General features: G+C 41.4%; 1 protein-coding gene across 1 annotated transcript; it reads left to right on the top strand.

The window, feature by feature from the left end:
- The first annotated feature begins 33583 nt into the window (after positions 1-33583).
- Positions 33584-119761, top strand: Musk (muscle associated receptor tyrosine kinase). The gene is made up of 14 exons (XM_085677114.2): positions 33584-34052; positions 41270-41396; positions 45288-45439; positions 46583-46710; positions 47372-47513; positions 76083-76207; positions 85523-85682; positions 92922-92928; positions 99295-99558; positions 101028-101203; positions 110000-110198; positions 110629-110820; positions 112228-112376; positions 115709-119761. The coding sequence occupies exons 1-14, from the start codon at positions 33974-33976 to the stop codon at positions 116389-116391; spliced, it is 2583 nt and encodes an 860-aa protein (XP_085533240.2). The 5' UTR covers positions 33584-33973; the 3' UTR covers positions 116392-119761.
- Positions 119762-132853: the final 13092 nt, after the last annotated feature.

Below are 132853 nucleotides of genomic sequence, written 5' to 3'. Positions count from 1 at the left end.
AGAAGGAAACCTTGAAGAAGAAAGGGTTTATTTGATTTACATGGTTGCCTCATAATCCATTATTGGGGGAAGTCAGAGCAGGAGCCTGAAGGCTGAAGGCAGGAACTGAAGCAGAGATCATCCAGTACCTCTTCTAGGCTTGCTCTACATGGCAATTTGTTTTCTTTACAATCCGGGGCCACCTGCCTAGGAGTGGTCCTGCCCACAGTGGGCTGGGCCCTCCCAAATCAATAACTAACCAAGAAAATGCTCCCACAGTCATACCCACATGCCAATCTGATAGAGGCCATTCCTTACTGAGGTTCCCTCCTCGCAAGTGACTTTGGTTTGTGACGAAACTAACCAGCACGGTTCCATCTACCATTATGGCTAGAATTGTCATTTTCACGGACAGTTCCAACCTTACCGTTGTCTTCCTCACTATTCCATGACCTGAGTTATGTTTTATGTTCTGCTTTCATTCAGTTTTATTTTATACTAAATACGAACCCGTAACTCCCATCTCCAGAGGCTTGGATGAGGCTCCTGGGTCACCTGTCACACTAACATGAGATTTATCATGTCACTTTCTTCTCAGACCTGAATGGGACATCTACGTCAGCTCCTGTCCCCAAAGCTCAGGGACTATCACGGAAGAGGGATGGGAAGAATTTAAAGACAGAGGGAGGAGGAGGGCTGTGAAATGACATGGACACCGTGCCCAGAAACAAACACATGGCAACTGCCATGACCTGCACTCGATCGGGTCAGCACCCATCAGCATCGACAGACCATGCTAGGTGAACTCAGTGGCTCCTAAGCCCCAAACAGAGAGGATGCAAAGGGACAAGCGGGGAAGGCTGGTTGTATCTGAGGAGAGCTGGGGTACATGCGGAGCACTGTTTACCTGTATGAAACGTCAAAGATAAATAAAACCCAAGGAAAGGAAGCTGTCACCCCTTTAAGAGGAAGACTTTGAAGAGAATAACAGTTTCAGTGGCAGCCGTCTCTAACATCCAGACTTATTTGATACCTATCTGTAATTCCTGTCCGTAGGTAATGAATTCTGTTTCTAACATCGCCATCTGCCATCTCTGTCTGGTCGTCAGGCGTCTGCATTTTCTTCCAATCACATAAGGGTTCTCCATGCAGATTCCCTTTATATCTTCCCATTTCCTCTACTCTCAAATATTCATGAGAAGGAAATATCCATTTCTAGCCCCAAATTACTCCATTTTGTTTAAACCGTCACAATCTGTAGCCGCCATTCGCTGGACTGCGGGCATCTCAGAGCTGATGTACCTAAAACTGTAGCTGTCATTCTCAACGATCCTTCTACCTCCTGATCTACTCACTTCCTGCCCACTTTGTATCCATGGGTCACGTAAGTACTCAGTAAGTACATGCAGTAAGTACGTGCAGTTTTAAAGAATAATCCCCACTGTGTCAGTAGGGACTTTGCTGTCATTTAAGGCCTTTTCAAATGTATTTTCATGTAACTAAGTTGTTGGAGGTTGCTTGGAATGAATTTAGATGCATAATGAAATCTTTTCCAACCTACAGTATTTATTTATTTTCCCTTTTGGCTTAGACAATATTGATAATTTTATTCCAGCTGTTAAAGGAAATATCATGTGTTTTTGATAATTATATGGCAACAATTATTATTTACATCTCTCAACATCACTGAAGGAATGTTGTTTGCTTAATTTGTTTTTTCCTTCCTATATCTTCCTGGCAACTCATTACAGCTAGCTTGTAACTCAAGATAAAAGTTGGCAAGGCATTCTTAAACACTTTAAAATGAACATCACAGATACCAAATGATCATACTGAAATGCGAATATCTTTAGACCAAAATATTTTCCCGACTTACTGCCTTTTATTTTAATGTAATTTCTTCCCAACTTTAAAAAAAGAAAATCAGTCCATACCATCTGCTTCTACAGTATTTTGGCAGGTTCGCAAAACTCCCCCTTCCAGACTCTGCACTTCTGAAGTTCCTTCAGGGAAGCTTGTTAAAGAAAACACACCAGACAAATTTCCGTCCTTTCCGGCCCGCTTCTTAATAAACAGCAGACAAGTTAATCGAAATGCAGACAGCTGCACAAATGCACCCTTGTAATCACATTTCCCTTCTAATATCCCCCTAGACCCTAGGCTTGCAATTTGCCCACGGAGAGACTATTTTAGGCACCATATGTATAACCTATGCACGATTTTCATTTGAAACACACAGATACGGTTTGATCAGTTAAATTACACACTGGGACGAGCTTCTCCATCATCTCACGTATTCATTAGTAACAGATGGTCAGTAAATGGCCAGATAAGCAAGAGAGGTTTTCCCAGGGAAAGTCACAAACAGAAGCGGTTCTACCAGTCAAATAATTTTTATGTGCTGGAGAGATGGTTCAGGGCTTTCAGGGCAGTGGCTGCTCTTCCAGAGGACCCAAGTTCACTTCCTAGCACCCACATGGTGGCTTACAACCATCTGTAACTACAGGTCCAGGGACTCTGGCGCCCTCTTCTGGCCTATGCAGGTACTGTCTGCTCATAGACCAGGCAAAACACCCGTGTGTGTGTGTGTGTGTGTGTGTGTGTGTGTGTGTGTGTGTGTTCATATCTACCTATTGGGTATGTCTTTGTCCAATATATATGTATATGATACTTTTTTTAAAAAAATTAAAATTTTCAACAAATTAAATGTTTTCCTATCTGAAATTGAAGACTATCTTATATAAAAAACCAGAGATTTCTATTTTATTTTCAGCAGTAATGAAAGATAAAGTGGTTTGCTTTTTGAATGTGTAGTGAACTTGTAGAACTCAGAGTCCGGTTTGTTTTGCAAGGAGACATAACCGACGTCTAGACCACTAGTGGCGCTGACACTGTGGGTGATTGGACAGCAACAGTCTCCCCAGGAAAAGTCCATATGGAAGAGTGAGCTCTTTCAGATTGCGTTCACCTCCAAAGTGGCCTTTTTGAAACATATTCAACACCTGCCAAATCTAGATTCTAAACAGCTTCCCTAACGGATCAGCAATTTTAATTTCCCCGTCGTTTTAGCGATATGCTCAGTCTGTCTCCTCCAATCCGGTCCGTCCCGAGTCATCTGTCCTGCGCACTGGCCACAGTTGGCGTTGTAAAGCTAAAACGGAGCTGCAAGCGCACGCATCTTCATCCGGTTCCTGTGCCCCTCTCTGCGGCCTTGCCCTTCCGCACTCACACACTGGCTTTTGTATCCCTAAATCTGTCCAACATGTTTCCTCCTTTCTCAATGGTTTACCCACTTACCCTCCTTCTCTGTTAATTCCAGGCTTGAATATTTTCTTAGCATAAGCTCTTAGAAACAAGGAGTTGTTTAGGTGAGTCCCTTTGACCCCTCCCATAACATCTACATTTTCTACGTTATAGTCATGCCCCCCCCCCCCCCCTCGCCCCATAGAACTGGCTACACACTTCTTTGTCAATTACTTGACTGCATACCTTTGAGGACAAGAAACATACCTTGTTGTTGAATTCTGAATCTATCAGATAATATTTGACACAATGAATTTGGCGAGCAAACTGTGCACTTTTGCTTTAGATGACTATCAATTAGCCCATAAATGAGAACTGGTTCACTAAAATCTTGTCTCTGCTGCCCTCCAGTGGCCGATCCGCTTAGGATCTGAGAGACTTCAAAAGAAAAGAGACGGAAAAAGGGAAAAGAAACAAAGCAAAAAAACCCAGGTTCTCATTCGCGGGAAGAGCAAATGCTCTGGTTTGTAACACTGATATTTTCCTTGGGTAGAGTTTTGCATTTTCCTCTTAGCAAAAGTAGCCCCCGAGATCAAGGGGTTTTCCATTTCTCCTATCTTCAGATCCGGTTTACCCTTCGGTAAACTGGACTCATAATAAATGCCAACGGGCACGAACTGTCCAGTCGCCATTTGTAGGGAATGTTTGTGCAGGACAGTGTTAGGAGCTCTTGGTGAACAGGGTTTGTGGTCGTAATGTCTCGCCTTTTTTTGGAAATGTCTCTTGGCCCTTGGCATACAAAGTGAACGACGATATTGATTTTTCTCATATGCTCTTCAGGGGTAAAAAGTCACATAAACGAAACATCCTATCCGCAGCCCAGTATTCAGAATCTTCACATCTGAAAAGCTCAGCCTGGTGCTGCAGGAAGATGCGTTCTCCACAGTAAACATCAAGAATCTTCGCAAGCCGGTGTCAGAACTGTGTGACTGGGTCTGTGAGAGTCACGCACTGGATTTATCTGGTCCTACCCATAGGCGTGAGCACAAACCTTCCTGCCATCCATTGGCTTTCCTGTAGTTCAGATCTCATCTCAGGACTTTTGGTCGCGCTGCTGACCTGAGTCCCCATAGCTGAGTTATTGTCTACCCCACCCCTACGCCGTTTCTCTAGAACGTTGCTTTGCTTTAGCAGGGAGGTTTCCCAATTCGGTCCTCTACTTCCGCTACCTCCCCAAGCCTATGGTGTCTTACTGCGTAATTTCCTTTCTTACTCCGTACATCCCACTTGCCCTTCACAGAAGTGAGCTTTGTATCTTTCTTATTCTCAGCATGACTACCAGAATTTGGAGTACATTTTAAAAGCATTTGCACACAAATGCACTACACAATATAACACATTTTTTTTCTCTAAAATGCTTTACCTGCTTGTTTTATTTTACATTTTGAAAAAATAATTACAAAATGTCTTTTAACTACACCTTGATATCCTATAGATTTGTCTCCAAGTGAATAAACAATATTTAAAGAATTTTAGTTTGGGTAATGATTCTTTTATGATGGTACTAAATTTGCATAAAATAACTCTCATTTGCATTTTTTTATTTGAATTAACTTGATTTTCTCATGTTATAAAAAAGCTTAGGTGAATCCATAAACTCTGATGCTCCCAGTTATGTATGTGAGCGTAGGAGCACACTTTGCTAATCTAGACACTGGGGTCTCCAGGGATGTCTCTTGCATTTCTGTCACAGGGCAGGTGTATCCTGGTGCCACCACAGAGAGCGGAAGACTGGCTGCCTGGGGTTTAGGCGTGGGCAGAGTTATCAGTCAGGAGAGTCAGAGGAAACCTGCAGGCGTCACGGGAGTCCTGCTTCTTGGCTGCAGGCTGCTCACACCTTTTGTGTAATGTGCTCAATGTGTAATGTGTATTCAATGTGTAATGTGCTCAATGTGTAATGTGGATTCAAAGTTATGCCTTAGTGTTCGCAAAGTGGAATTTGCTTACAGTGATCGGGACAAGCTTGAGTGGGGATTAGCTCTGAAAGAATTTCTTTCTGAAATAATTTCAGTTTCTTATTAATTAAAAATAATCTGTAAGTACAAAAAAGGGGGAAGTGATATACAATGGTCAAACAACCCAAGGATTTATGAGCATACCAATAAAAATTCACAAACTCTCCCCTTTGTAGAGCTTTCTTTAGTCACACTCCATGAAGGAAAGCCTTCGGAACAACCTCCTCCTGGGTGACTTTTGCTTTTCCTTAGAGGATAGAGAGGGATGTGTGTCCTCTGATCTATTGATTTCCTTTTTTCATGGCTCTCACATCCCCCTGGTTTTGCTTCTTTTTCTCGCCCTCAAGGGGAATTTTCGAATACAGCCTCTCTTCCATCTCTGTATCATTTGTCTCTCTGAAAGACTTGTTCTTTCTCAGTTGACTTCTCTCATCCATTGCTAAGTCTATTTTTAATGTCAACACTTTCTTGCAGGATTTTATGGCCCAGGATGCATTCTTTGGGCCTGATGGTTTTAGTCTATCACAGCGGGGAAGAAGGCACTGGGATAGGTGGAGTGGTGGGGGTGAAGGGTTGATAGCAGTGGGAGCTACTTGCTCAGCTTGTTCCCATCTTGGTAGGTTAAGAAGCAGGAGGCTTGGGTTAGAGTTAGGGACAAGGACTCTCAAGGCCTGCTCTTACATTTGGCCACCTGGGGTCTATGCCCCAAAGGTTCCACAAGTTCCCCAAACAGTGCCACTAGCTTAAGTACTTAATGACTTCTCAGATTCAAGACTTAGCATTCTTTCTAAGCACTGTCCTCATTACTGTGAGAGAGTTCCAGGGTATTTGGTCTTCACTTTTCTGATTGTATGGAAGCTGTGACATTCGCACATGAAAGTGTGCAGAGGCAGGAGGTTTATGGAACTCATTTGTTCTTGTTCTGAAGTTTCTCTCTACAGCAAATTTGGAAGTCCTCAATTTTCACTGCTATAACTGCTTTCAGCTCTCCAAATTCTCCCAAATTTATCTGTACATAATAAAATTTTATTATTTTAACTATCACTGAAACCATATTTTCTTTTATTGGTATGTTTATTAAAAATATAGCCTGTTGACCCTGAACTTAAATGTCATTGTGAGTGTGTGCTGACTTCCATCAACACAGGTCTAACTGTTTGGTCACAAATATCCTTTGGACAGAGTTGAGGATGTAAATAGAAAAGACCACGAAGGTAGTACCATTTCAGATATAGTTCGCTTATGAGCAACACTTGCTAGAAATGGAGTTGGACATGCTTACGATGACATCAACATTCCCAGAGACTAAAGAGCTCAGGCATAAGGACACACTGTGCAAGATCTTCTTGTTCTCTACAGTTCATTTTCTGTTTTAGTTATGGTCTATTACCGCAGTCCAGCTTGTTCTTACGAAGCAGAACTGTTATGTCCACTCAAGCAGAGGTTTACATCTCTCTTGGCCCAGAAGCAGCATCCAGACTCTTCATGGCTTGCATTTTATGTGAGTCCCAATCAGCGTGTGCTGCCCTGTTGCTTTATGATAAACAGTGCCTTGCAGCAGAGCCACATGCATGAGGAAGTACCACACGGAGGTGCTCCCATCCTGCTGCTTCCATCCCTTCTGGTCCACTTGAGTAACATCCTTGGATTAGGAACGTCAAGGCTCAGCCTCACCTGCTTACAGCATCCTGTAGTTTTATTCACTCATGTTAAATTACTTACTTGCTTATTTTATGTGGATGCATGTTTTACCTGTATGTAAGACCCAGCACTACATGAGGACCTGATGTCTGGGGGGTCTAGAAGAGGCGGATGGGTTCCCTGGAACTGGGGTTACAGATGGTTGTGAGCTACCATGTGGGTACCATGGAAGAACAGCCAATGCGTTTAAACCCTGGGTCACCTCTCCAGCCCCAGGATTATTATATTTTTAAAATATACAACTCCACAGAGCTGAACAAGATAGTTCTTAGTAAATTCGTCCTGTAGGCCATAGACAAACTAGGCCTTTAGGTCATATTAATAGATTGGGTGTGTGTGAGCTAGTCTGCTTTCTGCCTCTGTCTCTGTCCATTTGTCTGCCTGTCTTTGAGAGAGAGGGCCTGATATATCCCTGGCCTCAAACTCACTATGCAGCCAAGGACCTTGAACTTCTGATCCTCCAGCCTCCTGAATGTCACCATCATTCTTAACTTGATGCTGTGGTGGGGACCGAACCCAAGTCTCCATGTACACTAGGCAAGCGCTCTACCAACTGAGCTAACATTTCAGTACAAGACATACCCCTAATGCAGGTTCACACTCATCTACTCTGTAAAGGAAATAGCCACCCAGCTGAGGATTCAATGACTGGAGGCGCCAGTGGGCAACTACACAAAGAAGAGACTGTGCTAGTGAGGTGCCAGAATCACTGACAACGAACCTTTGGAGATCTCAAGGGGACACAAGACTGCAAATACACACTTCTGTTTAAACTTTCCGTAAAAATAAAATGTGCCATGTAGGGCAATTGTAATAGCTTTTGTAAGGCTGTAGACTGGATGTCAAAGTTGGTATATCCTAGTCATTGCTCTATTGCCGTGAAGAGACACCGTGACCATGGCCACATATAAAAGGAGGCATTTGATTGGGAGCTTGATTACAGTTTCAGAGGTGAGCCCATGACCATCGTGGTGGGAAGCATGGAGGCAGGCAGGCAGGCATGGCGCTGGGGCAGTAGCTGAGAGCTTACATCCTGATCTACAGACAGCAGGCTGAAAGACAGTGAGACTGGCCCTGGTATGGACTTTTCAAACCTCATCCCCCCCCACCCGCCGCAGTGACACACCTCCTCCAACAAGGCCATAACTCCCAATTCTCCCCAAACCGTGCACAAGCTGGGAGCCAAACATTCAAGTAGATGAGCCTGTGGGGGCTGCCGTCATTCGAACCTCCACAAAGCTCTCACTCACTGTTGACTAGACACGTTCACTGCACATTCGTGCTAATACATTAGCTGGACTGGTCTTCATTTGCAAGATGGATAGGTTTGGGAATTACCATAAATATAGTGTACCTATAATTGAAAAGGTATTTGGCAAATCATTTATTATACTTTTGTGGACAAATAAAGATATAGGCTATCTATAATAAATAAAGAGTAATAATCTCTTATTTTTTTCCCTAAGCTATTAGCATGTAACTCATCAGATACTCAGACATACAAAAAAGGTCATCAGTACGTTTTCTACTGACCTGTCCTGAGGAATCTTCCTCATTTGTGACCTCACTTTTGAGCGAATTCGATCTCCACCCCCAATCTCATTTATGAGGCTGCTTCACCTGATCTTGACTTTGAATCCTACTGCTCACTACAACAGTTCTCTGGCCTGTGCTCTTGGCTACTGCTCCCACCCTCTCTTTGACAGCTTCTATAGAAAGGGGTGAGTGGGGTCTCAAGATGATCCAAGAATAAGATCCAACCAGAGCATAAAAGATGGAGTTTGTGCTTCAATGTTCTGAGGCATTTTAGTGGTGTCCCATGCCAAGGTTAAACTAAGCAAATCTTCTGTAAGATTCCTGCCTCCATCCTACTTCTTTTCTTAGAGATTTTAGTTTGGTTTTGGTAGATATTGGTTTCCTTTGCCTCTGAATTTACGTGTACAAGTTGATCAGCAGATGGCACCACTAACCTGAAGAAACCATAGTAGCCTGCACAAAAATCAGATATATAATTTAAAAAATGATTAACAGTTGCTATGTCTATCGTGAGTATGGCTTGTAAAATTTGAGAAAATAAAATATAATTTCATAAGAAATAGATATTAACATTTTAATATTGCCACATTTCATGTAAATGTATTTGATAAGAATGTGCTCTTCAGTAGTTTATAAACAGATCACTATTCAATTACATATTTCCCAGCAACATGATTTATTAGGTATGTATAAATATTTCATAATTTAACTAAGAAATAAGATGTTACAGGAATCTTAGGTTATTTCCAATATCTTACTCTCCTAAATAGCACTTCCTGAGCATCCTTCTGCCGATTCCTGAGCTGTAAGACTCATATTCAATAGTCCTCACAGGACACATTCTTAGAACTTCTGCATTAAAATAAATTTTAAAGTATTATTTTCAAATTGATCACAAGAAAGGGCTTTGCAGTTTGCATCTTTCTTTTCCCTTTGCATTGTATACACTGGATATTGAAGAGCCATTTATCTGACTAGAGTGGTGGACGCTAGCACCCACATAAAATAAGTCACAGCCTTCACCTCCAGCTCCAGAGTATCTGACAGCTTCTTCTGTCCTTGGCAGGTATCTGCAGGCATGTGGCACATGCATGCCCAGATGCCTACACAAACACAGAAATACATACATACACACACACTCTAAATAAAATTTAAAATCTTTAAAAAAGGACTATTTTTTTCTCAAAATAGGTGCAAAATATAAATTTAATTTAAATAATTTATCTTATTAAAGACTCTTTAACTCCTTTACAAATAGATTTACCCTATTAGCACTTACATATGAAGTTATTCTTCGTCATTAAAACCATTCTAAGAATCTTAATACCATCCATTCAAATGTTATTTATGAGGGCTATTGTTTTACTTTAGAAGCAATGTACCTGCTTTTCTTTTTAAACTATATTAAGTTCTTTGAACTATTTTGTGATTACTTTTTTAATTAATTAAAATTAATGTTGTCTCTCCTGGGATGATTCCCTCAAACTGTGAGCTAAGACAAAACTTTTTTTTTTTTTTAATTATCTTAAATTGCTTCTGGTCAGGTATTTGGTTGGAGCAAGAAAAAAACGTATGACAATCAGATCCATAAAGACAGAGATTACAACAGGGGTTAATCAGGTATTCTCACGTCTCCCAGGGTACATGTGGAGATCCATCAAGACAGAGACTACAACGTGGGATAATTATGCAGTCGCACGTCTCCCAAGTATACGTGGAGCAGTGTGCTGCTGTATTTGTGTGAAGTAGGACACAGCTGTGCAACCGCGATGCTTCTGAGATTTCCGAACAATGCTGTGTATCTTGATTTTTCACGGAGAAGGATGAAATCTCAGCAATTATATTTCTTTCCGTTTTCCCACGTACGTTTTGTCATTGGGTTATTCACTGCGTTAAGACTTGTTCTTAATGGGGTTTGGTAGTTTTCTGTTCCTACGAGGCATTCTGCTCTAACAGTTGTCTTTCGCTTTTAAAAACTGGCACATTTACTTTTGCATGTGAATGTGTGTGTGGTATGTGGAGGCATGTGAGTAGGTATGTCTTCACGTGTGTGAGCACATGTGCATGAAGGGCTGAAATCAGCATCAAGCATCTGCCTCCATCACTTTCTACCTTTTTTCCCGAGACAAGGTTTCAGCGAGCCTGAAACTCCCCAACCCCAGCTAATAGAGCTAGCCTTCTTGCTCTGGCAACCCTGGGTCTTGTCTTCCCAGTGCCGGGATTACAGATGGCCGCTGAGCCTTGCTGGCTTTCACAGGGGTTCTAAAGATCCAAATTGTCACCCTCACACATGTGTAGCCAGCACTACATCCACTGAGCCATCTCTCCAGACTCTGATTTTCTTTCGTTACCTCAAATTATATACAATGTATTTCTTGGCACATCGGTTTATCAATCACTATCTAATATAATAGATGTTTTGAGTGTGGTTGGAAAAGTCAGCCCCTTCATCAGCTGAGAAGGCTTTCTCCGTGTCTGCTACCTTTTCCAAAGGCTTCCTTTAGGGAACCACAGGCCACAGCATATATTATGATTTATGGGGTATGGATTCAAAACAGCACAGCAAATTCTGCACCGAGCATCACAAATGTGAACCTAAGGGGACAGTTCAGATTTAACATTTAAGTAAAGGTGCAAACCTCCTGTTTCTCTGTATTCTACAGAGTCCTTAATGTGGGGTTTGCTAATCTTGCTGTATGCATTTCATGAAGCTCTTAACATCTCTAAGTAGGCCAGGCATGGTGGTACAAACCTCTAATCTGAGCCTTCATGAGGCAGAGTCAGGCAGATCTCTGTAAGTTCCAGGTCAGGCTGCTCTCCATGGGGAGTACGGGTCAGCCAGGGCTATGTAGTGAGACCCTGTCACCAACAAACATGTCTAAGTGATGTATTCAATCCCCACCCCTGAATGAGGGCCTGGCCATGCCATTGAGGACAATAATTATCTTTAGAATACTTTGTTTTGTTAGTTTAGTTTTTAAAAGGAAATCAGGGCATAATATATTTATTTAGCCTGTCATCCAGAACAGGTGTCTCTTTGGGATAAACAAGATTGGTAGTGCAGCCAAGGAGCAAGGCGTCTCTCCACACATCACCTCCCTTTCAATGAAAACAACACCTCAGCCCCCCAGGCTCACTGTCTACCACCCTTGTACAACATCCAGCCACTTACTCGAATATTGGGATCCCAGTGAGCAACCAGACCCTAACGCTGATGTGACTTTGCTCCTCAGTTGAGGCTTCCTAAGACGGTTCTGGAACCTGCTGCATCACCAACTTAGGGGAACAGAGAGTGGTACCTACAGGCCGTGGTGCATATTTCAGAGACATCTACTGATGAAATTTAGGCATGTGCACAGCTGTGCTTCAGATTCCCATAGGGCGTGGCTGGCTTAGCTCTACAGGCCGGCTGGCAGTTCTCTTGAGTGTTCTGGCTCCTAACAACCAGGGACAGATGAAGGACTCCAGCCTTTCAACGGTTCCCTTCCTTAATCAGCAGTCCTGATTCTGTAAAGGATGAAGATTATCAACCCATTCTTGGTAGCTCCGGGCACAGTAGGGTTTCCCTAGGGACCCAGATGTTCCTAATAAAACTTGGATGTGGCTGGGCAGGACCTAGGCTTCAGTTTACACCAGACCCTGATAATCCCGTGGGGCGGCCCCTGAGCACACAGGCGCCCTGCAGGGTCTGCCAGGAGGACTCCGGACTAGTTTTTATTAGTGCTTTCCATGTAACTTCCTTGCTGAGATGGAACTAAAGAACATTGGAACCAAGGCATTCCTTTAATCATTAGTAGTCGGTTAGTACCAGGCTCCTGGTAGCTTATCACAGAAGTAGTAGCTAATCTCTCTTCAATTCCCTAATGAACTCCATTTCTATGAGATTTAGTATTTGCTGTTTTCTGAGTGCTGAGCAATTGCAAGAGTTCTATAGTTTTCATGCCCTTTCTTCTTTCTGTTGAATTTTCTTTGCTTAATTATTACTTTAAATAAGCTTTCTGTGCCCTGTAGTTAGTAGCCAGTTGCAAGCCCTGCAACAAATATTTACCCTTAAATTCTGCTAGATAGGAAACAGGTCTATCTCGTGCCTGATGTTTACATATGAGCTTTATTTGCATACGAATCTTGCTTATTCTCTGTCCCTGCTATCACGAGAGAAACACTGTTATCCTATTGAAATGTTTGGAATGGAATGTCTGTTTATGTGTGCGCAGTACATACATGAGATATCACATAGCCTGCTTATTACTTCGCTTGAGTTCTGTTTTTCAAGTTACCACAGATATAAATTTCTAATCTAGTAAGAACAGTGTGATATGCTAAGGCATGTTATAATTTAAAGCCAACTTCAACTATCAAGTTTGTAAACACACGTTTAAATCAATGTTCTGCAGCAAACCTTCATTCCTTGATATGTGGGGGAGTTAAATGCTGCTCTGGGTATGAGCTGGAAGTCTACTTTCTGCCTGTGAGTCAGGCTGTGGACTCGACCGTGCCACCAGCTGGCCTGCTGCATGACACAGAATTGTCTCCACCAGCCGCAAATTACATCTGTCTATGCCTTTATTTGTTAGACAATCCGGCACCAGGGACAGCTGAGACAAAAGATTTTAAAACAGTTCACTTGATTGATGTGTCTAGAGCCATCTCGAAATCCAAATAAAATGCTAAGTGCTATCAAGAACATGTAAATCAAGCCTGTCCCTTTTTGAGCCCTGGCAGGCTCTGGCTAAGGCCATCTGACACCCACATGTGCAGTTGGCTGTTGACTTGTACTCAATAGTACAGTCAAAACCTGTTTGATCCATACAATTACATAGGTCACATTTTAAAGCTGGTTCAGTCGGGAGGTGGTATGCAAGGCCCAGCATGTAAGCCATGATGCGATGAAACTCAATGGTGGGACTTAGGAATTTCAGTCAGGAAAATGTAGTATCTGTTATGAATGCAGAAAATGGTTGATGTGGAGGAGGCTCTAGGGAGATCACCCGTGGCCAAAAAGTGGGCATCATACACGGTAGCTAAAGGCCAATCACTAGGGCTTCCCTTTGGGAAGAACCCAGAGCTGGGCTTTTGGGAGATACGACAAGAACTTTCCAAGTTTTTATGTCTGAGAAAAGTCTATCCATGGGTCAGGACTGCATTGGGTGGAGCTAGAACAAAACAGACGTGAACAACTCATTTTGTTATCTGTTGTTCCCTTTGTCACCAAGAAATGCCAGCTCTGCCTGATGCAGGCTGTAAGGAACTTACTAGAAGAGTATGAAGCTCGAGAAATCAACCACCAGCCTGCAGACTTAAACTAGAAATCCGAGTGAAAGGCAGGGAGGTGGGCAGAAGTCACTGTGGCAGATTGAACCCAGGAGCTTCTGGACTCTGTGACTTCTTGTCACCAGAGCCACTCTGCCGGATTGCTGCTGCCACGCACCAAAATCAACATTTTGTTTTGCTTTTGCATGAAGAATCTGATAGACCCATTATGGTCATGTGACCAGGTGATTTAATTGCAGGGGAAATAGAATCTGGACCCTTCAGCATCGCTAATGATAGGCAGGGCTTTGATGTCAGAGCAGGTGGTCCCGAGAGTGGAAGGGTGAAGGGCCTGGAGGTTGGGTGTGTGTGTGCGTACACACATGCAAACACCCTGTACAAGCTGTGAATTTCTGGGTCAGAAACTTGAGTTTTTTGTTTACTTATTTACTTATGATTAAAAAGTTGTTTTGTTGTTGTTGTTGTTGTTGTTGTTACCGGGGATTGACCCCAGGGGCTCATGAACACCAGGCAAGTGTCCTACTCCCAAGCCAATAAAATGAAGTCTGAGAGTAACCCATGTTATATGCAAAGGGATGTGGAAGCTGACGGTCATGTCTCTTTTGGAGTCTCTCAAGGCTGTCTCTCACAACTTGCATACTCTGAGATCTCACTCCTATCCCCCTCTGCCACCGCACTCAGCGCTCTGCAGTTGGTGTCCTAGCCCTGTGATACCTTTGCCAGCAACGCTGACCTGAGCCATGGTAGAGCTGTCCATGACTTGGGCCTTGTTGGAGAACTGCTTCCGAATCCTGTCCCATTCCCCCAGGCAGATTCTGCGGTGAGGTCTAGTGAGGGGTGGGCCCTAAGGAGATAGGCCTTGATCTATTGGACCACGCCCACCACGAGATCCCAGCATTCAGAATGCCTGAGATTTGAAATGACTTGCTCTCTAAAGCAAGTGATTTGGAAGTTCGTACTGACCAGCCTCCCCTCTGCAGGTCTCTTCAACCCTGAAATGACAGGGATTCCTAGACCTTGATGACTCTTTCTGTCCTACGTGAATGCAGTTATTTTGCGATTAAGTGCCCACCTCCCTCCGGCAGTCGAAGTGATTCCATCTGTTCTATCTCATGTTTGGCTTTGCATCTTTGACACATAACTTTCACCTGGCATCCACAGAAAGGCACAAAACAAAAGACAAAAGAAAACTCAGGGGAGAAGAGCTCTTATGTCCCCGCACCCTATGGCATCTCCTCTCTGGAAGTCTGATCCTCTTTCTGACCTGCTATCTACCTAGTTAATGTCTGCTCAGCTCAAATGACATTCGCTCTGAGCATCCTCCCAGATTGTTCCCATGTTGCCTGGCTCCCGTGTATTCTCAACACACCTTTCTAACACTTACTGTCCTCTCTCCTTTCTTTCTTCCTTTCCACCCCCACCCCAACCGCCTCTCTGGATAGGGTCTCGTGTATCCCAGGATGGCCCAAACTTGTATAGTTAAGGATGACTTTGACGTTCTGATCCTTCTGTCTCCACTTCTTATTGCTAGGATTACACATGTGTATGTAGACCTGAAGACAGAATGCAGACCTTTATGTATTTTAGACAAGCACTCTGTCAATTGAGCTGTGTCCCCAGCTCACCAAAGTCCTGGTTAATTTCTAGTGCTGTGGGTTGAACTCAGAATCTTGTTCTTGCCAGACAAGCACTCACTCAACCACTGAGCTAAATCCCCGTGCTCATTCCTAATTGTGAATGTCATTACGTATCTCCTGGCCAGGCTGCAAGTTCCTTGTTCGGAGACCCAGAGTCAAGATCAGTAACTTAAGTAAATGCTCCTGTTTGGAAAAGAGGTGGGGAAGACAAGGAGTAGATTTTTCTTACACCCTCTACATTTTTCAAATGTGAGGCATTTATGTCTTGCTTTGTTCCTCCAATTTGGAGAACAAAAATAAAGAATAAAGAACTAAGTTCAACGGAGCCACTGATGATTTTTCTCTGTTATATTAAAAGTTAACCATCTGTTTGGAAAGAATTAATGATAGAAAACAGCGATATAAATGTATCTTTTCATGGGAGTTTCTAGATAATAGTCACTTGTTAATAATGTGGTATTCTGTACTGGCAGAAAAATGAATTGTTGACTGTGAAAATACTACTCAGTCATACCCCTGTCCCTAAACAATATACAATCTCATCTTTCATGCCTCTCAGCTGTGCACTGGAAGGCACTTTAGACACGAGCCAATGTTCTACATATAACAAATGTTCAGTAAAGACACATCGAACTCCAGTTGGATGGAGCTTGCCCCTTCTGCGAAGGGCACATAAATGAATAAATACAAGGAAATCCCCTCCCATGGCACACACACACAGAGGCACGCACACAACCCTCAGAGCAGCTGGGTCGTGTTATAAGTCGGAGAACTTTTGTTAGTTCAAATGTTTCAGGTCTGCTAAGGCACTCTGAAGAAGATGTAAATATTATGAGTAAATCTCATTTCCATTCTGGCCGTGGGGAAACACCAGCAAAGTTTACTACAGTTCTCTAATAAAACGGTCTCAGGAAAGAATACCAGCATTAGTCACCCAGCACGTGACGGCAAAGGCAAGATGGTCTTTGTTGTCTTCCCTCAATATCCCAAACATGATTTCATTCTGACTGGCTTCTAGATGGACTCTCTTTTCAGTAAACCCCATCAGAATAAACATGGAGTGTGTGCCCTCTGAATCCATTATTAGAAAAAAAACCAACATTCTTTTAAATCAAGTATGCATATTTATAGAACCTCACAAGGAAGAGTGAGGGTGGCCAAGATAGAAGTGTTTGAACTATAGAAGGGAAGGTGGGTTGGAACTGGGAGGGAACAATACACAATCCAGACCATTGCACTAGACAGACCTGATAATTGCAATACAGTGTGCTCAAGATTGGTAAAACATGAATTCATTAATTTTCAAGGAGAAAAGATTCTCAGAACAAACAAAAACACCAAAGGTTTTGTTCAATAAGCACATTTTCCTTTATTGCCAAATGGTGCGGGAAGCCAGTTAGTATCTAAAACCAGATGTGGTACGTATCTGGAAGTCAGAAGATGGGGCCACAGAGAAACTGATTTTTAGTGGCCCAGGACTAAGATGGATGCATCTCCCTGTCTCTCTGAGAGCTTGTCGAGGGATTAGAAAATCCTCTGCCATGCTCTTCCCAAAGCCGGGTGCATTCTTTCCTAGTTCTTCACCAACTTTACTAATCCATCTAATCTTACCTTAATTATCACTTAAACAGAGAGACCTTTGCTGGTTGTCTTATCTCAGGAAGGGCCCCTCAGAGCGCCCCACAGCAACCTGTAATTTCTCTTTACAGCAAATACCTCAGCTTGTGCCTCCGTATTTATTCCTTGTTCTTCCTGCTGAGCCCTCCAGGAGAGCAGGTGGTGTTTGTTCTGAGCTCCACTGGCCTCTCAGCAACTAGTACAGTGCCCGGCATGTTTGCCAACACCTAGCAGACACCTGTGGAATGGCTGAGAGGGTGCATGGGGAATGGCCAGAGCACAGGTGTGGGATTCAGGATGTCTTGACTGAAACAAAATCAACCTCTTCATTGGTGAAATGAGGATATGGTCGTACCCATCTTGCAACATTCTCTTGAAAGATAAAATGCACATACAACACACACACACACACACACACACACAAGAAAAGTAATAAAAATGTAGAAAAGAAAAACAATTAGCATACCTATCTCCCTAACAATAACAATACAGGTGATAATCATGATGATTTTCTTACAAGTTTTAGTAACAAAGACTGTGCCAAAACACTTGGACTTTATGTCATAAGGGAGACTTTGCGTGATTGTTGAGAGTCATTGTCTTCCACAGCCAAACATCAGGCGGAGCTCGGGAAATTCTGCAGAAGAGGGGGAGAAAGGACTGTATGAGCCCGAGGGATCAAGGATACCGCAAGAACACTAGAGTATCAACTAACTTGGGCTCAAAGGGGCTCTCAAAGACTGAACTGACAACCAGGGATCCTGCATGGGACTGACCTAGGCATTCTGTATATATGCGACAGTTGTGTAGCTTGGTCTCCTAACAGCAGAAAAAGGGGCTGCTTTTCACAGGCTTTTGGGAACTTACTCCTTATACTGGGTTACCTTGCCCAGCTTCAAAAATGGGGAGGTGCTTAGACTTACTGTAATTTGATATGCCATGTTTTATTGACATTCTTCGGAGATCTACCCTTTCTTAAACAGAAACAGAGCAAAAGTGGATGGGAGGGCGGTGGGATAGAGAGGAGGGAGGATAGGAAGGGCTGGGAGGAGAGGAGAGAAAGGAAACTGCAGCTGGAATGTGTTTGTCTTCGTTAGGGTTTCGATTGCTGTGAAGAGACACCATGACCATGGCAACTCTTGTAAAGGAAAACATTTAATTGGGGTAACTTGCTTACAGTTCAGAGGTTCAGTTCATTATCGTCAAGGTAGCATGCAGGTAGACACGATGTCGGAGAAGGAGCTGAGAGTCCTACATCTTGCAGGCAACAGGAAATGGTCTGTCTCACTGGGCAATAGATTGAGCATATATGAGACCTCAAAGCCCTCCTCCACAGTGACACACTTCCTCCAACAAGACCACACCTGCTCCAACAAATCCACACCTCCTAATAGTGCCACTGCCTTCGGGTACCCTTTTCCTTCAAACCACCATGGTCTTAGTCTCTGGTTCATTCATTCAGTATGTATTGATATCAAACACACCAGACATCAAGAATATTTCACAAAAGGTTAAGTTTCATACTAAGAACATATTAGCACAGGGTTTTTTTTTTTAAAACAAGCTAATTTATTATCAATAAAGTCACCAATGATAGTTTGATAGAATTCATGTGGATAGGATACTTATGCTAGAATACTGGTGAAAATACTTGAAAATTTGGAAATGTAGACACAGGGTCTCATAAATACAGACTTTGACTAAGTAACTTAAACTCTTGATTTGCCAACAGATTTCAAGATGACTTGAAAAATAATAAAGAGTTACAGAGAGTTTATTTCTCACAGCTAAATGGCAAGACAAAATAAATGAGTACAGAGATGATGTCATATCTGTTTATTAAAATAAAAATAGCATCATCAGTGAGAGCAGAAATGTACATGAGACCATATTTAGGGTACTCTAAGTATTATTGGACATATATTTTTTATGTATCATAGGAAAGAGAATAAGAAATAAATGTACATATATACTAATAATATTGTTTCCTAGACATAGTCCCATTGTTAAAAGATGGTTGCTAAAACAAATCACTGTTTTCTTCTTATTAATTTTAAATCTAAAAAATATTTTTCAAAAGAAAAATATGAGAGAATAAGAATTGACTAAAAGTCTCATTAGCTTACTGCAGTCTCCAAGAGTTTCTTAATCCACAGAGATCCAGCCAATCAGAGATTCGATGCCAGAAACCGTTACCTCACTCAGAAACGGAGAAATCCACGGAAATCATCTTTCTGAGCGTGTTGTATAATTATACACAGAGGGCCACAGATCGCTCAAAATTTCCACGACTTTCTCTGGTCATCAGTTCAATCTGGCTCTTGCCCGGGCTAACCTAACACAACCTCCACTCTGGCCCACAGGGCCACACACTCAGGCTTTGAACAAAGGCCAGGAGCGCGGTTGGCTTGCCGACCCTAATCCGACTGATTACCAGGCCATTACAAAAGTAAGTCTTATCTGTGGTTTTATACTTTAATTAAATTGAATCTCCAGAGCGTGTCAGAGTGATGCATAGAATGCATTTATTTATCTTTGCATCAGCTCGAAGGGATTGTTGCAAAAAATAGCCTATGAATAATTTGACTATGGCATGCATGCTGATTCACTTGTGTGGTACAGTTCTTCTAGAACTGCTGTGTGCTGGGACTTGTGAAGAGGCTAGAGCAAAGGTTGCTCTTTCCTTGGAATGGTGTGCTTTCCTAGACTAGAAAAGACCTTTCCAGGTACTCTGGATGCTGATGTTGCACACTTCTGAGCCATGTGGACTCGGCACATTGCCCATGTGTTGCACAATGTTCATGGATGATGCTAGAAGGTGTGGCAATAGACATGGATAGAGCATTTTTGATGGTTTGTGTGCACAAATGGAAACTGTTGAGCAAGGAAGACAAGATGGTGTCTTTGTGAAGAGGCTTTGATCTTTCAATCAGCTGGCAATGAAAGGGCTGGTACTTTGGGAAGACAAATTCTATAGTTCTAATACTCTACGTCCCCTCCCTCCCTGCAAAATGAAGGCTCCACTGGTCAAATGAAATCAAACTGAATATAACCGATGCAGGGCTCTCCGAAGGGCTTGTGGGAAATGTTTCTAAGCCGTGCTTTGGTTTCAAGGTAACTCTCAGATCTGTGGTATGAACTAGCCTGTTAAGGTTACTAGCTTTGTAGATGAGTTACCACTTCCGGTCCCTTAGCTGTCATCATCAACAGCAGTGCTGACCAAGCTGGCCTCCTCTTCCCTCTTCAGAGACTTTTTCTACTTCTGCCCACAAGAACGAGAGTACCTGGGCTTTCTTCAACTTTCCTGGCAATTATAACCCACTCTTTGCTCTCTTTGAATGCATGTGTGTGCATGCACACACACATACACATAAACACATATGTGTTCCTATAGAGACCTGAGATCAACTTTTGGTATCATTTCTCAATAGCCAGGCACCTTGGGTGTTTGGAGACATGACCTCTCTTTGGCCTGGTGCTCACTGATTAGGCAAGGCTGTTGGTCAGTGAGCCCCAGCGATGAGCCTGTTTATTTCCCTAGACAGATGACAAGCAGGCGCTGCCAAGCCTACCTCCTTTTATGTGGGCTCAAACTCAGAACCTCATGTTTGCAAGCAAGCACGTCTCCCATCAAACGATCTCCAGCCCTCTTTTGCTTTCTCAACTTGAGTTTCCTTCTCACAGTCTCTGAATGCAGGCCTGGCTAAGGGCCACACCGCACTTTTGCTCCAACATGTTGACCTCTGCTGCTTGATGGTTAAACCTCAACGTACTGACAATCCCAAATTTCACTCTACAGTCCAGATTTTTCTGTGTAGTCAAGGGTGAACTTGACCTGGCATTTCTACCTCCACCTCCCAGGCGCTAAGATTATGGGCCTGCACCACCAAGCTTGTCTTTATGGGTGGTGGTGGTGATTGCATTCAGCGGAAGCTAGGCAAGCAATCTACCAATTTAGACCGACTTTGTCCCCAGAACCTTTCAATTTTTAGATGTTTCCTCTTATCCAGTCCTCTGCTTCTTAGTGACTCCACCATATCCATCCAATAACCAAAGCAAACATCCACCACTCTTGTCATGGTGACACCTACATGGAAGCAGCATTTTTTTAAAAAATAAACTAATCTCAGAAATGACATGCCTGGAATGTCTCTGGCATTCTGATTCTTAGAAGAGAGTCGTTGTGTCCAGCTTCCACTCAAGGAGAGGGGGTTACACCAGGGTCACTGTGAGGGTTACTGATCACATTCTATTACTTTGAGGGCAAGAGTGCCGGGGAGTATTCTCATCCTTCATTGTTCTCTGCCTGGCCAAGAACATCTCACACACGGCCACACAGCCTGATGGATGCAGTTGTTCCTGTTGCTTTTGGATTGCACTACTGGCTGAGGGCCTAGCCGTGATTTGCTGTCCTGAGTTGGATTGCACAGCTGTAAGCCACAGTCAGAACATGTAAACAGTGCTGACGGCTGGGAGTAAATTGAGAAAGAAAGAAAGAAAGAAAGAAAGAAAGAAAGAAAGAAAGAAAGAAAGAAAGAAAGAAAGAAAGGAGAAGTCAAACTCATTGCTGGGGTGTTCCTTTTGAGGACGATGTCGCTCAGGTTTTTATCATTGCTTTCCTCAAGGATTTCCAGTCATAGCTGTTTTTGTTTGGAGACAAGGTCTCACCATACAGCCCACACTGATCGTGAACTCGTAAGCGAAAGGGATCCTGCCGCTTCATCTTCTGAGTATCCAGGATTGCAATCACTTCTCTCCTGCCTGATGCCTAATCACTTAAGGAACGTGTTATCTCCAGTGTGGAGCACCCCAGCTAGGGAGAAGCAGGAGGAGGGCAGTGGGAGGCGATGGGGAGGGCTTTGCTGCTCTGGTAGGGACTCAGAGGGGCAGTTTCCTGATCCCCTGCTCAGTTTGTCCATAACATCTGAGGAATTTCTAGTTAAGATCTAGGACTCAAGGAGGCAAAAGAAATGAGGATGCAGAACAGATGCTTATAGGATACTCAGGGACCAGACAGCAGCTGGGTTATAGAAGGAACTAGGCAACATAATTGCTTAGCACTGCCCTTCTGACTCCAAATGACAAAGGCTGGGGAAAGTCCAAATCATTCTTTTCCTATATATGGGATAGGCCCAGAATTCCAGCCTTGTATTTTTTTCCCCTGAGAAGCTAGATAAGCAGCAATTTCCTTTGATTTCTACCAAAAGCACAGATTTCAAGTGTTCACTACCGACTTCCCGGGCTTCCTTTCTCTCCCATCGAGAGAATCTCCAACAGTCATGCACGCAAACTGTGAGACACAGTTCTGGGCGTTTCATGTAGCTGCACTCCCTACATGAACCTTTGCAGAAAACTTCGTGTTTAAACCATAACACTGGTATAGAGATATACTGAGAGGGAGCCCCCTAGGTTGATGCTCTGGTGAACAGACAACCAGTTCATGAGGCCTTAAACCCAGGAAGAGAGCGGCGAGGAAGGCATGAATTCAGCCTTCCACATGTAAAGCAACAGGACTTAGACTGAAAATAGAGCACAGACATCGGCGCTGGGCACCACGCTCAGCATGAAAACTTTGGAAGCTGAGGAGAAAATAATGACACATATTAAAGTCAGAGATTAAGCAATTTCCAGGGTTCGGGGGTTATGATGAATTTGTTATTGGGCATGCTGATATTACGGAGACCTAGGGCCAAATCCTCATGTTCCTTTAGGCGTCTTCAATATTGCGCTAATTAAATTAAGACATATTCTTTGTACTGTAGAAATCTAGACTCAAGTCTGAGAAACTGCTGCCCCAGACTATCCATACCAGCTTCCTACTTTCTTTAATAATTTATTTATTTTTAGTTTATTTGCCTTGGTGTTTTGCCTGCATGGATCTCTGTGTAAGGGTGTCAGATCTTGGAGTTGCATAGCTGGGAATTGAACCTGGGACCTCTGGAAGAACAGTCAGTGCTCTTAACCCCTGAGCCATCTCTCCAGCCCCATCACTTTCATATAAGAATTAGGGCAAAGGGGAAATAAACATTGGCATGATCTTGCTTAGGGATCCAGAGAGCTGTGTGAGAGCCATCTAATAGTCTCCTGAGAAGTACTCTAACATTGGGAAAACATGTTATAGAGACCAACTTAAGCCGTATCAACTTGAACATTCATATTTATATTTTTGTGCATGCATGCACATGTGTATTCATGTTTATGGAGTGCATAGATTGTGCACATGTGTACAATTGCATTTGGAAACTAGGGGACCATCTGAGGTGCCACCCCCAAAACACCATCTACCTCCTCTGAGACAGTTCTCTTATTGGGCTAGAGCTCATCACTTGGGCTAGGCTGTCTGGATAGCTGTCCTAGTGACTGTTGTGTTGCTGTGAAGAGACAGCATAAACCAAGGAAACTCATAGAAGAAAGCATTTAATTGGGGGCATTGCTAATGGCTTCACAGGGTTAGTTCATGATCACCATGGTGGGGAGAGCAGTGATCAGCAGGCAGGCGTGATCCTGTTCCACAGCTGGAACGTAGAGGGGAGGGAGAGAGACAGAGACATAGAGAGACAGAGACAGAGGAAGAAGGGAGGGCGGGGAGAAGGAAGAGAGAGAAGGAGAAAGAACCTGCAAGTCTGCAAAGGTCACCCTGAGTGACACACCACCCCCAACAAGGCCACATCTCCTAAACCTTCCTAATCCTTAAATCCAATCATTCTTATATACCAGTCTATGGGGACCAACCTCATTCAGATCACACATCTACCTGGCTCCCCCTTGCCAGTGTTAGATCACAGACTTATGGAACCACGCATAGGTTTTGCTATGGGTGTGGGGGATGAAATTTAGGTTCTCATGCTTTCCAGGCAAGCGCTTTACTGACTGAGCTATGACCTCACATACCTCAACTTGAAAAATTTTGAATTCACTGGCAACTTGAATGTATTAAGCACACGATCATGAAACATGCTCTTGACTAGTATACAGTACATGCTGTCATTGACCTCCCCAAGGGCAGGAGGCACAGTGTCCCAGCTCTTCTCCTACAGTTAAGTGAATGGGATCTTGGAACTAGGTCCGGCATCAAGTCATGTTAGTCTCAGAAGGATTTTAGTGCAATGATTTGAGTTGAAAGCTAAGTGGAGACAGGACCTATAAATGGCATTCTGTTTTAATGAGTTGGGAGAGAAGGGAAAAATTGTTTCTGGTCCCCTCTGATCTCACTGCTAATTTAGTTTAAAAATCTTATAAAGATTAATTTAAGATTGCAGATCAACAGCTGGTTTTCACTGGCCTGCAGACGGCCAGATGTGCAACGCCTTTAAGGACAGATTTGGAGGCACGGGTGTAGGGGTTGTGCGGCTATAGATGCTGTCTACTGCCAAAATGGTTAGAAAACAAAACATCATTTCTGAGTGTGTCTTAAGTGGTGAATAGCAATGCCAAGGACTTACCACTGGGGAAAACCAAGAACTAGATTCTGTGTGGGGGAAGCTTTAGGAAGAGAACAAAGCCAACAATGAGAGCATCAAGAAAAGCAGGAAGGCACCTGCGCAAAGAGGCTGGAAGAGCCTCAAGCAACAACAACAGAGATAGCCGATAGTGTTACATACAGAGGGAACTCGGGCGATGTACACACGGAGTATTTATTAGCGAGTTATCTCGTTTCTATTTGACTTTTGGCAAACACATTTTGCTAGACATGATACTAAAACTTGACCTAGGAGCTGGGGATGTGGTAGGTTGCTTGCCTAGCATGCACAAAGCCCCGGGTTCAATCCCCATCACCACATAAACCGGGTGGCACGTGCCTGGGATCTCAGCATTCAGGAAGGAGATTCATTAGGTCCAGCTCTTTAAGGCGGTCTTTGATTGCATAGTGAGTTTACAGACAGCCTGGGATATACGAGACCCTGCTTTAAACAAACAAAACTTTGTGTTGTCAAATGTATTCATTCTTATATATTTTTTAAATATTTAAAGTCTCATAGAGGAGACTTTCCCAATAAGATCGCATTTTCGTTTTTGTGCCCCTGTGGTGATTTGAAAGGAAATGGCCCCCAAGGGAGTGGTGCTATTAGGAGGTATGGTATTGTTGAAGCAAGTAGGGCCTCATTGGAGAAAGTGTGTCACTGCAGGGGTGGACGTTGAGGTCCCCTTTGCTCCAGCTTCCCTCAGTGTGACACTCATTTCACTTTTCGTTGGCTGCAAGATGTACAACTCCCAGCTACCTTCCTTCCCAGCACCATGTCTGCCTGCACTGTGCCCCGTTCCTAGCCACCATGGACTCCTCCATGATGATAATGGACCGAACCTTTGAAACTGTAAGGTCGCCACTCCAATTAAATGTTTTCATTTATAGAAGTTCCTGTGGTCATGGTGTCTCTTTGGAGAAACAGAAACATTAACTAAGACCTCCCCTCCCCGACACGAGTCTCTTCTAGTACTTCTGGTCTGGAATTTCACTTTGGTGGGATTAATAAGTTTCAGATGTATTATTTCTGGATGGTTTGTCACTTCAGCTAATAATCTAGGGTTTCCCACTAACTTCAAATTCATCTCCTGATTTATTCAGTCCTCTTGAGCTCTTTACTGACGGTTGGGTCCACTTGGCAGAGAAAACCTGCCATGCAGGGCTCTGCTTTCTCAAACATGTAAGATTGGTCTGTTATGACTTATTCAGTTCTCGATTGACAATACGCTTCTTTAGTTCAGAAACATATCCTGGAATTTGACTGTGTTTACCCAGACGGTGAACTACACTGGCTCCGGAATGGGAGTTCTGACACAGTCACCGACAGCCGCTCTTCTTCACATGCTATACTAAGAACTGGCCGAGGCATTGAAGTACAAAGTAAATCCAACTTCAGGTGACATTCGGAGTGTCTAGACCTCCGGCTCTGAGAAAAATCATAAGAACTAAGTCTACAAATAATAGGTTAGGATAAAACTGAGCTCTGAGGCAGAGGCAAATGTATTCCTCCTTTGGTGAAGAAAGCAAACAAACTTTAAAAATTGTCCATAGCTTGCATACTTGCCCAACATTTTAGGGTCTAATAAAGATAACTGGGTCCCTTGAAATGTCACAATCTAATGGTCATCTCTACAAATAAATACATATGAAGACACTAAATAAACTCAACAGGATGTGTGTGTGTGTGCGAGAGAGAGAGAGAGAGAGAGAGAGAGAGAGAGAGAGAGAGAGATAGAGAGAGAGAGAGAGAGAAACAATAATAATTAAAGAGAAGAGGTCCTGAATTTGAGAGGGAGTGAGAAGGGCAGCGGATGAACTGGAGTGAGCTAAGTGTGGGGTGGAAATAATACTGACATATGAAATTCTCTAACAACAACAACAACAACAACAATAATTATAATAAAGTATTAAAATCTTATAAAGTTCCAGGTGTGGTGACGCACTCCTTTAATTCCAGCACTTGAGAGGGAGAGGCAGGCAGTTTTTTGTGAGTTCTAAGCCTGGTCTACAAAGTGAGTTCCAGAATAGCCATAGCTTTATAGTGAGACCATGTTTCACAGAAAAAAAAAAACACAACCAGGCGATGGTGGCGCATTCTTTTAATCTCAGCACTCTGGAGGCAGAGGCAGGTGAATCTCTGTGAGTTCAAGGCCAGCCTGGTCTGCAAAAGATGGTTCTAGGACAGGTTCCAAACCTACGGTGAAACTCTGCCTTGAAATACCAAAACAAGCAAACAAGCAAACAAAAAAAAACAAAACAAAAACAAACAAAACCCCCAAAACCAAACCAAATAAACAAACAAAACAAAAAACCAATCAAACAAACAAAAAATTTTAAAAACATACAATATAATTATACTTTAGCTAAGTTACATAGTTAAATAATATATTCATAAATTAAAATATTTAAGTGCCTGTGTTGTGTATAACATCATATTAGAAAAAATAATTTTTTTCTCAAAAGAAGCTGAGAACTGCTTATGATTTATGAAGAGGTTCATGTGTAGTGATGATGACTTTTGAAATATATTACTTCATATCATGTGTCAGCATTTTGAGAGTTCTTGAATTAGTGTTTCTAAGTGCTATTAATTTTGGTATTTGTACTCTTAATTGTCTTTTGCAGTTTTTTTTCTTATTTTCTTTTTTTATTAAGAATTTTTTAGTACACTCTTTTCTCTTAACATAGCTATCCCTGTTCCCCTCTCCCACCTCTCTGGCTCCACCCTCTTCTCCACCCACCACCTCATCCACTCCTCAGAAAGAGTAAGGCTTCCCAAGGAGAGTCAACAAAGCCTGACACTGCACTTTGAGGAAAGACCAAAGCCTTCCTCCCTATATCTAGGCTGAGCAAGGTATCTCTCCAAAGAGAATATGTTCCTAGATGTCAGAGCAAGCACTAGGGAAAAATCTTGGTCCCACTGCCAGTGTTCCCACAGACTGCCCAAGCCTCACAACTGTCCACCACAGTCAGTGAACCTACTTAGGTCCTATGCAGATTTCCCTGCTATCAGTCCAGAGTCAGTGAGCTCTCACTAGCTCAGGTCAGCTGTTTCTGTGGGTATCACCATCATGGTCTTGACCCCTTTGCTCATATTATCTCTTCTCCCTCTCTTAATTGGTCTCCCATAGCTTGGCCCAGTGCTTTGCTGGAGACCTCTCTATCTGCTTCCATCAGTTGTTGGTTGAAGGTTCTAGGATGACAATTAAGGTAGTCATCAATCTGATTATAGAGGAAGGTCAGTTTAGGTGTCCTCTCCACCGTAGCTTAGAGTCTTAACTGGGGTCATCCTTGTGGCTTCTTGGGAATTTCCCTCCTGAAACTGAGAAACTTCTGTAAGGCAAAGGACACAATCACTAAGATAAAATGGCAGCCTACTGAATGGGAAAAGATCTCCACTAACCCCACATCAGACAGAGGTCTGATCTCCAAAACATATAAAGAACTCAAGAAACTAGACATCAAATTACCAAATGATCCAACAACAAAAAAATGGGGTACAGATCTAAACAGAGAATTCTCAACAGAAAAAAAATGAAAAAAATAAAAATGACCAAAAGACACTTATGCAATTGCTTAACATCCTTAGCCACCAGGGAAATGCAAAACAAAATGACTCTGAGATACCATCTTACACCCGTCAGAATGAATAAGATCAAAACCATCAAGGATAGCTTATGCTGGAGAGGATGTGGAGTCAAGGGAGCACTCCTCCATTGCTGGTGAGAATGCAAGGTTGCAGCCACTTTGGAAATCAGTATGGTGGATTCTCAGAAAATTGCAAATCAGTCTTCCTCAGGACCTAGCAATACCACTATTGGGCATATAACCAAAGGATGCATAGTCCTCAACTATGTTCATAGCAGCATTATTTGTCATAGACAGAACCTGGAAACAACCTAAACTCCCCTCAACTGAGGAATGGATAAAAAAAAATGTGGCGCATTTGCAAAATGGGGTCATTCTGTGCTTTGTAGAAGAGAACGGAGTGCTCCAGCAAATTCTCAGTTACTGGAAAGGTTTATGGAGAATGGAATATAGCTAAGGTCTTTAATCATGGAAAAAGCCACAATCAGCACTGAAGGCAGCCGTATAATCTTCCTCTCACTACTCTGTGAGTGTTGAAATCAATGGGCAAACACGATGAACAGATTCATGAGCTAAAGACTCATGTTCCAGGATCCATAGATGCAGGGTCTGTCCTCACAAGCTCTTGTAGGAAATCACGATTATTTGTCTCCACTGATACCTAGAATAACCTTGAGGAAGGTAATTTTGAAGATGTTGGGTTCTGAGACTTTTCCTTTCACTGGACACTCGGAAGCAGAAGGGAGAATTTGCTTAGATAAACACCCTGTGCCTCATTCCTGTGACATTCAGGAGCAGAACTCCATCTGCCGAGGAGGCTACCGCATTAGATTCTAGAAGGAAGTCACTAGGACCAGGAGCCTGACAGACCTCATCATGAGCCTGTGCACACAAGGCAGTACCATCTACGTCTGACTAGAGGTTGCCAAGTTGTTTATGTCAGTCTGTAGAGAGGTCTGTAAGTCAGCCACAGACGGCAAACCTCGTCCAGGATGATGTGGATAACGCTTTCCAGCCCGAGTCTCCTTTCAGCATCACCGGGTAGCCATATTTAACAGTTCTGAGATAGTAACAGTGCACAATAGTAACTGAGTTCAACTGAACGTGTTAAAGAAGGTAAAATTACCTTTGATCAGTGTAGTATCTAGGCCGGCTGAGCTAGCCAATGCCAATTAAAACATGAGGTCTGTGTGTGCGCTACAGATGGAGTGAAAAGTTAATCCTCAAAAGTCAAATCTGCACTGGAAGCTGACCTCTAATAGGGAGAATCATTTTTTTCCAGGGACAAAGCCCTGGCAGGTTGTCCAATCCCAGTTCCAAGTGACCAGCCCTAAACACATGTACATACAAGCAACACTGAAAGAGCTCAGTAAGATCTATGTTATATATGAATATATTGTAATACTATAGTAAATATAGATTATTAGTAATATACTGATGTATAATTATACATAAAATAGTATATAATGTGTGTATAGCTAATACTTAAAGAAGAAGTCATGAATTTGAGAGGGAGTGGAGGAGATGTGGGAGGAGCTGGAGGCAGGGGGAGGAAGGGATAGAAATGATATAAAAATACACTATTAATATATGAAATTCTCAAACGTTTAAACGAAAAAATAAATTTACCTCTATTGTTTAGTGATTATAAGAATCTTGGCACAGTTTATAATCTTTAAAGCCTTAACTTTTGCAAATGCAAAATAGATACTGTTGCATATGTTGTTACATGCATTGTTGCAATGGATAGAGAGTAACTTTGATTAATTTAGGAAAAAAATAATTTATTGAAAGGCTATTGGTTAGCTGATGGCATGCGAAGAAACCCAAGAAAGCCGCCCAGGAATGAAGGTCAGCTGGTGTCTAGCACAATGGCCAAGATGTCCTAAGAGGGATAGCTGACTCAGGGTGACACAGCTCGGTTACTGAGCACAGGGCACAGACTCTGTCATACTGGACACTGGATACTGTAGGAGGTCCTGCCAAGATTGTGTTCTGCTTATCACTGTCTCTGGAATGGATCCCCACTTTCCCTTCTCTCATGATCCAGATTCCAAGTCCCTGAAAGGTAGCTGACCACCCGAGTTCAGGTAACCTATCTGTACCCTGCCATCGTGGGTGAGAGGAGCCGGTATTTGCTTGTCTTGGCATCTGTGGCGAGCAGATAGCAGACTTCTACCAGAACACACGTAAATATAAATAGAGATTCAAGTACAGGATTTCAGAAAGATTTCACTGTCAAAGACAATGATATCCGCGCAATGATTTGTTTCCCCCATGATCACTGCCTGGTCATAGAATGGCATTTTTTAAAAAAAATATACTTAAAAAGCCCTGTAGGGTATCCGTGAGCATCTGAATAGCTCTTGGAGGAGATGACCTCAAGGGAGATGAACCTGCAGGAATAAGAACATCACAGTTCTATAATATTTAGGTGATGAGAACAGTGCCCTTCTGGTAGGTGGAGCAGAGGTCTCTTTGTTCAGAGCTGTGCAGCGTGAATTCTAATTGGTCTTAATAATAAAAATCCAGAGTCAGATATCAGGGTAAATGCTGAAAGATCAGAGAGACAAAGGAGAAAGTCACACCAACCTCTTACCTCGCCAACTTCTCAGGCGAAAAGGGGCCAAGCTCCTGTCTCTACCCTGCTTTATCACTTCCTCTCTCTCAGCATAACCAGAGGTTATTTCCTCTTTCCAGGTTCTGGGGTTAAAGGTGTGTGCCCCCATTGCCTGGCCTCTATGGTTAACTAGTGCCTAGCCCCTCACTCTAATCTTCAGGCAAGCCGTATTTATTAGAGCACACACAAAATATCATCACAACACTGTCAAATCAGAAGTGAGACTCTCGGGCTCCTCCAACTCTACTTTCCTTGGGTTTTCAGATTCGTGTCTTTTTTAAAATTGATTTTACTGAGCTATACATTTTTCTCTTCTCCCCTCCCCGCCTCTCTCCTCTCCCTCAACCCTCTCCCATGGTCCTCATGCTCCCAATTTATTCAGGGAGATCTTGTCTTTTTCTACTTTCCATGTTGATTAGATCCATGTATGTCTCCCTTAGGGTCCTCATTGTTGTCTAGGTTCTCTGGGATTGTGAATTGTAGGCTGGTTTTCTTTGCCACTTATGAGTGAGTATATATTATATTTGTCTTTTTGGGTCTGGGTTACCTCACTCAATATGATGTTTTCTAGATCCATCCATTTGCCTGCCAATTTCAAAATGTCATTTTTTTCTGCTGTGTAGTACTCCATTGTGTAAGTGTACCACATTTTCCTTATCCATTCTTCAGTCGAGGGGCATTTAGGTTATTTCCAGGTTCTGGCTATGACAAACAATGCTGCCATGAACATAGTTGAGCACATGTCTTTTTGGTACGATTGAGCATCTTTTGGGTATATACCCAAAAGTATTATTGCTGGGTCTTGAGGAAGGTTGTTTCCTAATTTTCTCCATTTTTACAAGATCCTGCCTAAGACGTCCCTACAATGAATGTTTGACAATTTATGTTTTCAACCAATTTCTTCCTCCAGCGCTGCTAACATTCTCCACTCCTTCATTCTCTTCTGGAGGTACTTAGATTCATGCAGGACTTCATTTCCTCACCCCTACTTTGTTTCCTTGTTCAACTGACAATATGTTTCCTGTATATGAATGAGGAACAGTTTTGACTTACAGGCACATTGCAGAAAAAGCCAGTCAGGCTAATTCACACACATAACACCTCACCAAGACACCAGTGTTGAGGCAGCCAGCACATTAAAGATACATCGGCAGTTTTAAAATGGTGAGTTACATAAAGTGTGGTTAGCGCACAGAGAAATAGATCGTGAGAACTCACCCTTCTAGACCAACAGAAAATGTGTACCTTTTTACAAATCACATCTCCCCTCTCCCCATCTTTCCGCTGATAAACCCCTTCTCCTCCCTATTTCTCCAAGACTGACTTATTCATAGTCCACATATAAGAGAAATCCCACAGTATTTATCCGTTTGTGCCTGGCTTAGATCACTTATTCCCATGCCGTCCAGGTTCACTCGTCGGGTGAATGGCAGAATCTTCTCTCAAGCCTGTGTAGCATTACCTGTGTTTGTAGAACACATTCTTGCTCCATTCCCACAATGGTGGACATTGTCTGTTTTGACTATTGTGAATCATATTGTAAAGGACATAGGCAAATACTTCTTGGACGTGCAAGTTATTTCAGTGTCTTTGGTTGTACCCGAGAAGGCAGGTTGTTTGATCATGTGCTAATTCTACGTTCAGGTTGTCAGGTAATTCCTGTTATATTTTTCAGTGGTTCTCTGATTTAAATTCCACCACCAACATGTGAGGGTTCTTTTTTTTTTTTTTTCTCCATATTCTTGCCAACACTTGTTATAAGTACTTGCTATCATTTGGGACGGGGACAGAGTGAACAGGGAAAGTGTGAGGCTAAGTTTTCACTATGTGCCTGCCTGTATCATATCATTTACTTTGTTTTGCTTTACATAGGATGTGGACAAACTACATTTTAGATTGTTTTACAAAGTGGAAGCTGGGGTGGGAGCTTTGCCTTCATTGCTATGGTTGTACAGATGTAACGGTTAATTTTCATTCTCATCTTGACCCGACTTGTAGTCACCTAGGAGACACACCCCTGGAAATGCCTGCAAAGGTGTGCCCAGAAAGGGTAAGCAAGAAGGGGAAAGCCACCCTGAACGTGGGTGGTATCACTTCATGGGCTGCAGCCTTGGACTAATTCAGAGGGGGAAAGAAGAAAGCAAGTTGTATAGCATCTTTCAGCTGTCCCTGCTTCCCGAGGATGGATGCAGTGTGACCAGGTGCCTCAAGCTTGGGTGGGCTCTATGAGAGTTCGTCCCCTTGCAGAAAAGCGGGACTTCCCTGCTATGGCGGGTTACACCTTAAACTTGAAGCTGGAGCAAGCCTTTTCTTCCTTAGGTTTCTGTTGTTGCTGCCGTCAGCTATTTATTTGTTCACAGCAATGAGAAAAGTCATGAAGGCAGCATGTTTTCCTGAACGTTACTTCAGCACCTTCTTAAGATTGGGTCTTACTGGAAAAGCTGGCGCATCCTGCTTTCACGTTTTGAGTAGGCGTGTTTTCATGCGCTCTCCCATGGGACTCAGAAGATGTCTGCCTTCTAGTCAGTGAGGGCTACTTGGGAACAGGGCAATATTAGCAGGTCTTCAAAATACGATACAGAATAATGAGAAGCATGGACCATAACAGATGAGGCTAGAGAGACAACCAGATACCAGTAAGTCCCCCTTCATCATGGCAGGCAGGCTTGCATGCAAGAAGTCTCTGCAGGCTTTGGGCTTAGGAGGGAATAGCTCATAATAAGATACCCAAGGGAAAAGGTACAAGAATCTAAGGACTGTAAGAAACAGGTTAGAGTCACATCGTATTACTACAAGGCGCACAGGGGAAGAAGCCAAGGGGTGTGGAGTGGGTGAAATCAGGAGCAGCTGGGCTGGGTTGGCTGGGAAATGGGGGGGTCGGGCAAGAGATGGAGAGGAGTCAAAATTAGTTCGATCCAGATTCCTCGTTTGAGTGCAGGAGAGGTGGTGAACCGAAGCCACATTAGGAACGCTGTAGCTCAGGGGGAACTATCGTGGCTGCAGATGGCATCTGGTATTGTCCTTCTGCCACTGTCTTAAAAGGGATTCTGCAGGGATTTTCTTTCCCTTGTTCCTCCAGCCCTCCACTTGCGTTACTGGCCTAAGTGGATCCGCCCCAGCTGGTCCCGTCCATCACCACAGTCAGGTCTGAAGATTCCTGATACGCTTAGAGCCTGTGGCACTGCAGACGCAAACAGTCGTTAGTGGACGGCCCTATTGTAACAAACCACGCGTTAAGATGTAAACCCCGGAGAACTGGCCTCAAGCGTCCAGAAGCAACCTTTACTCTGAGCCTGGATTAACCATGAGAGAGCTCGTCCACATTCCATTGTTACAGATTCTCTCCCTGGTCGCCTTCAGCGGGACCGAGAAACTTCCAAAAGGTTGGTCTGCACAGTCTAGCCCTAAAGGGCGCGTGAGCTTCGTGGTGACTGATTCACGCTGTGGTGTGTTTGGGTGATGGAGGGCTGGAACGTGTGGAGAAAGAGGAGAGCATTACACAGCATGGTTGGTTCTTCTCCGATGTTGGCTGTCTTCTAAGCTCTGCGATTACAAACAGCTTCATGTGTCCAGAGCCCTCCTTTCTAGGGAGAGGTTGCCAGGTAGACTGTGAATTATGGCGATCTGTTCTGTTTCTGTGTATGTCAAATGGTGGGGTGGTCTACACGGGTGATGAAAACCATTCCCTGCTGGGCTTGCCAAGAATATAATCCACCCCACTTCCAGATACCCAGAATGTTTTGCTCCTAAGCAAAAGCCATTTCTATTTTCGGTTTTAGCTTTCATCAAACTCTTAATGTGCATTTTAGTAGCTAGAAATCAGACCTAGGGAAAGACACACAGAAGGTGCCTCTGGAATAAAAGCCTCAGATTCTCCGTGCTTTTGCTACCGGTGTTGTGATTTGGGCTTGACGAGAGATTGCATTAGTTTTTTTTCTGGGCTTTGGAATGTACCGGAAATAACACCACCTAAGGGGGAAAGCAACTTAAGAAAGTGACAAACACCTGTTGCAGCAGTAAGGCCGTCCACTACACTGTGGTTTCTGGCTAGAGTATTATGAAAGTTAGAATCAGGAAAAGTGGAAAATACCTGATTTGCAAAAGCCGCCGGGTCTGCGCTGAAATCTTTCCAAAGTGGGGCACGAAGAAGCAGACTAAATGTCCTTCGATGGGGCTGTGTTAAGAGTCTCACAACAGAATTAGGAAGAGTGCTGGGCTGCTGTCAGGTGAATTATTTCCCATTTTGACCAGGTTGCCTAAACACTGAAAAAATTTTTCTTGAATAATCAGTGAAGGTGACGCTTGTGTGCGCATGGAAAACACATCTTCAGGTTTTGGAGTTCACCTACAGTTCGGGAGGCAAAAGATCAAGGATCCCTGATAAGTAACAGGCAACATTCGTTCCAAACAGTCTGATTACATGGATTTATTTTCTCATTTATTTACTTGTTTCTCTTTCTCCATCTTCTACTGTAAAATCATTTACATCACGATGGCCCTTTTAGGCACTTTTACATAAAAAAGAATCCAGACCTTTTAAAATAGCTAATAATAGCCAGAAGGACTTAACATTGGTTTTGGGTCATCCTAATACTTCCTGTTCAGATCACGGATGTCCGGTAGAACAGCACCTGACTGCTCGGACCTATGGCTCCTAATAGATCTTCTTTGTTTTAATCTAATCTATACCAAGTAGTTACCCATAAGTGAGGAGGATGCAGTTAAACCCTAGCTTGTAAAGAAGGCAGCTGCTTTAAAGTTCTAAATCAAACCTGAGTGCCCAAAACAATAACAATGAAACCCCACAAACACCTCTGTATTTGTATATGAACTTAGATTTTGGAGAAAAATGACTTTATTTTTAGGCCCCAGTCATCCTAAGCCTTCATTCAAATGCATATGATCATCTCTGTTATGCAAACTTCAGGATCATAGCACAGGGGAGCAATACTAAGTATTGCAGCTTTGAAAGAAAAGCACCAGAACATCCATCCAATCTGGTTTTTTTTTTTTTTCAGTGTATTTGCTAAAGATTTTAAGTTTTAAGCAATAGTTTTCTTTGCCTACTCTGTTTATTGGGAAAATAGATACTAGCACTAGGGTTCACATTGGCCTTGTCCCCAAACACCACCCTCAGCTGATTAGACATCCGTTCAATGTTCAAGATGACTTCTGAAAGCCAATAACGTCATGGACATGAAAGCTTTAGAATTTCATTGTTAAAATATGTGGTGTAGTTTGATAGAGAAGAGTCATTTGAATGAATTGTTCTTTTATTTACCATTGGAAAATGATGAAGCTATCTTGGCTAGACTTGCTCACGGCACTTCCGGCAGAGGAGAGTAGGGAACAGTCTGTTAGAGGGTTTGCTTGTCTAGACTGAAATCAAGGGACCTCCACAGTGATGTGTCACAAAAGAACAGTTCTGTTCAGTATAGTTGACAGGTTCAGAGCGAACGGACTTAAAACTGGGCTGTTCAAGGCGTGGATATTCAGAGGAATATTCGGAGGAATCCTGATTCCCTCTGCACCGTTTTCTTCATAAGATTATTTGGCTTTGTAGATTTATAATTTATTATTTTAGCTTTAAATTAATTGAAATGCCTAACATTCTGATGCTGAAAGAAGGTCATTATTTTCTAGGTCATTTCAACTAGTGACATTTTTTTTTTTTTAAATGAGTTTCATTTCCTCACCTCAAGTAGGAGACCTCTAGAAATCATCATGTATGAAAGCGGCCAAAGTTTGGCTGCATTTGCTCAGCCACAGTTTTAAGAGCATCCTCTGATTTATCAGGGTGTATTGAGCGTAAGGTGGGGTATTAAAAATTCCATAAGAGCACAAGATTCGCGTTGGTAGAACTGGAACGATTAAACACTCACAAGGATTTCCTCACAACACCCCACCTTCAAAACGACCCGTTTACAACCAAACCTTCAGGGTTGGATGTCTAAGTAATTTCTCTTTAGGTAAAGCGGAGAAGCCCTGTCTTTTAAACCACACGTGTGCAGGGACAGGATTCGCAGATTGCACTTATGAGTCAGTCAGGGTGACGCAGCTGTCATGCACGCCTTCCAGGACAGCGAGTCCTGGGCGAGTGTTTCACACTGACGCTCACTGTCGCTTACTAATTCTATGTGTGGGAAAACCAGTTGCTTTACATCATGGCTCTTGTGGGGGAAAAGGAAGAGAGGAAATTTCATAATCTCTCTAAAGGTGAAGTAGGACTTGAGGCCATGGAGGAGGGGTGAAGTGGCTGTCCCTGGACTGGTCCATTTGGGAAGATGACCGAAGAATACAGGCCCAGCAGAGCAGGCAGACAGCCTGGTAAGGCTGCAGACAGCAGCTTAAGAGTGAGTCTGACCTGGACAATTGTCTCCCTGTGTCCAGCAAGTGCTGTATGAACATGGGAGTAGTGAGGGCAGGTGTTCATAGTAACTTAGGATCAGCGCTTTTCAGGGGCCCCGCAGCTGAAGAACTCGAGGGCGCAGAAGCTGGGGTTCTGTGAAAAATACCAGCTACTAGAGGTCAGAAGATGAAGAATGTGAAGCAAGGATACTGAAGGCTTGAACAGGCGCCACAATTCATTTCCCCTTTCCTGTCCCTAGCATTTGCTGCAAATCTCTAAAGAAAGCATGGAGTCTATGCCTTGGTTTCCTTGTGGACATCCCCAGACTGGTCCATTGTGCAGTGTCACAATAAGAATGGTGGCTGTGAGAGTAATATGCAGCATGCTTTACTTGGGTCCTTACAGGAGGCAGCTTAACCCAACGGAACACCTCTAAGGGATGCAAATTCAGACATTCTCGAAGTCTACACAGAATTCCCAGGAAAGTCCATCCCAGATGGGAGGAGTCGAGAATGCATTCAGTTTTGGGGAATTAATGACATAGCCTTGAAAATGGCGGAGTGTCATTCTAGGTTAATCTTACAGGTTACAAATGTTCATGACAAAAATGGTCTTTTCACTGAAATTAAATGGGCCAGCTATTAGAATATGTCACACAGTGATCAATACCTGTTATTCTTTTTGGAGAATCTGAAAAATTCCCAATACCAAAGGGTTTTCTTAGACTGAAAAAAAGAATCAATGCTGTATTGATAATAATTAGAAACATGTGAACTTTTTAAGGTCTCAGCACCAATCTCCTCTCTTCTTCTTCTTCTTCTTCTTCTTCTTCTTCTTCTTCTTCTTCTTCTTCTTCTTCTTCTTCTTCTTCTTCTTCTTCCTCCTCCTCCTCCTCCACCTCCTCCTCCTCCACCTCCTCCTCCTTTTCCTTCTTCTTCTTCGTTGTCATCATCCTCTTTCTCCTCCTCCTCCTCCTGTTTGTTTGTTTGTTTGAGACAGGGTTTCTCTGTGTAGTCCTGGCTGTTTCAGAACTCACTTTGTAGACCACACTGGCCTTGAACTTAGGGATTTGCTTGCCTCTACCTTCCCTTTAAGTGCTGGAATTAAAGCCCTGACCTCCCAGTTGCCAATTTGCCTTTTAAAAAAATGCACCTGGCTTCTTTGCATTTGGGCATGTTTATTAATAATGGTTCAGCCAGAGGTCAATGTGTCAGCGCCATCCTCTAAAGCCCCTGAAAGACCGAGGAGGGTAGTATCAAGCCAGAGTTCATTCAAGTCAGGTTTTCTGTGGATCTGAAAAGCGCTGCATTCATCCTCGTGTGTTTGTTGTTCATGTGGTTCTTGGATCATGAGAAAAGACAGAGGTTCCGTTTACACAGGCTCTGGCTGGGATGAAAGCTGGGTGAGGAGGAGAGCAAACAGGAAGTGACCTGCTGAGTCAGTCATGCCCTTTGGTACAGCTATGTGATGGTGTCAGTGAACACTTCAAAGGGAATTTGGATAGCTTTGGAAGGTGGGCAAAATAGTTCTGAAAAAATACGTTCTGCTCATAGAAATTAATATTGATGTAAAGTCCCCATTTTCTGTGCATATAAGGCACAGTTCATCCCAGAGTTCAGAGATAGGCTCTCTCTCTCTCTCTCTCTCTCACACACACACACACACACACACACACACACACACACTCACACACACACACACACACACACACACAAACACACAAACACACACACACACACTCACCAAGGACTTTACCCACCAAGTCAAGACACAGGACTGCTAAGCCAACCTTAACCCTGAAGCTCATCTCTATCACTTCCGATTTTGGGGGATGGTTACAAAAATGATTTAACTATCCTTAGTCCTTGTATAGTTTGCAAATACTTAATTGCATTTAACTGATTTTTTTTTGATAAAATACTAAAGATGAAGTCTGAGATGGAGCACATAGAAGTTTTTTGAACAGTCTTAGGTACTGATATTACTAAAACCATACTCAGACCGTGACCCAAGACTGTCCAATCACTGAACACCATGGGAAGATGCGAACGCGATTCTGCTCTAAGTGACACTTTGTGCATTTCTCTGTGTTTCAGAGTGTCCAGATTTTGCTGGTTATATCTCACTTCTTTGATCAACTGGCCTCAGCTGAGCGCACATCACTGTCACCTCCGCATTTCGGTGTCTGTGTGGCGTGAAAGAAACTGGCGGATAAAGTTTATTTTTAAAATAAAAAATAACACACGGTTGTTAAGATTTACTTTGAAAAGACAAAGTGGACAAACAAGACAGGAAAGGCTACATCCGCTTCCAAGACGGTTGACACGATGTGTTTTCTTCCGTGTTACTCAGCTGCCTGTCCCGTTTCCCTCTCATGAAACCCTGAGTACCTTTTATTAGAGCCGTCTTGCAAGGTGCCAGTTTGCAATAATCTCGTCCTGTCTGTTTATTAATCCACATTCTGAAACATATTTAACATCCAGCTTTCTGAGAACAAACCAAACCAAACCAAACCAAAATGACTCCACTGATTTGTCCTGCTTCTGCAGTGAAATGATTCCAAACTACATCCGGTTTCGAACAACCAACAAATCCTGGAGGCAGTCAAGAATCAGCCTGGTTGTAGGCCATTTTCACCCTCAAAGTAACCCCAGAATGTAGATCCAGTGTAACTAAAAAGCAATGGATGAATTTGGGGGCCGTATCTTTCTCAGCTGCTTTTCACTTTATTTTTTGAGCTATGCTAAATTTTCAGCTCACTAACTAGCTAGACTAATTAGGTCCAGTAGGCCTCAGGGACCCTTGTCTCTGCCTCCCTAAGGCTGGGATCACAGGTTTGTGCTCCTGTATCCAGCTGTTTCACGTAGGTCCTAGGGGACTAAACTCAAGCATTCTCTGCAGCCTAGAAGTGATTGATTTTAAGCATTAATTGTATTAAGTATTAATAGACCTTAACCATAAATTTATGCAATTTAGTTGATCAATAATGGCTACTTAGCAACTATTAGCAATATTCCTGGGAAAAATAAAAAAGAACAATTCATTTCTGCCAGTGCAATGAAGCTCCAGGAGACCACAGCAAGAAGGCAAAACCACCCGTGCCCTTATCTTGCTTTATTCCATTTGTTTAGCTGAGCACAATTCATCTGTTCCTTGGTCTGAGTCATCTAACTTCCTATGTATGATCACTCATTTGTGATGGATTCTAGGGCATCAATAATGACTTAATTTTTTTTTTGTGGGGCTGGAGAGATGGCTCAGCAGTTAAAGAACACTTGCTGCTCTTCTAGAGTACCTGAACTCCGTCTCCTGGACCATGTTGGGAGGCTCAGTATCACCTGTAATCCTGCTCCATAGGACACGACACCTTCCTCCCCACCCACTCTCAGACAATAATTAATGCGCTTTTGCTCTGTAGGCTTGTGAATTGCACGTGCATTAGGAATAAGACCTTATACCATGATTCTCTGTGACTATTTTCATATGCTTTATTTTTGTTTCCATGTTTCTCCATGTCATAGAATATAACATTTCCCTTATTTCCATTGCCAAATAATATTATGTTGTATATTTATGTTAATTTTGTTTAACCATCCATTGGTGGGCACTTAGGTCTCTTCCATATTTTGCTGTTATGAGTTTGTGCATCTATGAATAGAGATGTGGAAATACTTGAGTATCTGAGTCTTTGCTTTCTGTTCTCTTCACCACTGAGAGTGGCATTGTTGATCATGATTCTCTTTTGATTTCTTTCTGTGGAACCTCCATATTCTTTCCCCCAGTGACCACCATTTTAATTCCTACCCACAATGCACAGGGTTCTAATCCACCAACATCCCCTCTAACATTTACTATTTTTCTTTATCTTTATAGTCCCCCCCCCAACAAGTATAGTTTTAATTTACATTTTCATTTCTTTTTCAAAATGTTTGCTTGTATATTTGTGTGTCGCTTGGTGGAAGCTTTCACATCTGCACAAAGATGTGTGTGGAGGTCAGGGGTGACATGAGGGTCCCCCTTGGTTGTTCACTGAGTATTTACTGACAGTAGGATCTCTTGCTGGCTCAGCTAGTCTACCCAGCCAAGAATCTCCTGTCTCCTCTGGTGTGTTGACTTCACAGACATGTCACCCCATGTCTAGTGGGTGTTCAAACAGTAATGTTCATTCAGGTATGTCATGGCTTCTGGCTGTTAAAGGGTGAGTAATGAGTAACATTCTAGAAAGTTCTCCCTTGTTTCTGCCCCGTGTAGCTCCTGTCATCACCACGCCTCTTGAAACCGTAGATGCCTTAGTTGAAGAAGTAGCAACTTTCATGTGTGCCGTGGAATCCTACCCTCAGCCCGAGATTTCTTGGACCAGAAATAAAATCCTCATTAAGTAAGTACCGTATCCCATCCTGCTAAAGATGTCGGCTCTACCTTAGAGTTTCTCACCCATGGAAATACACCCATATTGTTGGTGACACTAAAGGTCACCTTCTAGAATGCACAAAGTGAAAATATACTCATTTTGTAATTGTAAGATCTGAGGTTCAGGGCAGAGCACTGATTTATCTGACGTGGGGAGTGCCAGAGGAGAATCCTGAAGCTTAGCAGGAACTAGGCATCATCACGGTATTCTAAGTCTGCATGCATGTGTCCTAGGACACACAGAGGAGCTGAGGGGTCAGCCTGTCACCCCCTCTGTGTTCCCAAACTGTGAAGTCTGTTTTCTGAGACTCTGACTTCTCTGTCACTATCATCTTTTCCCCAAACAGTCAGCAGTTCCATTTGGCAGATAAAGGGTCTGCTTTGTCCCCTCATCACATTGGCTATCTGACCAAAAATACTACAGAATAATCTAGAACAAAGTGTGCTGGAGGGTGCTCTAACAGGCAGCGTTGAAGCTGAATGTTCTTAGTCCATATGAGCTACTGTGATAGAATTGTTAAGACTTGTGACTTATAATCAACAGAAAATTATTTCTCACAGCCTTGGGGGCTGAGGCGTTCCAAGTTCAGGGAGCCAGCAGATTCAACGGATGGTCAGAGAATGAGGATTTTACTGTTTTTGTTCACAGATGGCCACTTTCAACACTCTCTCTTCATAAGAGGGAAGGGCATGAAGGGACTCTCGTGGTTCTCGTCTATGGGGACACTAGGACCACTCACGAGAGATCCAGTCACATAAAACATAATTATCTTCTATAGGCCACATCGTGAATATCATCACATCTGACAATAGGCTTCGACACATGAATTCTGAGGGAAATGTTCACATTTCATCCTCAGTGAATCCTTAAACAGTGTCCAGAGATGAGGACATGACCTTGAAGGGGAGAAAGGACACGCATATTTTCACTGCCTCTGACTGAGATATAATGCTTCCTGCTATGACACGTGCTCTGAAGTTCTGTGGGGCATCTCTGCACTACAGCCCCCATGCCCTCCACCAGGCAAGCTCTCTCAGAAGCGCCAGGACAGCTCACACACAGTTCACTCCCAGAAAAGCATCCTTGACATCATTTGCAGTTTGGACAGATTGAGATTTTCCAACTCATGAAGCCTCAATTTCTACTTTTACTTGGCCATATTTTTTCTTCTTCTTTTTACGGACAACCTTTGGAAGATTAGTTTTTGTTTTATTTTTTTGTGTATGAGTATTTTGTCTGCATGTATGCCTGTACATTTTGTGCATGCTTGGTGCCCAGAAGTGCATCCTGAGTTCCCTAGAATTGGAGTTACAGATGGTTGTGGGTCCTGGGAACCAAACTCAAACACAGGCAGAGCTGTGTCTGGAAATTTCACTGGCTAAATGTGAGTCCACTATTCATAAGACCTGAATTCAAAATAAGTATGAGGCATCATTTGGCTAAACTCTCTGCCGCTTTGGCAGGGATCACCTTTCCTTCATCTTTTTTTTTCTCTTCCCCCCCCCCAGGTAATGTCCCTTGCACTGTCTCACCTACACAAGTAGATGTCTTAACATTCACTTTTTTATAAAATCAACAGTACCTTCAAGTCACCTATCAGTGATTACTTAGGCATTATTCTCTAAGACGATTCGGCATTTCCCTACTGTGTCTCTGAACTCTTTCTAAGACGCTGTGCATGGTTCAGCTGACACTCTCTTCATGAAACCTAAGTGTTTTATCTTGTTCCTTATCACGCTGCTCCAAACTCTGCTAGTTCAGCCCTAACCGCCTTAGTGCGAAGCCACACCTCCTTTGTCAGGTGTTTGTCCCAGCAACACCATGCTTCAAGTACTGACCCTTGTATTTATTTTCTACTGACTTTCACAAGTGTAGTGACTTCAAACGACACACCTGTATTAGTTTACAGCTCCAGAGTGTGAGGCACTCTCCCCTGAGCTAAAGTCAAAGCACTGGCAGTCCCAACTCTTTCCGGATGCTACGGGACACAATCAGAGACACTTTTGAGAGTCCACAGGCCGCCTCCACCTTCTGGTCACTTCCTCTGTTCAGAGAGCTGGCAGTTACCTGACGCTGATGGCTACATGTCCGACCTCTGCCTCTTACTCTTCTTCCTCACTCTTCTACTATATTTGGTCTATGTGGATAACCTAGAATTTTTCATTTTAAAATTCTTAATATGTTCAAATCCCTCCTGTAGTGTATCACTCACAGGCTCTGATGATTAAGATATGCGTCTTTGGAGACACTCATTCAGAGTACCATATACATTTGATATTGAGAATCCCTACTAAAACAAACAGTAAAATAAAAAATCCACCAACAGAAGACACTTGGTTTTAGGTTGATGATTCCCCTCCACTTTCTTTCTATTGCCCCAAATCCTTTCTCAGTGGACAACTGTATGTAATTAAATAGACTATATATGTGCATTCCTACAAGCACACACAATATGTTTTTATAGTTTGAAGTTCTTTTATTTCCTTACGCATCTCAAGCCAGAGGCAGAGAAGTATCTGTCACTTGACAGACATCTAAAAGTTAGTTGTTTATAAAAAGAGGAAGTTCTAGGATTTTGGAGAGGATGTGGGGGGAGGAGAAAAATTAATAAGGGTAATCAAAGTGTACTATATGCATGTGTGAAAATACCATAATGAAACCTTTTATTTTGTATAATTAACATATATCTGTAAAACACAAAGAATGAGTACAACTTACAAACGCAAAGGTAATTGGTGTGGTTCTATTTAAAGTATTTATTCAGTCATTAACGGCTTCAACAAAATGAAAGTAAGATTCGGTTAAATTTTATTTAGTTAATTAGCAACCCATTGCTCATATCCCCATGTATTAAAACACGCGACAATAGTCATGATTATTATATCGCATTAGAATAAAAGGGGTAGAGAGTTGGCTCCGCGGTTAAGAGCACTGGCTGCTCGCCCAGAAGAACCAGGTCTGATTCCCAGCACCCATATGCAGGTCCTCACACCTGTATGTGATCTGGCTCCAGCGAGATCTGACGCCCTCGTCTGGCCTCTGCAGGCACTAATCGTGCATGGAGTACACAGAAATAATGCAGGCAAAACACCCACACACAGGAAATACAAAATACAATAAGAGTAAAAATTGGAAAAAGAATGAAAAGTACTTATTTAATGAATAAATGGCTATTCAATTAAATGCTATTGATATCCATAAATATTTAGTTCTTTCGGTTTATTACAATTACAAGCAATCTCCTTTCCCAGTTTTTTCCCTTGTGAGAAAAGACTCATACGTCTTAGTTTGGTATACCATCCTAGATTGGGGGGACCTGAATTCAACCTCCAGAATATACATACTCAAAAGGAAAGTTGAATGTGATAGCTGGAACTTGTAATCCTACCTGTGGGAAGTGGGGCAGAGACTGGCAGATCCTTGGGACTTGCTGGCCACATGGCCTTACATGCTTTATAAGTTCAGAATGGCACGCAAGCACACACAAGCACACACTTTCCTGTGCAAATGTTTCACTTGCTCTTAGCAGCAGCCATCGCCTCACATAACTGTTTTGTACAGTCCAGTGGTGCTTCGATTATGGAGCCCAGAGAGGCCAGAATGTAAAATAGCTTTATTTTACAGTCATAAGCAAGGCCACTCAGTTCTATAAAATAATCATTTCCTCTAACCCCTTTTCTGCTTCCTCATTGACTGGCCATCCATTTGATCCATTAATCAAAGACAAGTGTGTGTACGTGCGCATGTGTGTGTGCATGTGTGCGTGTGAGTGAGTGTGTGTGTGCGTGTGAGTGCAAGCGTGTGTGTGTAAAATCACACGTGGCCTACTGATCCTCCTCTCTGCTCCATGACCGGCAGACTGTTTGACACCCGCTACAGCATCCGGGAGAACGGTCAGCTCCTCACCATCCTGAGTGTGGAAGACAGTGATGACGGCATCTATTGCTGCAGCGCCAACAACGGAGTGGGAGGAGCCGTGGAGAGCTGTGGTGCTCTGCAAGTGAAGATGAGTGAGTACGGAAGGGCGTAGTCTAGGACCCGAAAGTTGTCTCTGCACAGTTCGTAGCAGTCAACAAACAGCACTCCGCGTGCCTGAAGTTCAGCCACGGCACAAGCTCAAGTACAAAATATAGGTTCCGGGGCCAACCCTTAATCCTGCCACAGCCACCACCTTAGTTTGTTCTCCTCTCCCGCCTTGGTTTTGGCCTTCACACTGCTCTTGATTATGTTTGGGAACTTCCTTCTGAAATCATTATGCAATTTTTAAAAAATTCACACACACACACATACACACATCTCAGAAATCTGTCCCACAAAGGCGTCTCTCTGCTCTGTATCTACAGTGTCAGATCAGTAGGGACATGAGGTAGAGTAACTGCTTTATGAGTGCTTTGAGGCATCTGAACATCTCCGTGCTACATGTTAGAGTTAATAACTTCTTCTCAAAACTTCACCAAAGAGACGAAGATGAACCAATATCACCCATTTCTTCAGAAAAGTTGCCCTGAGTGCTGGCTGAAGAGACAACTTCTCTTTGTAGAATCTTGATTCTCCAAACTGTGTCAGAGTCAAAGTAAGGTGGGAACTAGACCCAAAAGCAAAAGATCTCAGGAGGCAGAAGTCTCAAATTTGAGGCCAGCCTCTTCGATATAGTGAGTTCTAGGTCATCCAGAGCTATGTAATGAGACCTTAACTCAGAAAAGAATAATATTAAAAAGATGGAAACTAAACAGAAAGCAGATCTTAATTCAAAATGATATGATTAATCATGACAGTTTTCAAGTGTTTGACATCTAATGGTATAAATTGCTTAATGTTGAATTACTATGGGGACAGTTTATGCTGATAGACACTTTATTAAGTGTCATTTAAAATAAAGAGTACTAAGAAATTCCAGATCTTTAGTATGCTTCATAAAAATGAGTTTTGAAGAAAAAGGGAATAGAGGTTTTAACAAAGCAGATCTAACCATTCTGTAAGCTGGATTTCCATTTGATGTCTACTAATGACCCGTCTTAGCCTTTGTCCAACTTTGTAATTTAAGTTCCCTAAGATGATGCTTGAAATGGACACCGATAATGAACTAGAAAGCTAAAACCCCAGTTCAATACAGATACATTGCCTTTTTATGTCTGACTTTCATGTCCCCACAGAACCTAAAATAACTCGCCCTCCCATTAATGTCAAAATAATAGAGGGGCTGAAAGCGGTTCTACCATGTACGACAATGGGCAACCCCAAGCCGTCCGTCTCCTGGATCAAGGGGGACAGCGCTCTCAGGGTAAGTGATTGTTATATTAAAATCCGGGTATAAGGCACCTTTTGCAAAGATTTATATTTTAAATTTATTCGTGTCTCTGTGTGTGTATGTGTGATTTTCCTGTTGTTTTAAGTCTCAATGCATTTTCTCAAAAAAAAAAAAAGCAAAGCTTACTGAGTCTGTGAGCCTCACTCAAGTTACAATGAATTCAAAAAAAGAGTAATTCTCAAAGGCTATGTGTTCTCCTAAGGCTACCCAAAGGGTGTATGGGGAAGTACAGTAACTAAAAACAATATGTTAAATTTTTGCCTTGTTTTGTGTTTTATTCTGGGGGTGATATCAGGACTGTGTGTATGCCAAGCACATTTTCTACCACTAAGCGACCCCTCCAGCCCCAAGAACAATGCTTTCAATCAAACAGACACAGTGTGAATTTTGGAAGTCACGATCAGTGTTGTGTTTTAACGAGATGAGGGTAAGAGAAAAAAAATGGACGTAATCTCGCGAGATCACTGAGATCGCTAGTTTAGATGATCTCGCGTGGTCTCAGTACTGCATTAATATGCATAGGTAGGGTAGTGGCTGATATTTTGGGTGTTAAGGACAGGGATAAACCAATGAAATAAGGCAAATGTGTCTTTGACTAAGGCTGTTTTCAAACTCGTGTCCCTGTCTTTGGCAGGAAAATTCCCGCATTGCAGTTCTTGAATCGGGGAGTTTAAGGATCCATAATGTGCAAAAGGAAGATGCAGGACAGTACCGCTGTGTGGCAAAAAACAGCCTGGGCACAGCTTACTCCAAGCTGGTGAAGCTAGAAGTTGAGGGTAAGAGGCAGCATTCCTCCATCATGGGCGGCTGGGGAAACCGTGCTTTAGAGTGAGAAAGCTGGGATGTAGGAAGCTGTGGATCCTAACTCTGGGGCAATGCTATGAAAACAGAGAACTCAGAAGACATGTCGCTGCATAAAAGATCAGATACTATCCGTTGCCACCACTGCTGATAGGTTTGACCATTGCAGCGAACAGAATTCATAATAATGATAAAGCAATAATGGCACCATCTTAGTGTGTCTTTTTGGCTTGGGCAAACCTCTTATTTATAAATTTTGAGACAGTAGTTTTATGTTTTAATGCACTTGGATTGAGTTCTAGAGAATAGGAAGATGGAAAAAAGTATTTTTTCAAGTAATTGCTTTACCAAAAACTGAGAAAAATAAGATAATGAATCAAACATATAAAACATGATCCTAATTCTGTGAATCATGTAGCGATTAATGCTTTGAACATAGTAATTGTTTGTGAATGTGTTTCTTTTCACTAGTTAATTCAACAAATTGGTAGGGAAAAATCTTTACTGAGAAATCAGAATCCAAACAAATTTTAGTGATCTATTCCCTATTCATCTGGCTCTTTACCTAAAATTTTATCACACTTGGTTTAAAAATAGGAACTAGGATCCAGATGGGAGGGGAGATGGGGAGAAACCGTAATCAAGATGTATTATGTGAGGGAAAAAAAAAAAAAAACCTATCTCAACAAATGGGGTGGGAGGGGACCGTCAGCAGGCCTGGACTATGTGAGCTCCTCAGGGGTGGAGTCCTTCCTAATGCTTCCTGTTCTGAGCCATAGAGTCAAGAGCTCTGACTTCTTTCCTCTGTAAAATCAGGTTGAAGGAACTAATAAGCAACTGATTATATCCAGCAATCTGGCCTTGAATGTACTTCCCAGACGATGGCTATAGATTTCTCCGCTTTTATTTTCCTTCTCTGACTGATGAAATGTTGAACTAGACACGCCAGCAGAAACAGTGATTAAATCAACAAAGACTTTGATGGATCCCAGATTTTTGAGCCACCTCATTCCAATTTGGTCAAAATCTATCCTTTCCCGCAATTTCCTTTCTGACTCCGGTTTTATTGAAGTCATTTTTATTTCTTGAGTTGCCCCACGTCCTCTCTCTCACAGCTTTCATGACCTCCTTTTCCATATCTGTCTCCAGTTGAGGCAGCATTTTATGGTGTCAACTGCTCATAAAATTTCCATTAGGAAATGGCAATATATATATATTATAGACATAATATACACACACATATATATAATGTATAATATGTCTTAGGTAGGAGGATGTTTTACAGATATATATATATATATATATATATCTTAGCATAGTTCTCAATATCGTTAGCATAAATTAATTCCTTCTAAATTATCAATTCTATTTAAAGATTAGAGGACAATTGATATTTTTCCAGTGAAACCTACATTAACATACAACTGCGTTCAGAAACCTACTCAGGCACCCTGAATTCCTGCCTAGACCCAGGGTTGCTCTGAACTCTCTCTAGAATGGTGTAGCATGAACGCTATCCACAGCAATAGCCCCTTGTCAACCTATCAAACTCCAGCTTCCCGTCTTCCCAGTTGTGGAAACAATCGCTTCAAATTGGCTCAGAGGAAGCTATCGTCGATACTGATTCCCTGGAGCCGCTTTACACAGTCCACTCTTTTCTGGCTCTCAGTTGTGAGTCTGTGAGATGGGTCGTCACTTCCATCTTCCTAACGCTGGGAAGATCATGCTTGTTTGTCTTGAATGTTAACAGATGCTTGAGGTTTCATAAAGATTTGTCATGGCTGAGAGCTCATGCTAACACTTGAGGCTTCTCTAACAGTTGGTAAGAAAATCATTTCAGCTCCTATGTCTGATCTGCTTCCTCTCCTTCTGACCAAGATACCTCCAAAAAGTGGCATGCTTTCACTAGCACATAGTAAGCACAGTATAAAGGATATCTCTCATATTTTTATTGCCATTAAGACATAAAAAGCACAGCAAATATGTTTTGGCTTGGGAAGATCCTAAAAGTTGAAGTTGATTTCTTTTGTACCAAGAGCTAGGCATACGTACAAGTTACAGTTCAGACAGAGCCTGCTCAAGGAAGAGTCGGTTCAACCTGCAACTCACAATGCACCGAAAAGTGATAGGAGAATGATTGGGAGATGCCTGCTGGTCCTGAAGAGGTGAGGGCCGAAGGCAAGGCTCGGTCATATTCAGTTGGAGCTAAAAAATGTATGTATCCACCACTTAGTAACTTCATGTTAGTTATGGGATTGCTCTTTTGAAGCAGAACACCATACTGCTATTTGAGGCTGTTTTATGCTAACTATCTGTGGATATATAACTAGTAGCCTCTAGCAAGAAAAACTATGCCAGGCATGTCATTACACTGGGTTCAGTGCACTGAGTACATCTTAGTTGACATAGAAAATGTGAAAGAAATACCCTGTCAAGTGGGATGTAAAACTCTCGAAATTACCGTCTTCGGGCTTCCAGGTCTAAAGCGACAGAACAAAGAGAGTCTACTTCTATTAGTTAGTTACCTTACCGTTGCTAGGACAAAACACCATGACCAAAGCTGTTCATAAAAGAAAGCATTTAATTTGGCTACAGTTTGAGCAGGTTCGGGTCCACGATGGTGAAGCAGAGGCATGGCAGCAGGGTAGAGCAGAGAGTTTCCATGCGGATTCACAAGCAGAAGGCAGAGGAGGCTGGGAACAAAATCTCAAAACCTAACCCTCAGTGACACATCTCCTCCAACAAGGCCATACCTCTGAATTCTTCCCAAACAGTTCTATTGACTAGGGACCACATATCCAAAAAAATGAGCCTATGGGGACAGTCTTACTCACGCCACCATATTGACCTTCTGTCAAAAGATACCATATGTGACATGCAGAATTCCTGATGGAACTCAAGCTGGTCCAGGATCTATGTCTTTCAAAAGAGCTAGGATGGCTAGAATGTTACAATGTACTATTGCTCTCAATGGTTTACGTGGGGATCCTCGTGTGCCTGTCACTCAGAGCACTTGTCAAAATAGGATGATCCTATACTGTGCCATTCTAGGATATCAAGGAACAGCGAGGATGGCTTGTTTACCCAGGGCTATGCGGACGGCAGTATCTAAGAAACTGAGGCACACTGAATGCTGTCTCCTCTGTTAAGAGACAAGACGGTTCTCTATGATATTGTCTAGAGCAGCATCAGGATGGAAGTGAAGGAAGAATCCAGAATCCTGTAAATGCAGAAAGAGAAAGAAAAATGGAAAGGGGGCACAAGCTTTTCAAGGAGCCTGGCATAAAGAGGTGAGGAGTCAGAACAGGGAGCGGCTAGAAAGAGTGAGCGTGTTAAAATAGCCTAAGAAGGGAAACTTGACCACACAGAGGAGGGGACACTGTCAAAGGAACGTGGTACCGTGGCACACACAGGGACTGTATCCAGGGTACAGGTGGAACTACAAACTTTATACGACCACATGTCCTGTTTCTCCCGGGACAGCTCTGGGTCACACCTGTTGTCCTGGAATAATTATTAATAGAATCCTGCTTTTCCTTTCTGAAGTGTCTAGGCTTCCATGATACATTATACAGCTGCTCTCCTTAGGGAAGAACATTTTCTCCCTTGGAGGAAGAAGGGAAATGGGGTCATTTCCCCACATGAATCTGTTAATAAGCCAGGCGTATTAGATTTAAGAAGGCTGTTCTCCTGGTCTCTGTTTCTTTTAGGGAGTAGGTTGTAGGTTACCCTCTGTAAGGAGGGCATGGGGCGGGGGTGGGGGCAAGGAGAGTGGAAAGATTTTTAAAATAGCTGCAGGATGGGAACGATGACTCAGAGAAGGAAACAGGGGGTTATGGAGCGACTTTAAGGTTTTAGCCGAGGACAGGATCATGAACATGGAAGGAGGGGCGTCTTCTGCATGACCGAACCAAGACTCACCCCAACGATGTGAAGTTTGATCTTCTCCACAGATACACATTCAGGAAAAGTATGTTTACATTATGTTTGAAGGTAAGGCATGAATATTGGAATCTTGGTGGAAAGGAGAATAGGGCAAAATAAAATATTCCCTGAGAGAGTGAAGCCCCGAGTCCCAGAATCTTTATGCATGAAATTCATGTTGCGTAATATCCAAACACCGAATCGACGAGGGTTGAAACCCTGGCTTAAGTCTTACAGCTCCAGCAATAAGACAGATACAATTGCGTGAAAGTCTTCCTACTACAAAGGTTAGACATGCAGGATTAGCTACACAACTCACAGGGATAAAGTGTAAATATCCAGACATGATAAATTATTAAAAACTGAGCAACTTGGTTTGTAAGCTCCAGAGCAGCCTCCCCATTGTTCTGAAGCAATGGGTGAGGTACCCATTTCCATCTCCCAGCCTTAAGATCCACAGAGATGAGGAGACCAGGTTTCAGGTCCCATGGAAAGTAGAAGCAAACACTGAGATCCTTGCTTAAGGCTGAGAAGCACGGCGATGCTAAGAGGGACCAGGAAAATTCATGGGTGTGCGCACACACGCAAATTTGTATGTCTCTACCTGAATTATAACTATAAGGGAGTAAAAAAAAGTCTTCTTAGAAAAAAAAATATTAAACACTCCGAATACAGAGAGTATGATGTTAAATTGTTACAGTAATGCAGTCTGGGGATTCCTGGAGGGAGAAATTAACATAAAGAGTAAGTGTGAAAAGTTTAACAAGAAAAAAATGCTGAAAATGGAAATATTGAAAATAGAAATATTGAAAATGGAAGTGCCTTACACCGGGGACCCGATATTTCGATGGATGAAAACACAGTAGTGACGCATTCACAGCATGGATTGTAGCTGTGTGGGAAGGGACTCGCCTGAGTGTGAGTCGACACACTAAAAAAGGAACCAGTCAGCAGAACAACAGTAGGGGACATAAATAGATATGCTCAAAGCAGTCAAAGACACAAAAGGAGGAATAGAAAAAGAAGTATGTTTCCAGTTTAAAATTCCAACCTGGAGGAGACTTCTGAGGCCTCATCCCCGCAGAGAAGCGGTGGGCAGTCACAGTCCATGGCTGTTGGAGACAGGGAGACACCTTTCTTTTGGAGAGTGGTCATGCTTCCATGGGTGACCCCACACCCATGCGAAGAAGAACATCACTGACTGGAGCCCTGGTGAAATAAGAACATAAATTAGTGAGAAGAGGATGTGAAGTTAGGAGTGATGATGGATATGAGAAGGTTGTGTTCTATGCACGTCTGAAAATTTCACAGGATAAATTAAACAGTATTTTAGGAAGATGAAAGGCAGTTTTGAGGCGGGCAGTGGTGGCGCACGCCTTTAATCCTAGCACTCGGGGAGACAGAGGCAGGTGGTTCTCTGAGTTTGAGGCCAGCCTGGTGTTGGGAGTGAGTTCCAGGACAGCCAGAGCTACACAGTAAAACCCTATCTTGAAAAACCAAAAAGAGGGAGAAGAAAGAAGAAAAAAGAAAGAATAAAGGCAATTTTGAGAAAATGATTTTAGTAAATGAGAAACTATAATGGATGAGGTTGAAATCTGATGGAAGAGTAATGACAGCAGACACAAAGGGATCATTTACTCATTTAAGAGGCCACTTAGAATTTAGATACCAGTGCAATTAGATTTAAAAAGATGGAAAAGATGAAATGAGTTTAGAGATAATGAAAACTATGATAACAGAAATTTTTTTTAAAAAAGCAGTCTTCAAGAACATGGTTGGGAATGTATCAGAAGTAAGAGAAGACTTAAACCCTGAAGTAGGCCCTCAATATCAAGTCCTCATCAGCCAGCAGGGTCAGCTTTATCCAGACATATCATAATAAAACAACAGAAACTAGCTGTTGCCCACATGTTGAAGAAAAGACAGTTGACGTGGAAAGACTAACACACTGAGCAATCACTTTCAATTTAGCTGATAATTTGGGATAGCTGTGTGGTGGGAAAAAAATCAACTGTTAAGATACAGATTTGTCTTACTAATTGAAATTTGGACAGCTTATCTAAATAAAAGTCTATAAAAGTATGAGATGCTACAGAGCTGCATATAATTAAAAATAATTATAATGCATATCAATAAAAAGGACACTATAATAAAATTCTATCCAGCCATTTAAAAAGACTGAATAATTTTTTGTTGTTGTTGTTGTTTGAGACAGTTTCTCTGTATATCTTTGGAGCCTGCCCTGAAACTTGCTCTATAGTCCAGGCTGGCCTTGAACTCAGGGAGATCTGCCTGTCTCTGCCACCTGATGATGCTGGGATTAAAGGTGTGCACCACCACTGACCAGTGTGAAATAAGTTTTATGTCTAAGAATATCTGTCATATGTATTCTGAGCTTCATTTTCCCCATCTCTAAAATATAGATAAAATTATCACCGACATCTTAAATTGCCATGAGCATTGGCTGATACAGATTAATACATAGTGAACAATACACAATTATTTGCAGGCTATATTATTTTTCTTCTCTAATAAGTACTTGCCCTGGAATTACCATATTCTTAAAAATATCAATGAATTCCATATTCTTAAAAATATCAATGAATTACATATATAAGCCAAACATTGTCCATCTCATGTTATAAAATACACGCTGGAGTAAAAGTGTATTAGAGCTAACAGCCTGCGTGTCCCTCTATAAAACTATGTGAGAAGCTACTTGGATTATACAATTCATATAGCTATATGCTTTTGAAACTTCATAAAGAAATTTTAATACACATGTTCATGCTTTGAAAAAGAGTGCTTTCCAGATATTGTGCTCCTCTGCTAAGATGTCATGAACCTTTCCATTCATCGACGTGATGTGTTGTTTTTGCAGACTTGTTCCATGCTTTTCTAGAACAAGTTCAAGGATGGGGAAAGTTTAGTCAAAAGCCATTGACCTAGCCTAGAGGCTGACTAGGGATTCACAGCTTTCTGTTGAAGAATACTGGGGGTGAGGACCTGGGTGAGCAGAATAGGAAGCATGCTCCTCCCTCGGGGAATGAAATTGGTCCACGAAGACATTCACATGACATCTACAGAGGAAGTGAATAGATCTAGATAGAGAAGCTAAAGGGGGTGTTAGAAAAGGTACCTGCCTGGATTCTCTGTGCATTTGGCTCCTTTTTGTAGCGAAAAGCAGAACCCTGAATTTTTGTTAGCATTCTCCAGTGGTCTAGAGGCTCCAGCGTGAGAACTCGGTTTGGGCTCTGATCCTTAGGAGAGCTTTCCAGTTCCATTGGCTACTAACTTACGGTAAGACGGAAAATATCAAACAAATGTTAGTTCCCATTAAAAAAAAAAAGTGCAAGTCTCTTCTAGGTGAGACCTAAGGAGACACATTGGTTAGATCTTGTCAGGGAGTTTCTGTTGTTTCCTGAATTCCACATCCATCTAAACTGTAGAGAAAGGCTGTTAGTCTCATGACTGTGACCATCCTCCTACAGAAAATTGACTGTTGTCTCTGGGGCCTTTGGGACAATGGATTTAGGATGAGTTTCATGGCAGGATAAAACCAGGGAAATCTACTTGACCTAGTCCATAAACCCCAAGATGCTCATTTTTATTTGACTGTAGCTTGGTCATGTAGTAGAATCAGTGGTTTCTTACAATCAGGGATGGTTGTTTTGATTCCTTTGCTGTACATGTCAATGCCTGTTGGAATTGATCCTACAGATGCTAAAGGAAGACATACCTGGACTGGGATTTTCAGCCTTTAGCTATGGTCATTTCTTAACTATCTCCAAATATGTGAACTAATACACAGTTATCAGACAGAGATAAGCTAAGCATGCTAGCTTCTAAAGCTGTCTTCTTTCAGACTAAAATTATCCTTCTCCTTGTCAACGCTTATTTTAACCAATAAATACGGGTGCTTCCCGTAGAAGCAAGAATCCTGCTTCCCCCAGTAGAATGATGCCATATAAAGTTTTACTCCTCAAAAAAATGCTAGTTTGAAATCAGAGACAATGACTTTCCAGTGCTGTAGAGTAGGAACGTTTTTCTCAAGGGCAAGTCTTGCCTATCTACTAGGCTCTTCATTTTACTTAGATACGATTCACACCCCAAGAGTGAGCCAAAGTGTTTCCTTGTGTACCTGAAAGTTACACCCCTCCAGCACCTCTAAAGCCAGGGGGAGGGGGTAGATACTTGGTGGCCCAGAAAAATGACAGTACTGATGTGAATGGCAGGACTGGCTTTCAAAGTCATATGGTCGCTGGGGAAAACTCTCAGTGCAAGACTGAATTTCTTCTCCAATTCTTTCTTCCTTTCTTTCTTTCTTTCTTTCTTTCTTTCTTTCTTTCTTTCTTTCTTCCTTCCTTCCTTCCTTCCTTCCTTCCTTCCTTTCTTTCGTTTTAAAAGATACCTTTCTTATTTTATGTGTGTGTGTGTGTGTGTGTGTGTGTGTGTGTGTGTGTGCATGTGTCTCTGTATATGTGTATATATCCCAGGCTTTCAGGTAACAGTAGAGTTGAGAAGAGGGTGTCAGATCCCCTAGAGCTGGAGTTACAATCGATTGGGAGCTACTTGTCCTGGGTGCTAGGAACTGAACCCTGGTCCTCTGCAAGAGTAGCAAGTGCCCTTCACCCCTGAGCCATCTCTTCTGCCCCTTTCCCCTGTACTTAACCGGTGACACAAATCTCTTTAAAAATACATTTAATCAATAGTAATTAATCCTTCAGAACTGAACCATTTTTAGTATGATGATGGATTTTTTTGTCCTGTTTTTATGTTCATATGGGTCTTTGCTATAAGCCTTTTCATCATTGGGAACAACCTGCTACAGTGCAAGCTTTTTAAAATTTTTGTTTTTGTTTTGTTTTCCTTTCCTTGGCTCTTGAACTAACCACGAATTGCAGGATTTACTTATCTGGCACTGAGTATAGATCTTATTACATCATGTAGATATCACATCCATATGAGTCCTGTTTGATGAAGAAATACGAAATAAGTGGAGAGGTCTCAAGACCCAAATTAAAATAGATGGATACTGTAATGTGCCAAGATCCCTGGTGACTGCGTTATCAGTTACGACTTGGCTTGCTTCTGGCATTTTAAGCCATGGAGAAATAAAGGTTGGACTGAAAGGAAGCTGGAGCTGCCTGAGAACTCCTGGAGATCCCAGGGTGTGAAGTGACTGGGTAGTTATACAAAAGAGGCAAATGAAAGCCAGAAGGGGGCTGGATGTGGGCACGAATGCGCACTGAATCCTTCTATGTAGAGGGCTGCTGTATACTTTTCTAATATTTAGCTTCTCCTGTTTCCATGAGGCTTTGAAAGCAGCATCTTATCTCAATATGAATAGGAATGTTGGCAGCAGGGAGGGAAAGCGAGCAGTGTGGAAATTTTAAGTGGCTCCAGGACATGAGTGTCTGTTGCTAGTCTAGACACCCAAGGGCCATCAACAGTTTTCCTGCAGTCTGAAAGGCTTTGCTTGCAGCTGGCTGAGTCTATTTAGAAACTTGCCTTCTCGAGAGTTTTTGCAAACAATAAAGTAGATCCTCCTAAACTAAATAAAAAAAGATGTCTGCTTGTCTGTCCACCTATCTATCCATCTAGCCACCCACAGATCGATCTATCTATCTATCTATCTATCTATCTATCTATCTATCTATCTATCTATCTATCTGTCATCCACTCACCCACCCACCCGTCTGCCTATCTATCTATCTATCTATCTATCTATCTATCTATCTATCTATCTATCTATCATTCACCCATCCACCCACCCATCCACCCATCCATCCATCCATCTATCATCTACCTATGTCATCAATCTACTTATCTACCAACACTCCAATCACTTGATCACCTATCATGTTTCTGAAGTTTATTTTAATAAATATACGTATAATAGTTTTCACAGCCTTAGACTTCAACCCACTTCCTCTGTTGGAGATCAGATTATATTGTTGCATCTACAAGAGTGGAAGCAATTGTGTAATGTTTATACCACATTTGACTTGCTTTTTCCTTTGTTTATGCTACAGCTCTTAATATGACAAATGCCACAGAGAGAGGTATTTAACCCCATGTGTGCTGTGTCTCAGTGGTTGCAGTTTTAATAGATGTGCAGTGGTCCTGTTCCCGACATCAGCTCTTCTTGCTTGGTGCCACTAACAGGCTTGCTTTTGCTTTCATGAGGATATCCTGCATTTTAAAATCAAACAAAAGAAAAAGCTATCAGCCTCTGATATCCCTAGGGGTATCTTTGGCCAAACTAAATCTGCATGATTTGATAGGTGCATGCTGCAAGAAGAGTCTAACTTTCTGATCTGGACATATGTGTGGTGTCCTAGAGTTCTGTAAGACTTTAGGTGAAGAATGCTATAATTGTCTTGTAGATGTGTCACTAAAGACTCCAAGAAGTAGAAGGCACATTAATAATTATGATACTGAACAAATAACCATGTAAGTCAAAAGGATGGTTAGACCCTTTGAATCTAATCTGTAGAAAATGGGCTTAAAAACAAGCAAATGGTTTGTGCAATGCTTTTTACTTATTAATAATTTACAATGAAAATTAATTTTAAACAGAAATTAATGGCCTCTAGTTGGTGGAAGTTCTAATGAGAACTATCATTTTGATACACAGAAAGTGAAAATTCCTAGTCTTTGTATGTGTATTTCTGTGTATTAAAATGATAACCCTTTATTTTATGTACCAACTTCCTCTTTGAGACAGAAACAATACAATCCATCAATGGCAAAACAGAGATTTTTATCTAAAATGGAGACCATCTTTATTAAGTTTGAGTCTATTAAAATTGCAATCTTTACTTTACAACTGATGGCCTTATGAAATAAGTGCAAATAAATAAGTTAATTTGTAGAGAGTGAAACTTGACACCAAGGTTCACAACAGAATGAGGAGGTCCTGTCTTTCTAGTACATCTTCCACTACCCATTTGTGACTCCTTCTTCTTGTATACAGAAGTAGCATAGATTTGTCCTCTGATGAGATTGCATTCTAATTGGATGGACCTGGGTGTTAATCCTGGTTCTCCTTAGTGGTTACAAAAGTTTGAATAACTTATCTGGCCTTTGAAAGTCTATTTCTTCGTGTGTAGAAAAGGAAGGGAGATCCTGAGAGCAGAGTTCTTCAGAGGAACAGAGCACAGAGCACGGCAGCTTCTTCATGAATTCTAGTGGTGCTCAGAATTCTTGTCTGCTGTGAGCATTGGTATAAAGCTGGATGACTTCTATCCAGAGAAAGCTTCTAGCTACATTTCTCATGTTTCATAAACAGAATGTCAACATTCCCAACTGCTCATCTGGGCTCCAAAGAACATAAATCCATCCTCAATCAGCATTGCCTTGCACCTGCATGCCTGCTGCTTGTTAGAGATTATAGCCTTGCCTTGGCCCCACTCTGACGAGTGGTGTTGGAAAGCTCATTGAAGAAGGTGTCTGAAATAGGAACGGGTCTTTAGTAGTACAGCAGAAAGGAGCTATGTGGGGACAACCTTTATGGAAAAAGAAATATATATATAACACACCAATACAAAACAATTTGTGTTTCCCAAACTTGTATCATTTTTCGTTCCCTGTAAAAACAGATATTTGCCCCAAAGCCTTGGTGGGAATATTGATTATTTTTTTATCACTTACTTAGAGCAATAGCTTACCCACAAGTAGTAATACATAGATATCATAATTTTAAATCATTATATTTGTTTAGTGCTTAGTATGTATGATGCAATGAGATAGCTTAGAAAGATATAAAAAAAATAAGATGTGTATCAGTCAGCTTTTTGTCATTGTGACAAAATGCTCAAGGTGACCAGTTTAAAAGGAGAGGCTTGTTTTGACTAGGAGTATCAGAGGATTTTTGTCAACGGTCTCTTAGCCTTGTTCCTTGAGTCTAGGGCAGCACAATACATCATGTAGGGAGCGTGTAAGAAAGGAGACTTGTGCTCACTTAATAGGGGCCTGAAAGCCCAGACTGGGCGCCACATCTTCTTCAAGGGTGTGTCCCAGTGACCTAAATTCTTCCCGTTAACTTCTGCCTTCTGAAAGTTTCAACACTTCCTAATGGCATCACAGACTGGTGGACCTCCTAGCAAAGAGGTCATAATCAAGTTCTAACCCGTACTATATGACTTCCTGTCTGGAATCTTTCCAAAAGGAGTGATAGTCATGGGAACCTAAGAGATTCAGAAAGGAGGGACCCAGTGGATCTTTGACTGATGAAGGGCTATTTGTCATGTGACTCACACCTCAATGAGAGAGGAAAAGAAGAAGGACGGGGGCGGGTGTTGTAGATCTATCATGCACATGGGGAGCCCGACTCTGAACCATACTCAGAGAGTAGTAAGAGGGGAGAGTTTGGGGCAGCATCTATCAGTGGTACCACAGGAGACACTATATCCTGTGACTCAAATCAGGCTCTCACTGAGATCCTTTTTGATTCCATTCCATATCAAGCATATTTTTGAAATGATGGTGTGAGTGTGGCAACCTACAGTTTGGAGGCAGGTGGCCCTACTGGACACTCGGAATAACACCTAAAAAGTCACAGATATTACCAGTCCAAGCCATTTAGTAAGCCAAAGCACTATGGTGGTATTTTAGACCAAGAAGGTTAAGGCTGCCAGACTCCTTTTTCTGTTTCTAGCTAAAAGTTCTGGTTGAAAAACAAAAGAAAGTAATTGACTTTCTGAACTTCAATCAACAAGAAAACTTGATGGATGACCTAAACTTGTGTTCTGCCAGCCACAGCTGTACACGATTAGGAAAAGTTGGGTGGATGGCATGTGGAATTTTCTATGTACATAAAGCTTTTGTAAATTGAAAATTATTTCAGTTGCAGAAGTTTTAGAATGGTAGCCTGTGAAGGATTTCCAGTAATTAGCCAGTTCAGCATCTCTTCTCACCAAAGCTGTAGGTGATTTTTCTTTAAAAAAGTACATTTCAGCTGAAACCCAAGTCTTTGCTAGCCAATGGTTAAGGTGAGATATTTTTCAGGACCAACTTGATGGAAGGAAAATTCTTTTTCATTACTGTACTATCTACAGACAAACCTGAGCAAAAAGCAAGTGAACTTCATTAGGCTCTGCTCAACTCAACTTGGTAAATATCTCTTTCTCATGCTTATTCATCATAAATCCTGACTTATGAGCTAGGAAAATGTTATTATCATAAGGGCCACAGAAATGTCCTCAATGCCAGCTACAACAGAGTTGTTCTCATGAGATGGGTAGCTCTTCCTCTGGGGACTAGGTGTAGAGAGTCACGGGGAGGATGGTGCTTTGGTTCTACTTTCTCCAGGGATGGAGTCACAGTGGGGATGGCCTCATGCATGTTCCTGCCCTGCTACAAAAGAAACAAAAAGTAATACCAGGTTTCTCTTCCTTTTCTTTACTCCCAAGAGTCAAAAAGAGAATACAGTTGTTGTTTTTTTAAGGTTTGCTATTCTTTCCAGATTTTCTTTTAATAATTGAAAAACAAAAGCAGAATCTGCTGAGAAACAGAGTTCAACCCCCTTTTGTTCAATTAATGAAAAATAAATAAATAAAAAGCTAGCAAGAAAATCCCTTGGGCTGTAGATAGCATTTGTCTACTAAGAGACATCTCCATTTCAATGATTCTTAGAAAGCACAATTCTAGAAGAGATTCAAACACCCTACAGAGATTAAAATTCATGGTTCAGCATCAATGTCTATAGAATGAGTTTATCTTTCCACAAAGTAGCCCCTCTCTTAGATAGCTTAGTTTAGAAATGAAGTTGGGACAGAACAGCCTTCATGTGTCAGAAGAGCATGATAGGTAGATAGAAAGATAGATAGATAGATAGATAGATAGATGATTGATGATAGACAGGCAGATAGTTAATAATAAATTATTGATGATAGATATAAATAGATGATAACAGATAAATAAGCAAACAGAAGATAGAAAGACAGACAGACAGACAGATAGATGATATGTAAATAGAGATAGATGGTAGATATATAGATAAATATAAATTTTGCTTTAAACTTTGCCTCCCATACTTTGTAGCTGTATTTCATCAGTGCTTTATTATTATTTATTTTTCTTATCGAATTATTATTATTAAAATTTCTGTGAAATTTTTATCTTTATTTTTTGGTTTTGGTTTTTTCCAAGACAGGGTTTCTCTGTAGCTTTGGAGCCTTTCCTGGGAACTAGCTCTTGTAGATCAGGCTGGCCTTGAACTCACAGAGATCTGCCTGCCTCCACCTCCCGAGTTCTGGGATTAAAGATGTGTGCCACCACCACCGCTTGGCCGAAATTTTAATCTTTAAAATTCAATATTTTATTACTTTATTCTTTTACAACTTTACCATGTTTATACTCTATTTTGGTCACCTCACTCATTCCAGCACTGTCTCTCATCCCCCTCCGACCTCCACACACTCCCCTTCTTCCCATTAAGTTCTGATCCCTATTTTATATCTTCAAAAATGGTTTTGGAAAATTTGCACATGTGTTCAGTGTTTCTTGGTCATATACATCCCCATTCCCCTCAAGCTTCCTCATCAGCCCGCAAGTATCTCCCATCTTTTTATGACTCTTTTAATTTTCACAATTGTGAGTTGAGAGTCAGTCACTCCATTTCCTTATTCTGGATAAAAAAAAAACCCTGAAATTTGTAAAGTCTAGCAAGAACCAGATCAAAGAAACCAGTGAGCAGTAAAATTAAGATTAAAATTTAGTTCCACCGCTAGGGTGGTTCCCAGGGTATCATATATAAATGCAAGGAGAGTATTTTAGTGAGGAGTGTGGTTTCCCAGTTTCTGAGTTTATCCTTAGCAAAGTCTCTGGAGTTGGGTGGAGCTGTGGTACCAGAGTCAGGATTCCCTAGGCCCTAACTGAAGAGCAAACTACAAACATGTAAGAAGCTGCACCGAAAAGACAATCTTCAAAGGAGAGGATATTTTTAAAAGGCAGATAAAATCCCAGTGTTTTACATGAGTGGGATAATTTTTATTTCTCCTGGATAAATACTTTAGAAGTTTTCTTTGATCTTCATCTTTAATACAATGACCACATGAAGCCTCACCATGTAACAGAATGGCCCAGAGCTCTGTTTGGAAGGTGCATAGAGACCAGGGGAACTTGACTTTTCAACCTGCTATTTTGAGAAGCTGCTTTGTAGCATTTATAATCTTTCTATTTTAGTTTTATGGTCCATAAATTTATACTGTGGCAGAAAAGTAAATTGTACTTGGATAAGAGTAGAAGATACAGGTTTCTTTTCTCCTTCATTCACATTTTTTTTTTAAAAAAAAAATTGTGACTTTCCCTTTTAAAGGTTGACCTTGCCATTTAAGATAGGTCCTTTCGCCCTTGGAGGGCTAACTCTTAACAGGCTTCTGTTAGCATCATTTGATAGTGATCTCTCCTAACTCCACCAGTTAGAGCTTTCATGTTTTGAAATTAGTATTTTATTGAATGGATGTACATTATTGTTCTAAATCCCCTTTATAAGCTGTGTTTTCAACCTTTGGGCAATGTTGCTCTTTCTCCCTATGATTATTTGTTATCAATATATTGATATTAATTTGGTTGATGCATTTTGATTTGAGGTTTTCCCATTGCTTTGTAGTCTTTGATTGCTTCATTTCTAATCTTTCTGTTATGAAGTAAGCAGAAGATAGCTTGATTTGTGAAAATAATCCAGTCCAAGAGAATTGGTTGTTTTCAGTAGGGAAATTTAGTCATTTATGCTTTATTTGAAAGCTTATTTCTAATATTTGTTAGAGTTAGTTAGTTAACCAATTAATTAACTTACAAGGCCTTTTTAGATAGCTCAGCCTAACATTGAACTTGTAATTTTTTTGCTTCACCCTCAGGATTCTATTTATCTTTACCGTGTGTTATATTAATTTTGCCATTTCTTTTGTCTGCCTCCTTTTTATCCCAACCCTTCCTTCTGCTGAATTTATTTCCCCCTCTTTCTCTCCCACCCCGCACAGCTTGCTGACGCTGACAATAGAGTCAGCATGCTCTACTTTGGTGATGACTTGGACGTTTTTAACACAGAGAGGGTGCTTAACAGTTTAAAAGCCACAGATTAGCATCTCCAGTCTTCGTGTGCAGGGCAGACATCCTACTCTTTATCTAACATTTCTTAATCTCAAAACGTAAGTAGCTTTACAGACCATAGTTAATATTCCTGCTAAGAAGAGACACTGGATTCTAGACCCCCACTATTTCTTCTTCATGCTTCCTTCTTCTTTTTGTGTTCAACTTCTCATCTCTTAAACATGTTCTTCATTAGTTCCTTCCATGGTAATCTCTTTGCCTTTTTTTAAGAAGTATTTTAAAAATGTATTTTATGTATATAGGTGTTTTACCTGCATGTCTGTCTGTGCTTACCTGGCTGGTATCTGAAGAGGCCAGAGAGGGCATCAGATTCCCTGGAAATGGAGTTACTGCTGTGAGCTCCCATGTGGGTGCTGGGAATTGAACCCTGGTCCTCTGCAGGAGCAGCTAGTGCTCTGAATCACTGAGCCATCTCTCCAACACCTTTAGGTCGTCGTCTTTTACATGGAATCATTCTTGTTTTACCCTCAGACTCTACGTGAGCTCTGAAATAGTAGTTGGCAGACATTTTTGTTCAGTGTTTTCTCATGACTTCCCATAATAAATGGTGGGGCCTTCTCGGTCATTTTTGTCCTTCTGTTTGTAAGCAGTCTCTGTTTGTGGTAGCTTTGGAATTTTTTTTCTCTTGACAATCAGAGCTTTTATCCTAGCTTGTAATAGGCCTATGTCAGTTATCTGTTAATGTATAATACTCCACAGAAAAACTTAATGACTAAAGACTATGGACAACACCATTGCCTTGTGTCAGGAGTTATCGAGTGGTTTTACTGGGGCACTCTGATTAGATTTACAGTTGAAATGCTAACTACATCTTCTCTGCTGTGAAAGCTCTCTGCCCTTTTTCTCTTTTCAATCTTTCATGCTATTGCAATGTCAGGAGCCTCAAATCTCTTCTACCAACTCCCCTGGTCTTTCATGGTTTCCTCTCCTTATCTGTATGCACTGAGAGCTTCATGATTTCTTATGGATCAATTTCCTTTTCACTGATTCTTCAACTGGCCTTATCCAAGTCTGAATTCATTATATGTGTCCTATGTACATGAATTTTAGCTATTCTATTTTTCTTTGTAAGATTTTCTATTCTGTTCTAATTACTAGCATTTGTATTGCTTTCTTCAGTTTTATTAATTTGTGTTTGAACTTGGCCTTTCATTTCACCACTGCCCAATCTTTTTAATGCTATGGCTTATTTGTTGAGATTTATACTTTTTATAATGCTGTATTTCCTTCCAGAGTGATTCCTCATCTAGTTACTTTTTGCACTGGATTTCTCACCCTTTTTCTTCCCAATGCCCTATGAAATTAAGGATTGTCACTCTAATGATTCTTTCTTTAAAAAGAATCCCTTTTCCAGTAATTTTGAAGGTCTCCCTCAGAAAGTCTCCCAGTTTTTCTTCCTAATAGAGATGTTATGAACAGAATTTAAGACTCCAATCTGTAATATTCTGGAGTCCAACCCAGAAGTCCCACAGGAACCCCAATTCCGCAGTACTGTGAATATTCTCCTTCCTCAAGGGTGCTTCATCCTTGCTGTTGTTTTCATGCAATGAGCTACTCAATCCCAACCTCATTCTCGCTCTCGCTCTCTCCTCTCTCTCTGTCTCTGTCTCTGTCTCCCTCCCTCTCCCTCTCTTCTCTCTATCTATAATCAGACCTCAATAGCTACTGAGAGAATTGAGATTCAACAGCTACTGCCTATCAATGAGTTTTGCCTACCTTTTTGTTGACTGAGATAGTAATTTAGTTTTGACATTCTTTCTACTAATAAGACGATTTTAAATTGTGAACTCAGCACTCTCTTGAATATGGTCTCCATGCTCTGTTTGCAGATCGTTGAGTACATTTGACCCCAGCCAAAGGGCTGAGATGCAATTCGATCTTCATGAAAATTCTATCTTATGGACTGAGTAAGAAGTGAGAATGTGTATTATTGTTTGAAAAGAGTAAAAGGAAGAGCTAGTTAAAGGCGTGTTTTTTTTATCCGTCTAGAAAACAGGAATACTTTAGTTGGCATGTGGACAGGTAATGCAAGTACAGGCACACACACCATAGCATCTTTTGTTGGAGAAACTCTCAACACGGGTTTATGGTACAGCATAGATTGTAATCAGGCAGCCTAGTCTGAGAGCCTGCTTTAGCTCCTGTGCTGTGGCTATGTGCTGCGTCACTTGCACAAACTGGGTCCTAGTCATTGAGCTAAGAAAGACCTGGAAACTACAAAATGTTCGTGATCAAAGTAGCCATCTCACACATATGTCAGATTCTTTCCCTTTGTGATTTCAATATTTTACTATTGTTCAAACTTCTCTAAATTACCTAACACTCCAAGGGAGCTGGCCAGGTTACAGCTGGCTTCTCCTCCAAGCAATCTCTGCCTTCTTTTCCTACTTCTTCTCATGATAATTTCTTTACAGAAACAGAAGGTCCCAGAGTCATCCAATCAAGAAGAGAAAATGTATGTATTCAACTCTCTGAGACCCCAACTTCCTTGGTTAAATTCTTGTCGTCTTCTTGGCTCTTCTGCCTGTTATGGCCAGAAGACTTCAGGCTGTTGGCATACTTCTGTCTACTTTCTTCTGCTTCTTCATTCACCCTACAGGGTCTATACGACCTTGTGTGAATTTTTTTTTTTTTTACTAAACTCACCCCTTTTATCTTTTCTCAGAGGATCTTCACTTTCTTTCTCCCTGCATAACTGTGGATAGCCATCTCAATTTTCTCCTCATCCGATGATGAGATGAATAATCTCACAAGTGGTCATACATAGATGAAATTTGGGAGAGAGACTTTAATAAGAAAAAGAATAAAATTGAGTGATAGATATTTGGTATTTTCAGTAGAATCATTTGGCTGACTACATCATATGGCTACAAACGAGCACATGCAGATTTATATGTATGGAAATAAAGCATGTAGAATGTTTCTTTTCTTCAGTTATTAGACTCATTACAGATATTAGTGAATTCCGAGGAACTAAAGATAAGAGCTAATGAAGCTAAAAGAAATTAACAGTCAGATTGGGGAACTGTGACTGTTCCATCTGGAAACATGAAAACATTCATTGGAATCTTTTTCAGTTCTCACCCAGTGAGTGGACATGGGAAACAGGTCTTATGGGTAGGAAGTATAAAGAGACTGGTTTAGAGTCTATTTCTTTCCCCTTTTCTTTGTAAAGAGTTGGTCAAAATAGGTTGCTGAAATGATCCTGAGTTCCCTAAAAATGAACATATTGAGAAAAGCAGTTGACTGATAGTGAACTTGGTTGTTGAAGCAAAGTGAGTAAGGCATTCAGTCAAGACAGGTTCTGCTTGTCCATCCTAACTGCCCTCCTAAAGCAGAAGGCAACTCATCCCTTACAGAAATGACAAAGAACTTTTAAAATTTTTATTTAATTTAAACAGTTCTGTACTTCAAAGAAGAAAAAATAGCAACAGAAGTTTGTTGCTGACCCTGGTTCTAACATTATACCTTCCCCAGACTAAAAATCCACTTGGAAGATAAGATGGAGCATAACATGTAAAGCAATTAGATGAACATTTAACAATTACATTGGAAAGAAGATCATGACATGGGATCTTCGAAATTGGCAGTAAACAAGTTCAGAAGTCACAAGAAATTATAATAGACATTTGGGTCACATGGAGAATGAAGGACTTCAATTTGACCTTGTAATGGTCAGTAAGCTGACCCACAGAGTGTGTACAAGTTTCAATAGGTTCCCATAGATTAGCCCTTCATACTTTTCTCTAAGATATAACTTCATTTGTGCATGCATGTATTTATATATGTGTGTATTAATGCCAAAGCATGTAGGACATTTGTGGATATTTGCATATATGCATAGAAAGGAGTTTTCATAGTATAATTATGACAGTGAAACTCCCAGGCCAACCTTTAAGCTTGCTCTTTGGAAAACAGCTAGTCTCAGAAACTGCTGCATCTCTTCAGCCTGTTCTTTTTAGCTGCAGTGTGTGTATCTGGTGGGGACATTCTTTCACAATTTGTCAGACTTAGTGTGACCCAAAGACGGACCTCTGTTTAATCTCTTCTGGTAATATAAGCAGGTACCCTTCCTAGTCATGGTGGAACACAGCTAAGGTCCCAGCCCTCAGGAAGGGTAGACAGGGACTTCAAGCATAGGCTAGGACACAAAATGAGACCTTGTCCCAAAACCAAACAGTGAAAATGCAACAAAAGCAAAACAGCTCTAGTTTCCAAGTGTCCAGTACAAAAGAAACGAATACTTATTCTGTGCTCTCTCTGGTGCGTTTCAGAATACCCTAAAAACCCAATTTCTTCATCTAGATTCAAGGCTCATTTGACAGACCACTTCCAAAAATCTTTAATGTAATTGGCATCCATTTGTAAATTATAAGTGGCCTAGCCTGGACTCTTAAAGTCAGAAAATAAAGTGATATGCCACTGACTTCTTTGGTGAAGGCAGGTGAGTTCAGACAGAGTCAAATCTAATAGGTCTTGCACTCATTTCCCTTTAAGGGAACTGGGTGTGAAGTGTGAAGTGGCGATGCCATAATGACACCAGGCTAGAGACAACTGGCTCCATGTTCGAACCTGCATACGGATGTTAAATTTCTGGTACTGCCATGCCAGTAGATCTCTGAGTCTTAGGGTTTTTTTTTTTTTTTTATATACAAAATATCCCCAGTCACATCAGTAATGTTCAATCGCAGAGATACGGGCAGGAGCTCAGTGAACGTGTCTGCCATGTGTGGGAATATCCATCACCTATGAAGGACAATACAAGGCTATTCTTGTCAGAAGCAGTGCTCACCAACAACGTCACTGTTTGTCCATATACACACATACTGCAACTGGTTTATCTTTAGTTAATTCCAAAAAGGTCTAAATAGATTTGAACAAGTAAGTCTTTGGGAAAGGAAATTACGGTTCTGTGTGGATGTTTGCCTGATAGTAAACATTTTAGAACAACTAATTTGTTTTTTTATTTTTATTTTCCCTTGGATACAGCTTCTGAAAGTATACAAAAATCTCAATTTCTATCCAATTTAGAGGGTTTTTTTTTAATGGTGGTTGTTGTTTTTGGTTTTTGTTTTGTTTTGATTTTGTTTTTGGCATGTTCTCCCAGAGCAACCTTGACTGTTCTGTTCCCAGAATGCTTTGTTCTGCTCTACTCCCTGAGCTGCCTCTGGGGGTTAAATGAGCGGCAGAGCTTTGCTGGTGGTAGGCTTTGGTTCTGCAGAAACCCCCTAATCCCCTGTTTACCACAACACGCGTCTATTGCCATAGAAATGATAGCTGAGATCCCACAGTCCTCACCACTGACTTCACAGCAGGGCCTGGTAAGACGAGACGCCAAGCCAACAGAGGAGCAGAATTCACTAGAATAGAAGGGACTCTGTTGCCTTGAAAGAAAGGGGGGATTGTCCTGGTCCACATTCAAACAAAAATGCATGAGTGAGCTACGTCTTTGGGTATGCTGTAGTTTAGTTTCTGTATAATACTGCCTGACTACCAGTAGTAATTTGGAATCTTATGCCATGGGATAGTTTGCTTGCAAGAAAAAAAAAAGGTCAGCACTTTCCCTTCATGGCATTTGCTTCTTATTTCAATAAGAAACAAGTAGATTCTAATGAACCGTGCACAGTTGACATGCTGCCATCTAAGATCTCCCTTCTCATGATGCATTGTTCTGTTTGTGTTTGTTGTGTGTGTGTCTGTTTTGTCCTCTTTGTATTAACAGAAGACAGTGAGCCCGAGCAGGACACTAAAGGTATTTCCTCCCTTCCTTCTGCCTTGCTGCTTCTTTTCACATGAGCAATATATTCAGTTGCTTGTTTTCCTGACCTTAAGTGCTACTATTCTGTCAAAAAATGACAACTGACCTGTGGGAATAAAGCCATAGCCTAAAAGAGGGCACCTGCAGGGCTTCTCCCCATAGACTTGGGTTATTGACCAATTGCATCTCGTAGGAGAGCATGGAATCCAGAGATGTGTTAGAATTGTGAATTCCACATTCTAAAATTACAATGTGAAAGTAAATGAAAATAACAGATAAGAGAATTAACCCACACAGGTCAGAACAAAAATTTCTTTGGGAGGGGGCATGTGTTAAAATTTTGAAGAACTGTTAAAACTTCAAGGTGGTGACATAAGTGTTTGGTTATCAACATTTCAATTTGATGAGGCAAATAGAAATAGTTTCATTTTAATTGATGTAGAAATGGATATCCCATGAAATATATTCAGGGAGAAAAAGCAGCTGGAAATGAAATTTGTCTTAGAGAACCCTCAAGTACAGCAAGTCTCCCATCACAAAAAATACCCTATTTCCCAGAAAGGTGATGGCTCATGCTCTTCTCACCCAAACTTGGATAATTTGAGGATAAAAACCACAAGTCCCAGGTCACACAGCTTGGTTCTGGGACTCTATCTTAAGCTGCTATTATTTGAAATAATGTGCTCTCATTTTATAGAGACAAATATAACAGATTAGGTACCCTTTGCCCCAGATGCTCGGGGCCAAAAGTGTTTCAGGTCCCAGAGTTTTTCAGACTCGGAATGTTTGCTCAGACTAGGGTAGCTAGGCATCCTGAGTATAAAGATGTGAAGTTGAACTAGCGTGCTTTCAAAACGGAAACTTGTTGAGAGTCCTGTTGGCCCTCCAAAAGTTTTGGATTTTAAAATTTCAGATTTGGGACACTGTATTAGTTACTTGTCTCACTGCCATGACAAGATAACTGACAGAAGCAGCCATCAGAAGGACAGGTTTCGTTTGCCTTGAGATCCAGGGGACACAAACCATCTTGGCAGGGAAGACATCATAGCTGCTGCACTCCATCTGTAGCCGCAAGAGCATGAGAGATGACAGCCCTTGGCGTCACAGTGGATCAGGAAGCAGAGAGCTTGGACCAGTACCGCGAAATGCATACATTCTTCAAGGTCTGCCCCACAGTGACCCCGTTGTGCTACATGTCCTAAAGAATTCAGACCCTGGGACAGAGAGATGGCTCAGTGGTTAAGAGCGCATATTGCATTTACAGAGGACCCAAGTTTCATTCCTGTTGAGAGGCTCACAGCTGCCTCTAGCTCCAGCTCCAGGGTCCCGACATGCTTTTCTGGACTCCTCGGGCACCCGCACTCATAGGTGCACATACTATACACATGCCAACACATGTATGCATGATTAAAATAATAAGATACATCTTCAAAAAAGAAAAATCCCAAACCTCCCAAAGCAGCATTACCAGTTGCATACAAAGTGTTCAATCACGTGAACAGGTGGAGGTTATTTAAATTGAAACTGTAAGAGATGCCCAATCCATATTTGGAATGTTTTCCTCTTCCTAGATACCAGGTTCTTTGCAACACAAATCAAGTAAAAGCATTCCAAAATGGTGCTATGGGCCAGTTTTCAGTTTCTCTGTTCCCTTTACTCCTGCCAGCCATGGGTTGTTTGAAACTTTAAAACAAAACAAGCATGCAAGCAAGCAAACAAACAAAAAAACCTTCGTCAAGAGAGGATAGGAAATAATACAGAAGGGAAAGGGGAGGGGAAAATAAAATCCATGAGCTCTCATTGTATCCTTTGAAATAACGCTCAGAAATGACTCAAACTTGGGACAAGCTCTTGATCTGCCCTCTAGCCAAGGAGGGGGCTACCCTCTAACCACGAGAGCAGCTGTCATTTCTCGACTTGGTCTCCTGGTCCCTGATTTTTCCATGACATTACAGGAATAATTTCAGACTGTATGATGGCCTGACCTCTTGACAACATACCACCCTTTAAAATGACAACCACAGGGCTGATTATGAATCTGGAAGGAATTTGAAAAATGGTGGTGGCAGGTGCTCTGGGTGGGGACCGAGGAGTATTGCTGTGCTCGTCATAAACCATTTGACATTGCTGGCGCCTTAAGCACAATTTTGATGTCAGATTTCCAGCCTTCAGATAGGTCTGCAAATCTGCCCAAAAAATATAAAGGCCAAAATGTGTGAAAAGATTCCATAAGAGAAAACCCAGGGATTAAATGCTGCCTCTGTCTGGTTTTCATGGCTGGTGAATAATACCATCCTTGTCCATGGAAACATTAAAGAAAAAGAGAGAATAGTGAGTCAGATGGTGATAATTAAGATTAGCTATAACAAGAGAAGTGGTATCACATCAGAATAGTTATAAAGTTTGTCCAAATTATTAAATAATTTCAAACTTCTATTCATCAGTTTACTTGTTTATATAACAAAGCATATTTTCTTACATGAAAAATAAATTACAAAATAAAGACATTGATGTGCATTTCATTGGCTAAGAAACAGATCTCACTGTGCTTTGGAATGAGGGCCTCGAATGCGTTTCAGTTTCTGGCTACTCACTAATGCAATGGGATTTGCTATCGGACTACATCCAAGTTCATTACTGCAGGGGATGAAGCTCGTCTGACATTTATTGTTGATTGCAGCTGCTAGGATTGTTGTCAATGGACGTTAAATGGTTGGAATTTCTCTCAGTCCATCTTCACCTTTCACATTTAGAACAGGAAACAAATACAGATGGGCGGAAACGCATGAACATCATTGCTGATAGAGCTGGATTAGTCTCCAACAAGGAGACTAACATAACTTCTGTGTTTCATTCTCACCTTCCCAGCCTTTCACATTTCACATCTTAAGGTTTGGGTAGAGAAGTCCTGACCTGTTGAAATTTAAACCACATCGCAAGCTCTTCCCCTTCATTTAGGCAGGACAGCCAAGACAATGGTGGTCCAGCAAGGTTGAGACACACATACTGCAGATAACTTCATTTGCCTGATCTCACCAGAAAAGTCACTCCCTCCCTCGCTTGCTCACTCATTCATTTACTCACTCAATCATTGGCTCATTTAGTAAATATTGATTTCTTACCCTGTTTCAGGGCACATCTGGAGATAGATATAGACCAACATATATGTACGTCAGCCTGCAGTAATGAACAAAGCAAGGTCAGACCTTGCTATCTTTCCATCTCAGGAGGAGGGACCACCAAAATACAGATGAGCAGAGGGACCTACAGGTGTCAAGGGGTGCTAAGTATTATGATGAAACAAAAATAAAGTGAGGGAGAATTAAGGACAGTATGATAACAAGACATCTCAATTCAAACCAAAAGACATGAATGGTGTTTAGAACATCCTTTGGGAGTAGAGGAAAAGTCAAAGGAAGGGTTGAATATGTCTGTCAATACTGCAAAGGGAGGACTGAGCCTGACTTCTTGGAGAGAACCCAAGAGTGTGGGATGGACCAGCTTCACTGTAATCTCCAGTCATCTTCTCTGAACACACTGCACTTAATAATGAAGCCCACTTGGAAAGAACAACTATTTATTAGCAGTTTTATATCCATGGAGCTACCTGTGTGGCCAATAGGACCCATCATGTGTGCCCAGACAAAGCCCCTCGAAGGTTCGGCTTGAGGCAGTGAAGGGAATCAATTAAGTGCGACATCATGATGAACTGTGTAAGAAGAGCTGACTGATCCATTCACTTTCGCGCTTTCTGCCTAGCTGTGCTGTGCGATTAGATCATCAAGGGTTTTGCAATGAGCCGAAATGACAAGCACGGAATGCAATGGCAGCCAAAAGAAAAAGAAAAGCTGTGAATCAGAACACAACAAACCCACCCTGGCTACTAAATTTCTAAGAAGAATTCGAAGTTCCCAAATTAAAGCATTCGCTTCTATAAATCAAAGCAGGAGAAAGCATCTAGATTTCCTATTTCTCCATTTTGTTGTATTGTTCTACTCTCCGTCCAAAAGGTACTCAGTCTAAAGGCACGGTCAATCATTAGGGTGCTTTTCTAATATGAATGATATCATGGATCCAGCTCCAAGGCTCTTGAGCATGTTACTATTTCCAAGGCTCAGAGGCGGGGCCCCATGTGGTACTGATTACAGTGACGCAACTGGAAGATTGAAGTGTCAGTCCCTGTGTGCACTGTCTCAGCCACATGTCACACATGGGGTGAGATGTGTGGCATGGCCGAGGTCTCATCATCATCATCATCATCATCAGAAAACAACAAGAGTGTGTGGAAGCTCCCCGCTAGGATACCTCTTAGCCTGGGTTCGGCTGTCAAAAGCACATAGCCTGTGAACTCAGATTAAGCTGGGAAAACAAGAATTTGAAAAGAGCATTTGGATGATATGGTCCTTAAACCTCCTTTTGCCTGTAATAGATTGCTTCTCTCCTAACTAAATAATTTGCCATTTTTAACTTTCCTGCATTCTGGGTTTTACAGACATGGTCTACAGAGTGTTGTTTACTGTGTTCCTGAACTCTGATTTTTGTTAGATGTTTAATTATATCCCAGGACTTTCTAAAGCCAGGATATTACTGTTGTTATTGTTATTTGCTTTTTAAATTTTTATTTTGCTTTATTTATATTCTTTTTAAATTGATTTTGATGAATTATGCATTTTTCTCTGCTCCCCTTCTTTTTCTCCCCTCCCCTTCAGCCCTTTCCCATGGTCCCCATGCTCCCAATTTACTCAGGAGATCTTGTCTTTTTCTACTTCCCACGTAGATTAGATCCACCCTCTTAGGGTCCTCAGTGTTGTCTAGGTTTTCTGGGATTGTGATTTGTAGGCTGGTTTTCTTTGCTTTATGTTTAAAAACCACTTATGAGTGAGTACATATGATATTTGTCTTTCTGGGACTGGGTTACCTCGCTCAATATAATGTTTTCTAGCTCCATCCATTTGCCCGCAAATTTCAAGATGCCGTTATTTTTTTCTGCTGTGTAGTACTCCATTGTGTTTTTTAAAACGTCATCACATGTAGACCAGGATGGCTTTGAACTTCCATGTACCTGAGGATGACTTTGGACTCTAAATCCTCCTGCCTCCTCTACCTCCCCAGTGCTGGGATTGCAGACATGGGCTACTACAACATCTGATTTCTGTGGTTCTGGGGATTGAATCCATGGCTTTGTACAGCCTAGACAATCACTACACCAATTGAACTTTACCTCTATCTCTCAACTTTGGTTTTAAGAGGCAGATTTAACTACATGTTAAACATTCAAAACATTTTTAAACATTTTTATATTTTGGCTACTGTCCTCTTTGAAGGTGACACTTTTACTACTTTTCTGTTCTGCTGGCTTTTGGGTACAGCATTTACATATTTAAAATGGACCATCACAGACTTTGCAATGAGCCCAAACAAGGTTATAAATAATGCATGTCTTAGAGTCCACAATAGCAAAATATAGGAAGTCAAGTTAATAACATTTTGCATCGGAGACCCAGTTGTCAAGAAAGATTACATTTTTATACCCTTGAATTATGTAACCTCATAAAGAGTTTATCAAAAGTCAGAAATAATCCTGACAAGTTCTAGATGTGCTATGATTGCTTTGTATATTTCTTGCCTTGTACACACAAACTCCGTGGATTTTGGTGAGTTAAAAGAACCAAGTTTCAAACTGGGGTTTAGAATTCCTGTCATTGCTCTGGGCTTATGCCCTAGGAAATAGCAGAAGAGAGCATCAAATATGTTGACAATGTAATAGGAAAACAAAAAGATTTCCTAATAGTTTAAAAGAACATCGGATTTGACATCAGAAGACCCGAGACCAAGCTTATTACCATCGCTATGATACTCTGTCTGGGAAGTACATAAAACTAGTGGGGATTTGGTTTATACAGAAGAGCAGGAATCTAGTCGCTATTGTAAATGGTGCTCTCATGCTTGTTCTGAGTTTCTACCTCTGTCTTTAATTCAAGGTAAAACTGGATACTCTGAAGAACTGGTTTTCTTTTGTTTGTTTGTTTGTTTGTTTTTTTAAATTAGCAGAGACTTGTAAGCTTAAGGAATGCAAATGACTCAATCTCCTCCTCATATTAATCTAAAATATCCCTTTCCTTTCCCCCAGCAGATCTTCTCATTCTCTGAAATGCACGATATATTTGAATTTGTTCTCCCTACTATGACAGATTTGAGGGTATAAAACATTAATCATTTTTTTAATTCACTAAAATGATGTTCTGTATTCATTCTGATCACGAATGCTTTTGGGCACTTCATCCAGCAGTACAAAATAGGCTAAGACAATCTAATGTGGAAGCTGAAGAATAGGTAGATAGGAACTGATTAAGAGAATAGAGCAGCAAGTGTGGAAAGATCATAAAACAGAATGAGAAAGCTGAGTGGGAGTTTTACCATGTGTTGGATGATCACAATCTAAGGAAATGTACTTTAAAATGAGACCTGAGTTACATATATAAGGAACCCATCACATAAAGACATGAGCATGAATGTTCTAGATTGAGAAACAACAAAGACAAACTTATATGTTGGAACAAAGTTCAGTGTGGCCTTGGGTAGTGAGAAATGCAAAATCATAGACTAAAGAGAATGGAGGCCAAACAGCAACACTGAAGGGTTGCTCGCACTCAGGGGCACACCATGTGACTGCAGCTTTTAAAGTGGTATCTTGCTTAGCCATTTCATAAAGAGCCATCACTCGTGTCCTTTGTCTTCCTAACAGTTTTTGCAAGAATCCTGCGTGCTCCTGAGTCCCACAATGTCACCTTTGGCTCCTTTGTAACCCTACGCTGTACAGCAATGGGGATCCCTGTACCCACCATCAGCTGGATCGAAAACGGAAATGCCGTGAGTGTCTCATGTTTGGGATCACTTGGGGAAAGACCCACTGCTGATGAATTTCTGGAACACATGTATCTATACTGTGTGGTGATTTAAATAAGAACAGCTCCCATAACCACATATGTTTGAGTATAGGATTCCTACTTGGTGGAAGTGTTTGAGAAGGTTTAGGAGGTATGGCTTTTTGAGGCAGTGTGTCACTGGGGGTGGGCTTTGAGGTTTCAAAGGGTTGTTCTCTCTGCCACTCTCTGTGTCTCTGTCTTGTGATTCAAGATATAAGTTCTCAGCTATTCCAGCCAACATACCTTTGCTCCACCATCATGGACTCTATCCCTCTGAAATCATAAGCCCCAAGTTAAATATTATCTTTTGTAAATTGCCTTTGTCATGGTATTTTTTTATCACAACAATAGAAAAGTAACTACAACATATTACCATTTCTATCTATATCACTGGTACTGCTTGTACAAGAATTTGAAGTCATCTTTGGTCTAAGAAATCACTGACAGTGAACCCTGGGAGTTTGCGTCTTTCCCTGCATCATGGAAAATGTAGAATACTTCCTTTGCTTTTTTGTGTACGAGAGAAATGTTTGCAGGTCCTTCCCATGACTGCAATGATTTTCATAAGATATACCAGGAAAATACCAGCTCACTGGGGGAGATTACTTTAATGGAAAATAATCCAGAATTTTAATCCATGTATACCAGTTCAATATGCTTTTCTGCATCTTAATAGTGATAGCAATAACTAGTGTGGTCACATGATTATCTTGAGCCAGGCCCCTCTCCTAAGCACTTTACATACAAACATCCACTCATTATTTTTTTCAAGCACATGTTTACCATCTGAGTATCAGGTACAATTCTAGGCCCTGTGGGAACAAGGGCAAGCAGAATGAGAAACCTTTGCTGATGCCAACCGGCTTCCATTCTGGTGGGAAAGGACAGAGAAGAAAATCAGAGAGAGAATGCACATTTTGTGTGGATTGTGTCAATTAGGACAAAAAAAATAATAAACATAAAGCTGGAAATGAGACCAAAAGTTGGGCCTTAGGAGAAAGATGCCAGTTTCAGTTGAGTGGTTGAGTCTAACTGAGACATAGACAGCTGGAAAGAGGTATAGATATGACAGGGGAGGCTATGGGGATAGCTGCTGGAAGGTACCAGACAAAGTCTCTGAGATGAGTGTGTAGACAGATCTGTTGGAGGGGAATCAGAGAGGTTAGTGTGGTTATAGATGAATGAATGTATAGATAAGGGGTGAAGTGGCCACTGTGATCAGAAAGGCCTGCAGGAGTCCCTGATGCAACATTCACTTCCCTTTGTCTGGCATGGGGCTTAATTACAAGTCTGTTTCTATTGAAGGTGTATCTATAACAGCTAGTTTGTTGGTATCTAGAAAGGGAAATTAACCACAACTATTATTGCCATACTTTTTAAACATTGCCTGTTGTCTATCTGTGTTTGACGTGAATATACTTTTTTATTTTATCTTAGTTTGCTTTCTGTTGCTGTGATAAAACAAAACAAAAGAAAACAAAACAAAACACTTTTTGACCAAAAAGCAACTTGAGGTGTTATTTAAGCTGACAGCTTATAGTCTATCATGAAAGAAAGTCAAGGCAGGAACTGAAGCAGAGACCCTGCAGGAAAGCTGCTTATGACTTACTCTCCATAGCTTGTTCAGTCTGCTTTCTTATCCATCCCTGGACCAGATGACTAGGGATGGTAACAGCCACAGTGACCTAGACCCTCCCAAATCAACCATTAATCAACAAAATACCCCCACAGACTTGCCTATAGACCAATAAGATAGAGGCAATTCTTCAATTGAAGTTTGCTCTTCCCAGATGACTTTAGCTTGTGTCCATTTGGCAAAACAAAAGACAAACCTCTAACAGTGCAGGTTTAAGGTGTTTCTGAGGCGAAGAAGCAAATTTTCATTCCTTTGATATAGATGCAATTTAAATCAATGTACTTCCCCTTCATCAGCTGTATCAATTATTGGAGAGCACGACATTTTAATGAGTGGCGGTTTCCCTGTGTTGCTCCATCCCTTCACCCCATGCAGCCCCACATTTTTGTCTTGCTCTGTTTTCTGTTCTGGATTATTGTATCTGTTTTCTAAACTGGGAGCAGCCTGTTCTTCCAGCAAGCTATCAAGATCAGGTTCCAAGGTCAATGTTAGGCCAGCTTTATGGAATTGCCTGACAAGCTTGCATTTTTTCTTTGGTGCAGAGCCCGAGGTGAAGAGAGTACAAGGCAAATCTCTGAAACTCCGAGGCACTTTCTGCTGCTGTACCTTTGATCATAGCTTCTCTTTCCTCTACATTCTCTCTACTCAGACTCCCAGTCAACAGATGCCTCTCTGTGATGGATAATAGTCAAAGTCAACTCGACTAGATTTAGAATCACCCAGGAGAGTAAGGAACCATCAGAATATTGATTAAGGATGCTACACAAAAAAAATGTTCAAATGATGCACAATGGCTAGTCACTTTAACCTTCCAACATAGTAATAAGCCTATAATACTATAAAAGACGAGACTGTTCCCCATCTTCGACACCAACTAAAACATTGGACAGCCAGAGATGAAAAGTAGAAGAAAGTCAAGCAATGCTCCCCCACTTAATGAAGACATATCTCCTTTCTTCCCATGGAAATGTTATTTTTTCCCCCATGGAAATTTGTAGTCAGATAAACTTGGGAATGATAGATATCATTAATTCATTTTTATACAATATTGGATATACAGAAGAATATATCTTTTGAGACAGAATTTCTCTATGTAGCTACAGCTGTCCTGGAACTCACTAGGTAGACCAGGTTTTTCCTGGAACTCAAAGAAATCTGCCTGTCTCTGCTGCCCGAGTGCTAGGGTTAAAGGCATGGGTTATTGTGCCTGGGAGTTTACTATTTTTAAGGAGAAAGTCTTTCCATGTTCTAGAACCATATTTATTGAACGCTATTCCAACAATAACTGTTATACAGACATTTAGCTAAAGTTTAGAAAACTGTCTAAATACAATACACAGTATTCCTAAAAAATTATAAAAGTTGAGATAGTTTTGTTAAAATAATTTTATAAAAGAAACAGGCAGTATATATATTTTGAAGATAGTGTTGTTTAATACTCTTATAAGTAACCATATTTCACCCAGATTTTTAAAAGGTCATTGTTGTAGAATATTATTTTAACTAGGGAAAGATTTGTCACGTTTGCGCATACTGCATTTGTTCAATTATGGAAAGAAGTGTTGTATTTGTTTCACTTTGTCTATCTAAGGCACCTGTTTGATCTAATAAAGAGTAGAATGGCCAATAGCTAGGCAGAGAAAGGATAGGTGGGGCTGGTGGACAGAGAGAATAAATCGGAGGAGAAATCTAGGCTCAGAAAAAGGAGGAAAGAAGGAGAGAATGGGGAAAGAATAAGGGACAAGCCGGGAGCAAGAAACCAGGCAGACGCCAGTCAGTCAGATGTAGAGAAGCAGAGAAAGAAAGGTAAAACAGAAGTCAGAGAGGTAATTATCCCAGAGGCAAAAGATAATTGAGAGAAACAGGTTAAGTTAATAGAGCTAGCCAGAAATGTGCCTAGGCCAGGCCGAGCGTTCAAAACTACTAAGTCTCTGTATCATGGTTTGGGAGCTGGTTGGTGGCCCAAAAGAAAAAAATCTGGTACAAGACATGATTTTGGCTTCAACCATGTGAACTTTGGAGTCATTTTATATTATTAACTGATAAAACAAACTAATTACATATCGTAAGATCTGTGTGGGGTTATGAATTATTAGTAGACAGCTTGAAAGAGAACAATATTTATGGCTAAGGTAATAAATAAAAAACAACACAGAAATGCCTCTCAGCTCAGCACCTGTTTTTCTATAATGCAGAGACAAACAATATTTATTATAACAATGCCAGGAGCATGAACCTTACTGGAACATACACCGACTATTTTATGATGTTTTCCCAGCTAGCTGAAATTATTTATAATGTAGTGCCATTGAAGTCAGAATACCTTTCTAGGCATTTCTGTGTTCCAATGAAGTTATGATGTACCAGACCGTCTATGGCTGTTGCTAGATTATCCCAAGGTGACCCCATTAGTGGATTCACGATGCGCACACACATTAGCTCAGATAATGTTATGTCTGATAGAACTTTCTATTTTGCTGCCTCTCTTAAAAGTATTTCTTTAAAAAAAAATCTTTACTGTAGTTTTAATTGTGTGTGCATGTGTGTGCATGCCTGTGAGTTTGTGTGTGGGTGACTGCATGTGTCTGTGGAGTTCAGAAAAGGGTGTCAGAGCCCCTGGAGCTGGAGTTACAGGCAGCGGTATTCTGCCCATTGTGTTGTGGGTGCTGGGATCCAAACTTGGGTCCTCTGCAAGAGCAGTAAGTACATGCTCTTGGCCACCGAGTCATCTCTGTAGTTCCCAAGTTTTCTTTATTATATTTTTCCTATAATATGTTTAAGACAGAAGACTATATTTTGTTTGTAATGTACTCGGTGAAATAATGCCTGCAACCAAGCAAGTTGACAGACTCATCTGCCTCCTTACAGAAGTCATCGCTATCAGAAAGACAGAATGTCTAGCCAGAGAAGAGAATTTATTCTGGCTTCTTGAGTTAAGTGAATCTGAGAGACTTGGCAAAAACATCCTCACTGCAAATGCCAGATATATGCACCTGAGTTAAGTCCAGTTGGCTCTTGCTTAACATGGGATATTGGTTCTATAGGACCAATATCTATATATTGGTCTATATAGGTTCTATTGGTTCTATATAGGACCCTCCATGGATAACCAAAACTTTAGATGCTTAGTCTCTTATGTCCAATGGTGTAGATCTTCTTTGTACTTTAATTAATCTCTTGGTACAAATGCTATGTAAATAACTGTTACACTATTTTATTTAGGGAATAATGACAGGTTAAAAAAACAATATACTTTAAAAAATATTGTTAATACAAAGTTAGCCAAATCCATACAGACCACAGATAAGCTTGCAGGGCTACTGTACCGGTAGTCTTTAGGCATACCTTGGTAAAAGGTCACAACAATAATCTGAACTCATCCCTTTGATCTTTTGAAAACCCAGCGAAGGGGCAAAATGATCTAAATAGAGGGCAGAGGGTTGCTTTTATTTTTAGATCATCAAAACTACTAAAGTGTTAGTCAGGGTGAGCTGCGAAGAAAGAAAAACAAATTCGAACTATGACTAACAAGGCCTGCTGTGCATGAGTCACTGAGGGAGCAAAGCGAGGCCTCTGAACGCAGGAGGAAAAGTGCTGAGAAGCCACACTAGCCTTGAGGAAGGAGCTGGTCTCTCAGCCTGAACATTCAGCACTTGCCTGGAGGCCACTGGAGAGGTCAGGTAGCTTGAAGAGCTCTTCTTTCAATGAGACGTGTTTTCAGTGACCTCGTGGGAGAAGACATGTTTTCAGTGACCTCGTGATCTCGGGAGGTGCTGAGGAATGGCATGCTTAGGTGTGAACAGGAACGGTGGGCGGTCTCGGCAGCCCTGGGGGTCGCTTGTTTCTAAGTGACTGCATAGCAATGCTCAGTTTCTTCTCAAAGGAAGAAGCCAGCTTGGCAGAGGAGGAAAGCCACAACTCCATCGCTTCACTTTTATAAACTGAAAAGAGGTGATCCTCATCAAAACACACCAAGCTTGCTGAAAGACCATGGACATTCAGACCTCAGCCTGTTTCTCATTGCTGTTCAGGAGTAAAATCTTAGAGAGTTTTCATTTAAAGATGTCCAACAGGAACTTATATCTATAAGATGTTGGACTTCTGAGAAATATGGTAATAAAGAATTCAACAGAAATTCCTGTGTACTAGTTGTGGGTCGGGGACAGGCAAGTGAGCCTCAAAGTGTCAATTGTCTAGGCGTCTCCAGCTCTGGAATTACAATCACACATCAGGGTTTGTGTGTGTGTGTGTGAGAGAGAGAGAGAGAGAGACAGAGACAGAGACAGAGATAGAGATAGAGAAAAAGAGAGAGAGACAGAGACACAGAAAGAGACAGACAGAGATAGCAAACTCAGATTCTTATTGCTATTCTTTTTAAAGATACGGTACTGGGGAACTGGTCCCACGAGGGGGCCATGACTGGTCATCCAAGGCCTCAGCAGGCTAGCAGCAGGCCACCCAAGGCCTCTGCAGGGCAGCAGTGGGTGCCCCAGGCCTCAGCAGGTCACCTTGGTGGGTGGGAGACCATGGTGGGTGAGAGACAGGCAGATATGCCATGCAGACAGAGAGTTTGGGTATAGAATTTATTTAGTGGGTTATAGAGGGGAAAAGGAAGGAGAAAGGGAGAAGGGGGAAGAAGGAGAAGAGAGAGGCAGCAGTTACCTCTTCAGAAGAGGGATAGAAAAGAGAGAGAGGGCAGGCTGGAGGAGGCTGGAGATAGGAGGCTTGCCTCAGGAGAATGGGGTGGGGGGGTGGGAGTGGGCAGGGCTTGTCTCTTAAAGGGACAGGGTACCCAAGTGACAGGCCGGGCCTGCAGATCATAACACTTATGCTAGTAAGCCAAGCTCTTTGCTGGTTGTGCTCTCCTGCTAGTATGGATGCATACCTCTTAAAGATATTCCTGCTTCATCGGTTTCCCTTAGAGACCAGGCTACTTATGTGAGGGGAATGCCATAATGCTTGATCTAACCTGGAATTGTTTCTCAGTGATTGAGACTAGTAATGAGGGTAGAGGATGACAAGACAAAGAAGATAATTGGACAAAATTTCATTACCTAATTGTTATGGGACGCGTCCAGGGCTGAAGATAACTAGCCAGCAGGGAGTTAGGAAGACTGCCCGTCATAGGCTGGGGACATGGCGTAGCTGAAAAGCACACAAGCATGAGCACATAAGTTTGGATCCCCAGACTCCCATAAAAACTGGAGCGAAGGCTCCCATCTGTAATCTCAGAGCCACTACACGGAAGTGGGAGGCAGACAGTCTACAGACACTGGTTTGTTCTGTAGGCATGAGACTCTGTCTCAAACAATATAGAAAGCAAGGCTAGACATCCAAAGTTGTCCTCTGACTTCCACACATGCATTGTGGTACCCCACCCTTGCCCACGCACACAGACGCATCTCTCTCTCTCTGTCTTTCTCTCTCTCTCTCTGTCTCTCTGTCTCTCTCTCTCTCTCTGTCTCTCTCTCTCTCTCGCACACACACACACACACACACACACACACACACACACACACAGAGAGAGAGAGAGAGAGAGAGAGAGAGAGAGAGAGAGAGAGAGAGAGAGGTTTAAAAAAATAAAGAGATCTGGTCACATCTCAGAATTTCCTTCCTTCTCGCTTGTCTGAGAAAACCTGCAAGGAAAATAATAAGATAACTCTCTTCAAATTTCCCATTCTTAGCCATGTCTCACCAAGAAATTTATTCCAAGGAAGCCAAGCTCACATCACCATGGTCCCTAATCCAGTCCTCCAAAATGACATTGGCTGATTCTTTAATTTTCCTCAATCACTTGAATTTTCTCCAAACTGTTATTATTTTTCCCCTCACCTAAATAGTGGTAATTACTGAATAATTACTGAAAATATGTCAAAATGCTTAAGAAAACAGAAGAAAAAATTGCCATTTCAAAATAAGTCACAGTCTTTATAATGTCCTTTGTTGATTGGTTTGTTAAGGTTGTAGTGTTCCTCTTTCATTGATGTAACAAAATACCCTAGAAAAACAATATAGCAAGAAAGACAGACTCATTTGGGCTCATGTTTTCAAAGGTCTGAGTCCACAGTTCTTTGGCCTCCTCTTTTGGACATGATTCAGCATCGTATATGTATCTGGCTGTAGGAGTGTGTGGATGGGACTGACCATCCTTATCTGTGAAGCAGATAGGAAAAGGGGGGCAGGGGTTCCACATCCCCTTCGAGGTCACATCCTTGATGATGCAGCCTCTTCTAGTTCTACCCCCTAATGCTTCTGTAGCTCCCCAACCTTATCGAGACCACCACCCAGCCCTTTCACACGTAGGGCTTTGAAAACATTCAATATCTGAGCTACTCTGCTTGCTTGATGACAATTTAATTGCCTTCGCTTCAAGGACTAAGGACCATCATGGTTAAAAACCATGGGCTTTGCTGTCAGAGCAGCAGAGGTACAATTCTAACTCCCAGCTGAATAGAAAATGAGGACAGTCTTGGGGAAGTGGCATGATGGTTCAGTAAGTCCATGAGTTCAGTGGCCTCAGTTCAATCCTTGAGAGCTACATCATGGAGAAAGCCAACTTGCCCTCTCACCCACACCATGACATGAGTATGCCCATACACTTATGCAAAATAAATAAATATAATATAACTTAAAATTAAAAAAAGAAAATGTGGACAGTCTTAACTATATAGTTGAAATGATGACTAGTGAGTGAATAAGCATTTGTATAATTAATCTTGGCAATTACATGTTAATATGTTGATTAATATTCTGGTTCTTCAAGGACATTTGACTTCTGGTTTAAGGGTCCAGAATAGTTTGTATGAGTGTCTTGGCTCCACAAACAACTTCTCTTACTACACATCTATCACTCTGATGTCCATTTATAGAGAAGTGACCAGATGTTATGAAGTCTAAAACCTCTTAGTCTTGTCTGTTCCTATCTGTGGGGCAGGATGCATCTTAGAACACCTACAAAGAGTATCATTGGAGCTTGTGTCAGTTATCTGTTGCTGCCTCACAAACCAGCTCAAGGCTGAGTAGATTAAAACAATAACTGTTAGTGGTCACAAGTCTGCGGGTCAACTGGATGGTTTTGCTGGTTTGAGCCGGGATTGCCAAACACTAGGCTAGAACAACTCTTATGACTGGCAGCTGGGGTGGGTGCTAGTTAGTCTAGAAAAGCTCTCCTCACATGTTTGGTGATTTGGATCTTCTACTGGGGGATAAATGGGCCACATGTATTTCATCCTCCAGTGTTCTAAGGTTTCTATTGCTGTGAAGAGACACCATGACTACAATGATTCTTATAAAGTAAAATGATTAATTAATTGGGGCTTGCACACTGGTTCAGAGGTTTAGTCCGTTATCATCATGGTGGAGTACAGGGAGACATGGTGCCGTAGGAGGAGCTAAGAGTTCTACATCTGGATTGGCAGACAGCAGGAAGAGGAAGAGACACTGGGTCTGGCTTGAGCATTTGAAACTTCAAAAGGCCCAGGGATAGGGAACCTGTGTCTGTGTGTGCAGATCTTTCTCATGCCTGTTGATCATAACTGAAGTGCTTTGTCTGTCCAGACTACCAATGTGGTGTTTTAGGAAAGAGTAATTAGTTCTGTCTTTTATTGTTTCCATACCCATCAGGTTTCCTCAGGGTCCATTCAAGAGAGTGTGAAAGATCGGGTGATTGACTCAAGACTCCAGCTCTTTATCACCAAGCCAGGACTCTACACATGTATAGCTACCAATAAACACGGAGAGAAGTTCAGTACGGCAAAGGCTGCGGCCACAGTCAGTATAGTAGGTAGGTGCTGCATGTTTGCGCTGCTCCAGAGAAGGTACAGAAGGCATGCCACAAAATCCGGGTGGATGCTGGGGATCCAAACTCAGGTCGTCAGGTTTGCATAGCAACCACTTTTACTCCTGGAGTCACCTTCCTATCTCCAGTAAACACTCGCTTAATATCCACATGCAGAAATGTTTGCAGACCCAACATATTGATGAGTAAGACGGACTTACTCAGGGTAGGACTGGAATTGGTGGAAGAGGAGTTTAGAAAGAAACATGATTCTTAGCATATGACGGTCTCTTTTACCACCCCCAGACTCCTCAAGGCTAACTCCTTGTTCGTTTTGACACTCTTGAGTGATGGAGACATAGTCGTTGACTTGGTTGTATTAAAAGTTAAATCTCAACATTCTTGCTCAGATGGCAGATATCAGTTTGTAGGACTTTATTTTTCTCTTTCTTTCCTTTCCTTTCTCACTCTTTTTTCCTTTCTTCTCCTTGTCTCCTCTCTGTCCCTATCCACAAGTCGTCCCTCCCTCCCTCTGCTTCTGTCTCCCTCCTTTCCTCTCCTTCCCCTCCTTTCCTTGCCCCCATCTCTCTTCTTTCTGAGTTCCTTCCTTCCGTCCTTCCTTCCTTTCCTCCCTTTTGCCTTTTAACACCTTCTCCTGCACCCCTATCTGGATTAAGCAAACTTCCCAAGGCTCTCAGAAATGTGGGAGATATTTAGCATGGCTGAGTCAATTTCCATACGGCTGTTTCCTGAAGGCATTTTTTTACTCTCTCTCTCTCTCTCTCTCTCTCTCTCTCTCTCTCTCTGTGTGTGTGTGTGTGTGTGTGTGTGTACGTGTTTGTATGCTCACTTTCCTGTGTTATCTAAGTGACAGCAAGACTTGCAGGTATTTTCACGGGAAACAGCTGACACATGGGTTTCTAGGTTAGCTACATTGTGTTATGAAAGGTTATTTTTAAAAGTTAAATGTCCAAAGGACTTCTAGGCACATTTGTGGAATTCCTAGAGGTGGAAATAATCCTTGTATCAGGAAATGCCAGGCATGTCAGACTCATAGCAGGCCCACTGTTCAAGGACTAGTCGAAAGGTAGTTGGCCTGACATGTAAGGCCAGCACTGGAGGACTCAGGGCCAGCTCCTGGGGCCTGCTGTTTCTTATTACAGCCTATTCCTTTGATCTTCCCTGATGGAGAACTTTCCAACAGTGCCTATGATTTTGAATCCGAAATGAATAAAGGCCAAAGAGTATAAGCAGCAGTAGACAAGGCTGGACCTTGGGGACACGCCCACAAAGGCAAGAAATGGGCTTCCCCTACCATCTTCTCAGAGGATTTGTCTGTCTATAGGGCCTTAGGTCACTGCATCAGTTAAACGGTGTCATTTCATCTAGGCAATAACAAGATGCAAATCCAATTCAATATACTAAAGAGAACAATAAAATGATCACCACTTACACTGCACTTTGCTGTTTATAACGGGCTTTACATGCATTTATTAAATATGATGAGTGTGGCCCATTCTGTGGGGCAGAATAAAACAAAAACTGATTAACAGTGGATCTTGCTTTCCAAGGATGGCCATGGAGAAAGGAAGTTTTCCAGCCATGGGCACGCTGGCACAGAGCCTGCTCTGTCCCACAAATACTGACTGCACAACGGGAGGGCAAGGGAGGTTGAAGGGACAGAGGCCATTTGGGTGGACATGGCTATGAGATGGATAGGTTGACGTGTGTCTGAAACCCAATTAACCTCTGTGCTGGAGAACAGAAGGAGGTAGCAAGTAACGAGACGAATTTGAAATGTGAAGTGCAGTCAGCTTCCGAAGAGCCCGGATTGGGTCAGTCCATCCTCCATAAATGAGAAGTCATTTCTTCACTGTAGAGGAGGAAGCAGGTGCTACAGCCAGATATGCCCTTCAGCAAATCAACATGGAGGAAGCGACGGGAGGTTGGCGGGCATGCCCCGCTGGAGACTCCTCAATGAGCCTAGAAAAGACATGCTATCTAGAATACAGTGGCAATGCAGGTACTGGGAAAAGGGGAGGGGGTATCAGAATAAAATTGAGGCTTTCAAGTGCCCAAATGTGGCACCAAAGTCAGAGAATTAGTTAATATACGCTTGAGATTTCAATATGTTATGTTGAAAGAATGGGATATTTCAGGCACATAAACTGATGTGATTTAGCTTAGCCTTTTCCTCCACTTGACAGAAGATAAATATTATTGTTCCCAGTCTACAGAGTCCCAATTATGCAAATTCTTGATGCTTTAGTGATAATTCCTTGATAGAGCTTCCCCTTCTTCCTTCTTCCATCTCTCCCCTATATGGCAAGGAAGAAAGGCATTTGTACTTCAATGACGCTCTCTAATCCCTTGAATCTAGAAATCTGAAGCTGGAAAACTTGTGATTTCATCTCTTAGCTGGGTTAGAACACAAAAGGCTTCCCTGGATGACTTACTGCCTTTGGGAACTTTCTAGAGAGTTACAGCTCTTGGCAGCTCAGGCAAATCCATCATCAAATGCCTACACAGAGTCTGCTCTGTAGCCTAAACTGTGAGGTCACCCAGTCTACCTCCTCTGAGACCTGAAGGCAAGCCTGCTGACTCCTCAGCTGCCCGTGTCCTCCATGGGCCTGAAACCACCTCTGCATCTCTTGTAAGGTGTGCACAATCAAAGCGCGATTTAAACTTCCTCACTTGGTCTGTTGTCCCTGTACTCACATCGCACTGTTCTGCTGACACTGGTGCTGTCTTCCCACATCAGGTCAGGAGACTCTTCTGCTGTGCTTTGTTTTTAGAATTCCAAATGAGAAGTTGCAAGCAAAGCTCATTGTTTGGCATTTATCTTAAGAGCTATTTGGTATACAGAAATTAGGCTCCACCATCTACAAAACTGCATATTCAAATTCTTCACCTCTTTACCTTCCTCTTGTCCACGGCAGACCAGCTGGGAGGACCCGTACCTCTAGTGTGGTAATCTTTAATCTTTAGAGCCTGTTCATACAGATACCAAGATGGTTGCAGAGACAGCACTGTGAGCAATAAGAAAAGAAGCTAGGGAAACAGTTGTTTCTATCCCACGAAAAAGCACTTTCATCCTGTGGCCTGATCTTGCAGAAACAACCAGGGCCACTGAGCACAACTGGCTCATGTCTTACAGAGTAGCAGCATCTCTCCATCCCTGTCCTAACCAGCAAGAACCAGATCCAATTCTACTAACAAAGAAATATATACCAACAAAGAGATGCATGGTCCTAACATGCAATGGTATCTTCTTTTAAAAATTAAACAATTAAAATTAAACAATTATGATTATTTGTGGGGGGGGTTGTATGGAGGTGTGGGGTGCTCATGCCCTGGCATGTGTAGAGGTCACAGGACAACTCTGTGAACTCAGTTCTATGTTTCTACCTTCATGTGCATTCTGGAGCTTGAACTCAGTCGCCAGTCCAGGAAGCGCTTCTACCCACTAAACCACCTAGCCCTCCCAGTGGACTCGTCTTGTGGCATGGCACTCCATAAGTTATGAGAGAGCCAACATAGGAGGCAGTGTCCAGGGGCAAAGGATAAGGATGACCAACAATGAAAAACCAGAGGAAACCACAGTGGAACAGGGGACGGAATACGGGAAGGATGCCTAGCTAGGCAGGCAGCAGCAGAGAAAGAAGGGTTTTCCAACTGCTGTAGCAGCAGAGCTGAATGCAGCGGAACATCAGCAACCTCAGTAGGGTCAATGGCCATCAAGACTGGTACAGGGAAGACTTAACCAGTCAATGGGTCTGACAGTAAGGTTGTGGAAGTCACTTAGAGTTGGGAAGAACTGGGTCCCTAGGAGTAAGACTTGAAAGTATCCTGGAAAGCATGATCTGTAGGAACTGGAAAAGGACCATTGAGGCAGAAAACACACCATCAGGAAGGGCTTCCTTTATAACCCAGTTAAATCAAACCCTTCCTGACTCCATGCCTTCCTCTGAGTCTCATGAGAAATACCGTCTCTCTGCATTGTCCCAATGTTGCACAATGTCGGGGTTCAAATAAAGAATTTTGAGTACAGAGAGAAAACAGAAAGGAAAAATGAAAAGGACTTAGAAGGACTGCAGGGGTTTTGGTAAGTCAGAGTTGTGCCCATCTGTTGGGGAAATCACTGCATATCTTGTGCTGTCTCTTGTCTCTTGCTCTCTCTCCCAGCTCCTCATTGGTCTGTCCTTTTGTAGATGGCACTGATTCTCTGACTTTTTTCCGGTATTCCCCAGGCAGTACTAATGAGTATCCTTACTGTGGCTGACTAAGACCTCTTGTTTACCAGGACTATATACACTGTTCCCCTTAATTATTTTTGTCAGTTAGACCTGTTGGGTGCCTCATGAAGATCTCCCTGGAACCCCAAAGAATCTCCCTCCTAACTCTAGAGTTCTGCATTGGTCAATATTCCAGGGAGGTGGGGGTCACTGTGATGAAAAAGAGATCTTTAGCACAACATGAATTCGGAGGTTGGAGAGTGGGTTTTTCTAGCCAGGATGTCCATACTCTCCTCAGATTTCCAGGAGCATGGGAATGACAGCTGCTCTCCAGACATCCCTGACTCTGATGGCCTCTGGTGGCATTGCTAGAAAAAGCAGGGCTTCAGTGAGATGAAATGTCTCCTCTTGTCCTTTGGTCAGTGCCCCCTTACCTCTGGTGTTGCTGCTGCTGCTGTGGCCTCCTAGTTCAGCCTTTTCTCCCCTCACATCCTGCAGCAATTCCCTGTCACAACCATTGTTTCCCTTGGAAGTCTTGCCTCTGTTTATTTTCTCGTCCTGGCTGGAAACCTGGATGTGGAAAGAGCTGGTACTCTATTGTGTTTAGAGCTTTGTCTCCTGATATTTCTAGGGTTTGAAGGACAGGGCAAAGAAAAATCAGCCTTCACCTCCCAGCAGCCAACCATGTGTCGCTAAGATCCTCACCCACTTTTTTAGAAACACAATACATTTCTTTCTGGGATATTTACATCTCATAGCAGTCGTCTAAGGGAGTCATGAAAGTTCCTGAACCTCTCCCCATGAACCAGGAGGCTGCTCCCCTACCATTCCTCGCTTCTACATAACGGCATATAAGGAGTAGAGAATATCTTTCTCCTTCTACATCATGGCACATAAGGAGTAGAGAATACCTTTCTCCTTCTACATCATGGCACATAAGGAGTAGAGAGTACCTTTCTCCTTCTACAAACTACTCTGACATTTCATTGTAGCATTATCTGGATTCTAGAGTGACAAAAAGTGCTTTGTGTTTTCTCTTATTAAAAGGTGAAAGAATAAATGAACACCAGTCAGTAATCACACTCAATGATTAGATGTTCTGCAGCGAGGTATAGAAGGCACAGTCTTTCTAGCATTATGAATGATGTGGACTTCAGAATAGGACCAATGTTCTACTGATTTTTCCAGATAATTTAAAAAATACTGCAAATATGTTGGAAAATTCAGAAATCAAAAAACATCTATTTTGGGAAATAAAATATTTTATTATAAAGTTTGAGTTTCATGGACTCCATCCCTGGTTCGTTAACAGAAAAACAAAATAAAATAAAACAACAACAACAAAACAAAGAGAGGAGAATGAGAGAGGAGGGAGAAGAGGGAGAGTAGAAGAGGAATGAAGAAAGGGGGATTGAAGAGGCCTTTCTGTATCTTTATTACAGAAACAACACCCAGTGAGTGAGGGCACCCCCAATTGTCCCATAGTCATCCTTAAATTGTCATGGCTTCTCTTTCCCTATTTGTCCTCCACCTGGAAGAGTGTCCCAGTGGCTTCTCTCCAGTGCTGGGCCCTCTTTGGCATTTGCTCATGCCGTTAAGGCCCCTAGAGAAATTCAGAATGGAAACTTAAGTCTGAGGTATTTCTGTAGTGGTCGTCTGGTGACTTCCCAGTGGGTCGGACCTCACAGATCTTACACAGGTCTTGACACTTTTCTCATGGTCACTCTAGAGTCCATGATAAAATTACTCCTGTTACTGAATGTAGTAGGAAATGTGTCCTAAAGGAATACAGCTCTCCTTAGCCCTAGAAAAATGGAGGCTTCTGTCTCTCAGATTAGCAATTCAGTAGGAAGGGACAGGAGTTTGGAGGTCTTTGTTGGCTAACATCATGATCTGTATTAAAAGTGTTTGTGTGGTGTGTACGTTCGTGCATGCATGTGCGTTCATGTGTGTGTGTTTGTGTGTTTATTGTGAGTTTCAGAACAAGCTTGAATGGCTCATAAATTCAAGAGGACACAGCAAGGGGACAAAGTCCCAAGATGACAATGTGCAATGGGCGTGCTGAAATGTGCAGCCAGTGTATTGAAATCTAGACTTGACATGCACACAGAGAAAACTCTGTTACTTTTCTCCAGTCACCGGGGACTGAGAAATGATGCTTTCTAAAATCTTTTCCCTTGAGGAAGAAAATTCCTTCCAAACTTTTAAGTAGATTCTATAACTCTTAGGAGATGTTTAAGAGTTAAATACAGCAATCTACTCTAGTTTAAACATCCAGCCTTATTATCCACTTTGACCTTCTTCTGCTTCATTCCATCCACTGATAAGCAACCGTTGTTTCAGGAACTTGGGGAACAGGTGAAATATGGCCTGCTGCTGTTGTGCAACTAGCTCCCCTTCTTCCTCTGTTTTAAGTCCATTATACCAAAGAAGAGGACTCCTAAGGGGAAGAGTAAATGGCTTTTCCTGAATAGACCTCCAGTCCTCTCCACGCTGCTTCCTTCAGTTTCACTGACTAGTAATGATACAACTAGCACTTAGAAACCACATCCCAGTGCCAATAATACCTCTTAATATCTACCATCTATATATTCATATCTATCATTTACCTATCATCCATCCATCTATCTATCATCTATCTATCTATCTATCTATCTATCTATCTATCTATCTATCTATCTATCTATCTCTTCTATTTTCCTATCTGCCTGTCTACCTTATCTATTAACTTAATCACAAAATTTGATGAAATGGGTATTTTCTTTCATGTGTGACTAGAGGTGCTCACGGCAGCCACCATCTGAAATGATTCCAGCTCCTGGGGACAGTACTGTCTTAATCTCCCCCAATTTCACCTGTTAATGGAGCCTCTAGCTTCCCAGTAGAAGCAGAGAACTTCCTAGAACCTTTGGTTTTAGTGGTTAAACTGTAAGTTGAGCATGTACTGACTTTCCTCTGTTCTTTTTCTTTGTCTGTGGTTTCCTATGGACACTTCCTCTCCTGTTACTAGAGTGGAGGTAAGAATTCGTTATTATTCCAAAGTTTCATGTCACTTGTGGTTTTGATTTAACATAACAAGGATTTGTCTACTGAGAACTATAAATTTTTGAGCATTTCTCATGTCTAAAGCTGTTTCATATTTTTATAAAACGATTAAAAAATAAAGTGTCAATTGAGTATTTACTGTGTGTCAGATGCTCTATGTAAGTTATTGTATCCTCAAGGTATCCCCATGACATAGGGACCATGATTGTCTTCAGAAAAGAAACTGAGAAACTCTTTGTACTGCAAGCTCACTCAGGTAGAGATGAGGCGGTTTGAAATGAAGCTAAGTCTTTTTCTTGTGCTTTTCCAAGAGATAATAAATATCAACTTATAGAAGTTTTAACTGTAGTGTTTTATATTAAATTGGCTTTCATTAAAACTCTATATGGCAACCCATCAGAGTTCATGCATCTAATTCCAACCCTCCAAAAGCTGAGTCAGGAGGATCAGATGTTTAAGACCAGGCTGGACTGCATAGCGTGTTTGAGGCTAGCCAGGCTACATAGTGAATTTGAGGTCAATCTGTATTACATGATACTTTGTCTCAACAAGCAAATGAAAGAAAAAAAATACCAATCATACCAATCAAACAATTTACCAGGTGTGGTGATGTCTACTTGTCAGACACTGGAAGCTAAAGCAGAAGTATCAGAGTTCAAAACCAGCCTTGGCTTAATGAAACCCTGTTTTGGAAAACCAGAAACCAAACAGGTGAATAAACAAACCAAAAGAGCTTTCAAAATGCCATGGTGTGAAATAAGTACAAATGACTAATTTATAATAGCAATAATAACCATTGTAGTTAGTGTTATGGTACCCGTTCTCATTTTAACATTGCAGGAACTTTAGGGAGAGGTGTTTTTATTCATACTTTTCCATACAGGGACTCAGATGCAGCAAGGGTTGCTAGACTACATGGGTCACAAAATGCTAGGCCTCCATCAACATTCGGGCAAACAGACTCCAGAACTCGGGCTCAAAGCAGTGTCCTAGCAAGGGGACCAGAAAGTGAGAAGAATGTAAAACTCTAGACACTAGCTTGAATTCCACAGAGTATAATAACTCAACACACAATAAAATGTGGTTCCTTCTAAATCTCATCTCTGCATATTCAGCTGCATTGTTCTGCTACGAGGTGAATTGTTAGCTATTAAGTGGTTCTCCCAGTTCATAGAGGCAGTATACTGCCTCTTCAGAGCTTGACAGTGAAGCCTAGGATATCTACCTATCAACTGAAGGAAGGGACATATGAAGTCAGCACGATAGGAGTTGAAATCCAAGCCATTTGACAATGAAGACACACGTGACATCTTTTGTTCCCATGCCTGTTAACATCACTGTCCTTCATGCCTTTTTAAAACCAAGTATTCTATTGTTGGAAATATATTGGAAATGGACACACAAAACCAACTTTACTCTCCCATGCCCCTGGAGGTTTGTATTTTCCTGCATATAAAGATTAATTGTATGATAGCGTAATAGTGGAATCATAGGTTCCAAGGGCTTAAAGAGTAGACATAGGTCATCTCCTTAGAAGTGAATTCAAATGAAGAAGTTTAAGCATGTTAGTAGATAAATAGATGCTAGACAAAGAATAATTTCCAGCTGAATGTGGTAATGATGCAGGTCATCCCAAGCCTCAGAAGACTGGGACAGAAGATGGTGAAGTTGTGAGGCCAGCTTAGGCAAAGTGAGACCACATTTCAAAAGTAAAAGGAACCACCCCATCCACTTTTGTCTTGTGATAATGTAAATACTCTCAGACTCTGCTGATAGTGAGATATTTATTGCTGGTTTTATGAATTCCAACTTAGAAATTTTTATTAGTCTTAAATTAGCTGTATCTATAGACAAAAATCCACTTTTAGAAATCTATTCTAAGGAAATAATAAGACTTATGAACACTAGGCACACTGCTTGCACTCATGGATATAACATATAAACATCATATGTATCCACTGATAAAGGAAATTGATTAGAATCTCTGTTTTTTTAATGCTCAGACAAGGTTTATAGCATGTTATGAGGCAAAAATGCAGGATACAAAAATGTATTTACAGTTCAATTTTGATATTTCTGTATAAAAAGAATATATAACTTATTATACACAAATATGTAATATAGGAAATATCTGTCTATGGTATTAATATAAATCATGTTAGGTTTATAAATATATTTATGTTCATTTGCTCTTTGAGAATTTCATATGGTTTAATCATATTCTATCCCTGTTTCCCAACCCCTCTTAAATCTGCCCCCACTTACCCACCCAACCTCTTGTTCTTTCTCTCTTTTAACTTCTGGAAAAGACAAAATAAATTTTCCCCATTTTTCTGGTTTTTTAATAAAAAGTGCTTCTTCTTTATACTCTAGTACATTTTGTGTAGAAAAAGTTCTTAGCTTTTGCTCACAGGAAGCACGAGAGGTCATGTCCTCTTCACTGAGGACATTGCGCTTGGCAGTTCAGCAAAGTGACATTTGATCGCTATGCTACAGCGGAGGTTGGCTAACATTCTCTATAAAGGGTCAGATATTAATATATTCACTCTGTGAGCCATAAAGACATTATTAAAACTGCTCAGCCTGGTGGTTTAGCCCAAAGCACCCATGGAAAGTGGGTAAGCAGGTACAACTGCCTTTTTAAAAAAAAAAAAAAAAGAAAGAAAGAAAACTTAATTTGTGGACATACATTCGATGCATATGTAGTTTTCACGTGTCATCAAATATTCTTTTTAGTTTTTCACAACCACTTAAATATAGATATCATTCATAGCTCTCCAGAGAAAATAAAAAGTCTCTAAATCAAAAGCATAAACTTTAAAATAAGAAGGCTATGACCTCAGTCACATAGAGGAACAAGTTGAAGAGACCTTTTTATAGGACATGGTGACCAGAGTTAATAACAATGTAGAGAATTCTTTTAAAAAGAACTCTAAACAGACTTGAATTGTTCTCACCACAAATGATAATATGCATTTGAGATAATGCATGTGTTAACAAATCCAACTTAGTCATTCTATGATATATGTAAATTTCTAAGTATCATACAAAACTTCTGTCAATTGTATTAGTTAAAAAGAAAATTTTTCTTAAGCAAAAGACTGAAAAAATGCCATTTATATGCTACTTTGATAAAAGAGTATCCCTCTTGGTGCATATATGTGAACATTTAAATTGGTTTTAAGAACATGTAATCATGAGTAGTCATCATTGACTGCATTCCCAGGTTTTAAAATATTATCAAAAACCATTGGGTCCTTTTTTGAATCTGGGTCTTTCTTTAAGAGTGGAGTCTGACAGGTCTTGAGTTATACGCGTTGGCCTCAGCCTTAGCAAACAAATGAATCAATGACAGACAAAAGGCAGCACTTTGAAGACAGGGAATGGCTGGGAACCTCCCTCCGCATCACCTTTGTAGGGGAAAAGCGGCAGTTGCTATGTAAGGGGAGATCCGAGGAGAGGGACGGCTATCGAGTTTACCTCCACTACAGCAGCGGGTGTCATAAACCAAACAGGACATAGCTGGCCCTCTGCAGATGCCCTTGGACAAAGTTCAAAGGAAAGAGATGCTCCCTCCTTCACAGAAACAGGAAGGTAGTCCTTCGGAGTATGATTCAGACTTGCTTTAGAAGAGAGGAAACGGGGGAAGAATCGCATGAATGTTCCGTTTGACTTCAGGGCGGTCCTTCATAAGAGACAACGAGGGAGGGATCTGGGACCAAATACCCGTTCTTGCCCCTGCAGAAGGTGTGCAGCCAGGTCTGCAGTAAGGAGGTAATACAGGGATGGGTATCTCCTGGACTGAAGAGATGGTTTACCGGAACAGTCCAGAATAGTCAACCTTCTGTAAAGGGAGCTCTGTGACCTCTGCCCCACTGTTCAAAGGAGTCACAGACCCAGCTGCCCTCAAGACAGGAACTATGTGTCAGGAACTATGCTAGAGACACAGTCTCAGGTGGGCAGTGCAAAAGCCCACAGAAAACACAGGGGTAGAGAGCTTCTCTTCACCTCAACTCCCAGTTCTTGCTGGGAGCACCATTCATATTACTTAATCATAAATTTAGAAAGTCTGTGGACTAAATAATTCAATTTATAGCTGCCCCACTTACACCCTCCCACCCCGTTTGCGCTCTATGCTAGAATCCATTTTGCGAGCTTCGCGCAAGGAGGTTGAGGAAACACATGGACCTCCAATCACTGGTACAAAGGCCCTCTTTAATAGCACCATGGAGGCTTAAATACCCAGCAGTCAATGGCCAACAGGTGAAAATCCCATCCTCTGATCCTCTAGGCAAAGCACAGCTTTTAGTAACTTCAATTAGTAGGCTCTAGTAGGGAAGAGCAGCTGAAGGCCAGGAACCCAATTGGTCCCAACATACAGTCATTTCTGGTATCTCAAATTAGATAGCTGTGTAAAATTTGAGTTTTATAAACATCTTCAAAAAAGTGGGAGAGGTTTAAAGTACCAAAACTGTGACTAGGCAGTTCACTGATTTTTAAGAGGCGATCTCTAGATATATAAGATATATCTTTATATGCATTAATATGTATATATACATAGTGAATATTTGTATGCTTGGGTTGTGAAGGTGATCAAGCATATGTACGCTAGCAAAAGTCTCCAAAACCTGTTCAACTCTCTTCTTCTGCCCTTTTATGCTTTGACTACTAATTCCTTATTTCTGAAGCCATTTTTATTAGTTTTCTGTAGGGTCTTTTTCTTTTTCCAAAAAGACGTGTTTTGTTTGTGCAATTAAAAGGAAATCAGCAATGTGTATTACATTTTGATGTTCATGGAAAAACAAGAGTTAGCTCCATTTGGTAGTTAGCACTCGGCATGAGGACCTGGACGAGTAGCAGACGTTGTGCAACACATTCAACTTTTACAGGATACAGGGTTTTTGTTTTTCCCTGCTCTTATTCACTCTCTAGTTTTTACCAAGAAATGTATGTAGTGGCATTTCGCTTGTATTTTAATAAATAAAACTTGCCTGAGGTCAGAAAACAAAACAGCCAGCCACAGACTCTTACCTCGACCTCAGAAAAGACAATCCTGCCTCCAAGAATCTCAGAATAAGACTGTGTCCAAGAACTGTCTCCTCCTGTTTTATAATCCACTCTAGGGCTGGGATTAAGGCGTGCACCACTACTGCCTGGTCTATAAGGCTGGCCAGTGTGACTGTTTTACTTTTCTGATCTTCAGGCAAGTTGTATTTACTAAAATACCAGTGAAAGGCCACTACAGATTTGTGAGACCGTTGACAAACCAGGATGGGCTCCTTCTGGCTTTTGGCTGTTCATCTGTTTTGTTGAGCTACAGCAACCACGACTTTCTTTTTTTAATGCCACCACAAATTGGCTTCCCTAAGTGGGTTATTTTCTGATTCAAGGCTTTTTATTTTAAATATCCCCTATGAACTAAATGGCACAATAATGGTCCTGCTGCCCAATTACTAAGTGACCAATCCAAACTGAAACTATCTTATGAAACATGGTTTTATTTGGATGCATGGAGTCTTGTTCTAATGAATTTGTTTCAAAGACCGGACAGTGTTGATTTATACATTATGGACTTTTCACGTTCAAATAGTGTTCCCTAAGCATTTAGAAGTTCCCAAACTGCAGTCTGCTGAATTTGCTTACTCTAAATCTTTTATAGACTGGTAATGAAAACTTAACTTTTAGTTAAGTTTTAGTAAATATCTACAATTAATAGCATGCATTTAATGAGAAATATGATTGAAGTTTTCCATTCTGTTAGTGATTAAGATCTCACGGAAACCATAAGAATACAGACACCCATGATGTTGCCTACACATGATAAATATTCAGTAATTGTCAGTGAGTCTCTGAGCTACTATTGTCCCAGTAAAGAAGTGGCATAGCCAAGATGGGGATGTATTAAACATTTTGGGTACTTAGCTCGGTAGCATAGATTGTTCTTAAAGCTGCTGATACTTTTCCATGGGAACAATTAATATGTTCTCTCATCTGTTATTCACCACAATGAATATTTTTCTTGGATTTTATCAGTTTATGTGCAGATCAGTATGTGAGCTGACTGGAGCAAGAACAATCATTCTGACTATAGCCTAAATAACAAAATTGCCCAAATTCATTCAGTTCTCGACCGTTACCAAAGCTTTCCATAGCTTGCGGTACCTAGAAATGACACTGTTGCTCCTGGGGATGGGGAGAATATTCAGATGAAACATTTCAACACACTTGCCAGGACAGCCTCTCCGTATTCCTGTGATGCAGATGTGAGGGGTGGCAGAGGCAGAATGGATGCCAAGAAATTGCATCTGACGGGTTACGCTGCTCATCACTTCTTTCAGCAAATCACAGAAAGACAGCAAAGGCTACTGCGCCCAGTACAGAGGGGAGGTGTGTGATGCAGTCCTGGCCAAAGATGCCCTGGTCTTTTTCAACACCTCCTACTCAGACCCTGAGGAGACCCAAGAGCTGCTGATCCACACTGCGTGGAATGAGCTGCAGACTGTGAGCCCACTCTGCCGGCCGGCTGCCGAGGCCCTGCTGTGTAACCATCTCTTCCAAGAGTGCAACCCTGGAACAGTACCTACTCCCATGCCCATTTGCAGGTAAAACTTTGAAAATGCATATAAAAAGTCATTCTTTGTATGCCAACCGTTTGCAAAAGAAGACATTGTCACAAGCAGTAGGCACGTACATGGTGCACATACATGTATGAGGGAAAAACATTCACACACATAAAATTAATGATTGGCAAAATTTCCCACTCAGCCCAAGAAAGTAATTAAAAACACAAAATTTCTCCCATGTAAAGCATTGATGGCAATCTATGATACAGATACTCTGAATTTGCAGAAAATATTGGTCTGGTTCAATCAAAAAGTGTCTTGCACACCACAAAAAGAGCCCTGTGATATATGTGTGCATATGCACACACACAAAATTTTCTTTCTCTTTGATAGGGATGTAGGACACGTGTTATAGTGTGTGTGTGTGTGTGTGAGAGAGAGAGAGAGAGAGAGAGAGAGAGCGTGTGCGTGCGTGCATGCATGCTACGCAAGCTTGAGCTGCACCCAAGCCCTTACATATTTTCATTATTTTCCCTCTTAAATTATTTTCTCCTCTTATTATCAACCCTAACAACCTTAATTTGGAATTACCCAGGGTGGTCTTGACGCAATTTGTCCTAGGAAGTCCAAAAAAAAAAAAAAATGTTATCTTCCAAATCCCAATTAGTCCAACTAGCTTTTCTTCAGCTCTTCCACACATTCCACAGCCTGTCCAGGCTTAACAGCCTCACACTGTCTCTAATTGGGCATCTCAGGGGGAAGCCCTTAGACCCTCAGGGTGGAACTCTGCTCTCCAGGGAAGGGCTGGCCTAGGAACTCAGGGTGCTCCTGCAAACCCTTGCTGGTGCTGCTGTTCTCTTCCAGGGAGCAGAGCAAGCAGGTTCAGGGGTGTCCTTTCTCAAGGCCGGCCCATCAGGCCCGAGGTGATGGCCCGTGTCCCTTAGTTCATATGCTCTTAAAACTATCAACCTTATTTCTGTATCTTTGGTTTTATTTTTTAAGGTTACTGATTTAATTTTATGTGTATAAATGTTTGTCCTGCATGCATGTATGTGCTCATGTAAGTGCCTATTGATCCCCCGGAACTACAATTACAGATGACTGTGAGCTAACATGGCTGCTGGGAATTGAACCTGGGTCTTCTGCAATGGCAGCAAGTGCTCTAGACCTCTGAACTATCTCTCCAGCCTCTGTACCTTTATTGTTAATACGAACTTCAAGTGACAATATATCAGGGACTCTTATCTAATTCATTCTAAATTTAAGGGGGAAAAAAACCTAAACAAGATAGTATTTCGTCTCATAGCTCCATACACTATACCTTTTAATGCCTCTATCTTATAATGCCTTGCGTTAGTTAAGTCACAAAGAGTTATTTAAAAATGCTTTTGTAAGCAAAGACACCACGATGTGACGATGTTTCATAAATACAAAATTTAAGCCTCACTGCAAATTTGCGTTTAACTCACCGTGGTTCATCAGGTCTTGCTTGTCTTTCAACATTTCAGAGAGTACTGCTTGGCCGTGAAGGAGCTGTTCTGTGCAAAGGAATGGCTGGCAATGGAAGGAACGACCCACAGAAGCCTCTACCGCTCAGGGATGCATCTCCTCCCAGTGCCAGACTGCAGCAGGCTTCCCAGCATGCACCGGGATCCCATGGCCTGCACAAGACTGCCCTATTTAGGTAACATGAAATTCCCTCCAGACTTTGGAAGTTAAGGAAATTTTACTGTTTAGAGTCAAGTAAGGTGTGTCCTTAAAGCGCCTAACATTTTCAGGCTTTCTAGGCTGTTCTAATGTTTTTTGCTTTGCCCTCTCCACACCCGTAACAGCAGAATCCTAATACTACCCTAATCACACAGGTTAGCATAAGAATTAATTTCATTTGTTTTCAAATAAACCGAAGGGCACTTGTAACTGCTGCTTGGATCTTGCTTTATTTCACAGGGGTGCTGAGTGTAACATTTTCAGGGATGTATGGGAAGACTGCTAAGAAATATCTCATAGTTTGTCAGAGGAATGGCGTAAAGGAACAAATAATCCTCTTTCTTAGCCAACGGTGCAGATTTTTTTTAAGCATGCAGAAAATAAGCCACATGTTTGGAAACGCTGACCCCACAAAACCACACCGAGCGACTGCATGGTGCTTTATGAGTTTCGTTTGTAAGGACGATGCTACCCTAACCGCTGGTTTCGTTTCAAAGATGCGCTCTTCGCGTTTGAATGCTTTTCTCTCACTCACTTGAACGCTGGCAGGGAAAGTCGCATTTCTTAGCGGTAGCTCAAGGATCTAGGAGATACCTCAATGCTTACTCAAAACCAATTTTTATCCTTTCCCCCTCAGATTATAAAAAAGAAAACATAACAAGTAAGTAATTCCGTTTGTGCCTCTGAAATCTTCTGTGTCTGTAAGTGGATTCGTGCATGTATTATTTACCTTGCCCTCCCAGATCTCCAGAACAGAATGTACTGAGCGTCATCGGCCCCCACACACAGTGGTGGGGCTCATCCCCTGCCTCAGCTAGGACGTGATGCTTAGCGAAGAGAACAAATACATCTCCTTTCTCAAGATGGTTGGCCTTTTTTATACCCCAGATGTTTAATAAATCTGGGGTTTAACCACAGATTTTGGATTCTGCAGCAACAGTTTCATGCTATGTAATTTTTTTGGATAGAAACAAATACTATTTTTCTCTATTGAGCTGTTTTCTGATCTTCATTTGTAACAAGTCTTTCTTTTTTGGGGGGTAATAGGTGTACTTTTTAAAAAAGAATTTCTTAGTCTTCTTTTAGTCCTTGAATTTTTATACACAGATTCTGTATTAATTACAGAATGTTTTGTCATTTGAACCAAGTGGGGAAATGAAAAGGCAATAAATCATCGATAATCCTACTTTTCATAATATTTTGTCTTAATTCTAAAATTAACCATTCTACTAGTAACAAAGAGGAAGCTCTTAGGATGTCATTGGAATCTCCTTTTTCTTGCTGTGTTTATTTATTAGTAGTTCTTTGGGACTTTCGTGTGACACATTTTTGATCGTGTTCATTCATTTAACCCACTCCTCTACTCAACTCTTCCCTGCCCTCCCAAAATCAAACCTTCAAGACCAATGTGGGCCATTGTTTCTATCTGAAGACTCAGAAAATCTGATCCTTCTTAAAAGGCGCTCAAATATAGTGGGGTTTTTGGTGGTGATGGGGAACAAACCCATGAGCAACTCGATGTCAGACAAGCTTTCTACATCTGAGATGCATCCTGGATTGTCTTAGACGTGATCTCTTTCAGTAGCTCACGCTAGCCTCCAGCTTTCTGGCTTTGATTCTTCCCCAGCTGCAAATGTTGCCACCATGCACTGGCTCAGAGTGACTCCTCATCTGCCCTACACACTGGCTTCAGCGGGAAAACTTTAAGAAGTGTGGCTGCCCGGGTTCCCCACATACACATTCTGGAGCATTTGGTGTGGAGTGCAATCTAGGATTTGAGCTTCCTCTTACTTTTTTTAAATTGATACATAAAATTGGACATATTTGAGGAGTATTTTGTGATGGTTTGATTTCCTGTATTAGCATTCAAGCCAGATAATCCTGTCTCCTCATCTACCTATTTATCATTTCTTTGAGGCAAAAAGCCTCAAAACCATTTCTTAATGTCTCTGTAATATAGAATTCTGTTTTCTGACTGTGGAATAGAACAAGGATTAGTTTTTGTTTGATGGTTTGGTTTTGATGGTTGCTGTTGCTTTAGGATAGCCACCTTTTAGTATAGTGTTTGCAAAGCTAAGCAAAATAATTTTGTAAGGGTCATCAGGAGGGCCAGCAAGACAGCTCAAAGGGTAAAGGCACTTGCTGCCAACCCGGATGGATCAGTCCCCAGGACCCACATGCAGGAGAGAAAGAACTGCTACAAGTTGCGACACTCAACAGCACAAACTAGCTACGGATGTTAATTTCTTGACTTCAGAAAACAATTTTTTGAGATTTTTATACATTTGAGAAAATTAGCTCCAGCTCTTGCAAAAAGATAATTTTCTCTGGACATAGGTGGGAAATGTCTGTGCTCTCTGAGTCAAAAGAAATAGTCTTTTCTGCTAGCTTAATTCTAGCAAGGAAAGTGTCCTGAATACACACACCAACTCGTGTTTGATGGGAATGTTTTAAACATTAAAATATTCTTCTTTGCATGATTTATTTTTTAAAAAGATCTTATTACATTTATTTACTTAGCCTGTGTGTGCATGCGTTTGCATGCACGTACAGGCCAGAGGACCACTTGTGGGAGTCAGTTCTACCATACGGGTCCTGGGAATCAAGCTCAGTTCATCGGGCTCGGTGGTAAATGCTTTACACACTGACCATCTTGCAGGTCCTGCTTTATGGCTTCTCAGTAAATTCCAAATGTCATTACTAGTTCACTTTGAGGTGCAACTGAGAAACTTTTAAAGTCCTTCTTTCTCTTTGCATTAGTTTTTTTCTTGCTCAACATGGGAGCAGAGTTTCAGCAGTCTCTGGGGTTGTTTTGTGTTAACCTCGTCTTTTGCTGAATATGCCATGACTTTGCCATATTTACATCACTCTGCGCTAAACAGACTGTTTGTCTCTTCTGTGGGATTCCACATGCCTTCCTGGCACGCTCAGCAGTGCGCCTGCCTTCTATTTCAAAGCCTCTGTAGAAGCAAAACGCAGTCTGGATTACTCTGGTAATGGAGGGCTACATCTCTCCCATTCACTGTCCCTTCCAACTTTGCTCTCACCACTTCTGCACCTAGAGAATCTGCATAGCCCAATTCTGGCAAACTGATTAGTGTGGTTGTGCACAGTCTCTCGTGAGTCCCCCAACAACCCTATGGAAGTAGGTACCGTGAACACGCTCCGTTCTACATACTAGTCAATGTGAGGAACAGGTCAGCTGACTCCCCTCACCTTCCACCCTCCCTGGGTCCTATGTAGCGTTGGGGTTAAGTTAGTATTCAGGCCCACTCTGTCTGATGCTGGTTCTACCATCAGATTCCTCCTCCTCCACAACCTATGTAGAGTAGGGGTTAAACCAGTATTCAAGCCCTAATCTGCCTGATTCTGGCTCCATTATCAGAGTCTAATTTTTCAATTGTTGCAACTGATGGTTTTCCATTACCCCCCCCTCCTTTGTAAATTTCCAAGACCTGACATGAAAAGTTTGCCTGGCTGTTCTGATAGATTTGCTCTATAGGAAATGCTGTTCTGGGGAAGCTCCTCCCATCAGCCAAAATGTTTCTGATTCTTAACCATCCAGACAACTTGACAGTCTTCTTGGCAGCATTTCAATAAATGAATGCTTTGCTTCTAAAATTCAGTTTCCACCATGGTCAGGTACTACTTTGGCCACAGATGAAGTGAGAGAGGAAGGGAAGGAGAGAGAGAGAGAGAGAAAGAGAGAGAGAGAGAGAGAGAGAGAGAGAGTTATGTAATGAACTAATATTTTAATCAATCATTTGAAATGCTGGTTGGGCCCATCTTGTGGGGACGGGAAAGCTAGAAATTCACAGAATCCGAGTTGGAAGTGATGTCAGCGGTTCTCTCGTGTGTTTCCTCCCACGGGGAGAACATCCTCTGAGTTGTCTCTGCAAACATTCCCTCTCCCAGCTCAAACTCACCCCTTTAACTGTGAGAACATTTCGGCCATGTCGAACTAAACTTGGTCCTCTATAGCTTCTAATTGCTGGTGTTTTTTCCATTCCTTTGGCTCAGCCTCTGTAGCACAGACTTCAAAAATACTTGGAGACACATGCCCTGCCTCCTTGTCGTTTCTTCCTCTTTCCACTAAACATTCCCATCTCCAACTTTTTCTCCTGTGAGTTGAGCTCCAAAGTCCACACCTTCATGTCTGCCCTACACTGGCAGTAGGAAGACGGAGGGATGTTCAGGACTAGGACAGAATGCAGCAGACAGAACATGGTCCGGATAATTAGAATGCAGTAATTGTCTGTGAGTAAGGCTTGTTCTTTCATTAGTGTTGAGTAAACTTACGCTTATTGCCTAATCACCTCTCTCAATGATGTAAGTTCAGCCCTAGCACCACGTGAAAGAGAACCGGGATGGCACACACTCGATGCCAGTGCTGGAGAGGTAGAAGGAGAGGTAAAAGCAGGACGCTTCCTAGGACTCATTCTTTTAAAACTAATTTTTGGCAAGTTATTTTTCCACTTTCCTATGAAAGCCAGGTCCTAGCTTTTCGTTCACGTTCCTCATTCCGCCCACTTTTAGAACCTTTAGCATCTCTAGGGAGAGCCTCAGAATACCTTTCCCTTGATGTTTATTTCCCTGGCATCAGGTTTTTCCTTGCAGAATGACTGTCTCTAGACTTTTATTTAGAGAATTAGATGAAGTTCCCAGCCATGTCATCATTATCTACTTAGGCTAAAATTAAATATCTTGTATTATTGCTTTTTATTCTTGTATTGATGTCTCTTTCAGATTCAGATGGTCTGTAGTTAGATGCTTTATGTATTTCCTCAAAGGAGATCTTGAGAGTGAATCCTTGAGGTGGTGAATATCGCCCAATAGTCTTCTCTGACCCCAGTAACTGGGGTGAAATAGCGCGACAGGAAGATCTTAAGTGACATCGTATTTCTCCATCCAGCCTGTAGATGTTATTGCATTTTCTCTAGCTTCTAGTTTGGAAAGCAAGTATTTCAATGTTTCTGGCTATTTTTTTTGTGTGTATTTTTTCCTCTGTCTGGGCAGAAGCTTTTAGCTTTTCTCTTTATTGGTGGTGTGTGTGTGGTAGAAATCCTGTCAAACAGTGTGCATCACACATCTCTTTCTGAGTCTTTTCTTAGAAGGTCCTGTTAGGAGCTAGAGATCAGCCACAGTAGGGATGATGTCATAGACATTAGGGAGACATCTTTCTAATGCACCAAGCTGACCAATTGCTGCACTGCTTGAAGCCTCCTGTGATTTTCTCCACTTGTTGCAAGGCAAAGGCCAACCAACTCCCCTTGGCTTACGAGGCTTTCTTATGTCCTAAAGATGATATCTGCATTAACTATAAAAATTCCCATCTGCAGCAATGCCACTGTCAGGTGCACTTTGGGAGAAGTCCAACAGCTTGCTTCCAACCCAGTAGATGCATTTCTTCCTTGGAAAACATTATCTCCCCACCCTCATTCCACTCAACTGTCATGATGCCCCCTATGCAGCCACCTACAGTAGCCATGCTGGCTTTGGCTTATTAGCATACAGTAACAAAACCACAACAGAAGGTGAAGCTTGTAAGCCACAAAAATCTGTTTCTCAGAGTTCTGGAAGTTGGCTATCCAGGATTAAGGCATAGACATATTTGGTGTCAGGTGACGATACATATTACTGCCTTATATATAGTTTCGGATGTCACGGTCTTCCCACAGGGGAAAGGTAAAGATGCAAAGTTTGTTAACCAAAACTTAAGGATAAAGTGGAAATATAATGGAAATCTGACTTGGTCGTTTGGTCCAAAGAGGTAGCTGACACAGCTCTGGAGAAAACCCAAGCAACTTGTTCTGCTGAACAACAAGCAAAGAGTCATAATAGAACTAGCCAGAAAGGAAGGGATGTTTGAAACCATACAGAACAACTGATGAAACTATGCCAATTCTTGTGTTTTAAAAATAAATCTTTCAGAGCGATCATGGGGTTTTAAAACACACATCATTAAAATCTACTTTCTAATAATTTAGTGTATGTTTGCGTGTGTGGGGGTTGGGTGGGTGAGTGGATGGTTTGTGTGTGTCTGTGTGCACATATGTATGTGGGTAGACGCACCCGTGTGAACATATGTGGAGATTAGACATTGATGTCTTCATCACTGTCAGTCTTATTTTTTCAGGCAAGAACTTTCACGGAACTGGGTACTCACTTAATGGCTAGGTGGGCCAACCAGCAAACTTTGGGACCCAGCTGTCTATGCCCCCTCCCAGTTCTGGGGTTACAAGTTCATGTCATCACACTCAGCTTTTCACTGGGTTCTGGATATTGAAACTCCCATCCTCATTCTTGTGTAGCAAAGGTTTTATCTACCAAGTCAACTTTCTGATATTTTTTTGAGAGAACAATTACCCTGATAATATCATACCAACTTTAGAAGTTATATCATATTATCTCGTGTATTATGTGCAATATGAATAGCTCTATAAAATCCACATATAAAAATAACATTAATCTGTATCTTTCAGTGATGATTCCTTACTGTATTTAGAATGAGGAGTTTGCTGACCTTTGTAAAGTTTCCTTTGGATTGAGAAAACTGGTGGTGACTGTGGACCAGTGTTAGGCCCTAGGCCCACCACGGCTGTGTCTTGATAAGTCAAGCTGTCACCAGCCCCATGCAGATGTCTATTGCTGTATTGAGTGTTCTCCTGTACCATGTGCCTTCCGAAAGTCACAGCAGTGACTAAGCTTGACCTCTACAGTTCAAAACCACTTGCTTAGCCATCAGTGGGCAGCGGTTTTCACTATGTCCACTCCTCGACAAGAAGTCACACATAAACACCCCTACACTTTCACGAATGCTGTGTTTCAAATGGCCCTGGGCACTCTTGTACTAAAGGTTTTCTTTTGTTCAGCTAGCAGTGGTGAGCTGCCCCAACTCCAAACTAAGTAGGCAGATGGAGGCACTTCTTACAGCCTTTCTTTCATTCACTTTATGAATGCCCTTTTCTAAATGCCTTTGGCTCCTGTTGAAATATGGTTTTCTTTGGTGTTTTTGATTGTTTATATTACTATTTTCCCGCTTATGAAACCTGTATTCTCTTACTGTACTGGGATCAGTCAGCAAATGCTCACTTAGGCACTTCTGAAGCTCTGCCATGGTTGGCGTGTGCCCTTTGCTTTCATTCTAATGTTTCTGGGTTACATCCTAGCACTGGAACTTCTGTAATGGGTTAAACGTGTGTTCTCTAGGTGGGACGTATTGTGATAACTGGAATTTTAACTCTCTCGTCTCCCAAGTGTGTTTGTCATTATACAATGGTATTTAAAAGTAATTTCGTGCTTATGGTTCTACTCCTCAGGCATATTTTTATTCATATTTCATAAATACAGTATTTATTCATACTGATTTCCTATCATTTTCTCTAAGATTTTGAAATGTGATTGCATAATTACATACTATTTTGTTTTTCTTGATCTTTGAGTCTGTCGAGACAACCCTTCTTAATTGCTACCTTTGTGGTCTTCTTGTCTTTTTCCAATTAAAATTCCACTCATCCAACCATGTTCTAAATATTTAAAAGACTTGCACTTGATTCATGTCTGTCATTTGGAGTGTGTGTAGTCTCACTTAGTAACTTCTGCTTGCACACGGGTATTGTGTCCCCTGTTTTCCTTTTGTTCTCAAGAGTTACTGTTGCTTGTCTAAGGTCTCACATTCCATTCCTTCTCTTCCTCGTGTGTAACAGAAGCTGAGAAAGCCATGAGTTCATCAGGGACTGCAATTTTAGGCTAATTTTATACATGCCATTAAGACTTTTGTTTCCTGACCTCTAACTATGGCTACCTCTAACTTTTTAACCAGAAAAGTCACAGATTTCTCTTTTTCTCCGTCGTCCTATTGGATTCTATTTAATCTCTTACTATTTGCATTTTGGGCGAGAGAACAAAGCTGTGCATTTATGCCTTTGAAATTTATTGAGGTTTATCTTTGCGGCCTAGTGGCAGCCACATCTGTCAGTCTTCCCCAGATGTTTGAGGAAAAGATCTTCTCTTTTTAGGCTACAAAGCTGATTCTTAGCTGTCAGGACTGGTTTTGGTTATGCATAAAATATTCTGTATCCATGGCTTTTGTCGTCACTCACTCTGCAAAGATAATTTCAAGGTATCCATAATAAGGCTTTTAAACTACATCCACCATGACTTTGCAAGCAGGACAACGTAAGGGTGGCATCTGTCTGTTCCGGCACAAATGCAGATTTTGCTTGTTTTCTTAATCTTATTGGCCTTTTCATATGGGAGTTTGACTAGAGTTTAATTTTTAGATGAATTGACTTCTGCTCCTTTTTATCCCAATGATTTCATTGCCCATCTTCTTCCATTATTTTTATTATTTGTAAACCCACTACATACATGTTCAAACACACACACACACACACACACACGCACGCACACACACACACACACAGAGAGAGAGAGAGAGAGAGAGAGAGAGAGAGAGAGAGAAGCTCAGCTCAGATTTTCTAACCTTCAGTCTCATCATGTGAAAATATTTTTAGTGTGTATTTTGAGTCAGGCATAAGGAGTCTAAGCCTGAGATTTATATTTCTTTCACAAAACCCTTTTTCTCCTCCGAGTCTCCTCTTCTTTGCAAATGAACCTTATTTGATTCTTAATCCTGGACTTTACAGACAGCTCACCAAGGAGGTCCTGACATCCTAGCCTATCGTTCACACTGCAACAGTGCGTGCTTCTGCTCAAAAACAGACTCTGAAAGTTTCCAAAATAAGCAAGAGGCACTGTTGTTTCCTTGCAGCCTTCCCGCCGATCACGTCCTCCAGGCCAAGTGTGCACATTCCACATCTGCCTTCCTCCACCTCTTCCTTCGCCGTCTCCCCTGCATACTCCATGACGGTCATCATCTCCCTCATGTCCAGCCTCGCTCTCTTTGCCCTCCTCACCATCGCCACTCTGTACTGCTGCCGAAGAAGGAAAGAGTGGAAAAACAAGAAACGGTGAGGTTCGAGTCCAACCCCGCCACATACAGTCATGCCTTATAGCCCACATAGTTCTGGAACTGGGGACTAGAAGAAAGAGTGTCTGCCACACCACCGTCACCGTACTAACGCCCATGCCCTGGCTGTAAAATTAGACACCTCACTTGAACTTTAAAAATGTCACAAGTACCAAAGTCAGTTTTTCCAACAGAGAGAACTTAATCATTTGGCGAAAATGGCTACTCCTGCATCCTGTCTTCTCCCACCACTGCCGCTGATACAGATAGTGATAAAATGGGCCTCTCGACTAGAGGCCAAATGACACACTTCGTTGTTCTCAAGCCCAAGAGCCCTCAGCAAACTTAGTACTACACACTCTAGGCATTTCTAAATATCCGTAAGGACCAAGATCAAAGGCTGTTGTTGGTCTCACCTCTCTCACCTGCAGGGAATCAGCGGCCGTGACCCTCACCACTCTGCCTTCTGAACTCCTGCTGGACAGACTCCATCCCAACCCCATGTACCAGAGGATGCCACTCCTTCTCAACCCCAAGTTGCTCAGCCTGGAGTATCCCAGGAATAACATTGAGTATGTCAGAGACATCGGAGAGGGAGCATTTGGAAGGGTCTTTCAAGCAAGGTAAAATGAGCCATGGTGTGTGAGGGGCGCAGGGAGGAATCTCTGTTGGAATTCACTACGCTTGAAAAAAAAAATCACTGGATCATTAGACTGATCTACTGTGTGCAAAGTTGATATCAAGTTTCTTAATCCTTTACATCATTTGTTTGAATTGAATGCTATTTTTGAAGATTTATTTATTTTTTTATTTTGCATGAGTTGGTGTTTGGCCTGCATATATGCATGTGCACCAGGTGGGCGCAGTACCCACAGAGGCCAGAGGAGGGCACTGGATCCCCCTGGAACTGGGATTACAGATAGAAGTGAGCCTCTGTGTGGATCCTCAAAGCAGTCAGTGCTCCGAGCCATCTCTCTACCCAACATGTTTATTTGGAAATCTCAATAACCCCCTTTTTACTAGAAAATAGTATATCTAGAAAGAATGTAGTGTGCTGCACTTAAATTTGTAATTTATAGGAAATCCAATAAGCAGTTTACAAGAAGTTACTAGGAATTCAACTATATTTCCCTTCTAGGAAATAATTTTCTATACATTTTAGCCATAATTTCTTACATTGCTTTGGTAACACTGCTTACTTCCTTTTCTTCTCTCGATTGTCATTCTCCGCTTCATTTCAAGTTTCCTTTGAATTTGTGTTTAAGAACTCAGAATTTGACTTCTGTAGACATTAAATGGACATTCATGGAATATCAAAACAGACAGGGAAAATGTACATATTAAAAAAATAATGAGTTCAGGAAAGGGGTATCTTACAGTCAATCATAGCTCATTTCTTGGCTTTATGTAAAATGGAATAAATACCCACTCTGTGTGGACGCTGCTCCACAGACATCTAGCTGAGCATCAGGATATGGAATTGGACTTCATCACCAATTTTCAGTCCTGTCGTTATGCAGGCAAGGCCCTATTTCCACTTAACACAGCCTTGATTTTGAGGTTGCATTTAAAATGAAAAGTCTCACACACTATGAGACTGGCAAGTTGCAACTTTAGGCTGTATGGGGACCATAAAAGCCGTTGGCTGTAGTCTTCACCGTTAAGGAATTTGTATTCAGACTAATCAATAGGGGGTTACAATGGACATGTTAGCTCTCTCTCTCTCTCTCTCTCTCTCTCTCTCTGTGTGTGTGTGTGTGTGTGTGTGTGTGAGAGAGAGAGAGAGAGAGAGAGAGAGAGAGAGAATGTGTGTTTATCTTCTAGTTCGTAAGTAACACACTATTAAAAATAATCTATGTTGAAAATAACTAGTGAATGTCCTGATTGGCATAAAGAAGTTGAAGCATGACTACTGACTACTGTCTTCCTTTGGTTTGTGGCTCAGGAAAGGCTGCATGGTGGGGGCTCTATAAATGTGAATAAATATAATTCCAGGGTATAAACATCCCCATCTGCGGTTTATCTCTTAGGGCTCCAGGTCTACTTCCTTATGAACCTTTTACTATGGTGGCCGTGAAGATGCTGAAGGAGGAGGCCTCTGCAGACATGCAAGCAGACTTTCAGAGGGAGGCGGCCCTCATGGCAGAGTTTGACAACCCAAACATTGTGAAGCTCTTAGGTATGAAAATGTCACCGAAGGAAAAGGCTTCTTCAGAGAAGACCTTTTCTAACCTTTCTTCCATCAGTGGGATGTGTCTCTTTCCTCCTTTCCTAGTTTAGAATCTTCATCCACTTTCTGACATACAGTCCACCCCAGCTTTCAGACACTCGGGAGCTCACAGATACCCCTTTAATTCCATCGCTTCCAACTGTCTCAGTCACTACTGCCTCTGTTCTGACTAGAAACTGTTTCAAGCATCTCCTCACGAAGAACATTCCCTTGACACTAATTCACCATCACAGAATTTAGTAAAGGCTGGAAGTATGTATATCATATGTCCACTTTATTTCTTCCTTAAACTAGACCATCATGATTTCAATCATATTTTTGTTCATTGTTATGTCTCCATTTCATCACAGATTCATAAATTTAACAAGTATTCCCTGAACAGTTTATAAAATTACATAGAAATAGATAAACCTTTCAACATTATCAGGCCTTGTGGAGCTTACATTCTTTTGGGGAGATAGCAGAGGTAAACATGCATAAATGTGGCTTATATGCCTCTGATTTGTTTTAAAACTCAAAGTAAAGGAAGACTCTTTGGAATGTGAGCTACTATCTTTGAAGACTTCAGTGGACATGTGACATTTGTGTAAAGGCCGGGCTGATACGAGAGAACACTGTGGAGAGACTGGAGAATGCACAGGCCCCACGGCAAGCTAATCTAGTGCCGAAAGCACAGCAGACAGGGCTGGGAAGAGGGTGCTCTGCGCATAGTGTTCACTGTACCAACATAGGGCCTGCGTTTAGATCCCCTGCACCCACGTAAAGGCTGGGTATGGTGACACATGCCTGTAAATCCCAACACTGGAAGAGCAGACAAGAGGATCCCTGGGACTTGAAGTCAACCCTCCTAGTGGGGTTGGTGAGCTCCAGGATCAGTGAGAGACTCTGTCTCAAGGAAAGAAGGTAGGGGGCAACTAAGGAAGACACATGACATTGGTGTCTATACTCCATACATGGGCACATGCATGTGCACACATACCTACACACACATACACCCTTACACACAAACATAAACATGTGCACACACACACACACACACACACACACACAGAGAGAGAGAGAGAGAGAGAGAGAGAGAGAGAGAGAGAGAGAGAGAAAGAGAATAGAAAAGTGATGGAGATGGTTTAAGAGAGTGATGTAAGGCTGGATTCAATAGTAAATGCAGTGGGGCAGTAGGAAGATCCTGCAAGGCCTTCACATAAAGAACAAAAGAATACTGAGAGGGGGAGAAATAGTCTTCCTCAGGGAAGAGCTCACAACTCTTATCCAATACCAAATGGCCAGCCCTGACAATGTACAGACAAGTAACATTAAATAGACTAACCAGGTTGTATTTAGAATATGCCTGTTATACACACACACACACACCTACACATATGCATGTAATAACAATTAATGAAAGGAGGCTGTGAATTTGAAATGAATAAATTTGAAACAAGGAGGGGGAAATGAAATAATTAGAGTATAATCTCAAAAATGAAAGGCAAAACCCCCTGACTTTTGAAATGTAAGTAAAATGGGAATCAAACAGAAAGTCTAGCCAAGAAGTGCCAATCCATGGCATGACGTGATTCACACCCTCCGCCCCCCCCCCCAGAAAGTCTGTGTCTGCTTTGTTGAGCAGGGTTGAAGGGAAGGCACTGAAAACAAGAGCACAGTGAATGGCGTCTTTCAGTATGCAGGAAAAGACGCTGGCACAGGTCAGGGAATAAGTGGTGAAGTAATAAGAAGGCATGGGTCTGTGTGCAACTTGAAGGTGGAGCCAAAGAATCCCGCGACAGAGCAAATGTGATTTTTGCAACAAAGAAGGGAGACAAGAAGAAGACCACACATTTTGTTTAGGCTTTGCTAACACCCAACAAGAACCAAGATTCATACTACATATAATAATTGGAGGTTGAAGAAGGATCAAGAGTTCAAGAGTTCAAAGTCACAGTTGGCTCAAAATGAACAACCGTGAGACTACATTGCATGCACACTTTTTCTTGAGAGGAATATGTTGTCCAAAGCTTCCTAATGTAAGAATTCTTTCCAAACCAATTCAACTATTGTAACAAGAGCAAAGTCACCTGATACTATAGGTAAATAATTACTGACAAAAACCCAAAGAAAATTGTGTAGGAGGGAAAGTGAAATGTGACCAACCTTTGACTTCCTATTGAATGTACACATTGTCAGCTAAAATCCTTTGAATTAAAGAACTAACTAGAATCTATTTCCTATTTCTCCTATTTCCTTCAAACTGAAACTTCTAGTTTTGCCCTGAAAAGCATAATAAATCTAACAGTCTTTCTTTATTGTAACATGAAACTATGCCCATCAGACATAGTGGCACAAGCTCAACATTTACTTCTCACATATAGTAAGATGCTAAGGTTTTTCAAATGTCTTCCTCACACTACATAAAACTCTGTGTGTATGAACATTACTTTCTTTATAGAATGGACATCAAAGATAAAACTCTAAATTTCAAAGTATTTTACTACAACCACCTAAGAAATTCCTCTAAGAATCTTGGGTTCTTTGTATTTTTCTTCCTAAATGTGGTAGATATTTCTGTAAATGGAAGTTTCTGTCCCTCCTGGTTCCACAGCCATTCAGTTCCAAGGAAACACACAGAGGCTTGTGTTAATTATAATTAATATTTGGCCTATTAGCTCAGGCTTATTATTAACACGCTCTTACAAATTTAATTAGCCCATAATTTTTGTCTGTGTTTAGCCACATGATTTGGTATCTTTTATCAATAAGGCATTCTCATCTTGTTTCCTCTGCATCTAGCTAGTGACTATATCCCTTCCTTTCCTCTTCCCAGAATTCTCTTAGTCTGGTCACTCCATCTATACTTCCTGCTTGGCTACTGACCAATCTGCATTTTATTAAACCAATGCAAGTGGCAAATTTTTACAGCGTACAAAAGCATTATCCCACAGCATATTTCTTGTTCTCATTCTTCAGAGAACTAAACAGAATGATTACGTCACACATTCCCAGAAAACCCCTATTTCTGAATTCACTTACCATATATTACTTTGCACCTGCTCTCCAGATACCTGGTCAGTTGGAGGGATTTAAAGAAACAGGGAATAATCTCTCCATTCCAAGAGATAAAATGTGTGAGAAACGTCTCTAATACAATGGATGTGTATGAAGGAAGGTGGTAGGTACTATACGGAAAGATAACCGAGGGGAAAACATCTTTCTGGATTGGTCCTTTAATTTTGGAATGCTTTTTTACTGTGTAAAGACTCAGCCTAACCAAGATATTATTTTGATTGCAGGCGTGTGTGCAGTAGGAAAGCCTATGTGTCTGCTCTTTGAATACATGGCCTATGGTGACCTCAATGAGTTCCTCCGAAGCATGGCCCCTCACACCGTGTGCAGCCTCAGTCACAGTGACCTGTCCACAAAGGCTCGGATGTCCAGCCCTGGTCCTCCACCCTTGTCGTGTGCAGAACAGCTCTGTATTGCCAGGCAAGTGGCAGCCGGCATGGCCTACCTGTCTGAGCGCAAGTTTGTCCACCGGGACTTAGCCACCAGGAACTGCCTGGTGGGGGAGAACATGGTAGTAAAAATTGCAGACTTTGGCCTCTCCAGGAACATCTACTCTGCAGACTACTACAAAGCTAATGAAAATGACGCCATCCCTATCCGTTGGATGCCACCTGAGTCCATTTTCTACAACCGTTACACCACAGAGTCGGATGTGTGGGCTTACGGTGTGGTCCTCTGGGAGATCTTCTCCTATGGCCTGCAGCCATACTATGGCATGGCCCATGAGGAGGTAATTTACTATGTGAGAGATGGCAACATCCTCTCCTGCCCCGAGAACTGCCCCTTGGAACTGTACAACCTCATGCGCCTGTGTTGGAGTAAGCTACCCGCAGACAGACCCAGCTTCTGCAGTATCCACCGGATCCTGCAGCGCATGTGCGACAGAGTAGAGGGAACGGTGGGTGTCTAGGGTTGACTGTGCTCAAACAACCCCCAACAGGCTCTTTCCAGATGGTGGGCCGGAGAAATCCTACAGCAGAGGCTGGATAGGACCAGAGAGGAAAGGGTTTAACATAGACATCCCAAGCCAGTAGCTTGTTTGCAGCAAGAAACAGATCGCGAAAAACCCACAGATTAGGAGGGTCCCATTGAAATAGGAGGTTGGAGAACCAAGCTAGGAAAATTAAGAGGACCGTAGGTGGCGCTTCACCCTCAAAGGGACAGTTCTGAATATATACTATATAAAGAGAATAGCTCGGGTTCCGTTTTTGCATCACCGCTCAGACTGAGCGTGCAGTGCTCAGTTGAACCCAAAGCCGTACGTGCAGCTTCGTTTTTTTTTTATTATTTTTATTTTTCAGTTTCATTTTTGAAGGAAGACACTCTGTCCATTGTAAAAACAGTGTGTCTCTGCGCATTTAGATGAGGACAGGAAACTAAAGACAGGAAGCCATTCTTTCATTACTCAAGACACATGACCGGTTCTTTGTGTTGCTTTTCTCCTTTCTCGCGTTGAATGTGCAACCACATAGTCTCATTCTAGAGCTGCGCGTCTATTTTACTGATGGGTTTTTAAGGGATAAGAAGTGGAAAACCTGCAAGCTCTGTGCTGACTGCAGGTCCTGGCTTCTTTTCTCTGCCTACTCTCCCCCAGAAGCCCTTCCTTGTGTGCCCTCAGCTTCGAGGTGATTTTTTTCGCCTCACTCCTCCTGTTTTTCTGCAAAAAAATATTTCATAACTTACCAACTTACCTTGCTTTATGAAAACTATATTGACACATTTTTTTTCCTTAAACTATCATAGGCGACAGATACATTTTATTTTTATCTCTGTCAAGTATGGTATTTTTCTTTTCTATGTGCTCTTGGGTTTGCCGTACAGTAATTATGTTACCACAGGCCACTTAATATTGTAAAATATGAGGTATAATATCAGTTATTGCAAGATGCTTTGTGGTTCCAAGTTATTTCACAAGGAATGTTTTTGTCCATTCTGACTGGTTGTCTTTTAGAAGGCATTTTGATTGATGGGTTCTGTGATTAGCAGAGCACTGTGCAGAACTTCTACACAGTGGATCAAACCACCACGTTACTTAATATGATTGTTTTAACTTCCTGGACTCAGGACCCCCCGTACCTAAAGTTCTTCAGTGGAAACCTACACACATACATAAGGACCTGTGGAGGTGACTTATCATCTGTCATCTATGTGTGATTTCAAAGCCTACACCATATACCTTGTTATTGTTTTTCTAAGGGTTTTCAATGACTAGGAAGAAAGCCTATTTAGTATTATTAATTTCAACCTATCTAAACATCCAATGGATGGCATGTTTGTCTCAGCATGAGTTTTACTTGCACTTTTGAATTAAAACCACTAAGTTATTTCCTTTGTAGCCGGCTAGAGTGTGGCACAGTGTAGGAACATGGGTCCAGTACAGCAATTTGAAAAGGGAGAGATGTTACTAAGTGCAGGATTGTATCAATAAGTCACCAGTAAGTCTGTGAAAGTGTCCAGATACCCAACACAGCCAAGCACCAGGTTATTTTGCACATGGTGTCAAAATACGTCTGGAATTAGGATAGAGTAGAAAAGGAAAACTTTCCATCACTTCACAGTTTTATTATGAGTTTGTTACATGTTGTTATTATTCTAAAAACGAATAATGTCTGATAATATCTATGGGTATCCCATAATGTAATCAATCTTAGATTTCTGAACATGTAGGATTCTCTTAGTTTCATCATCATAAACAGTATTATGATCACCTACACTTGTACACAGCCCTACGTACCTCTTTACTGGCAGTCCAAGGAAAGAAATGTGTGGATCACATGGCATGCACACTATAACAGCTTTTGCCATGGAGCCTGGAGAAATAGCTCTGCCGAGAGTACACACTGCTTTTGCAAGAACTGGAGTTCATTTCTCGGCACCCAACTTGCAACCACCTGTAATTCCAGGTCCCAGGCATTTCTATATCTCTGGTCTCTGAGGGCATTTGCACTCATGTGCACATACCCACAAGATACATAATTAAAATAATAATAAAAATAAAACTTTTATTGTGTATTGTCACAATCTCTTAGACATGCTATCATAGCTGCATTGTACAAGAGAACCTATAACACTAAGCATTTGCTATGATAAAAAAAATTAATAGCCTTTTATGACCGTTTTTATATGTGGGTACACAAGCATATGCACATGTGTGGGGGGTGTTGCCCAGTGTCATGGTGCACACGGAGAGGACAGAAGACAAGCTCTAGTGTTGGCTCTCATCTTCTCCTTGTTTGAGACAAGATGTCTTTTTGTTTGGCACTGACCTGATAGCTCCTTGGGCTTCTCCTGTCTATAACTCCATCTTGCTGTAGAAGTATAGAGGTTACAGCAGGACTTACTGCATATGGGTTGATGCGGGTTCAGGTCCATCCCTATGAGACAAGGAGTTTACCCACCTAATACTAAAGAAGAGAATGCCATTTTCATTTCAAACTCTGGTGAAATTGAACTGGGCACAGCAGCACAAGCCTTCAATCCTAGTACTTGGGAGCCTGAGCCATAAAGGTCAAAATTTCCAGCCCAGCTTTGGTTACACAATAACAAAATTCAGTCTCAAAAAGTAAAAGTAAGAATTGAAATTTTCTTTTCCTACGTCATTTATTTATAGTTTTGTTTTAGTAATTGCCTGCAGTCTAATTTTCTTACTTTATTCATTTTAAAATTGAAATGTAAGGTTTATTTTATAAAAAGCAAATTGTGCTTCTGCTATACTTCATATGAAGAGAAAATAGATGTACATTCTACCTTCCAGTAAATGTTGTTTTTTCTTATGAAAAGGAAAAATAACAAGCAACAAACATTAATAACATATACTTCACAATAATAATAAGCCATCATAAAAATGAAGAAACACCAACTGCTGCTTTTTAATTTTAATATTACAAAAATATTCTACCACCATTTATCAATAAGTAGGTAGGGAAGTAGAAGGCAGATAGAAGACAGACAGACAGACAGATAGATCATATATAGTTAGGTGAATAAATGATAGAGATGATAGTTACATAAACAGATCAGCAGATGATTGATAGATAGAAAAAGAGAGATGAGAGACAATCTAAAGCAAAGCAGACAGAATGATACTGTTAAACAGATTTGAGTTGTGTTCTTATAATCTAATGTATGCTACTATTTTCTGTATCAAAATATTCATGTACAGCATCACTTGTAATGATTGGATGTATGAATTTATCATAGTTTTTATAATGTAATAGTTCATTGTTGGAATTCTGCTTATATCTATTTTTCATAATAAAATATAATCTTTCAGAATCTTTATTGCTGGATATTGTGAACATTTTTCTTAAGTAATTTCTTTAGATATCACTCCCAGAAGTGGAATCTATAGGTTAAAGGGCACTTGTACTTTTAATGGTTTTGAATATACTGGCAATTCCATTTCTTGATTAACTTGTCAATACATATATCTTCCAGACAAATGACAGAACACATTTCTGGCATTTCTCCCAGACTCACCAATTCTAAGTACATTAGCATTGTGATCATTGCCACTATAGTAACTCAGAATTTTTCATTTTGTAGCTTGTACTTGCAGTTATTTAAATATTGATTATTTTAAATATTTCTCAATGTTTTGAGTACAGTTGAGTTAGGATTTGTGTGATACTAATATTTTTCTGTTGAGTGTACCCTTTTCTCATTGCTTTATAAAGCACTTTATATATTAAAGCATTAAATTTTGTCATACACCTTTGAATCACTGCTATTGTGTTGGAATATAGATTTTCTTGTGTCTTTGTTATAAGTTTTTATTCATTGAAAAATGATGCTGAATTTCAACATATTCAAATGATTAATTTTCCCTAGTTGATGCGTTAATAATGTAAATTGACTTCTTAATATTGAAACCACCTTGTATTCTGAGAATAAATTCTTTTTGGATGTCAAGCTTACATTTAACTTTTGATCTATTAAGATTCTGCACCAACATTTCTAAGTCAAAAATTTGTCATTTCCTTCTCTGTTAAAGTTTTATTTGCAAAGTGATGGTTTCATAGATTTAAGAGATTTTTATGTATGATATTGGCTAATGCTATGGCTTGGCTGTGTCCCAAAGGGTCATTTTATGGAAGCTTGGTCCCCGGGTGACATGACTGAGAAGCCCTGAAACTGTTATAAGACCAGGGGTAGGGTGGTTTGATTGTATGTGGCAAAGGCATTGCAGGCAACACCCTCAGAAGAGATTAGTTCTGGAGTCTTAGAATAAAAAAGTCTTCACAATAGTGGGTTGTCATGAAATGAGGTCACTTCTTTTGTGTGTACCCTACTATGTGTTCCAGCTTCCTCTGTATTTCCTGGACATGTTGTCATAGTCAGCAACCTAGTACCTTACTGTTTGGACGCTCCATCTACCAGAATCATAAGCCAAATAAGGGATCGGTTTCAGGCACTTGGTTATAGCAAAAGGAAATAGAGTAATATATAAGTGTAAAAGGCCCTCAGACCTTAGTAGGCCCCCAGACCTTAGCACAACTGATGCCATGATGGAAGCACCATTCAGGCTATGTAACTCAGCACATAGAAAGCACACCTGCCAAAACTAAAATAAAGACCTAATCCTGATGTGGGATGTCCTTCTGTATATGCGTTGCATTTATTGGGTAATGAATAAAACTGTTTTGGTCAATGACTTAGCAGAGTAAAACCAGGTGGGAAATATGAACAGAGATAGATAGATAGATAGATAGATAGATAGAGAGAGAGAGAGAGAGAGAGAGAGAGAGAGAGTAGGCGGAGTCAAAGAGATGCCATGTAACTGCCAAAGGAGAAAATCGCCAAAACGGAAACTTACCCTGTAAGCCACAGCCTTGTGGTGATACACAGATTAATAAAAATTGGTTGATTTAAGATGTAAGAGATAGTTAATAAGAAGCCTGAGCTAATAAGCTAAGCAGTGTTGTAATTAATTTAGTTTCTGTATGGTTATTCGGGTCTAGGTGGCTGGCAAATGAACGAGCCATCTCCCACTACAAAATGACATCCACTGTGGGACAACAGCATCCACATAAAAACAGAGAGAGCTTAGGAAGGAATCTAGACACAAAAGAACAAAGTTAAGCACAGCTTCTTGGTAGCTGTATTGTTTTTGAATAAGCTCTGTTTGCTGACAGCAAACAGAGACTTGGCTACTTTAAGAGAAGGCTTCCTGACTCAGCATAAGCAGCAAAAACTGAGGCTTCTTTAAAAGATGGCTCCCTGGTTCATGCTGGCAGAATGAACTCTGACTCTTTCAGGAGGTCCTGCACTTAAATGGGGTCTGTGAGCACTGTGTTATAAATTGCTTAATGGCAACATAGACCTACTGTGTCCCTGAAACTGGGGTGGTGTGCATGGCACATAGAGGTGGTGAACCTACCTCTGCCATGTTGGACTGGGCAGAGCACGCAGGTAGGGTGCTGGAGTTGGTCCTAGCCATACCTGCTTAGCGTTTTTTTTTTAAAAAGGGGAGGGGGCTCCTGGTCAGAAAATACTTACAGATATGCAATAAAGACAGATTCAGATGAAAAAGAACTCTAAATGGGTCAGTATTTTAAAATGCACATAGGCTTGGGAGAGAGAGGAAAAGAGTATAGACTGTTATGAAAAGAAGAAAAGTCTTTAAAGAGACAGTGAGAACAATAAGAGAGTACAGTCATAGAATAGATTAAAGGACTAAAGAAAAAAGTCACATAATTGTGGAATATACACAGAGAATCTGAATTATATATATTATTGTGCTTTCTTTGAATTTTTTGACTACAAAGAGATATTTGATTCTAGGGGCTACTAAGTTAAACCAACATAAAGGTATCTTGACTTCAAAATTTGGGTCTAAGGATATGTTACTTGGAAAAGAGGTTTTGCTTTTGTTTCTACAGAGGATGAGAATCTGTGGATTCCTTCCAGGCTAATGTAGTTTGATGGAACAAGACCCTCTGAAAGTTCTCCATGAACCCCTAAAAATACTTTGCCCAACAAACAGCAGGAAGCAGTTTGGAGAAGACTACACTCAAATTCCCAAAATGATTGCTTATTTTCATTTTAGAGGGGTTGGTTGTAAATGGTTAAATTGTCACAGTCAATCTCTTTCTAAAAAAAGGGGGATGTGATATAATGGTGAATACTTTGTATTGGTATGGATTTTGGTCTATTGTACAAATTTAAGGTTGATTTTGTTACACTGTGTATAAGTATTTCTGCTCTTGTTTAAGGTATTATGTTTATACAACTCATTAAAAATTAATATATAATTTAAATTTTCAGATTAATAGAAAATCATTTATAACAGTCAAACTAGTAATCATGTTAATTAGATTTTCTAGATATACAGAGATATATTTCAGTTAGATAGATAATCCTCAACACTTCAAAGACTACAGAATATGGCATTTAAAATGTTTTAAGAACTTAGACTTTTCTTGACAGTGAGACATGTCTGCTTCTGGCAGCACCAATTACTTCAGAGAGGTTGATTGAAGAAACTCATTATGGAATTTGCCTTCTCTCCAACAAGGCTAGCAATTTGGGCAGGAAACTGATCTTGCCTGGACTGCTTGATGATATGCTGTAAGAAATGAACATGGAACAAAATGTTTCTATCAATTCTAGAACTTTGGAACTTGCTTACAATGCACTTCCTGTTTTCTCAGGGAATATTATATCTTTTGGAGGTCTTTGAAGAGTTGAAGACAAAGTGTTAATGGTTTTCCTTAGTTATGATAAAAGACAAATTAGATATAAAACTTTAGACTCATAAAGAGATATTATAGTTGTAATTCTTATTTAATACCTGTTTTGTTATATGTAATCTTACTGTTTTAAAGTTAAAATCTTCCTTTATGATTAGACAGAAAAGAGGAAGTGATGGGGGAAGTCCTTCTGTATATATGCTGCTTTTATTGGTTAATGAATAAAACTGTTTTGGCCAATGGCTTATCAGGGTAAAGCCAGGTGGAAAATATGAACAGAGATAGATAGAAAGAGTAGGAATCAAAGAGACACCATGTAGCTGCCAAAGGAGAAAGCCACCAGAATAAAACCGTTCCCAGTCAGCCACAGCCTTGTGGCAATACACAGATTAATAGAATGGGTTAACTTAAGATGTAAGAGCTAATTAATAAGAAGCCTAAGCTAATAGGCAAAGCAGTATTGTAATTAATATAATTACTGTGTGATTATTCGGGTCTGGGAGAAAAATGAGCAATCTCCTACTATATAATCCATCAAAGTCTATAATTCCAGGGAAGTCTCTAAATGTACTAACTTTGCTTTTTAATTTTTGTAGCTCTGCTTCTGACTTATTGTTGTTGGTAACTGAAGTATGTCAACCCAGAATATCTTTTTCATGGTTAAAAGCTCACCCTAAGAAAGGTTTAAGGTTTCACTGTGATCCTGAAGACCCAGTGTACTTTCTGGTTGGCTTTAAAAACTTTCCATTGTTTTAAACCCATATCTAAGTAATCTTCTCTTGTGGGTACCTTACAACAATAAGGTATATTTTGAACTATTTGCTTACAGAGGTAACAAATCTAAGGTAAAAAATTCTCTTCAACAGGGACAGTGAAGAAAACCCAACTCCCTTCTTGCTGTTTACCTCCAGCCCCAGCTCTGTACTGAAAACCTTACCACTTAGTCTTTGTAGTGCTGGGCACTGCAGTTCTAACAAACATGCTCATTTATCTTCTAAATTAATCAGTTTAAGAAGGTATATAGCATCTCCTCTTGTGATGGCTATTTTTGGTTGTCAACTTGACTACACATGGAACTAACTAAAACTCCAAAATGAGGCACACCTGTGAGGGATGTTTGCTAATTTGAAGAAAGAATATCTACTTCTAATCTGGATCTTTGAGGTGTGAAGATCCATCTTTAATCCATATCTTTTGAGGTGGAAAGACCAGCCTCTAAACTGGGCCACAGCTTCTGCTGGAAATCTATATAAGGACCCAGAAGAAGGAAATTTTTGCTCTTTACCTGTTGGCTTTCACCTTGCTAGCAAGTCCATTGACAGCATTGCAGCCTACTTCTCTAAGGTTTGGTTACATACTGGAAACCAACTGAGACATCCAGGTTTGTGGACTGAATGACTACTGGATTCTTGGACCTTCCATTTATAGGCAACTGTTATTGGATTAGCTAGACCACAACCTCTAACTCATTTCACTTTAGAGAACCCTGACTGATACGCCCTTCATTAAAGACAGGCGGTTTAGAGAACTTTTACTAACATCTCTCCTCATTCTGAGACGTGATCGCTAGCTTCTTAGTCAGGTTTATTGTAACTTTTCCAAATATAAAAAAGGTTACCCACTGTTTCCCGATTAAATACAATAAAATTAGAGTTTCACATTTTTCGTCATCACTTCCCTCTCTGCCTGCAACATTAGTTTTTATATTTGTATGTTGTCAGGATCTGTATCATTTGCATTTGTTATTTAGCTCATTTAGATGTGGGTACTTTGACTATAGATTGTCCTAAACATGTTAAAAACAAAAACTAGCTAACCATAATTACATAATCATGTAACTATTTATGCACTGGCAAATAAATAATGATATTTTATCATTTCAAGTAATTCAAGTCCAAATGGATCAAAGACCTCAACATAAAACTAAACACACTGAACCTCATAGAAGAGAAAGTGGGAAGTACACTTGAATGCATTGGCACAGGAGACCACTTCCTAAATATAACCCCAGTAGCACAGACACTGAGAGAAACAATTAATAAACAGGATTCGTTGAAACTGAGAAGCTTCTGTAAAGCAAAGGACATGGTCAAAAGACAAAACGGCAGCCTACAGAATGGAAAAAGATCTTCACCAACTCCACATCGGACAGAGGACTTATCTCCAAAATATACAAAGAACTAAAGAAACTTGACATCAAAAGGACAAATAATCCAATAAAAATGGGTTAAAGACACAAACAGATAACTCTCAACAGACAAATTTTAAATGGCTGAAAGACACCTAAGGATATGCTCAACATCCTCAGCCATCAGAGAAATGCAATTCAAAAAAAACTCTGAAATTCCATCTTATACCTGTCAGAATGGCCAAAATCAATAACACTGAAGACAGTTTATGCTGGATAGGATGTAGGGTAAGGGGAACACTCCTCCTTTGCTGATGGGAGTGTAAACTTATACAGTTGCCTTGGAAATCAGTACGGTGATTTCTCAGAAAATTAGGACACAATCTATCTCAAGACCCAGCAATACTGCTTTTGGGATTATACCCAAAAGACACTCAACCATACTACAAGGACATGTGCTCAGTTATGTTCATAGCAGCACTATTTGTAATAGCCAGAACAGAGCCTGGAAACAACCTGGATGCCCCTCAACAAAAGAAAGGATAAAAAAATTGTGGTACATTTACACAGTGGTAAAAATTAATGACTTCTCAAAATTTGCTGGCAAATGGGTGGATCCAGAAATAAACATATTGAGTGAGGTAAGCCAGATCCAGAAAGACAAATATAATATGTATTCATTCATAAGTAGTTTTTAGAAGAGAAATAAACTAGCCTACAGGCAACTACCCCATAGAAACTAAACAACAAAGAGGACCCTAAGAAAGGCATACATGGATCTATATAGGAAGGTGAAAAAGACAAGGGAGTGGGGAATCCAGGAGAGTGCCTGCCTCTACCGGGGTAGAAAAAAAAGAAACAAAACAAAACAAAACAAAACAGCTCCCAGGTGAACAGGCACAAGGCTTCTTAGGGGAGGAGTTTTTCCAGAATGAAGATTTTCAGGGTGGGAATTGGTTAGATTTCAATCCCTGAGTTTGGACAAACTCAGAGATTGACTTGATTTCATACTCAGGGATTGGTTGGTTTCCTACTCAGGGATTTGCTGGTTTTCCTGCTCAGGAGTTGGTTGGCTTTGTGCTGAACTGATCAGAGGCAGAGTATGTTGCCTTACCTCTGGTTATAGGACCAAAGTGTGCTTTCTTTTACTGGTTCTTTTTTAGCCCTTTGGCTCTGGTTTCAGGGCAAGGGTGTGCTTCCTTGGCTGACCCTTTTACCCTACGGCTGTGATTCCTTGTGTAACACCTGCCTAGAGTTTGGACCAACCTACAGTTCATCAGGGATTGCTGTGAAGCTCATGAGTCTCTACCCATCTCTGGGAACCTACAAGTAGATGACAGTTGCTGGTGAAAGGACATATTCTTTGATGCTATGGCCACTAGTGAGTTGTCCATACTCTTGTAACCAGAGTTCTTCAAGGAACTCTGATGAAATTCATTGGTGTATACACACACACACACACACACACACACACACCCCACATGATACATCAAAGCAGAATGGGGACTAGGAAGATGAAGGTGGTCATGGGAAATGTGAAGGGACAAGAAAAGATATATAAGGATCAATATGATCAAAGTTTATGAGAAAACTAGTGTCTATTATACCATTGTCAAAATAAAAAGATGCATGTGTGTCCAGATGTTCTCCTGATCTTCTAAAGGAAGGCATGTTATATAAATGATCATGCCATCTGAAAATGTTGCACAATAATCATTCAAACACTTCTAAACTTTTTCACGCCTCTCTTATTGGGTCCCTCTTATTAAAAATTGTCTATTCAACAACAATAGTTTTTTTATCAATGGCATCATCACATCTGTAATTAGCAATTGTTCATTGTTACCCTTCTTCAAAGCACAGTCTTCTGGGAAATACACACTACAACTAGAATTTTGCTCCTAAGAAGAGGAACCGTCTTTATTATCTAAAGTTAAGTCAGATAGATGTCACCCACAGTAAACACCACGCTTCGATATACACCGTCACTTTCTGGGTGTTCTCTTTATTCTTTCGAGTGGTGAATAGGATGAGAAGGGTTGTCATGGTGCTGCTTCCTGTGTTTTTGTGTTATGCAATGTTGGCAATGTGGCAGTTCCCACAAAGCTCTTCCTTGTCTCCAAAGTGTGGACCAATGTATGCTAAAGTTAGCGCTACCTTTCCTATTGTTTTGTTGTTTGTTTGTTTTAATTATTGGATTGAATTACATTGAGAACGTTAGGAAAATAGGTTCAGTGCTTTGTGTTTGTTTTGTCTTCACTGACTCTACTCACCTGCCTTGGATACAACCTTCTCAGAGGACTCTGAATCAGTCTGTCTCCAATGGCTCTGTTACGTTGCTTAACTTAAAGTGGAACTACCATGACTATGCTCCATCCCTCCCCCTCCCCAGCAATTCTCAGAAGTGACAGTCAGTAAGGAATGAAGGAACTAGAGATAAGAGAGACTTGCAGGACAATGAGGCCCAGAGAGAGGAGAACCAACAAATCCTATTTTCAACAGAAAGGCTAGCACCAGGAAATGAATAAAGACATTTGTAAATAATAAGCCTCTAATAGTCAGGAGAAAACAGCTTCCTCTCAGTTTCTAGAGTTGATAGACACAATAAACAACCACAGGGGCAGCTTTGTGGAGCAACATGAAAATATTTAAATTTTATGTGCTTTATTTAATTTTGAAGGAAGGGAGCATTTATTTATACAATTTTGGAGAAATTTGGGGGAATTCAGCATTTCTTATTAAAAACCTCTTGTCACAACAAATATAAATTTATCTGTCACTTGAAAATAGTTAATATTTTGAACACAACTGAAAAGTTGAGTCTAGAATAGTGTTTCTCAGCCTCTGAGTCACTACCCCTTGAGGGGGTTGAAGGAACGGACCCTTTTATAGGGGTTTCATATCAGAGAGCCTTCATATCAGATATTTGCATTATGATTCATAACAGTATCAAAATTTCAGCTATGAAGTAGCAACCAAATAAATTTATGGTTCAGGGGTCACCACAACAACTGGATTAAAGGGTTGCAGCGTTAGGAAGGTCGAGAACCACTGCTCTAGAACAATCTAGAACAACACAGTTCTAAAAGGGGCCACCACTCATATGATGTGAATCTGTAGTTTTGATATCTGTGCTTGAATCTTTTTTCCCCCAGGATTGTCTTGTATTATATACTAACCTAGGGTTTCTTTGAAACATAAACTTAGAATGAAAAACTTGTAAACATTTATGACATAATTCTAGTGACTTTGGAATAAATCCCTCTATTAACATAGCATGCTTGATCAAAACTGGCAATAGATAGTAATGAGATAAATATTAGGATTCAGAAACTAATTTCAATCCCAATTATGTAATTCATCTCTGCTTTAATTTTCCTTGTTGATAAAAATTCACAGAGTTTTCTAAGGTTAATATTTCTTAAGTTAAAAGTACTTAGGAAAGGAGCTGAAACATAGTCAGAACTACAGCATTTTTGTTCATATGAATTTGTCTACTTTTTTTCTATTGCAAAGCAAGCTTCAATAAAATATACTATAGTTCCATTATTATCCTGCCCTTTTCTTATTTCCTGGAGAATGTTAAAGTGAAGGTTCACAGACCAGCCGCAACTGGATCAGACCGGTTTTGACCAGTACCGACCGGTTTAGACCGGATTGAACCGGCTTGAACCAGTCTGAACAGGACTGAGCCAGTCTGAACTGGACCGAGCCGGTCTGAAACAGACTGAGCAGGTCTGAACCGGTCTGAACCGAATTGAACCGGGTTGAACTGGATTGAACCAGTCGAGACCTGATTGAACCAGCCTAAACCAGATTGAACTGGCCCGAACCGGATTGAACAGGACTGAACTGGCTTGAACCAGTCTGAACTGGCTTGAACTGGATTGAGCTGGTCTGGACCAGTCTGAACCAGATAGAAATGTTGAGCCGGCCTGAACCGGCCTGAATCGGATTGAGCCGGTCTGGACCCGAAACGGTCTGAACTGGATCAAACCAGTCTGAACTGGTCTGAACCGGATCGGGCCAATCAGAAACAGATTGAACCGGACCGAACTGGATTGAGCCGGTCTGAACCGGATCGGGCCGGTCTGAAACAGATTGAACCGGTCCAAACCGGATTGAACCAGTCTGAACTGGATTGAACAGTTCTGAGCCGGATTGAATTGGTCTGAACCAGTTTGAACCGGCCTGAACCAGCCTGAGCCAGATTGGTCTGAACCAGTCTGAGCCGGATTGAACCGGTCTGAACCGGATTGAGCCGGTCTTAACCGGATCGAATCAGTCTGAACCGGATCGAATCGGTCTGAACCGGCCTGCACCAGATTGAGCCGGCCTGAACCGATCTGATTGAACCGGTCTGAACTGGATCGAACTGGAATGAACTGGTCTGAGCTGGATTGAGCCGGTCTGAACCGGATTGAACCCAGTTTGCACAAACACCATTTACCTATATAAGTGGCCATTTCATATACTCTGGCTAACCTAGAATACCATCAAATTTAATTTCCAGTTGGTTTGATACTGGAGAAATCGTGTTTCTTTGGCATTATTTAAGTGATTTAAAATAATGTTTTCTTTAAAAAAAACTTTTCAAAATCATTTTAGGGGTTTGACTTTATACGAAGTATCAGTTTGCCTTTTTTTCTACTGACTGTCAATCATTACTAGACTCATTTAAAAAAATCGCGAACCATGAATATTCCAGTTCTATTCTTTGTAGCCATTAGTTATTATTTTTCTTCTCAGTGCTTTAATTTTATGTTATTTTTCTGTTATTATTTCCTGATCTAATATTTCATCTCTTTCACATCTTCTGTCTAAAAATATTAAAACTTCTTTTTGTAGTTTCTGCCGCAATATCCTGATTTTTATTTATTTTAGTGGGTCATGTATTCACTGGATCAACAATTAAGTATTACACAAATCCTCTCATCCGACTTCTCCCAGGAAGATGAAGTAAGCATGTTTCCCCTTCCTCCCACTAAAGACAGCAAAATCCCTGAATGTTACACACAAGAAGGCACAAAAAGGTGTCAAAGGGAGCCAAGAATGAGTGGGGGAGATGGACCCATGGACAGCATGCCAGTGAGCTCTCTAAGTTTCTGGCCCAAGGCATGACATGCTGGTGAGCTCTCTAGGTTTCCTTTGTGTCATAAGTAACACGGACTTGAACTTAGACAAACAGTACTTTAAAGGCAGAGATATCACACAAGTAAGTGCATATTTCCATCTGCCCACACAAGTTTATTAATCACACTGCTACAACATACCATGGGTTGTCAATATTCCACCTATCCCAAGAGATGATCTGTCATCAGACTCCCATCCTTAGAGGATGCTTCCCAGGACCACTCTCAGAGCACCGTAGAAGTCAAAGCTAAGTTGATTCACACTTCCTGTGAAAGTAATTGTGGCAGTGCTCTGGGGATATCCATGAGAGGGTGAAAGGGTTGGAGGGAGAAGGAGCTAGGCAGTACAGGCTGTCAGCTGTCCCCTCCAGGAGCTCTAGAGTGTGACTTGTATCCTCGAGAACAGCCTTCCCCAGGCGATGGAAACTGAACTCCAACTTTGTTCCGGCTTTAGGGGGAGCCACCCCAGATGGTTTGGGAGAGGCTGTTGGAGAAGGTCATGTACCAGGCATCTCCACATAAGGCAACTCCTACCACTCCGGAGCAATTTGCTGGCGAGGGGTGCTGCTGTAAAGTGTTAGATAGTGCTAAATCCCGAAGTAGCTGAAGATGGGCTTCTGGGCCTGACAAGGCTGGAGCTGCGTCCTCTCTTCAGCCCTGACATTCTGAGGTAAAGGATTCTGCAGAATTCTGCTGGGTCATTATTTTTTCATCTGCTCTCTAGACAGCTCTCTCTTCAGTATGCAAATCCAGATTCACCTGTTATCCCGTTGAAAGATTCTCAAATCTTCTGATATCTTCATGACTCCCTTCTCTCCACGACTCCATTACTGAGCTATGTTCTCTCTTAGCAGGTGTCTTGATGCACACCCTCAGAATTTGGAGCATGGGTAAGCAGGCTGAAAGCACCATTTTGGATTCAAACTTTTGAGCTTCTTGACTTCCAAACTTTTGCTTCATCAAGATTTCCTTCTGTCTGTTTTATCTTGATAGACAAAGTCATCTTATTAAAGGTCAGGGGCACAGTGGCCGGATGTGGTGACACATGCCTATCATCCTGACATGTGAGTTGCTGAGGGAAGAATAATAAGAGTTTGAGACCAGCCTGGAGAATGAAGGGGTGGGGATTGCACACTGAAGACCTCTCTTGCATAACACATTTGCAAGAGTAATAAAGTGGAGTCTTTGGGGGTGCTTCAGGACCCCACCTTTCTTTCTTATTAAAGAAGCAACTGAACTTCAAAAAAAATGTGGTTTGAATGGGAAATGTCTCCCCAGAGGCTCCTGTGTTTGAACACTTGGTCCCTGGCTGGTAGTGCTACTTGGTAGTAAAGCCCTCTGGTTCTCTAGGATGTTGCTAGGAAAGGGTTGGGATTTTATGACCTGGCAATGTGATTAGGCACCTCAGACTCTGGCCACCATGTCTTTTTCACTAGGATGGATTTTATCTGTTTCAACTGTTCACCAAGACAAGCTCCTGCCCCCTTAAGTTGCTTCTCATCAGATAATTGTTCACAGTCACTAATCAGAAAGAAGCATAGCTTGTAAGTTTTGGCTACAAAATGAATGTGAAAGCAATTTCCCCGTTTGACCTTTCTCTCTCCGCAACAGTAATGCTACACAGTGAGCCCCATAGGTCATCACGACGAGAAAGATACTGCTGGTCACTAGTGGTGGGATGTGCGCAAGTCTCTTTGAAGCTCTGAAAATGTTACAAATGCTCAGAGCAGATGAAGAAGGTTAGTGGAGGAGGGGGATGAGGAGGAGGGAGTGTGATGTATCCAACAATCCATCCCCTTCCATATTTACATAATATAGGCCAGCCCTAAGGTCTCTTGATTGCGCAGTCTGGGTTCTTAGAATTGAAGAAGAAACTGATGTTTTCCACCAGCTCAGATGAGGCACATTCCTAGAGGGTTATGTCTGAGTACTGGGAATGACAATGGGGAGTGTCCCAGCTCCAGTTTGGTGACCCGTAATTCTTTCTGCTGTCGAGCACAGAGCATGTTCACTCACACTTGAGAAAGTTCTTCAAGCAAATCTGACAATACTTCACAAAGACCACAAAAGGAATTGTTCAGCAAAGAAAATGCCAGGCTTGGCACTAACAATGCAACCTAGCAACCGCTGCCAGTGAGTCTCAGCTGGTGTAAAGAATCCACAGCAGAGACCAGATCCAAGTTCAGAGCCTGAGCAAGGGAGGCCCGAACACGGGCCGTGAGATGAAGCAAACTCTACCAGGTTCTTCTCTAGCCTGGATTGTCCTCAGGAAGTGAGGCATGCATACCTGGAGACTGTCTCCTTCCTTATGAAGCACAGCACAGTTACCAGGAATCCCAGAACCTCAGCTCCAGCAAATGCCTTTCTTGCAGCTTTGGGTAACCTGGGGCAGACTATGCCCTGAAGTGCATGCACAGGCCC

This window comes from Myodes glareolus, chromosome 16 (assembly GCF_982192425.1).
Source record: "Myodes glareolus chromosome 16, mMyoGla1.1, whole genome shotgun sequence".
Classification (NCBI taxonomy): Eukaryota; Metazoa; Chordata; class Mammalia; order Rodentia; family Cricetidae; genus Myodes; species Myodes glareolus.
This window is presented reverse-complemented; position numbering and strand designations above follow the sequence as displayed.

What these genes read in the sequence shown, in the direction of transcription:
- Musk (XM_085677114.2), top strand. Translation starts at nt 33,974, where the DNA reads ATGAGAGAGCTCGTCCACATTCCATTGTTACAGATTCTCTCCCTGGTC. An exon ending in GACCGAGAAACTTCCAAAAG is followed by an intron (nt 34,053 to 41,269) that starts GTTGGTCTGCAC and finishes TGCCCCGTGTAG; the next exon opens with CTCCTGTCATCACCACGCCT. An exon ending in TGCTCTGCAAGTGAAGATGA is followed by an intron (nt 45,440 to 46,582) that starts GTGAGTACGGAA and finishes ATGTCCCCACAG; the next exon opens with AACCTAAAATAACTCGCCCT.